At 48.9% G+C, this 144,179-nt stretch overlaps 1 pseudogene; it reads right to left on the bottom strand.

Moving 5' to 3' along the window:
• Positions 1-40,042: 40,042 nt before the first annotated feature.
• LOC138385885 (protein phosphatase inhibitor 2-like) lies at positions 40,043-94,474 on the bottom strand (annotated as a pseudogene).
• Between the last annotated feature and the right edge of the window lie 49,705 nt (positions 94,475-144,179).

The following is a 144,179-nucleotide window of genomic DNA, read 5'->3' as shown; positions in this document are numbered from 1 at the left end:
CAGCCTTCCTAGGCTCATTCAGGATGATATACAATTCCTGAACAGACCAATATCAGGACTTGTATTGAAGCAGTAATAAATAGCCTTCCTTAACAATAAAGTCCTGAACCATATGGTTTCACTCCTGAATTCTACCATACTTAAAAATAAGTACTGGAGCCTATCCTGCAGAAATTATTGTACAACATTGAGAAGGAAGAAATCCTCCCCAACACGTTTTACAAAGCGGGCATTGCCTTGATACCAAAGCCAGAAAAGGACAGAACAAAAAGAAGAAAAATACAGACAAATATTCCTTATGAATATGGATACAAAAATTCTCAGTAAATTCCTAGAAAATGGAATTCAGCCGGTCTTCAAAGAAATAATCCATTATGATCAAGTGCGCTTCATTCCAGAGATGCAGGCATGGTTGAACATATGCAAATCTATTAATCTAATTACATACATGAAAGGGAAATATAAACAAAGACCATATGGTACCCTTAAGATTCACAGAAAAAGCATTTGACAAACTTCAGCCCTCTTTTGTGTAAGAATGCTTAAGAAATTAGGCATTGAGGTGACTTACCTCAAAATGATAAAGCCCATATTATGACAAATACCCAGCCAATCTCATAGTGAACAGGGAAAAATTGAAAGCATTCCTGATTAGAAACAGATAATACTTCCCTCCATTATAAGTTCTATCCAACATAGTACTGACAGTCTTAGCCAGAGCTATCAGACAAGAGAAAGAAATCAAGGGCATCACAATCGGGGCAGAAGAGGTCAAACTATTGCTCTTTACACATTACATGATCTTAGAAAACCCCAAAGATTCTGACAAGAAACTACTGCAGTTGAATAATAAGTTCAGAAAAGTCTCAGGTTACAAAATAAGTGTACACAACTCAGTAGCCTTCGCATAGGCCAACAACTGTGAAACTGAGAACCAAATCAAAGACTCATATCTTTCATAATAGCAACAAAGTAAATGAAATACTTAGGAACATATCTATCTAAGGAAGTGAAGGACTTCTATAGGGAGAATTAAAAAACACTGAGGAAGGAAATAGAAGAGGATACAAACATATAGAAAAGCATACCATGCTCATAGATAGGCAGAATCAACATGGTTAAAATGTCTATACTACCGAAAATAATCTATAGATACAATACAATCCTCTGTTAAAATATTAACATCATTTTTTTATAGATTGAGAAAAAGTAATTCTATGCTTCATATGGAATAAGACAAGACCCTGTATAACCAAAGAAATCTTTAGGAAAATGAACAAATTGGGAGGCATCCATTTACCAGACTTTAAGCTGTAGTGTACAAGGGTATAGTAATCAAAAAGCATGGTACTGTCACAAGAACAGAACATAGATCAATGGAAGATATCTGAGAACCCAGACAGAAAACCATCCTCATATAGCCATGTGCTATGCACTGGGGACAGGAACATACACAGGGGAAAGGAACCCGTATTCAATAAATGGTCCAGTGAAAATTGGATAGCCACATGTAGAAGACTGAAACAGGATCCGCAGCTCACATCTCTCACAAAAATCAACTCACAGTGGATGAAAGACTTAAACCTATGTCGTGAAACCATAAGAATCCTAGAAGAAAATGTTGAAAATACTCTAACAGACTTCAGCCTAGGCAAAGAATTTATGAGGAAGACCCCAGAAGCTATCACAGAAATAACAAAAATAAGTAAACGGAACCTGATCAGACTAGAAAGCTTCTGCACAGCCAATGAAAGTATAACTAGAACAAGTAGACAACCTAGAGAATGGGAGAAAATATTTGCATGCTACATATCCAATAAATTGCTAATAACTAGAATTTATATATAACTCAGGAAAATCACTAAGAGAAAAAATAAAACAACCCATTAAAGGTGTGCAAAGGACATGAACAGAAAGTTTTTAAAAGAAGATGTACTAATGGGCAACAAACATATGAAAAAAAAAAATGTGCACATCTCTAATCATCAGGGAAGTGCAAATGAAAACCACAGTGAGATATCACTTTACCCCAGTGAGAAGGGCTTTTATCAATAAGTCCAAAAAAAAGTGTAGGTGTGGATGTAGAGAGATAGGAACACTTATATATACTACTGGTGGGAATACAAACTGGTATAATCTCTGTGGAAAGTTATATGAAAACACATCAAAGTACTAAACTAGAACTATCATTTGATCTGGCAATCCCACTACTTTGTATCTACCCAATGAAAAAAACGTCATCCTATAATAAAGACATCTGCACTTGAATGTTCATAACATCACAATTTACAATTGCAAAGATGTTGAAACAACCTTGGTAATTATCAATACATGCATATAAATATATGTATAAATACATATAAAAATGTGGTATATGGATACCATAGAGTAGTACTGAGCCTCAAAAATCAATGGTTATATAACACACCTTGTATTATCCTGCATTGTGCTGGAGCCCATTCTTTGAAGTAAAGTATCACAAGAATGGAAAAACATGCACCACACATAATCACTATCAAATTGTTACCAATTGATCCACACATATGTGACCAAATGGAAGTAAAAATCAGCAGATATTGGACAGTTGGATGGTGGTGAAGGGGTTGGGAAAATTCACACCTAATGAATTGGTGTACACAATCTGTGGATGTGCACACTTGTAGGTTTGATCAGTCGGCGCAAAAACAATATATATAATATAAATGGTTTCTTCCCATAAGATATATAAAAAAGAAACAGTTTTATAATATGTAGGAAAGTTTTGAAAAGCCTCATAACTGTGTATCTCCTTAAGATATTATTATTTTAATTATTGTAAAATCACAAAAATTACAATCTTAATTACTTTTAATTATTCACATCAGTCATGTTAACTATATTTACATCATTATGCAATATATGTCTAGAATGTATGTATTTTGTAAAACTAAAATTCAGTACACATGAGAAAACTACCCATTTTCCCCATTGCCTAACTGCTGACAAACACCATCATTTTCCCTGTTTCTAGGAGTGTAACAGGTTTAGAAATATCATACAAGTATAATCATAAAACATCTGTCTTATTGTGCCTGAGATTTCATTATGCATAATGTTGTGAAGGTTTATCCCTACTGTGGATGTTATTAGATTATCTGTTTTTTTTAAGCTGAGAAATAATCCCCCATTATTTCTAAATTTCAAATTGTATTTATCCTTTCATTTGGTAAGTGCAGTTTGGGTTTCTTTCATCTACTGGGCTTTGTAAATAATGATGAAATAAATACGAGTGTGAAGATACCTTTTTATTTTACAATATATGCAAGAGTCTATATTTGTGTTTCTTTCTGATTCATTGGTCTAGTTTTCTGTCTTTCTGCCAGTAGAAAACTTCATTGACTACTGTAGCTTTTTTAATGTTTTAAATTGGGAAGTGTGGTCCCAAAAGCACTGTTTCTCTTTTTGATGACTGTTCAGAACTTTTTGGTCTCTTACGATTCCTATTCTTTTTGGGTTTGCTGCTTCTATTTTTAAAAAAATTAAATTGAGAATTTGAAAGGAATTGCATTGAATCTGTAGACCACTTTCGATATCGTCACAGCATTGAGTCCTGTTCCCTTGAAAAAAACATGAACAAAAGTGTATTTTCATATATTTGTGAATTTTTCTGTTTCTTCTATTATTTATTTACAGTTTCATTCCATGCTGGTCAGAAATTAAAGTGTGTAAAATTTCAGTTTTCTAAAGTTGGTTAAGACTTGTTTTGTGGCCAAACAGGTAGTTTTTTTTAGGAAGAATGTTTTATGAACTTTCAAGAAGTTTGTATGTTCTGCTATTATTCTGTAGAGTGTTTTCTATATATCTGTTATGTCTACTTGCTCTATGGTGTTTTCAAATCTTCTGTTTTCTTATTAATAATTTGACTGGGTTTATTATTATTGAAAGTGGAATATCTAAGTATCCTATTATTTTGCTGTCCCTTTCTTGCTTCAATTCTGTCAATATTTTCTTTATATATTTGCAAAACTTGATGTGAGATAAAGATAGATATCATATATATGTATTATTTTCAAAGGTTCTTAGTGAATGACCTCTTTTTATATTAAATGTCCTTGTCTCTTGTGACAGTTTTGGCCTAAAGTGTATTTTATAAACTATAACATTTTACACTTCAAATATAATGTGCCTATTATAATTTTGAACTCCACTGCTCTTATATGCTTAAGGTTTTCATGGTATATCTTGTTACATCCTGCCAGTTTTAGTCTATTGTTTTCACAAGATATGAGGTAAAGTCTCTTTAGAGAGAATATAGTTAGATTTTTTTAATCCCTTTATTTAACTGTGTCTTCTCACTAGAAATACTAGTACCTAAATATTTACATAATTTTTTCAAAGGGAAGGACTTACAATTTTGTTAATATTAATTGTTTTAGATAACATTTGTCACTATTTTTTCTCTCCTTTTGTCCTGCATTGCACATCACTGATTTTTATTTTATTTTTATTATTTTTTTATTTATTTTATTTTTATTTTTTTTGAGACAGAGTCTCACTCTTGCCCGGGCTAGAGTGAGTGCCGTGGCTTCAGCCTAGCTCACAGCAACCTCAAACTCCTGGGCTCAAGCGATCCTCCTGCCTCAGCCTCCTGAGTAGCTGGGACTACAGGCATGCACCACCATGCCCGGCTAATTTTTTGTATATATATATATATATATATATATATATATTTTAGTTGTCCATATAATTTCTTTCTATTTTTATTAAAGACAGGGTCTCACTCTTGCTCAGGCTGGTCTCGAACTCCTGACCTCGAGCGATCCACCCGCCTCGGCCTCCCAGAGTGCTAGGATTACAGGCGTGAGCCACCGCGCCCGGCCGATTTTTAGTAACATATTTTGTTTCTTAGCCCACCTTCCTTTGTGTATCTCTATAAATATTTTTCTGATGTTTGCTGTGAGAATTACCTAAAATCCTTTGAAGTGCCAACATACGTTGAACTGATAACTACTTAACTTCAGTTGCATACAAAAATTCTTAATCTTTACGTCTGCCCCCAACCTTATGATATTGATATCAATAATTATGTCTTTTATATTGTATATCAATTAACATATGCTAATTCTCTTTTTTATTTTGTCTTTCAAATTTTATAGCATAATTAAATGTTTTTGTACCATCATTATAATAGTGCAGAATTTTATTTTTGATATGTGCATACCTTTCCCAGAGAGTTGTGTAGTTGTCATAGAAGACAGAAACCAGCTTTTGGAAAGGCCACAAAAAACCAGATGTATGGACATATGTGCCAATACTTTCATTCTCTTTTGAAAGGGAGTCCAGGAGATGGGATTTTACTACCAATGTGATTCTTCTATATCAGTGGAGAGAAAGGGCTTTGGTAGGTAAATGCAACAAACTTTCCTTCCAGTTCCATTTGGTTCTTGGTGTCATTCTCATCTGGGCTCCTATGAACTATTAGCAGTTATGATTTCTCAAAAAGTCATGTTTGTAAGTCTATGTTTAAGGTCATACATCTATAATGGAAGTAAGACCATGGAATTCTATTGTGGCTTCTTGCTAATGTGCTTGGTATAGTTTTATATATTCAAATTGTGAAGTATATTCACCTGAGTCTAGTTAGTGAGATACTTTGTTATTTTCATTTCTTTCAGAACTGTCTTCCCATTGCACGCGAGACCTATTGCCATTGCAGGGCATAAAAGATTCATTTCAGAAATCAATAATGAGACTATATGGAAGCTGTGGCCTTGAAAATGTACACTTAAGAGAAGACTGGGAGTGTGCGGGTGAGAGTAAGAGGCAGAAAGGATATTATGATGGTCTTACCCAATGTTTGTCAACTACTCATAGGAAAATCTTCAAACATATAAATGTATAAAAGTCTTACCAAATCTTCAAACCTAAATACACATAAGAAAAGACATACAGGAGAGGGAAGTTTCAAGCGTGATAAATGTGGCAAAACTTTTAACCACATCTCAAAACTTTCTGCACATAGGAAAATTCATACAGGAGAGAAACCCTACAAGTGTGAAGAATGTGGAAAAGCCTTTACTGGCACTCAAAACTTACTACACATAAGAGAATTCATAGTGGAGAGAAACCATACAAATGTGAAGTATGCAGCAAAGCCTTTACCCAGTGCTCAAGTCTTACTCTGCATAAAAATATTCATACTGGAGAGAAACCCTACAAATGTGAAGAATGTGGCAAAGCCTTTAGCTGGCCCAGAGACCTCACACTACATAAAAGAATTCATACAGGAGAGAAACTCTACAAGTGTGAAGAATGTGGCAAAGCCTTTACCTGGTGCTCAAGTCTTACTCTACATAAAAGAATTCATACAGGAGAGAAACCCTACAAATATGAAGAATGTGGCAAAGCCTTTACCCAGTGCTCAAGTCTTACTCTACATAAAAGAATTCATACAGGGGAAAAACTATACAAATGTGAAGAATGTGGCAAAGCCTTTACCCAGTGCTCACACCCTACGCTACATAAAAAAATTCATACAAGAGAGAAACCATAGCAATGTGAAGAATGTGGCAAAGCTTTTAGCTGATGCACAGACCTCAATCTACATAAAAGAATTCATAGTGGAGAGAAACCCTACAAATGTGAAGAACGTGGTAAAGCCTTTACCCAGTCCTCAATCGTTGCTCTGTGTTAAGTCATGGTGAAGGGAAACCACACAAATGTGAAGAATGTGTCTAAGCCTTTACCCAGTGCTCACATCTTATGGTACATAAGGAAAAGTCATACTGGAGAGAAATCCTACAGATATGAAGAATGGGGCAAAACCATTACTGGAACACATACCTTACTCTACGTAAAAGAATTCATACTATAGAGAAACCCTACAAATGTGAAGAATGTGGCAAAGCCTTCAATAACTGCTCACATCTTACTCAATATCAAAGACACCATACTAGATAATAGTGAGATAAATGTAATGACTATGGAAGTGCTGGAAGTGCTTTCTCAAAGCATTAGCCTTAAAATGCACAACAGTATTTATTCTTAAAGTAAACAATAATGTAGAGCACTGAACATACCATTACTTCTATCACAGATCTTATTGGACATGAGAGAACTTACACTGAAAGAACCCTCCAATATTTTCTCAAGCATTGCTCAATATCGGAAAATTTTTGATAGATAGAAACCTTACAAATTTAATGAATGTGAAAAAAGATTTATGGAAAAGGTATACCTTAGAGAACAACACAGAATTGATACTTAAAACTACTTTACATATATACTAAATTTTCGAACAGATTTAATCAAAAATCAAGTCTAAATAGATATCAGAGGATTCACAGTACAATGTACTATGGCACTAACACGTTTCCCCATTTCTTTATACCAGGTTGTTGATTATAGAGAATAATCCAGTTAAAATAGTTAGATAATTTATTTGTATGTCAGTGTTGAAAAAAAGAGAGATTTTTTTGAAAGTTCTAATTACATTTAAAATATACTTTCTGGCGAAGGTGGGGTGAAAATGTAACAAAGTATAATTTGTTGCATTTTTTTGACAAGCAAATATTGATGTGATTCAACTCTCAAAGCAGTAGAAGTTATGCTTTCATTCCTAGTATGTATGTGAATGTGTGTGGTTAATGGTAGGTACATCACAGTTATTAGAAATCTTTCTGTATTAAGTGAATTTTGAAATATTTTTAGATTACATGTAAACTTCTTTTATTAAGTTAAAAAAGGTTTGTATTGTGTCAAACATATTGTAGATTGAATGAAGTGTTATTGTGCCACTAATATTAACCTGTCTGATGTTACTCAGAGTTGGAGGTAATGGATTGTAAAAATGTACAATTGGTTACACACTAAAACGACATCATTTGTAATCCTTTATTTCCAGTGGCTTTAAATTTCTAATACTTTGAAGTATAATGTTCCCAAAAGTTTTATTATTTTTGCAATTACGTTGTTACTGTAATGCTTATAATAAAGATTGTCCATTTAAAGAAAAGCCATCCATTTCTGAACACTGAATGACTACTTGTTCCATTTTATTCTACATTTTTCTTTCAATATCCAACCTCTTTAGCCAGTGAAGCACAAATAAACACATTTTTTTATTTACATGGAATCAAACATACAAATACATCATGGTTAAGATGAACTTTAGTTGTAATAGATTTACAGAGTAAGTAATTATGTTTATGTGAGTGTAGATGTATACCTATTGTGAAAAGAAAGGAAGAAATATTGGAAAAAATAGGTAATTTCAAAAGTGTTGAGAATTTGCTAGCAAACTAGAAACTTCAAAGATTCTAAAAGAAATTTTATTTTTTTTGCTTTTTGTTGAATTAATTTGTTTACTACCTCAAAGCTTCTGGTTCAGAACCTGCCCATGCCAGTCCTCTGTTCTTACATGCTTATTACTCATGCTAGGCCTAATGTATAATTTTATTATTTCAAAGTTCATTAAGTATTCTTTATATGACATGCTCTTCAATTATAAGAATGATTTTTGTAAAATTTAGTAGTGCTCATAAAATAATCTGAAGGTATGTGTAATTCCACAGTGTATCAATTTCATTTTATTTACTTAGCACATATCAGTTTACTAATCCAATCATGTATGGATGGGCATTTGGGTTGTTTTCACATCTTTGCAATTGTGACTTCTGCTGCTATAAACATTCGGGTACATGTGTCTTTGTTACAGAATGACCTTTTTTCTTTTGGGTATATGCTGAATAATGGGATTGCTGGATCTACTTGAATCTGTAGGTGTACTTGAATCTGTTTAAGATAGCTCCGTAATGCTTTCCACAGGGGTTGCACTAGTTTGCAGTCCCACCAGCAGTGTCTCTCCACATCCATGCCAACATGTGTTGTTTGGGGATTTTTTTGATAAAGGCCATTCTCACTGGGGTTAAGTGATATCTAATTGTGGTTTTGATTTGCATTTCTCTGATTAGGGATGTTGAGCATTTTTTCATATGTTTGTTAGCCATTCTTATATCTTCTTTTGAGAAGTTTCTATTCATGTCATTTGCCCACTTTTTGATAGGGTCGTTTGATTTTTTTTCTTGCTGATTTTCCTGAGTTCTAAATAGATTCTTGTTACCAGTCGTTTATCTGATGTGTAATATGCGAAAATTTTTTCCCATTATGTAGGTGGTATGTTTATTCTCGTGACTGTTTCTTTGGCTGTGCAGACCCCCATTCATTTATTTTTGTTGTTGCTGTGATTGCCTTAGGGGTCTTCTTCATAAATTCTCTGCCTGCGCCAATGTCTGAAAGAGTCTTTCCTACGTTTTCTTCTAGATTTCTAATAGTTTCACACCTAAGGTTTAAGTCTGTTATCCACCGTGATTTGATTTTTGTGAGAGGTGAAAGCTGTGGGTCCTGTTTCAGTCTTCTACATGTGGCTAACCAATTCTCCCAGCACCATTTATTGAATAGGGATACTTGTCCCCAGAGTATGTTCTTTCCTGCATTGTCAAAAATTAGGTGTCTACATAAGGATGGTTCTATATTTGGATTTTCTGTTGTGTTCCCCTGGTCTGTGTCCCTGCACTTGTGCCAGTACCAGGCTGTTTTAAGAACAACAGACTTGAGTACAGAAGATGGCGGAATGGTGGCGAGCTCCTGGATTCGTGCTCCCGGAGTGGAAGGCATGGGTCTCGGACTGCCACAATGCTAGAGGTTCACTCCCCCACAAGAACGGTGGTGTGAATCCATGGAGAATCAGCGTGGGACAGAGAGAGAGCGAGAAAGAACTGAGAGACAGAAGGAAACCACCTCGGGAGAGGAAGAGGAGCAGCACCTCCCCCCCAGCGGAGGTAGCAAAATCCTGAACAACACGCGAAGAGGAGGCAGCTTACCTGGTGCTCACGGTGTTCCCCTATCCAGACTAAAGCTGAAAGAAGGGATCTTAAGGATTCATCCAGATGGGAAGGGCTCAGCGAAAGAACTCTGGGAGTATAAAGAATTAAGCTGAAACCTTGCCCACAAAGAGGATTACTAGCCACCAATTAACACAAACCAGATTCCAAATAGCAACATGTCACAGGAAGAATTTCAAACATGGATCATAAACACGCTGAACATTATGCAAGAAAAAAATGGATAATCAACACAAAGAAACCACAAAAAGATCCAGGACTTGGAAGAAAAATTCACCAAAGAAATTGAAATACTGAAGAAAAATCAAACTGAACTCTTGGAAATGAAGAATTTATTCAAGGATCTACAAAACACAGTGGAAAGTCTCAAGAGCAGCGTAGATCAAACAGAAGAAAGAATCTCAGAGATCGAAGATAACACTTTCCAATTAAATAAGCCAGTCAGAGAGTTAGAGCAAAGAAACCAGAGAAAAGGCCAGAGTCTACAAGCAGTGTGGGATTATGTGAAGAAGCCTAATGTGAGAGTTATCGGCATTCCTGAGGGTGAAGAAGACAATAAGCAAGGGTTGAATAAACTATTTGAAGATATAATTCAGGAAAATTTCCCAGGCCTTGCCCAATCTCTAGATATACAGGTTCAAGAAGCTCAAAGAACCTCCGGGAGATTCATACCAAATAGGAAGACACCACGTCATGTAGTCATCAGACTGACCAAACTATCCACTAAAGAGGCCTTTCTTTGAGCTGTGAGGAGAAAGAAACAAGTAACATACAAAGGAAAGTCCATCCGAATCACGCCAGATTTCTCAACTGAAACCTTACAAGCAAGAAGAGATTGGGGCCCCATTCCCACTCTTCTGAAACAGAATAATGCCCAGCCTAGAATCCTGTACCAGCTGAGCTTAGTTTTATATATGAAGGTGAAATTAAGACATTCTCAGATAAACAAAAACTCAGGGAATTCACCAAGACAAGTCCAGCTCTCCAAGAAATACTCAAAACAGAGTTACACATGGTCCAGCACAAGAGGGACCCCCGAATGTAACACTAATCAAGAGATAAATATAAAAACCCAGATATTATAATGGCACAACAGAGAAAATAGATCAATGAAATTCAACCCAACATGTGGAACAGCAATCTGCCTCACTTATCAGTTCTCTCATTAAATGCGAATGGATTGAATTCCCCACTCAAGAGACATAGACTGGCCCAATGGATAAAAATATATAAGCCAAGTATCTGCTGTCTTCAGGAAACTCATCTAACCTGCGAGGATGCATTTAGACTGAAAATAAAAGGGTGGAAATCAATATGCCAAGGAAATGGACCCCAAAAGAGACCTGGCATGGTGGTTCTAATCTCTGATAATGTAGTTTTTAAATCAACAAAAGTAAAGAAAGACAAAGATGGTCACAATATACTGGTGAAGGGTACAATTCAACAAGAAGACATAACTATACTTAATATATATGCACCCAACCTAGGTGCACCCAGATTCATAAAGCAAACCCTACTTGATTTGAACCAAATGATAGATAACAATACTGTAATAGCTGGAGACTTTAACACCCCACTGACACTACAGGACAGATCCTCTAAACAGAATATAAACAAAGACATACTGAATATACTTTCTTCTCATCAGCTCATGGGACATTCTCGAAGATTTGACCATATCCTAGGACATAAAGCATGTCTTTAAAAATTTAAAAATATAGAAATTATACCATGCATCTTCTCAGATCACAGTGGAATAAAAGTAACAATGAACCCTAACAGAAATCCTCACTTCTACTCAAAGTCATGGAAGCTAAATAATCTTCTCCTGAACAATTTTATAAACGAAGAAATCAAGTCGGAAATCAAAAGATTCTTTGAATTAAATGACAAAGGAGATACAACTTATCAAAATCTGTGGGACACAGCTAAAGCAGTCCTGAGAGGAAAATTTATTTCCATAAATGCCTATACCAAAAAGACAGAAAACTTACAAATAGACTCAAAGAGCTGGAGAAAGAAGAACAGACCGATCCCAAACCCAGCAGAAGGAGACAAATTATTAAGATTAAATGAGAACTAAATGAAAAGGATAACAATCAAATCATAAGGGAGATTAATAGAAAAAAAGTTGACTCTTTGAGAAAATAAAAAAAAATTGACACGCCTCTGGCTAGATTAAACAAAAAGAGAAAAGAAAAATCTCTTATAACCTCCATCAGGAACACGAAAGGAGTAATCATAACTGATGCCACAGAGATACATGATATCATCTATGAATTCTACAAAAATCTTTATGCACACAAATTAGAAAACCTGGAGGAAATGGACAAATTCTTAGAAACACACAGCCTTCCCAGGCTCAACCAGGAAGAAATAGAATTCCTGAATAGACCGATATCTAGATCTGAAATCGAAACAGCAATAAAAAAACCTTCCCAAAAAGAAAAGCCCTGGACCAGATGGGTTCACAATTTAATTCAACCATACCAACCAGAACTGCTGCGCATCCTACATAAACTATTCTCCAATATAGAGAAGGATGGGATTCTCCCCACTTTTTACCAAGCCAACATAATCCTGATACCAAAACCAGGAAAAGATGCAACTAAAACAGAGAACTACAGAACAATTTCTCTTATGAATATAAATGCAAAAATTCTCATTAAATTTCTAGCAAATCAAATCCAAGTGCTTATCAAAAAAATAATCCATCACGACCAAGTGGGCTTCATCCCAGAGGTGCAAGGATGGTTTAACATATGCAAATCTATAAATGTAAATCATCACATAAATAGAAGCAAAAATAAAGATCATACGATCCTCTCAATAGATGTAGAAAAAGCATTTGACAGAATTCAACACCATTTTATAATAAGAACACTTAAAAAATAGGCATAGACGGGGCCTACCTAAAAATGATACAAGCCATATATGACAAACCCACAGCCAACATCATCATACTGAATGGAGAAAAACTGAAAGCATTCCCACTTCGAACTGGAACCAGACTAGGCTGCCCACTGTCCCCATTACTTTTCAACATAGTACTGGAAGTCCTTGCAAGAGCTATCAGGCAAGAGAGCAGAATCAAGGGAGTCCAAATAGGGACAGAAGAGATCAAACTCTCACTCTTTGCTGATGATATGATGTTATATCTAGAAAACCCCAAGGATTCAACCAAGAGACTCCTGGAATTGATCAATGAATTCAGTAAAGTCTCAGGTTACAAAATCAACACACACAAATCAGAGGCATTCATATACTTCAATAACAGTCTAATGGAGAACCAAATTAAGGACACAGTAGCCATCAAAATAGCAACAAAGAAAATAAAATACCTAGGAATATATTTAACTAAGGAGGTAAAGGACCTCTATAGGGAGAACTATGAAACACTGAGGAAGGAAATCGCAGAACATGTAAATAGGTGGAAAACGATACCATGCTCATGGATTGGTAGAATCAACATTGTTAAAATGTCTATACTGCCCAAAGTGATCTACAGATTCAATGCAATCCGTATTAAATTACCAACATCTTTTTTCACAAACATAGAAAAAATAATTTTATGCTTTGTATGGAAACAAAGACCCCGTTTAGCAAAAGCAATCTTAACAAAAACAAAATGGGAGCTATTAATCTGCCAGACATCAAACTATACTGCAAGGCTGTGGTTCTTAAAACAGCCTGGTACTGTACCCAGACCAGTGGAACAGAACAGAAAATCCAAATATAAAACCATCCTCATATAGCCATCTAATCTTTGACAAAGCAGACAAAAACATACTCTGGGGAAAAGATTCCTTATTTAATAAATGGTGCTGGGAAAACTGGATAGCCACATGTAGAAGACTAAAACAGGACACACAGCTCTCACCCCTTACAAAAATCAAATCACGGTGGTTAACAGACTTAAACCTTAGGTCAAAAACTATTAGAATTCTAAAAGAAAACGTAGGAAAGACTCTTACAGATATTGGCCTAGGCAAAGAATTTATGAAGAAGACCTCTAAGGCAATCACAGCAACAACAAAATAAATAAATGGGACCTGATTAAATTAAAAAGCTTCTGCACAGCCAAAGAAATAGTCACGAGAGTAAACAGACAACCTACAGAATGGGAAAAAATTTTCGCATAGTATACATCAGATAAAGGACTGATAACAAGAATCTATTTAGAACTCAGGAAAATCAGTAAGAAAAAAAATCAAACAACCCTATCAAAAAGTGGGCAAACGACATTAATAAAAATTTTTCAAAAGAAGATATAAAAATGGCTAACAAACATATGAAAAATTGTTCAACATCTCTAATCATCAGAGAAATGCAAATCAAAACCACAATGAGATATCACTTAACTCCAGTGAGAATGGCCTTTATCAAAAAGTCCCAAAACTATACATGTTGGCGTGGGTGTGGGGAGATAGGTACACTCATACATTGCTGGTGGGATTGTATACTAGTGCAGCCCCTGTGGAAAGCAATGTGGAGATACCTTAAACAGATTCAACTAGACCTACCATTCGATCCAGGAATCCTGTTATTGGGCATCTACCCAGAAGAACAAAAGTCATTCTATAAAAAAGACACCTGCACCCGAATGTTTATAGCAGCACAATTCACAATTGCAAAGATGTGGAAACAACCCAAATGCCTATCAATTCATGAATGGATTAGCAAAATAATGTGTATGTATACCATGGAATATTAGCTATTAGAAATAATGGCTATATGGCATCTCTTTAGTTCTCCTAGAGAGAGCTGGAACCCATCTATTAAGTGAAGTATATCAGGAATGGAAAAATAAGCACCACATGTACTCACCAGCAAACTGGTTTCCCTGAGTGCACATTTGGGATTAACACCATTGGGTATCGGACAGAGGTCGGGGCTGGGTGGAAGGGATTGGTGTATACCTACTTGATGAGTGCGATGCGCACTGCCTGGGGAAAAGACACGCTTGAAGTTCTGACTGGGGGGGATGGGGTGGTAGGAGGAGAGGGGTGCACACCTACATGATGAGTGTGATGTGCACTGTCTAGGGAAAGGACATAAGAGAAGCTCAGACTCGGGGGGATGGGGAGGCATGGCCAAAGTATATAACCTGATCTTTTGTACCCCCATAATGAGCTGAAAAACAAACAAACAAAGAAACAAAAAAGAACCACAACCTTGTAGTATCGTTTGAAGTCTGGCAAATTAATACCCCCTCATTTTGTTTTTATTGCTTAAAATTGCTTTTGTTATAAGAGGTCTTCTCTGATTCCATACAAACTGTATAATTATTTTCTCTACATCTGTGAAGAATGATGCATCAACTGGAGTTTAAATCCTCATTCCGTTAGGTTCTCTCTCTGTATTCTGGGGCAAGTTATTGAAACTGTTTCTCAGACTCAATCTTAAAATGATGACATGAATATCCATTCCCTAAGATTATTTTGAGGAATACTTCAGCAAATATTTGTAAATATTTAGATTATGTCCTAAGCACACATTATAGATCCTTGAACTTGTAGTTTTAGCTCTGTATGTTTCCGTTTCCACTTCCAGCAAAAGAAAACAAAAAATTAAAACACTTGGATATGCTCTTAAAAAAAACCTAAATCATATTTTTACCTTTAAAATTCTTGAATGATAAAAAAAATTTATTATTTTAACCATTCTTCAGTGTATTTAAGTGCATTTCCATAGTTGTACAAATATCATCACCATCAATCTTCTGGGCATTTTTTATCTTTTCAAATGGAAACTTGGTCCCATTAAACAATAATTCCCATTCACTTCTTATTATAGCTTCTGGTAACCAACCACTAATCTACTTTCTGTCTCTATTAATTCGTTCTAAATAAGTGAAATCATGTAATAATTGCCTTTTTGTTTGTGCCTTATTTCACTTAGCATAGTTGCCATAGTGCCTTCGTTCACTTTAGTTTTCAAAGTTCATCTATATTGTAGAATGCGTCAGAATTTTTTTTTTCTTTTAAAGGCTGAGTAAAATTCCATTGTATGTGTATATTGCACCACATCTTGTTTATCCATTCATATGTTGATGCACACTTGGGTTGCTAGAAGTTTTTAATTTTAGTTATGTCCAACTTATTTTCTTTCTGTAATGAACAGTGCCATTTGTGCTGCATTTAAGATGTTATTGAGAATCCAATATCATCTAGATTTTCCCTCATGTTATCTTCTAGGATTTATAGTTTTATTTGTTTTACATTTATTTCTATCATCTATCTGGAGTTCATTTTTGAATGGTGTAAAATGTGTGTCCACATTTTTTTTGCCTGTGGATGTCCAATTGTTCCAGTATTACATTTTGAAAAGTCTATCTTTCTCTATTGAATTGCCTTTGCTCCTCTGTGGAAGATCAGTTGACTATAGTTATTTAGGTCTATTTCTGGGCCCCAGTGGGCCTCACGGTGTGGAAGGGAGAGAGACGGCTGGAGAGTTTCAGGGTGAGACGGAAGAGCAGTCAGGAGGAATGCAAGGGGAAGAATGCAAGCGTGCAGAACAGGCAGTCACTGGGGGTGGGGGTGGGGCGGGGGAGTGACCAAAACAACTTCTAAGGCCAGTCCCAGAAGCACAGGGACAAGATACCGGGTCAGTGAGCCTCCACCACAAAGACCTCCGACGCCAGAGGGAGAGCCAGCCCTCCTGGAGCTTGCCTCGACTCGGGCCCTCTGCGTAGGGGAGACCTAGACACTCAGTACCTAAATCTGACGCCGGGCCCCAAGGAGCCGTATTCCAGCAAGGTGTTCCAGGAGGGCTGGCTGAGCCTCACACTGTCCTAGACTTACAGCTTCCTAAGTGTGTCCCCTTGAATTTGGATATCCATGTGCCTGAACTTTTTTCTTCATTTTTGTAGTTCTGTAATAATTTGAGACTTTGAATTGTAAAATTAGCTTCTGAGTCATTTTTCCCCCCTCGGTGACATCTCAGCATTTCCCGTCTCCTAGCTGTGCAGCAAATGCCGATTCTTGTCCTAGACCAAAGGCCACAGTGGGAAAGTTCTGACGAGGGACTGAATCAGTCTCCCGAAAGATGGAGCAGGTACCAACAGGAACTTGATCTTTATGACCATGAAAAGGCAACCTGATTTTTGAAATAGCTATTGCCAGGATCCCAGAAGACGCAAGATGGGGATGAGGCGCCCTTGCATGTGACACTGACTATACGTGCTGTGTCTGCATCAACCGAAGGGTCTGTACGTCCACCGGCTCCTCCTTCTGCACGCGTCTCCATGTGGTGGGCTGCCTCCGTCTCTCTATTACCCTTCTCCTTTCCCTTTTATCTGTACTCCATCACTGGAGTACAGATTTATGAATTTTAGCTTGGTCTTTGTTCCCCATTCTTTAATTTAAATTTACAATGATTAGAGCACTTAATTTGCTTTTTAAAAAAATTAACAAAAGGAAGTAGCTTTCTTTTTTTTTTTTTTTTTGGTTTGTTTTTCAGCTCATTAAGCGGGTACAAAAGATCAGGTATATACATTGCCCATGCCTCCCCCTCCCCCCTGAGTCTGAGCTTCTGTTGTGTCCATTCCTTAGACAGTGCACATCACACTCATCATGTAGGTCTGCACTCCTCCCCTCCCCCCTCCCCATCCCCCCCAGTCATAACTTCAATCCGGTCCATTCTCCAGGCAGTGCGCATCACACTCATCAAGTATGTATACACCCATCCCTTCCACCCAGCCCCGACCTCTGTCCGATACCCAATTGGTGTTAATCCCAAATGTGCACTCAGGGAAACCAGTTTGCTGGTGAGCACATGTGGTGCTTATTTTTCCATTCCTGGGATACTTCACTTAATAGAATGGGTTCCAGCTCTCTCCAGGAGAACCAAAGAGATGCCATATCGCCATTATTTCTAATAGCTGAGTAATATTCCATGGTATACATATACCACATTTTGCCAATCCATTCATGAATCGATGGGCATTTGGGTTGTTTCCACATCTTTGCAATTGTAAATTGTGCTGCTATAAACATTCAGGTGCAGGTGTCTTTTTTTGTTGTTGTTGTTGTTCTTGTTTCTTAAGGCTCCCTTTATTTTTTTTTTCTTTTTTTTTTTTCATCTTATTATTATAGAGGATACAGAATTTCAGGTTACATACATTGCCCATGTACCGCCTGTCCCCCCAAGTCAAAGCCTTAAAAAGTGTTCAACATCTCTAATCATCAGGGAAATGCAAATCAAAACCACAATGAGATAGCACTTAACTTCAGTGAGAATGGACTTTATCAAAAAGTCCCAAAACTATACATGTTGGCGTGGGTGTGGAGAGATAGGTACACTCATACACTGCTGGTGGGACTGTAAACTAGCGCAGCCCCTGTGGAAAGCAATGTGGAGATACCTTAAACAGATTCAAGTAGACCTACCATTCAATCCAGCAATCCCATTACTGGACATCTACCCAGAAAGGAAGTAGCTTTTTATTAAGGAACACTAATTGATTTTTCCTGCAGTGGAAAAGAAGCTCTCCTGTCCTGGTCACATGGTCTATGATGAAGATGAAGAGGCCTGTTGTCATCTGTGGCTCTGCACAACCTGGGTCAAGGGTACCTTTCCAAGGAAGAGCATCCTGGAGGCACGCCAAGACCTCGAGTCCTCCAGAAGATGAGAGACCTGATTCCATTGTCCAGGCAGGGACACAGATGATCTGGGTTTGTAAAGAAAATAGGAGATGCAGAGAATCCTGCTCTCTGACACTGTGATCCATTAAAAGAGATTTCCGAGTTCTATGTGCAGAAATGGTTATCACTTCTGGTGGCAGAAAAGAATAAATACAAGCCAATTTAACAAGATGCCCTGAGGCCATTGGCAATGCAGAAAGATTATAAATCGACAGATTTTTTTGTGCTTATACACCTTCCAACAATCTCATTACAAATAAATCCATAGATAAAAATTCACAAAGCATTAACCTTCTAACAGCTGCTAAAGTATTTGCCCTGATTAACAATTTAAAATAATGTTTTCAAATAGGAGGCTAACTCTGAAAAACAGTTATTGGTAAACCCCAAAGGAAGGAGGAAGGGAAAACATTACTTCACTTTAGTTTTTAACTTCTATTTAGCATAAAATTATTCGATCCTCAAACTGTGGTAGTTGGTAATGGGGCAGATGGTGCTTTGATGCCATAAGATATGCATGAAGCAGCTCTCTGAAACATCTGTTTTACTCAAAAATCTTTAGGGAAGACTTTATATTTTTAAAAACCTGTCTATACTATGGCATAGGATATGTTATTAGCCATATAAAATAAAATGTAAGATTTCAAATAAATCGCTATTTATTGTTGAGTACTCAGATGGAAAAACATCAGAGTACCTGAGAGAGGAAGTGGCCAATAAATGTACACATATGTATGTATACATAATTAACGGGGCTCGTTAATGCAGGCAGCGACTGTAACACAGTGCTCTAATCCCCGTGCATCGCAAATGTTTGTTCTCTGGGTTTATGTTCAGAAATGCTACAATGCTCTACTAACTTATAAGAAATCTATATACATTCCACCCACATTCAGAGTATATATTAAAGAAATGGAGGTATTTAGGGTAATATTACTACTGTACTAGCAACCTTAGAAAGTTTTCCAGAAACAAACCTTTCACATGGATAGTAGTTCCTTTTCCCTGAAGGATCCTGCAGCAGCTAACACAACACCAAATGAGAATCTGCCCAGTTGAGGGCCAAGCCAGAGAGTTTGGTGTGTGTTATCAATTAGTTGCTCCAAAAACCAGAGACCAGGGTTTGCTTGTTAAGAACTGCAAAGTGGACACTTTTTGCCATTTTATTCTATTTATTCATTTAATCTTTCATTCAATAAGTACAGCCTGGAGGGAGATCACATCTGTGTTTGGAGAGCCTGGGGGCTCGGTTCTCGCCCCTATGGCTGGGGTCCTAGTGGATAGCACGCCAACAGCCTATATTTCTACTTTCCTGCTGATGAAATCTCAGCAATTTGACATTCCCAGGCAAGTCTCCTTCCCAGGGCATGATGTTGACAGTTATGATGCTCCTACCAAGAGTAACATAATCAAAGACTACTCAGTGTTGGACACTGGCGTTAGGGTGAGAATTTTAATAGCTGAGTCTTGACTGGCCACAGATAAGACTTTTGGGGGAGAACTCATTGGCATCTGCACTCTGCACAATTCTGGCTCTTTTGCCCTAGTTCTCTGTGTCTACCAGATCTACCTGACATGACTCAAATGGTTGCTTGTGTTGTGGGATTACCCAGCATTATTTGTGTTTGCTATTTAAAAAAATGGGTTTAGTCCTAAAAGGAGATAATACACTGCACTAACATGGCATTCTGTTTGTGTCTTCTTGGAATCGTATGTTTCCAGTGTGGTGCAAAAAGAGCCCGTTAGAAGGAAAATTTCTTTCATTTTATTCATAATTCTGATGATTAATATTCCAAATACATGCAAAATACTTTTTAAAACAATGCAATAACTATTAAAAGAATGTGTGTATATAGAAAAAATGATAAATTACACAAATATAAGTAGGAGTTGTGTCAAAGCGGTGAAATTATGAGTGCTTTCATTTCTATTTCTCAAAATGTGGTTAGATTGCTTGTTGGATAAAATAACAGCATTGTAAACCCTTCAATCTACTTCCTTGACATCCCAGTCTTTTTGCAGAATTGTGCATTATGACTTTGAAGACTGATGGAGATGTGTAATGAGGACTGTTGCACTGAGAGGCTGAATCATTCTTCTCAAGGAATGGAAAATGCTCCAGTGTTGCCCAGCTTCTGTAAAGAATAGATAAAGAAAGAATTCATTCCCCAAAATAAAGTGGCTTACATGTACAGAAAAAGGCCCCTGAAGTACAATACGAGACTGTCAAATAAAATATATATTCATATACTTATATTTCAAATGTGTGCTTGCCTAAGCACAAAAGTAAGAAATCGTTGGAGGGTATAGACAATGATAAAGTTGCAGTAGAGAATTTCAGAGGCTCTTACAGCTGCATTTTCTGACATTTCTCAATCCTGGTGGCTTAGCAACCATGGGCTTTCATGGCTGTCAGGACAGGAACCTCAAAAAGGGAGGTCATGTCAAAGATTCCTAGATAAAGCTAGATCCCTACCAGGTGACAGACCCACAAAGAGAGATGGCAAATATACTTGTCTGTTTTGATTTGGGCTCCGGGTGGAAGGATAATAAAGAAAAATTCCTAATGACAAGTCTCTCTTTATATATGAGCTTAAAGTATCATTTCATAAAACTACTGTAGAAAAAAAAATTAAGAAAGCAAAACACTTGTCTTACAGTGTTTCTAGACACCATAAAATTTTCCATGAATGTAGTCACAAAGACCCTGAAGTCACAATCAAATATTACAAAAAAAATAAGGAAAAGAGTTATTGTGAACAAGATTTGGCAGACAAACACAAACAAAATGCAAAATCAACCCCACAAAAATTGCAGATATTAGAATGATTATCTTAAAAACTAATATAAAGGTGTTTAATATGTTTAAATGTGTATTTTACAAAGAATAAATGTATGAATTAAGAAGAACTTTAAAATTTACATTGCAATGTTATGTCAACACATTTGGCAATTGGAGAAAATAACAAATTTCAAGGAAAAATACAAATTGTCAAAACCAACTCAAAAAAATAAAATAGTTTGAATTGTCATCTATCCATTAAAGATATTAGGCGCTGGGCGTGCTGGCTCACGCCTATAATCCTAACACTCTGGGAGGATCACTTGAGGTCAGGAGTTCGAGACCAGCCTGAACAAGAGTGAGACAACATTTCTATTAAACATAGAAAAATAAACTAGCCAGGCCACTAAAAATAGAAACAAACAAACAAACAAACAAACAAAAATTAACCAGGTGTGGTGGGGAGTGCCTGTAGTCCCAGCTACTCAGGAGGTTAAGGCAGGAGGATTGGTTGAGCCCAGGAGTTTGAGGTTGCTGTGACCTAGGCTGAGGTCACCATCCTCTAGCCCGGACAACAGAGCAAGAGTGCCTCAAAAAAAAAAAAAAAAAAAAAAGATATTGACTCTGTCTCACAAAGAAAACACTAGTTTCATATGGGTTTTATAGATACATTCTACTAAATACTAAGATGTTCTAGAAGTTAGGTAGTAAGAGTAATACCCAAATTGAAATAGCTCACAAGAAAAGTATTAAATGAGAAAGTAAATCTCTATAAATTACCCAAAATGCAGTTCACAAAGACAGACATATAGAAAATATGAAATAGAGGTTAAGAGACATAGAGCGAGATTGTCTAATATGCAGCTCATTGGAGTTCTAGACAAAGATAATAAATAGATGTGAGAGAACCAATATTGAAAGAATGACTGACAATTTTCTAAAATTAAGAAAAGACACAAATCTTTATATTCAGAAATCCCCACACATTCTAAGTAGTATAGTAGACAGATATTCGTAATAAGGACATCACAGTAAAATGATACAGCATCAAAGACACAGAGGAGATCTTAAGTGACTAGGGAGAAAATATGTCTGTAAAAAAAAATAATTAGACAGCTAACTTCGCAAAAGCACCAGTGGCATCCAGACAACAATAGAAATATATCTTCAAAATTCTGAGTGAAGATAAGTGACTCAGAACTCTAAAAAATTCACTTAGTAATTTTACTAAGTGAAACACATAGGATAAACGTGTTTAGGCAACACGTAAGGATAAATAAAATGAAAACTTGATCTAATGAACATAATAAGAATTGCTGCCTTCAAAAACTAGAGAATGTTTATTCATTCTAAATATGAATTAAATATACATTTGAATATTGGCCACATGCTGCGCCAAAAAGTGAGACAAATTTTAGAGAATCAATATTCTACGGAACACATTTTCTAACCTAAGTTCAAAGAAGTTAGAAATCGAGGACAAATTACAACACTCATAAATAATTTGTCAGTCAATATAAATTATAGTAGAAAATATTTAGGGTCCATGATAATAAAATATTAGTGTTTTAAACATGTAGAATGTAGTAAAACGTTAAATGGGACACTCATAAGTTTTAGAACTTATATTATTAAAGATGATAGGCTAAAATAAAATTAGCTAAGTATCCAACTTAAATTAGAAAAATAAAATTTAAACAAATCAAAGAAGAGGAAATAATAAAATGAGTGGAAATAGAGGATCAAACTAAAGATGATTCTTTGAAAAGACAAAGATAAGTGACAAATCCCTGACAAAATTCAATTAAAAAAAAAAGCCACAAATAAATAAGAATAGATATGAAAAGGAGACACAATTAGAGATGGAGGGGATATTGAAAAAATAGTCATATTAAGTTATAAACAAATTTATGCCAATATAGTGAAAAACAGGAAAAAGTGAACAAATTCCTAGAAAATATAAACCACCAAACCTGACTCAATAAAAAATGAACAAATCTAAATTATCATATAACTATTAAAGATATTGAATTAGTTGTAAACATATTTCTACAAAAAGAAACAACCATTTCATGTGGGCTTTGTGAGTAAATTCTACCAAATGTTTAATGAATCAAGAATTCCACAGCCAGGCACGGCAGCTCACACCCATAATCCTAGCAGTTTGGGAAGCTGAGGTTGAACATTGCTTAAGTCCAGGAGTTCAACAACAGCCTGAGCAGGAATGAGACCGTGTCTCTACAAAAAATAGAAAAATTAGCTGGACATCGTGGCTAACACTTGTAGTCCCAGCTACTTGGGAGGCTGAAGTAGGGCGATGGCTTGAGCCCAGGAGTTGGAGGCTGCAGTGAGCTATCACGACTCCAGTACATACCAGCCTGGGAACAGAGGAAAACCCTGTCTCAAAAAATAAATAAATAAATTCCACCCTTATACAAACCCTTTCAGAAGACAAGAAAGAAGAACTTGTCCCCAAATCATTTTATAACAATATATCCTTGATATAAAATTAGACAAAATAATTTTAAAGAACAATGATATTGATAAAAACAAATGCAAATGGAAATACTACACACCAAAATCTATGGGATAAAATGAAAAGCAGTACTAAGAGAGAAATTGATATCAATAAATCTCTACATCAAAAAAAAGTAGAAATATGTCACATAAACAACCTATCAATGCACTTTAAAGAACAAGAAAGGAAAAACAAATGAAACTCAAAATTAGCAGACAGAAAGAAATAATAAAGATCAGAGCAGAGATAAATGAAATTGAGACAAAAACACAATAAAAAGATTAGCAAAACAAAAGGTTAATTTCATGAAAAGGTAAACAAAATTAACTAAACTATAGTTAGACTAAGAAAAAAAAAGAATATCCAAATACATAAAATCAGAGATAAAAAAGTAAGCATTATAATTGTTACCACAGAAATTCAAAGGAACATCAGAGACTATTACGATAGTCTATTATGATGCCAATAAATTGGGAAACGTAGAAGAAAAAGACAAATTCCTAGACACATACAGCCTACCAAGATTGAACAATGAAGAAATAGAAAATCTGAGCAGACCAATAATGAGTAACAACAGAAAAACAGTAATAAAAAGTCTCCTATCAAAGAAAAGCCCAAGACCTGATGGCATCAATGCAGAATTCTATGAAATATTTAAAGAACTAACACCAATTCTACTCAAACTATTCCAAAAGCTTAAAGAAGAGGAAATACTTCCAAACTCCATTCTACAGGCCTGCAATCTCCTGATACCAAAACCAGACAAGGACACAAAAAAAAGAAAAATGCAGGCCAATATCACTGATGAACATTGATTTAAAAGTCCCCAAGGAAATACTTGCAAACCAATGTTAAACCACACATTAAAAAGATTATTCTCTATGATCAAATGGGAGTCATCCTGAAGATGCAAAGATGGTTCAACACATGCAAATCAATAAGCATGATACATCCCATTAAGGACAAAAAACATATGATCATGTCAATAGAAGACAAAAAAAGTATTCAGTAAAATTCAACATCCCTTCATGATAAAAACTCTTAACAAAGTGGTTATAGAAGGAACATATTATAACTCAAAACAGTAAAGGCCATATATGACAAACTCACAGCTAGCATCATACTGGAAGGGGGAAAATTGAAAGCCTTTCCTCTAAGATCTGGAACAAGACAAGTTTGCTCACTTTCACTGGTTTTATACAACAGAGTACTGAAAGTCCTAACCAGAATAATTAGCAAAGAAAGAAATAAAGGTCATCTAAATTGAAAAGAAGTCAAATTGTCCTTGTTTACAGATGACATCATCTTATGTTTAGAAAAACCTGAAGACTGTGCCAAAAACCTTTTAGAACTAATAAATGATTCAGTAAGTTTGTAGGATACAAAATCAACATATAAAAATCAGTAGTATTCCTATATTCCAACAGTGAACAATCTGATAAATAAATCAAGAAAGCAATCCCCTTTAAAAAAGCTATAAAGAAAGTTAAAACAAAATACTTAAGAATAAACTTAACTAAAGAAATGAAAGATCTCTACAATTAAAACTATAGAACACTGATGAAAGTAATTGAAGAGGACACAAAAAATGGAAAAATATCCCATGTTCATGGATTGGAAGAAGTAACATTGATAAAATGTCTATAGTATCCAAAGTGATCTACAGATTCAATGCAATCCCTATCAAAACACCAATGACATTTTTCACAAAAATAGAAAAAGCAATTCTAAAATTAATAGGGAATGACAAAAGACCCTTAATAGTTGAAGTAGTCCCAAGCAAAAAGAACAAAGCTGGAGGCATTCTATTACCTGATTTCAAAATGTACTACAAAGCTATAGTAACCAAAACAGCATGGTGCTAACATAAAAAGAGGCACAGATCAATGAAACAGAATAGAGAACCCAGAAATAAATCCATTCATTTACAGCCAACTCACTTTTTACAAAGGCACCAAGAACATACATTGGAGAAAGGACAGACTCTTAAATGAATGATGCCGGAAGAACTGAATATTACTACACAGAATAATGAAATAAGACCCCTATCTCTCACTGTATACAAAAATCAAATCAAAATGGATTAAAGACTTAAAAGTAAGACATGAAACTACTAGAAAACACTTAGGAAACACTTCAGGACTTTGGTCTGGGCAAAGATTTCTCAAATAAGACCTCAAAAGCACAGACAGGCCGGGCGCGGTGGCTCACGCCTGTAATCCTAGCACTCTGGGAGGCCGAGGTGGGCTCAGGAGTTAGAGACCAGCCTGAGCAAGAGCGAGACCCCGTCTCTACTAAAAATAGAAAGAAAGTATATGGACAACTAAAAAAAAAAAAATATATATATATATATATATAGAAAAAATTAGCCGGGCATGGTGGTGCATGCCTGTAGTCCCAGCTACTCGGGAGGCTGAGACAGGAGGATCACTTGAGCCCAGGAGTTTGAGGTTGCTGTGAGCTAGGCTGACGCCACGGCACTCACTCTAGCCTGGGCAACAGAGTGAGACTCTGTCTTAAAAAAAAAAAAAAAAAGCACAGACAACCAAAGCAAAAGTTGACAAATGGGATTTTATGAAGCTAAAAATCTTCTGCACAGTGAAGTAAACAATCAACAAAGTGAAAAGAAAACCTATAGAATAGGAGAAAATATTTGCAAACTACGCATTCAACAAAAGATTAATAACCAGAGTGTATAAGGATCTCAAACAAACCAATTGCAAAAATCTAAATAATCTGATTTAAAAGGGGGCAAACATCTGATTAGACGTTGCTCAAAATAAGATATACAAAATGACAAAGGTATATGCAATAGTGCTCAACATCGCTAATCATTAGGGAAGTGAAAATCAAAACCACAATGAGAGATCATCTCACCCCAATTAAAACAGATATTATCAAAAAAAAAAAAACATAAAATGAATGTTGGCAAGGATTGAGAGAAAGGGGAACATTCATATACTGTTGATCAGAAAGTAAACTAGTACAGCCCCTACAGAAAGTATGGGGGTTCTCAAAAAACTAAAAATCAACTACCACATGATCCAGCAATCCCACGCTGGATATATATCCAAAAGAAAGGAATCAGTATATTGAAGCAATATCTGCCCTCCCATGTTTATTGCAGCACTGGCCACAATAGCCAAGATGTGGAATCAACTTAAGTGTGCATCAATGGATGAATGGATAAAGGGGATGTGGTACATATATATATATTGGAATAGTATTAAAGCCATAAAAAAGAATTAAATTCCATCATTTGCAGCAACATGGATGGAACTGGAGGATATTATGTTAAATGAAATAAGCCAAGCATAGAAAGACAAATACAGCATGTTCTCACTTTTATGTGGGAGCTAAAAAAAAAAAAATTGATGTAATGGAGGTAGAGAGTAGAATGATGGCTGGAAAAAGTAATGGGAATGAGAAAGAAGAAGGAGTCAGTTAAAGAGACCAAAACTACAGTGAGATAGAAAGAATATGTCTAGCACAAGAGAGCAACTATAGTTAACAATATGGTGTATTTTACCATAGCTAGAGGAGAAAAATTGGAATGTTCCCAAAACAAAGAAATGATAAATGTTTGAGGTGATAGATATCCTAATTACCAGATTTGATCCATACACATCTTATACTTGTATTGAAATATCACATGTACCCTAAAAATATGTACAGCTAATATGTATCAATAAAAATTAAAAATTAAAAAGAAAACAAAGGATAAGGGAGGAAGAAACCTACTAAACCACATGTTAGCAAACCAATTCTATAATGCATGAAAAGATAATACCTCATGTTCAGGTTGGATTATTCTAGGAAAGCAAGATGAATTTCATATTACAAAATTCACTTAGATAATTTACCACATGAATGTATTTTTAGAAACCACCTCTTGTATCTGACATTGGATTCTGGCAATCCAAATAAGATAATAAAAAAAAAATAAAGGATTTAAGTTTTGGAAGTTAAAAAATTTAAATATATCTTTATTCACAAATGATAGTTTTCACTAAAAGATTCTATAAGGCAATTATTAAAAATTAATAAGAGAGCCTGGCAAAGTTACATTGATATGCGATCAATTCACAAAAGTCCATTGCATTTCTGTACACCAGGAGCAAACTGAAATTCAATTTTTAAAACATACAATCTACAAGTGCAACAAAAAATAATGTTTCTAAGAATAAATGCAGCAAACCTGTACAAGACTTTAATGGAAGAAATCCTAAAACTATGTTAAAAGACATTTTTTAAAAAACTTAATTAATGGAAACACATGTCAGATGTATATTTGGGAAGACTCAATATTGGAGTCACATCAACTCTCCCACAAATTAATTCATGGAATTAATTAAATCCTAATTAAAATGCAAATTAATGTTTCACAGAAGTTGACAATATGATTGCAAAGTGTATATGGAAGTTCATGTTGCCAATAGTTAAGACACTTTTGAATAAGGAAAACAAGATGATGGTACCTGTGCGACCCAATATCAAAACACACTGACACAACTATGTGTAGTATCGGAGCAGGAATAGACAAACCAGGCAATGGGCCAAAAAGCGAACAAACTGACCTATGAGTATGGTATGGAAACTTGATTTACTGCTGTTTCTATGGGAAAATCTGGACTGTTCACTAATTTAAGTGCATGAAAATGAATCATCCACACTTCACACCATACACATACAAAAAAATCAATCCAGATAGAGCAAAATTTTTACTGTCGAAGGCAAACTCTAAGACTTTGAAAAAGGGTGGGGGGAACCACATATATGCAATGCAACCTGCAAAAAACAGCTTGGATTCAGAGGTGCAGCTCTGGTCAGGTTAGGGGCTGTGGTCCTGAAGTTTTGCTGCCTCAGTTCCAATCCCTGCTTCATCAATTCCTAGATGAGTGGTCTTGGGAAAATTACTGAATTTCCCCAAGCAAGTGTCTTCATCTGTAATAACGGGGTAATATTAACACCCCCCTCCAGAGGTTTTAGTAAAGCTTCAGTGAGATCCTTTCTGTAAAGTGCGTAGCACAGGATCAGCACGTGGTAGAAGCTCAGGAATGCCGCCAGGACAATGATCCTGGCCGTTTGGACAACTGTGGGAGAATCCAGGGAGCCAGAGCCACATTTCCTGGAGAAAAGCAGGAAATTCAAGATTTGATGCCTTGGTGAAGGAGGCCAAGGATTTTGTGGTGTTCCAGTGGGAAGAGCTAGTTCTGAGGGAGACGGATGCCAGAATACAGAAGAAATGTGTAAACATTTAAAATGGACCAATGGCTGTTTACTCCAGCAGATTTTGCTATAAGATGGGACAACTACACAGCCCATTTCTCTTTAACCTGTTTTCTTTTTAATTTCATATTTCGCAGACATCTCATCATGTCATATGCAGATCTGCCACATTCTGGATTTGCGTAAGATCCTGTAGTGCAGATAAAATATAATTTATGTAATTGATGAACATTTAGATAGCTTCCCTTTTATGTTTTTTTTACTTGAAAACCATAGGAAATAAATGAATCAATAGAAATGTAAAAACAAGCACACATATGTATCTACGTGTGTGTGTGTGTGTGTGTGTGTCTGTGTGTGTGTGTCTGTGTGTGTGTAGATAGATAAACCATTTCAAATTGGAGTGGGGATGAAGAGACTCCATTCTCTATCAATTTCTCTGTAAGTGAAATCATAGAATCATTGAATGACAGGGTAGATGGGGCCTTAGAAATATCCAGTGGGATGACTTTAATATAGTGTTGTTTGTTGCAACACCATTCAAAGTAGCCAAAATATGGAATCAGCCAAAATGCCCATCAAAGGATAAACAGATAAATAAAATGTGCAGAGCACTAAACACAAATGGAAACATGTAATTGCTGAATGTTATAAACTCCTACTCTAGGCTTACCTGGAGGTAGGTGCTCTGCACATGTCACTTATCCTTACAACTCTCTTCTTAAGCAAGTACCACTAGAGGGACCATGTGACGAATAAGGAAACAGAGGTCGTATTGTTAGTAATTGGGGCACTTGACAGTCCAAGTAAAACCGAGAAGCCTGAATTACTCTGGTGAAGCACATGTTGGACTGCACAGGCCTACCCGACCTGCTCTACTCTGTACACACACCTCTGGCTTTTCCACTAGCCCTGGAATATTCCCAGACCCAATTGCAAAATCGGTTCTTTAAACTGAAGATGAGGCCCAGAGTCCTTCAGGGATCCAGCCAGCAGTAGGTAGTGGCCAAGGCAAGACAGGGACACCGTGGACTTGCGGCTGCTTGGCAAACTGCTGCCTACGCAGAGAGCAGCCAGTCGGGCCCTCGGGAGGTTGGAGAAGGGCAGCTTTACCCAGGAGAAGCCAGAGCAGATGCTGATGAAATTCCTGAGGTTCTGTGATTCTCTGACAAGGGAGGTGAGGTCTTCACTTCCCTGCCTTTTCTTAATCCTCTTCAAAGTGTAGCAGAATGCAGATGCTAAGACACATAATTTATCACCACTATATTCTTCTTACTAAAACATTCTCATCATCTAATCACATCACGACTCAAGAATGCAGAGGTGTCTCTCTCGGCCTGCAGAAAGGCAGCTCCAGTTGCCCTGGGAGACTTTGCTTCCTCGGAGACAATCTGGGCATCATGGAAGCGGAGGGAAGGTTAGGGCAGAGGTGACCAGGGAGATCTGGGTTCCCCTGCCCTCTGTTAAATTTGTATTTATTAATTTTTAAATTCCCATACAGTAAAATTCACTTCTTGGGTACATACTTCTAGATTTGACCAATGCATGGGATTGTGTAACCACTATCACAATCAAACAGAGAGAGGCTCCATCACCCCCAGTGACCTGAGTGCCACCCTCAGCCCTTCCCTGCTTGGTGGTCCTAGGTCTTTTGGCCTTTTCCAGAATGTCAGGTAACTGAATCCACACGGAATGAAGTCTTTGAGTCCAGCTGCTTTCAGCGGGCATAAGGCATCTGAAATTCAGACATTCTGTTGCATTAATCAACAGTGTGGTCCTTTTTACTACTGAGAGGTATTCTGTCGATGGATGAGCCACAGTTTATCCGTCCACCTACCGAGGTGTTCGGTTTAATCAGTTTGCAGTTTGAGGCAATTATGAATAAAGCCACTATAAATATTTACATACTTTACAAATGTAAGCACAGTTTTCCTTGTTTGTTTTTTTAAGGTGGATATATTCCTAGCTGAGATTACTGATATGGTAAATGAATGTTTACCTTTCTAAGAAACTGTCAAACTTTTTGAAAGTGGCTGCACCACTCTGCATCGTTGCCTGCAATGTACAAGTTTCATTTCTTCACACTCACCAGGACGTGGTATTTCTGATTTTTAACTTTACCTACTTGTAGCGACATCACCTTGTAACAGAATTGGCATTTCCCAATTCCTTGTAATGCTCAGCATCTTTTCACGTGCCTTTTGCCATCAGTATATCTTCTTTGGTGAAGTGTCATTCAAGTTGTTTGCTCATTTATTTTTAGAGAGGTTTTAGATTCACAGCAAAATTGAGTGGAAGGTATAGAATTTCCCATATACCCCTTCCTCATATATCTAAAAATTTCAAAATTTTACATGTTATGCTTACCTCTATGATATAGTTTGCATTTATTTTTGTATCTTTGCATACAGTTTTCTGATTATTCTAGCATCATTTTTTAAAGGATTATCCATTCTCCATTGATTTGTCTTTGCACCTTTGTCAAAAATCAATTGATCGCATTTGAGTGAGTCTCCTTCTAACTCTCCACTCTGTCCCACTGATCGAAGTGTCCATTCTTTTGCCAAAACCAGACTGTCTCGATTACTGTTGCTTTGCAGTAAATCTTGAAATTAGATTATATGAGTGCTTCAAATTTTCTTCTTTTTGTTGGCCATCTCGGCAGCCCTCTTTTAGTTCTGCTTTTACCTGTTTTATCCAATGAAAATCACTGGCCTGCACTGGCATCGCACGTGATTCTCCAGCCTCTGGCCCAGCTCCCCTTCTCTGGCCACACACTCCCGCCTTGGGCGGTGAGCCTCCCCCAGAAACAGCCTCTGCCCTCCTCCTGCTCACGAACCTTCCCCAACCTACCACCACCCTCAGCAGCACCCTCACCATGCAGTCTCCTCTGACACTGTCACATCACACTGCACAAGAACCTTTCCTTCCTGAAGCTTCTAAAGCACTTATTTTGTGATTCTCCTTGATCCCTTAGTGTGGATCTGTGGCCTGGCGACATAAGAATCACACGGGGAGTTATGAAAACCCAGATTCCTCCCTTGCTGACCCGCTGTCCAAGAGCCTCCTTGGTCGTCGGGGGGGGGGCCTGAGAATCTCATGATTTCACATTGGCCAGATGATTCTACAGCAGTCGGGTGTGGGGACCCCTGTAGGACACGTATCCTGAACTGCTCGTGATGCCGGTCACTCTATCGTGCATCTGTGAATATTTCTCATGCATAGAGACCTGGTCTTGCACTTCCGTGCTCTCCCCAAGCTCTTTGGTACTCTTTGAATGTTTAGAATCCATACTTTTAGCGGTGGTTATTGACTGAAAACTTGCTTGCAATCCAAACTGTACAGCAGAGCTGAGCAGTTGCCAAGGAGATTGCATGGCCCTCCAAGGCAATCTAGTTCACTGCCTGGCTTTTGGCAGGAAAGTGGCTGCTGTTCCAGAAGAAGCAGTGAGTCGCAATCCTGTTTGAGCAGCAGAACTCCGTGGAAGCTCCCAGAGCTCAGACCTACTGAATCCCTGCTCTGGGGGAATCCGCTAGCTGTGAAAGTTCTCTGGGTGGTCCCGGTGCAGCCCACCCCCTGCCAGAACCACTGAATGGCGGAGGAGCAGAGACCGTCCTGCTTCTACTCTAACCTGCCTGTCACCTTGGGCAGGTCCTCATGCCTCCCAGCACTTCAATTTTCTCATCAGGAAAAGAACTGATTGACACAAAGCATCTCTGAGGGCCCCGCGATGCTAACGTTCTATGATCCTATATTCTCATAACATTTGTCATAATTAGGCCATTTAATGGTGAGATGCCTGATACCAGTGGATGTCCACTTGCGGTGCACTTGCTGAGTGCCGGGATCACAGTGATGATTTGGGAATGCTACGGCTGAATTATGCCCCTTCCAAGTTCATGTGTTGAAGCCCCAATCCCCAGGACCTCAGAATGTGACTGTATTTGGATCTTTACATACTGTATTTGGGGTCTCTAAAGAGGCGATTAAGTTAAAATGAGGTCATTAGGGTCGGCCCTTATTTGCCTGGAGTCCTTCTGAGAAGAGGAGATTGGGACACAGGCACAGAGGGAGGGAGGAGCCCACCCTGCTGACACCCTGACCTCAAAGTCCAGCCCCAGAACTGTGAGACAGCAGTTTCTGCGGCCTAAGCCGCCCGGTTGCTGGTACTTTCTCATGGCAGCCCTAGGAAACTAACGCTAGCATGGGGGCTGTGGCTGAGAGAAAGTGCTGGATTTAGGGCTGCAGCATGCTGACATCTGGCTCCCAGAGTTAACCAGAATGATTCCTCTTGTGCGACCTCAGAATCCTGGCTTCTGCCCGCAGACCTCTCTCTCGGGATTGTACAATCCTTTGTCAGTCAGGCCTCGCGAGGGAAGCCAGATCTGTTTGAAAAGGTAAACAAAAACTCAGCCCCACACAATAGTGACATTTCTTTCCCTCGTGTTCATTCTCAGAATCTTCCATCGCAGCAGGGATCATGTTAGTCAGAGTCCTGTGAAAGCTGATGCAACGTGGGCCTGGAAGTCTCGGAACAAGGCGCGATCGTGCCGGAGCTGGATGCAGCTCAGCATGCAGGACTCTGTACCTGCACCTTGCCCGCCCCAGGGTCCCCTCCGCTCCCTGCAGTTCCCTGACACCAGGAGTTCATTGATGTTGCAAGTGAGCCAGCTGTAGTTCATTCTCACGACTGCGCTAGTCTGCCTAACGTTTAAAGGCTGATGTGACCAGCGTTCACCTCTGTTTGGTATCATGCCTGAGCATCCTTCCTGCTCTGCCCCTGGGGTCTGGTGGCTGAAACTTGTATTCAAAGCTTTAAGGTGTTTAGCAAATTTCTTAGAACTGGGTCATACTTATCTTGGTCCCTAATATTCCCTCTATCAAAAATAAGAGACAAAGCCCTTGTGCTGCGGAGAAAGAGGCTTGCTTCCTCTAGAAAGTTCTAAGGAGATTTCTTTTTCACACACACACCCTCTCCATACTAAATAACCCCAAGTGATTTATTCCACGCACCAGATAAACACCTGTGGTGTGAGCAGGCAGTCACCTGTGTTCGGCATCTCCGGCTGTGCCTCTCGTCACTGCCCCCACGCCGCGTCCTGGCCCACGGGAACATGGAAAATGCAGACTCTCCCCAAACAATGGTCTGGTTGAGTTTTTTGTCATCTTAACCCCAGGTAAAGGCTGAGACAGGAGGATCGCTTGAGCTCAGGAGTTTGAGGTTGCTGTGAGCTAGCCTGACGCCACGGCACTCACTCTAGCCTGGGCAACAGAGACTCTGTCTCAAAAAAAAAAAAAAAAAAGAAAAAGAAAACTCCAGGTAATTAAGGGATGTCTGTGAATATTTAATATTGACACTACAAACAATATAATCTGAGAAATCGACTTAACTAGACACTAATTTTGCTTTAGGAAAAGCATGACAGCAAAGAGCCAGACAGTGGAAAATCTGTTTTCTGTTTGAAATGACATTATTACAGAGAGCAGCATGGTTCTATGTCTCATGTCATGATACTAATGAGACCAAAAATAAAAGAGAAATAAGACTAAGAATGCCCCCTGCCTTATTTTAACAAACTCCCCAATAACAGAGAGAAGAACAAGGCATGCTATTCTGATTACCAGCATGGACACTATTTCTAGAAAAATTTACTATTAAGAAGCATAAAGCCTCTTTTTCTTTCCATATACAGATTCAACTCTTTGGGAGAAATGTTACGAATATCTCAGCTTCCAGAAGGAAACTAGAGCATCTTCTGGTCCCCAAAAGGACCAGTCTCTGAATGGGCAATTTAGATTCCAGTGACCCCACAGCTCTACAGCATGCCAGCCCCCAGGTATTCCCCTACTTCCTGACAACGGAGAGGCTACTTGTTCAGACCAGTGGGTCACCAGGACAGGCAGGGACGCAGACGCAGTCACGTCTGACTTCACAAGCTCAGCTAACACTTTAGAAAGTCTCCATTTAAAAGCAGCCGAGCAGTTTAGAAAGCTTTCTCACAGGAAGGTTTGTAACAAGGCAGGCAAGGAAGCGTGTGCATAGACCCACCTCCCCACCCAGCTCCCAGGGGCAGCCTCTCAAGGGTGGTGGCAGCTGCTAGGCCCCCATGTGAGCCCCACATCTTCTTTTGCCTTCAACAGGTTGCCCCTGGAGGAGGGCAGGAGGCCCAGATGTTTGAGAATGATGAGGGGTGCATGGCAGCCGCACATTCTCCTCCTAATGAGAACAGCTCACCAACACCTCCCCTGGAGGGAACTCAACTTTTCTAACCTTCCTCCAGGCCAAGGCGCTCTTCTTTTCCCTGGAGCATTCAATCACGTCAACAGAGCCAGAGAGGAATGGAAATAGTAGAGAGACTCTCTTTTGTTTTGCTGGGACACTTGAGCATATTCTCATGGATCTTTCAAAGGAATCCAATTATCCAATCATTCGTGGGAGCAATTAAAATGTGGAAGGGCACATCCTGCCTGAAGCCCCGAGTCTGTCTTTCCAAATCACATGGGCAATCGATTTAGACATAAGCAAATGCCACATAATCCCCTAAGTGTGGGATGTGCCCTGTGCAGTTTATAACCAATAGCACCAGGCACCAAGGTTTGAGCTGGCGATCAGCTTTGCTGGGATTGTACTCTTCTAAAGGAAATTTTAAAAAATGTATTCCCAGTTGCAAGTTCAGGAGCAAGGGGTGTGAGCCCGCCCAGGCTTATGCTAGACTCTTGGGAGTGGAGCACAGCAGAAATGCTGAAACAACAGCTGAACACTCGTGGATCCCTAGAAGTGAGTGTCAGTACCTATGATTGTTGGTGTTCCTGAATACTGAAGGTGATCTCACTCTGAGCTGCTCCTGGGGTCATGCGGGTCTCTCCAGTGTAGACAATCCCCTTCCTAAAATGGGAAAGATGGTTGTTTGCACAGAGAGAAGCTGTAGACCCAATATTGTAAGTTGTCTGTCCCTCCAGGAAGCCCAGAAATAGGGCAGATTCTCCACCTGAGCTGGAATTACCTGGAGCCTAAGGCACAGAGATGGAAGGTGGAAGCCCCAGCACGGCCGGTTATTTTGGTGACCTCAGAACAATCACTCACTTCTCTGTAAAGGTGACAGAGAGGACGCCATCTACCTCATCTGAGTGCTGCTGGGGTTAAATGAGACGGGACATACACAGCATTTAATATGCACCAGACACATAGTAGGTCCTCAATAAGTGGTAGGCACCAAGTATATTGCATAAAACCTCAGTTTTCTTTTTTCTATTTTGTTTTTAATTGACATAATAATTATACATATTTATGGGATACAGTGTGATGTTTTGATATCTGTATACACCATATAATGATCAAATTAGGGGATTTGGCATGTCCATCATTGCATACATTTATTAATTTTTGAGATGAAAACATTAAAAATTCTCTCTTCTACCTATATTAAAATATAAATACCAAACTATTAGTCAAAGTCAACCTACTGTGCATAGAACACTCTATTGTGCACTAGAACATATTCCATCCATCAAACTGTAATTTCGTACCCATAGAGCAATCTCGCCCCATCCCTCTCCCTTACCCTCCCTAACATCTAGTAACCAGTATTCTCTCTACTTCTATGAGATCAGCTTTTTTAGATTCCATATATGAGTGAGAACATACAATATTTATTTTTTGGTGCTTGGCTATTTTATTTAACGTCATGCTCTCCAGGTTCATCCATATTGCTGCAATTAGTCAATTTATGGCTGAATAGTATTCCTTTGTGTTTAAATACCACATTTTCTCTATCCATTCATCCACTAATGGACACTTAGGTTGCTTCCATTTCTTAACTATTATGAATAGTGCTGCAGTAAATATATGAGTGGAGATTTCTTCAACTTTATTAATTTCATTTCCTTTGGCTATATACCCAGCATTGGGATTGCTGGATAATATCATAGTTCTATTTTTAAGTTTTAGGGGAGCTTTCATACTGTTTTTACTAATAGCTGTAAAAATGTACATTCCCACCAACAGTGTAAAAAATTTCCCATCTATCCATATTCACACCTCTTTTTTTTTGTCCTATTGTTTATAGCTATTCCAATTGGTGTAAAGTGATATCTCATTATGATTTTGGTTTGCTTTTCCTTGATATTTTGTGATGTGTCTTGCAAAACTACCTTTTCAATTTGTGTGCTTTATTTTTCTTTTCCATGCCGAATTTATTTGGCTATGACTTTCAGTACTATGCTGCATAGAAGTGTTAAAATCAGGCGTCCTTGTCTTGTTCTTGATTTGATAGGAAAGGATTTCATTTTTTACCACTTTGTATGATTCTAGTTGTGGATTTTTCCATACGTTTTCTTTCTTAAGTTGAAGTAGTTCTTGTCTACATCTAGTTGTTGCATGATTTTAACATGAAAGCATGTTGAATTTTGTCAAAATCTTTTTTCTATCTCGAGATCATCATGTCTGTTTTTTTTCTCTGTTCAGTTAATGTGGTATATTTCATTGATAGGTTTTCATATTTTCAACCAACTTTGCATTTCAGTAATAAACCCTACTTAGTCAGAGTGTATAATCTTTTTGCTATCCTGCAGATTTTGGCTATATAGCATGCTATTCAGGGTTTATTTGTCATTATTCATAAGGGACATTGGTCTGTGGTTTCTTTCCTTGTAGTGACTTTATCCGGCATTGGTATCAGAGCAATGCTGACCTTAAGAAAATAAGTTAGGATGTGTTCAGCCCTATTCAATTTTTTCAAAGAATTTAAGAAAGATTGTTGTTAATTCTTTAAATGTTGGTAAAATTCATCAGTAAAGCCATCTGGTCCTGTGCTTTCTTTTGTTGGAGAAATTGAGTAATGATTCAGTCTGCTTATTAGTGAGTTACAGCTCTATTCTAATGTTCTATTTCTCCATGATTGACACTGGGCAGGCTGTGTGTTTCTAGAAATTTTCCATTTTATTGAGGTCATCAAGGTGATTATTTTTCAGTTGTTCATAGTACTCACTTGCAATCCTTTTTATTACTGTAAAATCCGTATTAATTTATCTGTTTTTATTTCTGACTTTAATTATGTGCATCCTCTCTCCTTTTTTTTTTTTTTTTTTTTTTTGGAATTCTCCCACTTTTCATTTATTTTGACATTACTGATATTTCCATAAACTTGCAAGTGGAAGATAGCTGTTTTCTTCTTCTTCCTCTTTTCCTCCTCCTCCTCCTCCTCCTTCTTCTTCTTCTTCTGCTTTTTTTTTTTTTACACTGGGCAGAATTCAGATCAGTTTTTTTTTTTAAAATAAATATCATTCCAATGTAGCTATCCCAGCATTTCCTTTAAGCACCTGTCTTAAACTTCTGCTCTTGTTTCTTACTACTTTCCACACATACACACATAATCCTTTGCCTTTTAAAAGATCATAAATAGTGTCATGACATTAGAAATTCTTTTCCTAACACCTATTCTGTCATTTGCGGCAATAATGAAATTCTCATTTTGACCATAAATGCCTATTAGTTCTACTAATACATGAAGAAAATAGATTGAGTAGCAGCAGTAGGGTAGGTAGAAAATAGAATTCAACTGCTTAATTTCTACACCTGATTTATAGCTTGCCAATTAAGTTGCTATTATTAGTTTCTTTGACATCATTAGACTTTAGACAACAACTAAATAAGGGTTTTTTTGCAAGATGAGGGAACTGTGTATAACTAGTGATATGATTGTTTACAGAAGTAAGCCTGAACATTTTTAAATTTAAAAACTTTAAATAGGCCGGGCGCGGTGGCTCACGCCTGTAATCCTAGCACTCTGGGAGGCCGAGGCGGGTGGATCGCTCGAGGTCAGGAGTTCGAGACCAGCCTGAGCAAGAGTGAGACCCCATCTCTACTAAAAATAGAAAGAAATTATATGGACAACTAAAATATATATATACAAAAAAAAATTAGCCGGGCATGGTGGTGCATGCCTGTAGTCCCAGCTACTCGGGAGGCTGAGGCAGTAGGATTGCTTAAGCCCAGGAGTTTGAGGTTGCTTTGAGCTAGGCTGACGCCACGGCACTCACTCTAGCCTGGGCAACAGAGTGAGACTCTGTCTCAAAAAAAAAAAAAATAAATAAAATAAAATAAAATAAAAAATAAAAACCTTAAATAAGCACAGCTTTAAGAAAATACAATACTGTATACTATGACAAATGTACATTAATCTTCTAACATAGTATGAATTATTTGGTCTCTTTTCTGAAATAAAATGTAGGAAAGTCTTGTGTATCTTGGTTTAGTGATGGCTTCATTTCTAGTCAATTATTTATATATCAATTTTTATCAGTACCAAAAGAATCCATTACATGAACAGGTTTGTAAAATAATTTCTGTATATCACGCCTGTAATCCTAGCACTCTGGGAGGCCGAGGCGGGTGGATCGTTTGAGCTCAAGAGTTTGAGACCAGCCTGAGCTAGAGTGAGACCCGGTCTCTACTAAAAATAGAAAGAAATTAGCTGAACAACTAAAGTATATAGAAAAAATTAGCCGGGCATGGTGGTGCATGCCTGTAATCCCAGCTACTCAGGTGGCGCTTGCCTGTAATCCCAGCCACTCGGGAGGCTGAGGCAGGAGGATCGCTTGAGCCCAGGAGTTTGAGGTTGCTGTGAGCTAGGCTAATGCCACGGCACTCTAGCCCGGGCAACAGACTAGGCATTTTCAGGCTACTCAGTCTGTAAGGTTATCGTTTAACTCTTGTCACTATGTAAGTATGTCAACTTGTAACTATGTCAACCATGCATAAGTGGTATGCATGTTGGGACTTAAGTCATGAATTGTGGAGAATAAGAAGCAGTGTATTATAGTTTAACTCTTGTCACTATGTTAACTATGTCACTTGTAACTATGTCAACCATGCATAAGTGGTATGCATGTTGGGACTTAAGTCATGAATTGTGGAGAATAAGAAGCAGTGTATTATAGTGACAACATTTGTATCTAACAAATAATTGCAGTATCAAACAAATCTTTTCTATGAACTTTGTGATTTGTTTTACTGTTGGTCACTTGTAGTGGATCCTTGATTTGACTCTCCCATATTCATGCTTTCCCCATCTGCACTCTCTAACATTTCTTCATCTTCCTCATCATCATGTAGGTCTTTTTAATTTAATTGTCTAGCTAATTTAATATTCAGACTTTCATTGTAGTGAAGCTTTGTTTTCACTTTGAATTGTCCCTTTATTTCCTCCTCCAAGTGAGAGGTCCCTGTCGTCCTCTCCCCTGCTTTCTTGTTCCGGAACCCGATGCCTTGGCTCCCAGCCTTCAGCAGCAGCGCAGTTCTCAGCTAAGACATCTGGAGTCCTGGCTTAAGTGGTTTCTGAATCACTACATGCACCCTCATCATCACCTCTCACACCATGGTAAGGAGTGCTTGGTTCATCTGTCTTCTTTAAACCACAGTGTGTCTACTGGACAATAAGTCACCAGGATGTTCATTTAATCCCACTTCTGAAATCCATTATTATAAAGTTACTCAATGTAATCTCTGCCTTCAATGCTGCCTCCCTAACTCAATGTATTGAGTGATTATTTGTCTAGATTAAAAACTTCTAATATCAATTCCCAAATCTACTGTTTCAATTTATAAAACACACAAGTTTCCATGCCTCACAGATTTCATTTTCCATATTTGTCTAGTGTTAATATTGTTCACAAGCCTCACCTCTTTGTAAATTTCTTTACTTACGTATTAAATGATGAGTACATAAACTTAAATGGTAATAATTTAGTTTCTACTCTACACTATTTTTTATCATGTACTAGTGTTTTATGTCCCATTGCTTAAGACATGATATGAGATTGTGTAATGGTTCTTGTAGTAGTTGCTGTTGTATTTTTGTTCCTGGCATAAGACAAAATGAGTCTTTCTGTGGCCATCCTAAAACAAAACCAATCTTGTAGTCTTTAAATCCAACTTAATCATGGTGCAGGTTCTTGGGATATTATATTGCCATCAGTGTATCTACATTTTATTTAAAATTTTAAAGGTTTATTCATAATTAATATTTATCATTGGAATACTTTTTTACAGATTCATAGAAACTTGTTCAACCCAGCAATATAAAATTAAATATCCCTAATGTGAGATATAATGACAAGGTGTAAAATCAAAATTAGATATGTATCTAGACGATTGAAAGAATTCAAGTAGCTAGCTTTAACAGTAGAGCATGGTGGGTAAAACCACTCCTTGAAATCAGCCCAGACAGGGTCAAGTTTCCACTTTACCCCTGTCCAGTGTCTGAATTTAGACAAAGTACTTGCCCTCTCTGTGCTTAAATCCTTCCCATCATTATAATGGCAGCACATGCCTCATACATTAGTGAAAGCTAACAAAGTTACCACATGCCTGCCCTTGACGGCAATGCAAGTATACATCACAAGTACACTTTAAATGGTACACACGTACATATTGGAAACCTGTTAATACTAGAGAAAATTTAAGTAATATTTCTGAGTAGGCACTAATGATCAGTGGAGAATGTTGCATGTTAGTTTATATTTTCAATGTAGCCCATGCCTCTTTTTCCCCTGCAGGTCCTCTGGCTCTGAAGGCAAATATCAGGCCGTGGGACCTGAAGAATGGCTGTCAGGGATTTGACCATGGCAATGACCATCCTAACACAGGCCATACTTGGAACCCTGGAAAATTGTTATCTTCTTTACCATGTTTTTTTACTTCACTCAGTAAAAATTTACTTCACTTATTAAGGTCCACAGACTTGATTATTATGCACCTCATTAATATAGCCAAATCCTTGTTCTCTCTCTCTGGAGGAGTTCTACTGACAATGGCAGCTTTGGGGTACAAACATTCCCTCAGTGATTTTAAATAAAAACTACTTTTCTATGTTCCCAGAGTGGGCAGAGGTGTGTTCACTGGTACCACCTTCCTCTTGAGTGTCTTTCAAGGAGTCACAGTCAGTCTGAGGAATTCCAGGTAGGCAGAGCTTACAGTGAAAACTACCAAGTATATTGGCTCCTCCATACTCCTGTGATGGATCCTCCAAATTCTGGTAAATATTATTTTTTCCATGTCTGTGACTGACACAGAAAATCACAAAGACAGAAGATTTGGGATACTGTTCTGTTGTTCATCCTGGCAAAGCTGGAGACACTCCATGAAGCATTGTTATCCTTCCCGGTGCTGTATGTTTGGGGATCATGCCCTGGGTGAGTGGCTCCATGATTTTTATTCTGTACAGGCAAAAGGAACAGGTCAAATTCATACATATGACTAATTTCTCCCCTAGATCCTTCTCTGAGTCCAGAGCTACTAAAACTTCTTCTGGTGAGCACTTTTGTATCATTTTACACTCTCTCCTTCATCGTTCAAGTTTGTTTGGCTCTTTGTAATAATCCTGGTCAGTTGATGGTGCACATCTGCCTGATAACCAGTGAAGATTTCCCAACTGTCAGCCGTTCGTTCTCAGAAGCAAGGACTCCAATGTATCAAAGCTTTGCATTGCCTGGGTAAGTAATACAAACTCCTGGTCTTCTCAGGATTATGTGAAGTGTGTGTGTTTTTTCAGCGTTCAGTTGTTTATTCATTCATCTTCATAGAATTGTAAACACAACTATGAAATATTCTCCTTTCAAGAAACTGACTGTACACACAGATAAATGCATTTGTGTAAGTGTAAATGTGTGTGTATATGAGTGTATATATTTGCATGTGTTGGTGACAATCAGGTTCAAGCAATAACATTGGAAATTACACATGAAGAATGTGAAAGTAATACCAATTACAATAATAGCAAATGCTTTGCCATAAAGTCTATTACATTTGATAGTCCTATCACTGTGGTAAGTGATTAATTTTTAATTTATCTTTAAGTTATCCAACTGAATATAGCCAAAGTATGTTGTCTTTAATAGGAATTAGTTTGTTTTTTGTTAAATATAATAATGAGTTTATCTGGAGTGTGTTCTTCATGATAACCTGCTCTATTTTCTTATTTTTTATTATCTTAGTTTGAAACCTAGAAATTAAAGCTTTCTATGAAACACTAATCACAGTGTCAAGTGACAATATCTATGCCCTATGAACAATATTACATTAATCTATTTACCTTTCTTCAACTTTTAAAAAATTCTCAAGTGTTTAAAATATTTAATGGTAAATACACATGTCATAAGTGGAAAGCACAATGAAATACTAAAACATCTCTGGCATAATTATGTAAGAGGCTTTTTTTTTTAAGGACATTTTATCCGACAGATATATTCTTATGATCTCAACTAGTCACTGTACTCAACAGTGAGCACTACAGTAACATCTAATGGCAGATGTCACTTTTAACCCTTTTATACTTTATATAAATATTATGAAGCAGAAACTCTTTAGTACGTGACTTTTTAAATTGCATAGGTTAAGTTTATTTGTGTTTTTGCATGTTGTTGTGGGTCATTTTTTAGCATTGAATTCTGTTGTGTAAATATCAGACAACTAACATAATTACTCCACTGCTGATGCACATGTGAGCGTGCTTTAGTTGGGGCTGTTAGGAAGAGTGCCAGTATATAAATTCTAGAAAATATATTGGTGACACACATACAAGTTTCTGTTCGGAACATATGTAAAGTAAAATTTTTGTGTCATATGTTTACATCTCTTCCTCTATAAATAATATGCCCAACAGTTTTCCAAAATATTTGTACCACTTTTCACACTCACCAACAGTATATAAGTTTCCTGGTGTATCTATATGCTTGCTAACATGGTATTTTCTGTTATTTGCACTTTGTCTCCTGGTTGCTGTGTGATTATATCAGGCTTTATTTACATTTCCCTGATTACTAAAAAAGTTGAATATTTTTTTACACTTTTTAAGATATTAAATTACTTCTTTTTGAAGGACTATGCTGTTTTATTTTAACCATCCTCCATTGTTTTAGCCATATTTTTTGTATGAGTTTGTAGGAGTATTTACATATGTTGGATAGGAGTCCTCTCCCTTCTCTCTCTCTCTCTCCCTCTCCCTTCTCTCTCTCTCTGTCTCTCACTCAATGAGAAGTTCTAAAGTTTAATATAATCTGATTTGTTATTTCCCCCAGTATTAAATGCCTTTTCTTTCATTTAATGATTTTTTTTTCTACTTTAAGATCATAGAGATGTTCTTTTTTTTTAAAGACATTTTAAAAGTTGGTTTCACAATCCATTCAGAGTTGATGTTGTATGGCTAGTTATTTAATTTTTTTCCAGTAGTATAATAAAATTCAGTTTGTTCTTCAAATGTTGTCTTACCGTTATTTTTATTTGCTGTTACCTGTCTTTGCCTCATCCAATTTAACCTCACCTCTCTCTTGGAGCTGGCTTTTCTGTAACACTGATAGTATAACTTGTTGGCTTGCAAATAGGAAAATATCTAAGAGCTTCACATTTTTGACAATTTTGGTGATGAGGGTGGATTTCTAAGATATTAAGATTATAAAGTATGAAATGTCTGATTTCTTTAAGTACTGAGTTTGATAGTTGACATCTCTGACATTTCACTTTGACACTCCTTGTTTTATTTTTACTATGAAGGTACATCTTCATTCTTTCAATAGTATAGTTTGGCTTGTGATTTTCTTTTAAAAATTTTTTGGAATAATTTTTGTGAAACCATGGATAAGTCAAAAATTTGTGTTATTTTCACATATGGGTTTTGTTGTGCAGCCAATGCAGTGCAGACAGCTCAAAATATCAACAAAGAGTTTGGGAAGGATGTGGCTGATGAATGCACAGTATGTTTATGGTTTGAGAAGTTCCATTTTGGTGAATTTAATCTTGAAAATGAGCCAAGTGGGCGACCTGAGACCAAGGTGGATAGGGATGAGCTGAAAGCTGCATGGAAGCGAATTCATCTCAACCCATACGTGAATTAGCAGCAAGGTTTGACATTACTATTCCAACAATATTGGAGCACTTGAAACACATCAGCAAGGTAAACTTGATGGATAGATGGGTACCACATGAATTAAATGAACATCAGAAGAGCAATCATCTAAAAGCTTGCCTATCTTTGCTGTCACAAGATAAAGGCAAACCATTTCTACACCGTATTACGATGTGTGATGAAAATTGGTACTTTTTCACAATCACAAGCATTTGGCACAATGGTTGGATAAAGATAAAGTGCTAAAACACAGTCTAAAACCAAATATTCATTAAGAAAAATCTTAGTGTCTGTTTGGTGGTCCAGCACTGATATAATCCACTAAAGCTTCATGAAACCTAGTCAATCGATTACAGTGGATGTCTGCTTGCAACCAACTGGATGAAATGATGAGGATGCTTACAATTAAGCAGCTGAGATTGGTCAATAGATACAAGCCAATCCTCTTGCAGGACAATGTCACACAAACAATGCTGCTCAAACTCTCTGTCATCCACTGTATTCCCCAGACCTTGCACCAACTCAATACCACATCTTCCAGGCTTTGGACCACTTGTTGCAAGGAAAAATATTCAATTCTCAACAAGCTGTGGAAAACACCTTTCGTGATTTCATCACCACTAGCTCTCCAGGCTTCTTTGCTGCTGGCATAAACAACCAGTGAAACAGGATAGCAAAACTGTGTTGATAGTTTAGGCGCATATTTTGATTAACTGTACTGCTTCTTGCGTGAGATATAGTAAACTAAACTTTTGAGTCAAAACTAGACATTTCCTATTTAATGTAATATAACGTTGTGTAAAAGGAAAGTAGAAAGATTCTTCAGAGGCATGCTTAGGGGATATGAGAAAGCTCCCTGGAACAAGTAGCAAAGTCTCTCATCCAAGTGAAAGTGAAGTGAAAGTAACCCATCCACTCTCTGACCTGATATGAAGGCTGTGTCAGGGGGACGATTGAAATGAGCCACCTGAGCATGCTTCATTTGTTGCTTATTCTCCTCCTGTCTGGAGGAGGAAAGGACAAAGAGTCCCCACAGCTGATATAGCACTTTGTGTAAATAAAAAATATTTTAAGTGTTGTGGTTTTGCTGACAGCAGTAAACTCTAAGGAAATGTGGCATTTGGTGTTTTTCCTACTAGCAGGGAGTCACTCTCTCCCTGTACCCACTGATCCCTCCCTCCATGCATGCTCCATTTTAGCAGCTTTATGGAAAAAGTTGAATCTAATTGGGAGGTTTTTTGGAGGGAGCAACTCAAAATTTTATAGTTCTGTTTCATACAAGTGCCCAAGTCACTGTCTTCTATGGTGCCTTGGGCAGGAACAGTAGGTAATAAAGCTGGGTGAAAATGCCAAGGACAGTGGGGTGAAGCATGGTTGCAAACATAGAAGCTTCTTGTCCTAATGCTTTCCAAATATAGGAAGGTACAAAGATAAGAAGAAAGCTCAGACTTTAGGGTGACAATCTTAAAGAGAATAATGCCTTCCCGTGTCCTGACCCTATCCCTTGCACACACCTATTGTACCCTCCTCTAGTCTTTTGCATTCCCCTGTCTTAGAAATTGTGTAAACTCCTTATTTTGTGTTTCTGTAGAGAAGAAAATAAACAAAAGCAAGCTCATAAATAAAAACATCCAACAGTCAACAGATCGGGTTTGGGTAGGATTCATAGTGAACCCAGAGAATTGAATGATGCCATCTAAATGGATATTGAAGTGACTGAGGATGATGGATTCAAGAATACAACTTTGAGACAAGTGTGAAAGTTTTCACAGGAGATCATCCAGGAGCTCTGAAGGTGGCAGTGCCAGGGAAACGGTGGTGGGTAGCATGAGCTTCTAAGCAGCAAGATACATTTTAACAGGAAGAGAGGAAAATGATCTTCAAGAATCAGAAGGAGCAAGGAGAGTCTATAAACCACATTTCCACCTTAGTGCTTCAGAGTTTGAGAGAATTTCTCTTTACTTGAGATACAGGGCAGCAATGTCCTCAAGGGAAATCCAGTAGATGGAAGAAACTGTCAATAAAGAAGAAGTCTAACAAAATAGAGAAGTTTCCTAATCATGTAGCTTGATTTCCAGAGAATACAACAGAAAGTTCTGTGTCATATTGGAGGAGAAGGATGTTAGGTTAAGGGAAAAAAATCAGAATATTATAGTAATAACAGGAGAGAATTTGGTACAAAAGGGGTTTATGATTTGGATTGTGATCAAGAAAACCAAGAATGTTAAGCAGAGAGGGTTGCTACATAAGACAAAAGAAAGGAGGAGAATGCAGTAGCCTCCTTCATCTTCTGACATGAAGTTATGCATCTCAGGTAGTGAGCAAGAAGTTCAAATATAATCATTACACACTCATTCATGTTACCAGCTTTGGCCTTATGTTTTTTGTTTCAATTCAAAGTAAAGCATCAACCTAAGACAACAGGGACCAAGAAGTAAGCTACATAAAGTAAAATTTTGCTCTGGAGAATCCCCTACAGGATCTTGCCTGGAGGGATAGGAGGAGGAAATGCTTCTGGTCAGCACTTGGTGTCATTTTGCTCTCCTTTCTACCTGCTCCCTCCTTTTGACCCAAGTTTTAATCCTACCTGCTTTGTAACCCACTACCTTGCCTATAATAGATCCTCCTTGGGTCTTCAGTGTTTTCGTTGGTAAAGTTGATACAACATCTCTTCTCTAATCATGCATATTTACACAGTGATAACATGATGTGAAGGGCTCTGAAAAATGTAGTAAGTTGAAGAACTGGGCCACTTGCTTTCACCCATTTTTCCAATTGCAGCTTCAGAACCATTCCCATAGGCACCAAGCCCCTAACTCTCTTCTAGCCTTTTAATCAACCTTTGCCTCATGAGGGGCAAAGCTACATGATAGTCAAGGAAGAGAGACTAACATTATAGCCCCATTTCTTCTCACTGCTATTTACCATACTGCATTCTCTACGTTTGTAACTGGCTTCTTGACAGAACTTAAACCTAGAAACTGGGGCCGGGCGCGGTGGCTCACGCCTGTAATCCTAGCACTCTGGGAGGCCGAGACGGGTGGATCGCTGGAGGTCAGGAGTTCGAGACCAGCCTGAGCAAGAGCGAGACCCCGTCTCTACTAAAAATAGAAAGAAATTATATGGACAACTAAAATATATATATACAAAAAATTAGCCGGGCATGGTGGCACATGCCTGTAGTCCCAGCTACTCGGGAGGCTGAGGCAGTAGGATCGCTTAAGCCCAGGAGTTTGAGGTTGCTGTGAGCTAGGCTGACGCCACGGCACTCACTCTAGCCAGGGCAACAGAGTGAGACTCTGTCTCAAAAAAAAAAAAAAAAAAACCTAGAAACTGGAACCATTTTCCTGGCTGTTGGGTCCTACTGACCAGGCCTGAGGGAGGGAAATGTACATGTCCTAATGGGTGTTCAGTAATGGGATGACATGAGGGCTGGGTGTGAGAGAAATGTTGAAGTAAGTGTGAGCATATCCCATTACTCATTTTGACTCCTTTGGACAAATGAGTAACTAGGGCTCATATTGGAAAAAATAGCAAGAAAGCTACATTCTGCATCTCTTTCTCAACCTTAGCATCAGCCTTATTCTGTTTCTTTATGTTTTTATTACCCAGCCCTCCTTCCTCCCCTTTCATCTCAATCTTCTGGCCTTTGGTCTAGCCTCCATATTTGTCCAACTTCTTCTATTTTCTACCCTACCAGTTTACCTTCTCTGTCCTTCCTTCCCGCTACTCTACCTTGAAGATCCCCCTGCCCAGTTCTTCCTCTCTTCCTTCCAGATTATTGACCATTTGATGCTGCCATGGTTTTCAGCCACTGCATACCTCTTACTTCATTATTTATGCCTGTTCTCCTCCCAGCCCTGCTTTCTAGTCCACTTATTCCAGTACCCACCCCCAATGACACCTGATGATTCACAAATCGCATCCTGGAGAGATGGTTTCCCTACGACAGGGACGGTTCTGGTGCTGTTCATAACAGCCAGGACTGCGGATACCCAGCAGCCTGATCTGGTGGACACAAGAAATGCAAGATGATGGCAAATTAACATTAAGCCTCAGTGAGCTAGAGATCCCCTTTTCCATGACCACATCCTGGTTACCTTTCTACTATCTATATTTTGCCTTCACCCCATGTTGTTAATCCCCTTTGGATGCTAGAGAAACTTTTAACAATTTACTTTTTCTAGATGGTCTGATCCTATCCTCTCATGTCTGATCAGCCAGCCTGCATCCTCTACATTTGTAACTGGCTTCTTGACAGAACTTGATCTGTAACCATAGAGAAAAACTGCAGGACCAGTAACAGAGAAGGTACAAGAGAATGAGAAGTAGAAAGCATCTCTTTTATTGTCAAAGAGGGTAAGTCCTTTTGATTTGCCCTACATTAAAGTGATTTCAAGAGAAGGTGACCCCTGAGAACTCAGACATGGGGCACAAGTTCCCTACTGGAGATATTTGCGGACTCGGGTTTGTTTTTGTTTGTGGGTTTTTGATGTGGTTCTTTTCAGACTTCTTTTTTAAATCCTAGGGTTCCAGAAGCATGCCAGGAATTTTCCACTCTTGAGAGAGGTTGCCCCAAAAAGGGGTGGGGTCCCCCTACTCTGCTGTCATTGAAGCCTTTAGGGTTGAGCCTAGTGAGCTGTTTTTACCCTAGAATAAAAAAGTTAGCAAAGTCTACAAGGCAAGAACATGTCCACATTCTACAAAGAAGATAGCATTTGATAAATATGTTTCTAAATGCTCTCATCAAACTGTTGTCTTGATTGAAGAAATATCCATAGTCAAGAGAGGACTTGCAAATGCAATGAATGTGGTAAAACTTTTTTTTTTTCTTGTTAGATACAGTATGTCCTCATAATGTATACATTATTTCTTGTACAATGATATGAAATAATATGGGAAATATTCATGATAAATTATTAAGTGAACAGGGCAAGTTAAAAACAATAGTTTCATATTTTTTCCCCACCCCCCCTTTCCCGAGTCAGCACCTTCAAGTGTTACCACTCCCCAAACGGTGCGCAATGCACTCATTGTGTAGGCATATCCCCATCCCCTCCCCCACCCCCCACCTCAGTCTGATGTCCAATTGGTGCCGTTATGGTAAAACTTTTAATCAGTCCCAATACTTACTCAACATCAGAGAATTCGTATTGGAGAAAATTCATACAGATGTAATAAATGAGGAAAAGTCTTTAACCAGTTATCACATCTACATAGACATAAGAAAATCTATACTGGAGAGAACTCATTCAAATGTAGAGAATGTGGCAAAGCCTTTAACTAGTACCAAACCCTTATACATGTCATAAAATCCATACTGGTGAGAAACCCTACTAATGTAAAGAATGTGTGAAAGCCTTTCACTGGCACTCAAACCTTACACAACATAAGAGAATTTGTTTTAAATTTCAAGAATATGGCAAAGGCTTTAGGCAGTGCACACACTTACACAACATCAGATAATCCATACTGGAGAGAAACCCTACAAGTGTAAAAAATGTGACAGACCCTTAATTTTTTATCAAACCTTACTAAGCACAAGAGAATTCATACCACTTACAAACCCTGCAAGTATAAAGAAAATGTCAAAACCCTTAAATGGTGCTCATACCGTACTCAACATCAAAGAATTAATACCGGATAGGAGCCCTATACATGTAATAATTTTGTTAAAGTCTTTGTCCAAAATATATACCTTAGATAACACCACAGTATTTATAGTGGAGAAAAAAATTACAAATGTAAAGCAGATAGCAAAATCTTTAACTCTTGCTCATACCTTACTTGACAAATGTTCCTGTAGAAGAGAACGCTTAAAAATGTTATAAATATGGAACAACGTTTGTACAAAATATATACCTTAGAAAGCAACAGAGACTTTATACTAGGAAGCAATTTTATAGGTGCAATATATGTGGGAACTTATTTAATAAAAAATCATGTCTAAATAAAAATCAGAGGACTCACTCTAGAAAGGACTAACACACTAACACTCTTACAAATTACTCTAAATTGGAATGCTTAATAGGAAGACTAATCCAAAGTCAAAACAATTAGATAATTTAATTGCATGTGTCAAAGGAACAAAGAGATTGATGTTTCAGTGGGTATAACTATATTTAATGTATATTTTTTGTAATGACAGTATTTGAGATTTGAACAAATACTATTGATGTAATTAAATTTAATGCCATTCTTTCATTTCTACTATTTATGTAAAGGCATGTGGTTGACTGTTGATACCTCTGAGGTATGAGAGGTTATTCTGTATTAGGTGGGCATCATTCACATCAACTCTCTCATGGAAGATTAAGAGCACTGAAACATAGGGTGTAAGATGAAAATCTGAATAGAGAAGCTGCTCTTTTTCTTTGACTTATAACAGTGTTATAAGTCATGCATAAGTTAGGTGTTCAGGGTATCGTTCTTCTTCACTGAAGTATCAGATAGGAACACTGAGTTTTAGAAATAAATGCTTTTACCAATTATTCATTTAGAAGAAGAGTCTTGCCATTGCTTTAATATATAGATATTAATATATATTCATAGTAGCAATAATTTGAAGTAATAAGTATTTGTTGATATGGTAGCAATAAAGAAATCTTTACAAATATCAGAAATAGGTACAGAAAGCTCCTCTGGTTGGACATGGCGTTATTGTGAATCTAATTTTCTAAATACTTAGCCTTAGTTTAAAAAATAAAGAAAGAACACTTTTCACATATATCATGGTATCAGGAGAACAAGAATGCTTCTTGAGCATTTGTAATCTCTATACTAGCCATTGAAGATAACAGTGCATTTTAAAATGCTTTCTTCAGTCTATGTGTAAACTGGGTTGTTATAATAAATAAAACTGAATGGTTTTTGATGTTTTAACACTGTTGTATGTAGAATAACATATTATCTTGCCACAAATATTAGCCTGTTCCCCCTTGCTCAAAGTTGTATGTAGTATTATTATATGCAATAATGTACTATGGGGTAATACAGTCCAATGATATTTCTAGCAATCCTTATTCCCAGTGGTATGAAACTCCAAATAATTTGGAGAACATTTATCTCATAAGTTTTTTTAATTATTTTACCTTTTTTGTAACTTGTGTGGCATAACGATGGTTATAACACAAATTTTATGAGTACACTAATAATTGGGATCTTTATTAATGAGGTATGACAATTTACAACATTTTATCCCATAATTTCCTTTTTGCATGCCAACCCTCTGGGCCTACAAAACACACACAGACTTTTGGTTTTGATTTACACTAACAAAATACAAATATATATCAATCTAAGGATAAATTTTAGGAGCACAAGAACTATGGAGGAAGTTATTGGTATGTGTGCATGTGTGTGTGAGAGAGAAAAAGAGAAAGAAAGAGAGGGAGAGAGAAATGGAGAGGGAGAGGGAGAAAAAGGGAAGAAAACGAAAATATTGAAACAAAACATATAATTTTAAGAGTGTTGATGGTATACTAGCAAACTAGAAACTAGAAACCTCACAAATCCTGAAAGAAAATATATTTTCTCTACACAGAATTCATTTCTCAAAAATATCATGGCTCCCTGTCTAGAATCTCCTACTGCCAATACTGTGTGTGTTTTTTGCCTATTACTCATTGCAAGAACTGTCATGATTTACTTGTTCCAGCATTCAGAAAGTATTGTTTCTATAACCTGCTCATGGCTTTTAATAATGCTTTTATAAAATTTAGTGATATTCAGATATTAATTTAAAGATGGAATTCCACAGTGAGTGTATTAAGTTACATTTAATTTAATTGGTCCATTTCATTTTTTCTTCTCAATTAAAGAACACTATTTAAGCCACTTAAAAGTTGTCCTTTTCCCTTTTTAGAACTACCATCATCTGTTTGGACTGTACTCGGACAGTTCATTTGAATGAAAAATGGGGAGGCCTTGCAAGGCAAGGGGTTGTTTTGACATTAAATACACAATATAGTGCCGGGTGTGTAATACATGCTGTAAAATTAGGAGTAAAATATTTTTATTTGAGTGAGTTGGTACTTCTGGATAAAATAATGAAACATCCAAGGTGAGGCAAAATTAATTCTGCATGCAGGGAGAGTACTTTGCAGGCTTCACAACTGACTCTCTGACTTTAGGAAAAGAAATTCTTGTTTTATATCCTAACGATCTCCTGTTCCTCACTTGCTCTTAACTTTCATCCTCAGCTACATATGCATTCCAGCCCTCCCCCTCCTCTGCCTGTGCTCTGTATGGCTGCAGCTTCCTCACTGCTCTCCCCACCCCATGCTGCCTCACACAATTCTATCGGTTCTGAGGAGTAGTTTGGAATTTTTTTAATGCAATGAGAAATAGATTTTAAATGGAGTATTTGAGTCTGTTTACAAGTTTTAAATGCAAAAATCTGACCACTTAATTCAGACAAGAGGAAAGTAGTCCCATAGTCCAGACCATTAAGCCAGGCAGTGAGCATGGTGGCAGATGTGGGGACAGATAAGACACGATGGTGGGATCTTTCTTAGGTTGATGGGACGTGCTGAAACAAAATATGGAAAACAATTTTGAAATGTGGGGAGAATATTAGGAATATGCCCACTTTAATGACTCTGAGGTCTTAGAGTAGCTACAGGTGGTGTCACTTTATAGACAAATGTGATGGAGATGAGACAGGGACTTGGGGAATGCAATCTGAGCATCAGGGAAGGGGATGCTGTTTCTATAATATAGGGGAATTACTGGGCCATGGTGCAGAGCACCTACTGTGGGGAGATAGAGATTGTTGTAATTTTTCAGGCCTAGGTTAGCGGCAGTGGGAAGGAGATGATGTTAAATGTCAGGTTGTCAGTCTAGATGTTTGAGATGAAGATGCCTTTGGGAGACTGTACTAGGCACAATCAGGGTGTGTGCTGTGGTTACCCACAGCCCCAGTATCTCAGGGATCAAACAAAAATATATCCCCAATTTAGGTTACATCAACTGTAGATGGGTGTCCTTCCATGGAAGCTGAATCACAGGTGGGCGGGACCACCTTCACTTCCACTCGCCCATTGGTCAGTCTTGTCATGTGGTTCTGGCTCTGTGAGAGGCACTGGGAAAGGTGACCCAGCAGTTTTCCAGTCAGAGGCAGTGAGCATTTCAATCTCAAAAGTTACACCCAGCTGTTAGTCTAGAAGTCTCTAAGTTCTTTCACAGCCCATGTTTTCTTTCTACCCAACCTGTGCAGAGTGGCAACTTGAGTGTCATTTGTAAAAATAAATACAATGAAGTTGGGCATTAGATTATGCTCACACGTTTAACATTGGTGCCATTGAAATATAATATTGCATCCCATTCTGCAGCTATTAGTTTGCGTTCAGGCATACTAAGAAAAGACTGCTGTATAGTATCAAAAGATAATGGGTGTATTTTGTGTCATGAACATGATGGATATGTGGAAGCACAAAAGTGATGAAATTGTGCAGTGCCTTATGAGGTATCAGTTTGTTTCTATTTACTCTCTCTGATATCGTCTATACTTAGGCACTTTGCTCATCTTTACTCCTTGTGGGCCACAAGCTGGCTGTCCTACCTCCAGGCATCAATCCACAATCCAAACAGCAACAAGGAGAAAATGTGAATCTGATAGGACACAGGGAATTAGATTGGAAGCCATTGATTTTTACTTCAAAGAAGGCCATTCTCCCAGGCACTTCTAAGTCACATTGATCAGAATTCTACCCTACGGACACCCTATGCAAAAGCATATATCTGAAGCATAGAAGAACACATAAGAATATGATTGGTGATGGCTGTTGTCACCTGAATTGTTTTATAAGATCTGACACTTGTAACACCTTGTGCACTTGCTATTACCTTGTGCACTTGAATGGGGATTTATTAAAAAACCCTCAAAGCCAGTTGTGGTGGTACATGACTGTAATCCAAGCTGCTCAGGAGGCTGAGATGGGAGGATTATTTGAATCCAGGAATTAGAGGCTGATGTGCACCGTGACTGTGCCTGATTGTGAGTAGCCACTGCGCTCCAGCCAGGGACACATAGTGAGGTCCCATTTCAAAAAAAACTAAATAAATACCCCTGAAATTTAGAATACACCCATCCCTGATGCACAAGAATGTAATTGTGTACGCAAATGTAGTGCTTATTCTTTGGACAGATGCCTAAAGGGCTGTCAATTGAAAGAATTTTAAAGCTAGAAAGAATGGCAAAAATCACCTGAATATGATTCTGCTGTTTACAGAAACTAGAATCTGAGAAAGCTCACTTGGTTTAAGCAGCAGAGTCAAGAGAAATGAGGACCGTCTTGCACATCTGGGTGTAAATCCATCCCCTAAGACTCCAGTGCTATTACCACCACCTTCCCCACAACTTCTCCCTGTACTCCAATGGCAGCAGGAGGAATTCTGATTAAATACTCCCTCAAAGAACCTTATTATTAAATTCTCTTTCCTCTTGGACTACCAATGGTTCATCCAGGTGTTTTCACACATACCAGACCTCCAGGCCCTGAGACATCACAGTTTAGATCCCAGCCAAGGCTTAGACCAGAGAGAGTACTCAGGCTTCCAAGGTAAAATGACAGGAGAAATTCAACCCATATATGACCCTCCTTAGACATTGGGATGACCAATACCGGAGTGCACATGAAACGATTCACAATTATCTATATATCTGACTGTACCCCCGGGGAGAAATGTCCTTATTAGAGAAAGCAATCTGAAATATGCAGCAAGCCATTAGTTCTCCAAAGGTTCTCCTGTACAAAAACCATTAGAAGCACCAGAATAGGTAAACTGTTACCTGGCACATTCCCTCAAGCCTCAGGTAACACCTTGTGACCCACAGGCCCATCTCCGCTCACCAGAGGTCATCCCCACCGCCATGGGCAGTCACGCCTGTCACCAGTGGGTCGCATGCCAGCTCAGAACCCAAGAAGATCGCAATATTAGACTCTCACCCTGAGGCCGGACCTCCACTGGGAGCTGGGATCCCAACCAGAGCTTTGTGCAAAGGGGTCCTGAGAATAGGACGGGGAGGTTGAGGGCCCCCCCCCCCCCCGCCCCCATCGTGGTTGCTGTCTAGTCTGGGTCTCCTTCCCTGACAGACTCCTTCCGCCCTCCCAGACACCCTAGGTAGCACCGTCTCATGCTCCACCGCCGCCACAGGGGGGCACCCCCGTCGCCATCGCCAAATCGCGAGCCCAAAGCCCCCATGGCCTGCTGACAGTCTTGGCCAGCACAGCGAGCCAGCCTTACGACTACGCATGCACAACTCGCTGTCATAATGACAGAGGCCCTTGCCTAGGGGCGCGTCCCTATGGCAGGAGCCCTCTGCGGCCAGGCCGGGCACGTCCTTGTCAGGCTCTGGCCTGTCCTCTCCAGGATGCCTGCCAGGGGATCGTCCGCGGTTCCAAGGAGAAGGAGGAGGAGGGCTCAGCGGGCTGCAGAAGGCTCCGTCGTCGCAGCCTGGAGCAAGCCGCAGCGGGGTCCCTGGACCGGTTGCCCAACGCCACCTCAAAGCCGCCTGCTGGCTGTGTATGTGAGTCTCCCCGAGAGTCCAGGGTCTTCACGCCCGTGACTCGGAAGGCTCGACTACCCGTATGGCCGTGTTTCCCTCTGTCCTCAGGGCTCCACCTTCGTCGTCGGCCGCAGAGCCTGGCCCTGACGGGACCTGCCTGAGTACCTGTGGCTTCTGAGAGAGAGAGGGACAGAGAGAGAGATAGAGAGAGAGAGGGAGATTATATGTATGTGTGTTCGCAAGTGGGAGTAACTGGTCTGTCGTGTTGACCGTTTGCCTCGGGGCTCCTTTAAGTCACCTGGCGGGGAGCCCCTTGGTGAAGTTCCGCTCGTGATAGAGGCCGGGTGCCATTCGTTTACCGAGAGGTTCCTGGATGGGGGTGGGATGGTGTGGTTCCCTCCTGCTGAAGGGCAAGGGGAGGAACGTCCTCCCCACCAGGAGGTGAGCCAGTATTCCGACACGAAGAGGATGACAGCCGAGCTGAGGAATACCACCACCACCTGACCAGGAACTCTGGAGGCCAGAGAGGTGTGCAGAGAAGGCCAGGAAGGAGATTCTGCCTCCCTTGGGCCTCATGCCCAACCTAGGCTCACGCCTGCCTTCTCTGACGGAGGCCGGAGGGCAGAGAAGCAGAGACTATGGAGGGAGAACATCTGTCCCTCCACAGGGGCCTTTCTGGCTAGCTCAGCCATGCAAGGTGGCATCCCTGTGGCGGTTGGCAGTGCTTTCTCCTGCCGGGGTGCCAGCTTGAACCCCGACACCATGCCCCCACATCTTATCACTTCCTCCATGGTTTCCGAGGGCCTGGACCCTTCTTCCTCTGCATGATCCGTGTGCACAAGGAAACATTCCCACTCCATCAAGGTCAGCACTGGGGGCATCCACTGCATGAGGCTTTCCTTCTCCACAGTGCCTTCTTCATGACTGGGTAGGCCTGACGTCCGTGCCTATCCGCCCAGCCGTTTGTTCTGCGAGCAAGTTAGTCAAGTCTCGGTGTCAGTGCAGCATCGGTGGTTGCCCATGATTCATATGGGCTGAGCGGCAACACACCTTGCCTTGCCTGGCCTTTGCCTTCTCAGGAAGAGGCTGTTTCCCTTGGCGTCCGCTCTGCGTTCGCTCCTTTCTTGCAGGGAGATCTGTGCTTGGCTTGTTGCTGGGGAAATGTCGGCAGGGGTGGGCAATGGCTGGCAGGAGCCATTGCCCACCACTGCTTTCACCGAGGGGGTGGGCGAGCAGGAGGAGGGACAGGGTTTTGTGTGGCTGCAGGATGGTGGTGGCCCTGTTCCCCTTCGTTGAGGTTCGGGGGCTGAGTGAACTGCCTAAATAAGCGTTTTCTCTTGGGGCAAGAATGCCCAGTCTTGCCCAGGCCTGAATAAGCGGGCCTGTGCATGTGGTCCTAGGTAGGCTCTGCTTTCACCAAGCTGTCTTAGAGCCCTCTGGGCCCCGGGAAAGGGTGCCTTCCCTCCAAGGTGAGTCTTGGAGCGGGCCAGTCCCGCTGGCCAAACACCTCCTTCCTCCTGGCACCCTGCTGGGCTGTCTGGTCTTAGCCAGGCACCACTCTCTGGTCATATTGGCTGTGCCCTGGACTTGCCTGACTGCGCCTTACCTCCTACCCTGAAGAGCAGAGGGAACAGGCCACAGCCCCTGGCAATGAAGCCTGGGCCTCGCAGGCTGAAGGTGGCTCCGTGGCGGCGTCCGGGAAGCAGCAGCAGCATCCACGGACCGGTCTACCGTCGCCACCTCACACCCACCTGCTGGCTGTTTATGTGAGTCTCCCCGAGAGTCCAAAGTCATCATGTCCCTTTCTCGGGAGGCTGGACTGCCGGATGGCCGTGTGCTCCTCTGTACTCACGGGTTTTCCTTTGCCCACCGTGCAGCGTGGCCCTCTGAGGAACTGCCTGAGTTCCTCAGGCTTTGGAGAGAGAGAGAGGGAGAGAGAGAGAGAGAGAGAGAAAGTGATATTTATGTGTGTTGGCAGGTGGGAGCAACTGGTTTGCCTCGGGGCTCCTTGAAGTCACCTTTCCTCATGCTGAGCCCCTTGGTGTAGTTCCGCTCGGGCTAGAAAGCCCGGTGCCACTGGTTTTCCGTGGGGTTCCTGCTAGGGAGTGGGATGGTCTGGTTCGCCTCGGAGGGGGGAAGCCCCCTGAGACCGGCAAGATTAGGAACGTCGTCGCCACCAGGAGGTGAGCCAGCTTTCCCATCCGAAGAGGACGACAGCCAAGCGGATGACGAAAACCTGCACTTCAACAGGAACTCTGGATGTCAGGGAGAGGTGTGCAGGGAAGGCCCGGAAGGAGATTCTGCCTCCCTTTGGCCTCATGCCCTACCTAGGCTCAGGCCTACCTTGTCTGATGGAGGCTAGAGGGCAGAGAAGCAGAGACTCTGGACAGAGAACATCTTTCCCTCCACAGGGGCCTTTCTGGCTTGCTAAGCCATCCTAGGCGGCATCGCCGTGGCGTTTGGCAGCGCTTTCTCCTGCCGGGGTGCCAGTTTGTACCCCGACACCATGCCCCCACATCTTTTCTCTTCCTCCATGCATTCCGAGGGCCTGGACCCTTCTTCACCTGCATGAACCGTGTGGGCCAGAAAACATTCCCACTCCATCAAAGTCAGCATTGGGGGCATCCACTGCGTGAGGCTTTCCTTCTCCGCAGTGCCTTCTTAGTGACTTGGTAGGCCTGACGCCCGTGCCCATCCGCCCAGCCATTTGTTCTGCCAGCAAGTTAGTCAAGTCTTGGTGTCAGTGCCGCATCGGTCGTTCCCCAGGATTCCCATGGGCTGAGCGGCAGCACACCTTGCCTGGCCTTTGCCATCTGAGGCAGAGGCTTTTTCCCTTGGCGTCCGCTCTGCATTCGTTCCTTTCTTGCAGGGAGATCTGTGCTTGGCTTGTTGCTGGGGAAGTGTGGGCAGGGGTGGGCAATGGCTGGCATGGGCCATTGGCCGCCACTGTTTTCACTGAGGGGGTGGGGCAGGAGGAGGAGGGACTGCGTTTTGTGTGGCTGCAGGATGGTGGTGGCCCTGTTCCCCTTCGCTCAGGTTGGGGGGCTGAGTGCGCTGCCTGCGGAACCGTTTTCTCTTCGGTCAACAATGCCCAGTCTTGCCCAGGCCTGCAGAAGCGGGCCTGTGCATGTGGTCCTAGGTATGCTCTTCTTTCTCCGAGCTCTCTTGGGTCCCATTGGCACCCTGGAAAGGGTGCCTGCTTCCCAAGGTCGGTCTTGGAGCCGGCCGGACCTGCGCGGGAAACACCACCGCCTCCCTTCCTGCGTCCTGCTGGGCTGGCAGGTCTTAGGCAGGCACCCCTCTCTGGTCATACTTGCTGTCCCCTGGACTTGCCTGGCTGCGCCTTACCACCTACCTGAAGAGCAGTGGGGGCAGGCAGGAGCCCTCGGCGATTACGACCGGGCCAGTACCTGGTGGCCCCAGGGGCCCTTGGAGGCACAGGACACCTGAGTTGATCAACTGTTACCTGGAACCTTCCCTCGGGCCTCAGGTAACTCCTTGTCCCCCACAGGCCCTGTCGCCGTTCACCAGAGTTCATCGCCGCCGCCGTGGTCAGCCACGCCTGTCCTCGGTGGGTCTCATGCCAGCTCAGATCCGAGTAGGAGAGATGGCAATGTTCGCCTCTCACCCTGAGGCCGGCCCTCCACTGCGAGCTGGGATCTCAACCAGATCTCTGCGCAAAGAGGCCCCGGAAGGCTGTGCCCCCTCCTCGCCGCGCCCCCAGCCCCAACGTTGTTCCTGTCCGCTGCGGGTCTTTTTCCCCTCACAGCCTCCTTCCGCCCTCCCAGACACCCTAGGCAGCCCCGTCTGGCGCTCCACCGCCGCCACAGGTGGGCACCCCCGTCGCCATCGCCGGATCGCGAGGCCAAAGCCGCCATGGCCTGCTGACAGCCTTGGCCGGCGCAGCAAGCCAGCCCTACAACTGCGCATGCGCAAGTCCTGTCATGATGACAGCGGCCGTTGCCTAGGGGCGCGTCCCTATGGCAGGAGCCCTCTGCGGCCAGGCCGGGCGCGTCCTTGTCAGGCTCTGGCCTGTCCTCTCCAGGATGCCTGCCAGGGGATCGTCCGCGGTTCCAAGGAGAAGGAGGAGGAGGGCTCAGCGGGCTGCAGAAGGCTCCGTCGTCGCAGCCTGGAGCAAGCCGCAGCGGGGTCCCTGGACCGGTTGCCCAACGCCACCTCAAAGCCGCCTGCTGGCTGTGTATGTGAGTCTCCCCGAGAGTCCAGGGACTTCACGCCCGTGACTCGGAAGGCTCGACTACCCGTATGGCCGTGTGTCCCTCTGTCCTCAGGGCTTCACCTTCGTCGTCGGCCGCAGAGCCTGGCCCTGACGGGACCTGCCTGAGTACCTGTGGCTTCTGAGAGAGAGAGGGACAGAGAGAGAGATAGAGAGAGAGAGGGAGATTATATGTATGTGTGTTCGCAAGTGGGAGTAACTGGTCTGTCGTGTTGACCGTTTGCCTCGGGGCTCCTTTAAGTCACCTCGCGGGGAGCCCCTTGGTGAAGTTCCGCTCGTGCTGGGGGCCCGGTGCCATTCGTTTCCCATGGGGTTCCTGCATGGGGGTGGGATGGTGTGGTTCCGTCGTGCTCACGGGCAAGGGGAGGAACGACCTCCCCACCAGGAGGTGAGCCAGTATTCCGACACGAGGAGGATGACTGCCGAGCTGACGACTACCACCACCACCTGACCAGGAACTCTGGAGGCCAGAGAGGTGTGCAGGGAAGGCCAGGAAGGAGATTCTGCCTCCCTTGGGCCTCATGCCCAACCTAGGCTCACGCCTGCCTTCTCTGACGGAGGCCGGAGGGCAGAGAAGCAGAGACTATGGAGGGAGAACATCTGTCCCTCCACAGGGGCCTTTCTGGCTAGCTCAGCCATGCAAGGTGGCATCCCTGTGGCGGTTGGCAGTGCTTTCTCCTGCCGGGGTGCCAGCTTGAACCCCGACACCATGCCCCCGCATCTTATCACTTCCTCCATGGTTTCTGAGGGCCTGGACCCTTCTTCCTCTGCATGATCCGTGTGCACAAGGAAACATTCCCACTCCATCAAGGTCAGCACTGGGGGCATCCACTGCGTGAGGCTTTCCTTCTCCACAGTGCCTTCTTCATGACTGGGTAGGCCTGACGTCCGTGCCCATGCGCCCAGCCGTTTGTACTGCCAGCAAGTTAGTCAAGTCTCGGTGTCAGTGCCGCATCGGTCGTTGCCCATCATTCATATGGGCTGAGCGACAACACACCTTGCCTGGCCTTTGCCTTCTCAGGAAGAGGCTGTTTCCCTTGGCGTCCGCTCTGCGTTCGCTCCTTTCTTGCAGGGAGATCTGTGCTTGGCTTGTTGCTGGGGAAATGTCGGCAGGGGTGGGCAATGGCTGGCAGGAGCCATTGCCCACCACTGCGTTCACCGAGGGGGTGGGCGAGCAGGAGGAGGGACAGGGTTTTGTGTGGCTGCAGGATGGGGGTGGCCCTGTTCCCCTTCGTTGAGGTTCGGGGGCTGAGTGAACTGCCTAAATAAGCGTTTTCTCTTGGGGCAAGAATGCCCAGTCTTGCCCAGGCCTGCAGAAGTGGGCCTGTGCATGTGGTCCTAGGTAGGCTCTGCTTTCACCAAGCTGTCTTGGAGCCCTCTCGGAACCGGGAAAGGGTGCTTTCTCCCCAAGGTGAGTCTTGGAGCGGGCCAGTCCCGCTGGCCAAATACCTCCTTCCTTCTGGCACCCTGCTGGGCTGTCTGGTCTTAGCCAGGCACCACTCTCTGGTCATATTGGCTGTGCCCTGGACTTGCCTGACTGCGCCTTACCTCCTACCCTGAAGAGCAGAGGGAACAGGCCGCAGCCCCTGGCAATGAAGCCTGGGCCTCGCAGGCTAAAGGTGGCTCCGTGGCGGCGTCCGGGAAGCAGCAGCAGCATCCACGGACCGGTCTACCGTCGCCACCTCACACCCACCGGCTGGCTGTTTATGTGAGTCTCCCCGAGAGTCCAAAGTCATCATGTCCCTTTCTCGGGAGGCTGGACTGCCGGATGGCCGTGTGCCCCTCTGTACTCACGGGTTTTCCTTTGCCCACCGTGCAGCGTGGCCCTCTGAGGAACTGCCTGAGTTCCTTAGGCTTTGGAGAGAGAGAGAGGGAGAGAGAGAGAGAGAGAGAGAGAGAGAGAAAGTGATATTTATGTGTGTTGGCAGGTGGGAGCAACTGGTTTGGCTCGGGGCTCCTTGAAGTCACCTTTCCTCATGCTGAGCCCCTTGGTGTAGTTCCGCTCGGGCTAGAAAGCCCGGTGCCACTGGTTTTCCGTGGGGTTCCTGCTAGGGAGTGGGATGGTCTGGTTCGCCTCGGAGGGGGGAAGCCCCCTGAGACCGGCAAGATTAGGAACGTCGTCGCCACCAGGAGGTGAGCCAGCTTTCCCATCCGAAGAGGACGACAGCCAAGCGGATGACGAAAACCTGCACTTCAACAGGAACTCTGGATGTCAGGGAGAGGTGTGCAGGGAAGGCCGGGAAGGAGATTCTGCCTCCCTTTGGCCTCATGCCCTACCTAGGCTCAGGCCTACCTTCTCTGATGGAGGCTAGAGGGCAAAGAAGCAGAGACTCTGGACGGAGAACATCTTTCCCTCCACAGGGGCCTTTCTGGCTTGCTAAGCCATCCTAGGCGGCCCGCCGTGGCGTTTGGCAGCGCTTTCTCCTGCCGGGGTGCCAGTTTGTACCCCGACACCATGCCCCCACATCTTTTCTCTTCCTCCATGCATTCCGAGGGCCTGGACCCTTCTTCACCTGCATGAACCGTGTGGGCCAGAAAACATTCCCACTCCATCAAAGTCAGCATTGGGGGCATCCACTGCGTGAGGCTTTCCTTCTCCGCAGTGCCTTCTTAGTGACTTGGTAGGCCTGACGCCCGTGCCCATCCGCCCAGCCATTTGTTCTGCCAGCAAGTTAGTCAAGTCTTGGTGTCAGTGCCGCATCGGTCGTTCCCCAGGATTCCCATGGGCTGAGCGGCAGCACACCTTGCCTGGCCTTTGCCATCTGAGGCAGAGGCTTTTTCCCTTGGCGTCCGCTCTGCATTCGTTCCTTTCTTGCAGGGAGATCTGTGCTTGGCTTGTTGCTGGGGAAGTGTCGGCAGGGGTGGGCAATGGCTGGCAGGGGCCATTGGCCGCCACTGTTTTCACTGAGGGGGTGGGGCAGGAGGAGGAGGGACTGCGTTTTGTGTGGCTGCAGGATGGTGGTGGCCCTGTTCCCCTTCGCTCAGGTTGGGGGGCTGAGTGCGCTGCCTGCGGAACCGTTTACTCTTCGGTCAACAATGCCCAGTCTTGCCCAGGCCTGCAGAAGCGGGCCTGTGCATGTGGTCCTAGGTATGCTCTTCTTTCTCCGAGCTCTCTTGGGTCCCATTGGCACCCTGGAAAGGGTGCCTGCTTCCCAAGGTCGGTCTTGGAGCCGGCCGGACCTGCGCGGGAAACACCACCGCCTCCCTTCCTGCGTCCTGCTGGGCTGGCAGGTCTTAGGCAGGCACCCCTCTCTGGTCATACTTGCTGTCCCCTGGACTTGCCTGGCTGCGCCTTACCACCTACCTGAAGAGCAGTGGGGGCAGGCAGGAGCCCTCGGCGATTACGACCGGGCCAGTACCTGGTGGCCCCAGGGGCCCCTGGAGGCACAGGACACCTGAGTTGATCAACTGTTACCTGGAACCTTCCCTCGGGCCTCAGGTAACTCCTTGTCCCCCACAGGCCCTGTCGCCGTTCACCAGAGTTCATCGCCGCCGCCGTGGTCAGCCACGCCTGTCCTCGGTGGGTCTCATGCCAGCTCAGATCCGAGTAGGAGAGATGGCAATGTTCGCCTCTCACCCTGAGGCCGGCCCTCCACTGCGAGCTGGGATCTCAACCAGATCTCTGCGCAAAGAGGCCCCGGAAGGCTGTGCCCCCTCCTCGCCGCGCCCCCAGCCCCAACGTTGTTCCTGTCCGCTGCGGGTCTTTTTCCCCTCACAGCCTCCTTCCGCCCTCCCAGACACCCTAGGCAGCCCCGTCTGGCGCTCCACCGCCGCCACAGGTGGGCACCCCCGGCGCCATCGCCGGATCGCGAGGCCAAAGCCGCCATGGCCTGCTGACAGCCTTGGCCGGCGCAGCGAGCCAGCCCTACAACTGCGCATGCGCAAGTCCTGTCATGATGACAGCGGCCGTTGCCTAGGGGCGCGTCCCTATGGCAGGAGCCCTCTGCGGCCAGGCCGGGCGCGTCCTTGTCAGGCTCTGGCCTGTCCTCTCCAGGATGCCTGCCAGGGGATCGTCCGCGGTTCCAAGGAGAAGGAGGAGGAGGGCTCAGCGGGCTGCAGAAGGCTCCGTCGTCGCAGCCTGGAGCAAGCCGCAGCGGGGGTCCCTGGACTGGTTGCCCAACGCCACCTCAAAGCCGCCTGCTGGCTGTGTATGTGAGTCTCCCCGAGAGTCCAGGGACTTCACGCCCGTGACTCGGAAGGCTCGACTACCCGTATGGCCGTGTGTCCCTCTGTCCTCAGGGCTCCACCTTCGTCGTCGGCCGCAGAGCCTGGCCCTGACGGGACCTGCCTGAGTACCTGTGGCTTCTGAGAGAGAGAGGGACAGAGAGAGAGATAGAGAGAGAGAGGGAGATTATATGTATGTGTGTTCGCAAGTGGGAGTAACTGGTCTGTCGTGTTGACCGTTTGCCTCGGGGCTCCTTTAAGTCACCTCGCGGGGAGCCCCTTGGTGAAGTTCCGTTCGTGCTGGGGGCCCGGTGCCATTCGTTTCCCATGGGGTTCCTGCATGGGGGTGGGATGGTGTGGTTCCGTCGTGCTCACGGGCAAGGGGAGGAACGTCCTCCCCTCCAGGAGGTGAGCCAGTATTCCGACACGAGGAGGATGACAGCCGAGCTGACGACTACCACCACCACCTGACCAGGAACTCTGGAGGCCAGAGAGGTGTGCAGGGAAGGCCAGGAAGGAGATTCTGCCTCCCTTGGGTCTCATGCCCAACCTAGGCTCACGCCTGACTTCTCTGACGGAGGCCGGAGGGCAGAGAAGCAGAGACTATGGAGGGAGAACATCTGTCCCTCCACAGGGGCCTTTCTGGCTAGCTCAGCCATCCAAGGTGGCATCCCTGTGGGGGTTGGCAGTGCTTTCTCCTGCCGGGGTGCCAGCTTGAACCCCGACACCATGCCCCGGCATCTTATCACTTCCTCCATGGTTTCCGAGGGCCTGGACCCTTCTTCCTCTGCATGATCCGTGTGCACAAGGAAACATTCCCACTCCATCAAGGTCAGCACTGGGGGCATCCACTGCGTGAGGCTTTCCTTCTCCACAGTGCCTTCTTCATGACTGGGTAGGCCTGACGTCCGTGCCCATCCGCCCAGCCGTTTGTACTGCCAGCAAGTTAGTCAAGTCTCGGTGTCAGTGCCGCATCGGTCGTTGCCCATGATTCATATAGGCTGAGCGGCAACACAGCTTGCCTGGCCTTTGCCTTCTGAGGAAGAGGCTGTTTCCCTTGGCGTCCGCTCTGCGTTCGCTCCTTTCTTGCAGGGAGATCTGTGCTTGGCTTGTTGCTGGGGAAATGTCGGCAGGGGTGGGCAATGGCTGGCAGGAGCCATTGCCCACCACTGCTTTCTCCGAGGGGGTGGGCGAGCAGGAGGAGGGACAGGGTTTTGTGTGGCTGCAGGATGGGGGTGGCCCTGTTCCCCTTCGTTGAGGTTCGGGGGCTGAGTGAACTGCCTAAATAAGCGTTTTCTCTTGGGGCAAGAATGCCCAGTCTTGCCCAGGCCTGAATAAGCGGGCCTGTGCATGTGGTCCTAGGTAGGCTCTGCTTTCACCAAGCTGTCTTGGAGCCCTCTGGGCCCCGGGAAAGGGTGCCTTCCCCCCAAGGTGAGTCTTGGAGCGGGCCAGTCCCGCTGGCCAAACACCTCCTTCCTCCTGGCACCCTGCTGGGCTGTCTGGTCTTAGCCAGGCACCACTCTCTGGTCATATTGGCTGTGCCCTGGACTTGCCTGACTGCGCCTTACCTCCTACCCTGAAGAGCAGAGGGAACAGGCCGCAGCCCCTGGCAATGAAGCCTGGGCCTCGCAGGCTGAAGGTGGCTCCGTGGCGGCGTCCGGGAAGCAGCAGCAGCATCCACGGACCGGTCTACCGTCGCCACCTCACACCCACCTGCTGGCTGTTTATGTGAGTCTCCCCGAGAGTCCAAAGTCATCATGTCCCTTTCTCGGGAAGCTGGACTGCCGGATGGCCGTGTGCTCCTCTGTACTCACGGGTTTTCCTTTGCCCACCGTGCAGCGTGGCCCTCTTAGGAACTGCCTGAGTTCCTTAGGCTTTGGAGAGAGAGAGAGGGAGAGAGAGAGAGAGAGAGAAAGTGATATTTATGTGTGTTGGCAAGTGGGAGCAACTGGTTTGCCTCGGGGCTCCTTGAAGTCACCTTTCCTCATGGTGAGCCCCTTGGTGTAGTTCCGCTCGGGCTAGAAAGCCCGGTGCCACTGGTTTTCTGTGGGGTTCCTGCTAGGGAGTGGGATGGTCTGGTTCGCCTCGGAGGGGGGAAGCCCCCTGAGACCGGCAAGATTAGGAACGTCGTCGCCACCAGGAGGTGAGCCAGCTTTCCCATCCGAAGAGGATGACAGCCAAGCGGATGACGAAAACCTGCACTTCAACAGGAACTCTGGATGTCAGGGAGAGGTGTGCAGGGAAGGCCGGGAAGGAGATTCTGCCTCCCTTTGGCCTCATGCCCTACCTAGGCTCAGGCCTACCTTCTCTGATGGAGGCTAGAGGGCAGAGAAGCAGAGACTCTGGACGGAGAACATCTTTCCCTCCACAGGGGCCTTTCTGGCTTGCTAAGCCATCCTAGGCGGCATCGCCGTGGCGTTTGGCAGCGCTTTCTCCTGCCGGGGTGCCAGTTTGTACCCCAACACCATGCCCCCACATCTTTTCTCTTCCTCCATGCATTCCGAGGGCCTGGACCCTTCTTCACCTGCATGAACCGTGTGGGCCAGAAAACATTCCCACTCCATCAAAGTCAGCATTGGGGGCATCCACTGCGTGAGGCTTTCCTTCTCCGCAGTGCCTTCTTAGTGACTTGGTAGGCCTGACGCCCGTGCCCATCCGCCCAGCCATTTGTTCTGCCAGCAAGTTAGTCAAGTCTTGGTGTCAGTGCCGCATCGGTCGTTCCCCATGATTCCCATGGGCTCAGCGGCAGCACACCTTGCCTGGCCTTTGCCATCTGAGGCAGAGGCTTTTTCCCTTGACGTCCGCTCTGCATTCGTTCCTTTCTTGCAGGGAGATCTGTGCTTGGCTTGTTGCTGGGGAAGTGTCGGCAGGGGTGGGCAATGGCTGGCAGGGGCCATTGGCCGCCACTGTTTTCACTGAGGGGGTGGGGCAGGAGGAGGAGGGACTGCGTTTTGTGTGGCTGCAGGATGGTGGTGGCCCTGTTCCCCTTCGCTCAGGTTGGGGGGCTGAGTGCGCTGCCTGCGGAACCGTTTTCTCTTCGGTCAACAATGCCCAGTCTTGCCCAGGCCTGCAGAAGCGGGCCTGTGCATGTGGTCCTAGGTATGCTCTTCTTTCTCCGAGCTCTCTTGGGTCCCATTGGCACCCTGGAAAGGGTGCCTTCTCCCCAAGGTCGGTCTTGGAGCCGGCCGGACCTGCGCGGGAAACACCACCGCCTCCCTTCCTGCGTCCTGCTGGGCTGGCAGGTCTTAGGCAGGCACCCCTCTCTGGTCATACTTGCTGTCCCCTGGACTTGCCTGGCTGCGCCTTACCACCTACCTGAAGAGCAGTGGGGGCAGGCAGGAGCCCTCGGCGATTACGACCGGGCCAGTACCTGGTGGCCCCAGGGGCCCTTGGAGGCACAGGACACCTGAGTTGATCAACTATTACCTGGAACCTTCCCTAGGGCCTCAGGTAACTCCTTGTCCCCCACAGGCCCTGTCGCCGTTCACCAGAGTTCATCGCCGCTGCCGTGGTCAGCCACGCCTGTCCTCAGTGGGTCTCATGCCAGCTCAGATCCGAGTAGGAGAGATGGCAATGTTCGCCTCTCACCCTGAGGCCGGCCGTCCACTGCGAGCTGGGATCTCAACCAGATCTCTGCGCAAAGAGGCCCCGGAAGGCCGTGCCCCCTCCTCGCCGCGCCCCCAGCCCCAACGTTGTTCCTGTCCGCTGCCGGTCGTTTTCCCCTCACAGCCTCCTTCCGCCCTCCCAGACACCCTAGGCAGCCCCGTCTGGCGCTCCACCGCCGCCACAGGTGGGCACCCCCGTCGCCATCGCCGGATCGCGAGGCCAAAGCCGCCATGGCCTGCTGACAGCCTTGGCCGGCGCAGCGAGCCAGCCCTACAACTGCGCATGCGCAAGTCCTGTCATGATGACAGCGGCCGTTGCCTAGGGGCGCGTCCCTATGGCAGGAGCCCTCTGCGGCTAGGCCGGGCGCGTCCTTGTCAGGCTCTGGCCTGTCCTCTCCAGGATGCCTGCCAGGGGATCGTCCGCGGTTCCAAGGAGAAGGAGGAGGAGGACTCAGCGGGCTGCAGAAGGCTCCGTCGTCGCAGCCTGGAGCAAGCCGCAGCGGGGTCCCTGGACCGATTGCCCAACGCCACCTCAAAGCCGCCTGCTGGCTGTGTATGTGAGTCTCCCCGAGAGTCCAGGGACTTCACGCCCGTGACTCGGAAGGCTCGACTACCCGTATGGCCGTGTGTCCCTCTGTCCTCAGGGCTCCACCTTCGTCGTCGGCCGCAGAGCCTGGCCCTGACGGGACCTGCCTGAGTACCTGTGGCTTCTGAGAGAGAGAGGGACAGAGAGAGAGATAGAGAGAGAGAGGGAGATTATATGTATGTGTGTTCGCAAGTGGGAGTAACTGGTCTGTCGTGTTGACCGTTTGCCTCGGGGCTCCTTTAAGTCACCTCGCGGGGAGCCCCTTGGTGAAGTTCCGTTCGTGCTGGGGGCCCGGTGCCATTCGTTTCCCATGGGGTTCCTGCATGGGTGTGGGATGGTGTGGTTCCGTCGTGCTCACGGGCAAGGGGAGGAACGTCCTCCCCTCCAGGAGGTGAGCCAGTATTCCGACACGAGGAGGATGACAGCCGAGCTGACGACTACCACCACCACCTGACCAGGAACTCTGGAGGCCAGAGAGGTGTGCAGGGAAGGCCAGGAAGGAGATTCTGCCTCCCTTGGGCCTCATGCCCAACCTAGGCTCACGCCTGCCTTCTCTGACGGAGGCCGGAGGGCAGAGAAGCAGAGACTATGGAGGGAGAACATCTGTCCCTCCACAGGGACCTTTCTGGCTAGCTCAGCCATCCAAGGTGGCATCCCTGTGGGGGTTGGCAGTGCTTTCTCCTGCCGGGGTGCCAGCTTGAACCCCGACACCATGCCCCCGCATCTTATCACTTCCTCCATGGTTTCCGAGGGCCTGGACCCTTCTTCCTCTGCATGATCCGTGTGCACAAGGAAACATTCCCACTCCATCAAGGTCAGCACTGGGGGCATCCACTGCGTGAGGCTTTCCTTCTCCACAGTGCCTTCTTCATGACTGGGTAGGCCTGACGTCCGTGCCCATCCGCCCAGCCGTTTGTTCTGCCAGCAAGTTAGTCAAGTCTCGGTGTCAGTGCCGCATCGGTCGTTGCCCATGATTCATATGGGCTGAGCGGCAACACACCTTGCCTGGCCTTTGCCTTCTGAGGAAGAGGCTGTTTCCCTTGGCGTCCGCTCTGCGTTCGCTCCTTTCTTGCAGGGAGATCTGTGCTTGGCTTGTTGCTGGGGAAATGTCGGCAGGGGTGGGCAATGGCTGGCAGGAGCCATTGCCCACCACTGCTTTCACCGAGGGTGTGGGCGAGCAGGAGGAGGGACAGGGTTTTGTGTGGCTGCAGGATGGTGGTGGCCCTGTTCCCCTTCGTTGAGGTTCGGGGGCTGAGTGAACTGCCTAAATAAGCGTTTTCTCTTGGGGCAAGAATGCCCAGTCTTGCCCAGGCCTGAATAAGCGGGCCTGTGCATGTGGTCCTAGGTAGGCTCTGCTTTCACCAAGCTGTCTTGGAGCCCTCTGGGCCCCGGGAAAGGGTGCCTTCCCCCCAAGGTGAGTCTTGGAGCGGGCCAGTCCCGCTGGCCAAACACCTCCTTCCTCCTGGCACCCTGCTGGGCTGTCTGGTCTTAGCCAGGCACCACTCTCTGGTCATATTGGATGTGCCCTGGACTTGCCTGACTGCGCCTTACCTCCTACCCTGAAGAGCAGAGGGAACAGGCCGCAGCCCCTGGCAATGAAGCCTGGGCCTCGCAGGCTGAAGGTGGCTCCGTGGCGGCGTCCGGGAAGCAGCAGCAGCATCCACGGGCCGGTCTACCGTCGCCACCTCACACCCACCTGCTGGCTGTTTATGTGAGTCTCCCCGAGAGTCCAAAGTCATCATGTCCCTTTCTCGGGAGGCTGGACTGCCGGATGGCCGTGTGCCCCTCTGTACTGACGGGTTTTCCTTTGCCCACCGTGCAGCGTGGCCCTCTGAGGAACTGCCTGAGTCCCTTAGGCTTTGGAGAGAGAGAGAGGGAGAGAGAGAGAGAGAGAGAGAGAGAGAAGGTGATATTTATGTGTGTTGGCAGGTGGGAGCAACTGGTTTGGCTCGGGGCTCCTTGAAGTCACCTTTCCTCATGCTGAGCCCCTTGGTGTAGTTCCGCTTGGGCTAGAAAGCCCGGTGCCACTGGTTTTCCGTGGGGTTCCTGCTAGGGAGTGGGATGGTCTGGTTCGCCTCGGAGGGGGGAAGCCCCCTGAGACCGGCAAGATTAGGAACGTCGTCGCCACCAGGAGGTGAGCCAGCTTTCCCATCCGAAGAGGACGACAGCCAAGCGGATGACGAAAACCTGCACTTCAACAGGAACTCTGGATGTCAGGGAGAGGTGTGCAGGGAAGGCCGGGAAGGAGATTCTGCCTCCCTTTGGCCTCATGCCCTACCTAGGCTCAGGCCTACCTTCTCTGATGGAGGCTAGAGGGCAGAGAAGCAGAGACTCTGGACGGAGAACATCTTTCCCTCCACAGGGGCCTTTCTGGCTTGCTAAGCCATCCTAGGCGGCACCGCCGTGGCGTTTGGCAGCGCTTTCTCCTGCCAGGGTGCCAGTTTGTACCCCGACACCATGCCCCCACATCTTTTCTCTTCCTCCATGCATTCCGAGGGCCTGGACCCTTCTTCACCTGCATGAACCGTGTGGGCCAGAAAACATTCCCACTCCATCAAAGTCAGCATTGGGGGCATCCACTGCGTGAGGCTTTCCTTCTCCGCAGTGCCTTCTTAGTGACTTGGTAGGCCTGACGCCCGTGCCCATCCGCCCAGCCATTTGTTCTGCCAGCAAGTTAGTCAAGTCTTGGTGTCAGTGCCGCATCGGTCGTTCCCCAGGATTCCCATGGGCTGAGCGGCAGCACACCTTGCCTGGCCTTTGCCATCTGAGGCAGAGGCTTTTTCCCTTGGCGTCCGCTCTGCATTCGTTCCTTTCTTGCAGGGAGATCTGTGCTTGGCTTGTTGCTGGGGAAGTGTCGGCAGGGGTGGGCAATGGCTGGCAGGGGCCATTGGCCGCCACTGTTTTCACTGAGGGGGTGGGGCAGGAGGAGGAGGGACTGCGTTTTGTGTGGCTGCAGGATGGTGGTGGCCCTGTTCCCCTTCGCTCAGGTTGGGGGGCTGAGTGCGCTGCCTGCGGAACCGTTTTCTCTTCGGTCAACAATGCCCAGTCTTGCCCAGGCCTGCAGAAGCGGGCCTGTGCATGTGGTCCTAGGTATGCTCTTCTTTCTCCGAGCTCTCTTGGGTCCCATTGGCACCCTGGAAAGGGTGCCTGCTTCCCAAGGTCGGTCTTGGAGCCGGCCGGACCTGCGCGGGAAACACCACCGCCTCCCTTCCTGCGTCCTGCTGGGCTGGCAGGTCTTAGGCAGGCACCCCTCTCTGGTCATACTTGCTGTCCCCTGGACTTGCCTGGCTGCGCCTTACCACCTACCTGAAGAGCAGTGGGGGCAGGCAGGAGCCCTCGGCGATTACGACCGGGCCAGTACCTGGTGGCCCCAGGGGCCCTTGGAGGCACAGGACACCTGAGTTGATCAACTGTTACCTGGAACCTTCCCTCGGGCCTCAGGTAACTCCTTGTCCCCCACAGGCCCTGTCGCCGTTCACCAGAGTTCATCGCCGCCGCCGTGGTCAGCCACGCCTGTCCTCGGTGGGTCTCATGCCAGCTCAGATCCGAGTAGGAGAGATGGCAATGTTCGCCTCTCACCCTGAGGCCGGCCCTCCACTGCGAGCTGGGATCTCAACCAGATCTCTGCGCAAAGAGGCCCCGGAAGGCCGTGCCCCCTCCTCGCCGCGCCCCCAGCCCCAACGTTGTTCCTGTCCGCTGCGGGTCTTTTTCCCCTCACAGCCTCCTTCCGCCCTCCCAGACACCCTAGGCAGCCCCGTCTGGCGCTCCACCGCCGCCACAGGTGGGCACCCCCGTCGCCATCGCCGGATCGCGAGGCCAAAGCCGCCATGGCCTGCTGACAGCCTTGGCCGGCGCAGCGAGCCAGCCCTACAACTGCGCATGCGCAAGTCCTGTCATGATGACAGCGGCCGTTGCCTAGGGGCGCGTCCCTATGGCAGGAGCCCTCTGCGGCCAGGCCGGGCGCGTCCTTGTCAGGCTCTGGCCTGTCCTCTCCAGGATGCCTGCCAGGGGATCGTCCGCGGTTCCAAGGAGAAGGAGGAGGAGGGCTCAGCGGGCTGCAGAAGGCTCCGTCGTCGCAGCCTGGAGCAAGCCGCAGCGGGGTCCCTGGACCGGTTGCCCAACGCCACCTCAAAGCCGCCTGCTGGCTGTGTATGTGAGTCTCCCCGAGAGTCCAGGGACTTCACGCCCGTGACTCGGAAGGCTCGACTACCCGTATGGCCGTGTGTCCCTCTGTCCTCAGGGCTCCACCTTCGTCGTCGGCCGCAGAGCCTGGCCCTGACGGGACCTGCCTGAGTACCTGTGGCTTCTGAGAGAGAGAGGGACAGAGAGAGAGATAGAGAGAGAGGGGGAGATTATATGTATGTGTGTTCGCAAGTGGGAGTAACTGGTCTGTCGTGTTGACCGTTTGCCTCGGGGCTCCTTTAAGTCACCTCGCGGGGAGCCCCTTGGTGAAGTTCCGCTCGTGCTGGGGGCCCGGTGCCATTCGTTTCCCATGGGGTTCCTGCATGGGGGTGGGATGGTGTGGTTCCGTCGTGCTCACGGGCAAGGGGAGGAACGTCCTCCCCACCAGGAGGTGAGCCAGTATTCCGACACGAGGAGGATGACAGCCGAGCTGACGACTACCACCACCACCTGACCAGGAACTCTGGAGGCCAGAGAGGTGTGCAGGGAAGGCCAGGAAGGAGATTCTGCCTCCCTTGGGCCTCATGCCCAACCTAGGCTCACGCCTGCCTTCTCTGACGGAGGCCGGAGGGCAGAGAAGCAGAGACTATGGAGGGAGAACATCTGTCCCTCCACAGGGGCCTTTCTGGCTAGCTCAGCCATCCAAGGTGGCATCCCTGTGGCGGTTGGCAGTGCTTTCTCCTGCCGGGGTGCCAGCTTGAACCCCGACACCATGCCCCCGCATCTTATCACTTCCTCCATGGTTTCCGAGGGCCTGGACCCTTCTTCCTCTGCATGATCCGTGTGCACAAGGAAACATTCCCACTCCATCAAGGTCAGCACTGGGGGCATCCACTGCGTGAGGCTTTCCTTCTCCACAGTGCCTTCTTCATGACTGGGTAGGCCTGACGTCCGTGCCCATGCGCCCAGCCGTTTGTACTGCCAGCAAGTTAGTCAAGTCTCGGTGTCAGTGCCGCATCGGTCGTTGCCCATGATTCATATGGGCTGAGCGACAACACACCTTGCCTGGCCTTTGCCTTCTCAGGAAGAGGCTGTTTCCCTTGGCGTCCGCTCTGCGTTCGCTCCTTTCTTGCAGGGAGATCTGTGCTTGGCTTGTTGCTGGGGAAATGTCGGCAGGGGTGGGCAATGGCTGGCAGGAGCCATTGCCCACCACTGCGTTCACCGAGGGGGTGGGCGAGCAGGAGGAGGGACAGGGTTTTGTGTGGCTGCAGGATGGGGGTGGCCCTGTTCCCCTTCGTTGAGGTTCGGGGGCTGAGTGAACTGCCTAAATAAGCGTTTTCTCTTGGGGCAAGAATGCCCAGTCTTGCCCAGGCCTGCAGAAGCGGGCCTGTGCATGTGGTCCTAGGAAGGCTCTGCTTTCACCAAGCTGTCTTGGAGCCCTCTCGGAACCGGGAAAGGGTGCTTTCTCCCCAAGGTGAGTCTTGGAGCGGGCCAGTCCCGCTGGCCAAATACCTCCTTCCTCCTGGCACCCTGCTGGGCTGTCTGGTCTTAGCCATGCACCACTCTCTGGTCATATTGGCTGTGCCCTGGACTTGCCTGACTGCGCCTTACCTCCTACCCTGAAGAGCAGAGGGAACAGGCCGCAGCCCCTGGCAATGAAGCCTGGGCCTCGCAGGCTAAAGGTGGCTCCGTGGCGGCGTCCGGGAAGCAGAAGCAGCACACGGACCGGTCTACCGTCGCCACCTCACACCCACCTGCTGGCTGTTTATGTGAGTCTCCCCGAAAGTCCAAAGTCATCATGTCCCTTTCTCGGGAGGCTGGACTGCCGGATGGCCGTGTGCCCCTCTGTACTGACGGGTTTTCCTTTGCCCACCGTGCAGCGTGGCCCTCTGAGGAACTGCCTGAGTTCCTTAGGCTTTGGAGAGAGAGAGAGGGAGAGAGAGAGAGAGAGAGAGAGAGAGAGAGAAGGTGATATTATGTGTGTTGGCAGGTGGGAGCAACTGGTTTGGCTCGGGGCTCCTTGAAGTCACCTTTCCTCATGCTGAGCCCCTTGGTGTAGTTCCGCTTGGGCTAGAAAGCCCGGTGCCACTGGTTTTCCGTGGGGTTCCTGCTAGGGAGTGGGATGGTCTGGTTCGCCTCGGAGGGGGGAAGCCCCCTGAGACCGGCAAGATTAGGAACGTCGTCGCCACCAGGAGGTGAGCCAGCTTTCCCATCCGAAGAGGACGACAGCCAAGCGGATGACGAAAACCTGCACTTCAACAGGAACTCTGGATGTCAGGGAGAGGTGTGCAGGGAAGGCCGGGAAGGAGATTCTGCCTCCCTTTGGCCTCATGCCCTACCTAGGCTCAGGCCTACCTTCTCTGATGGAGGCTAGAGGGCAGAGAAGCAGAGACTCTGGACGGAGAACATCTTTCCCTCCACAGGGGCCTTTCTGGCTTGCTAAGCCATCCTAGGCGGCACCGCCGTGGCGTTTGGCAGCGCTTTCTCCTGCCAGGGTGCCAGTTTGTACCCCGACACCATGCCCCCACATCTTTTCTCTTCCTCCATGCATTCCGAGGGCCTGGACCCTTCTTCACCTGCATGAACCGTGTGGGCCAGAAAACATTCCCACTCCATCAAAGTCAGCATTGGGGGCATCCACTGCGTGAGGCTTTCCTTCTCCGCAGTGCCTTCTTAGTGACTTGGTAGGCCTGACGCCCGTGCCCATCCGCCCTGCCATTTGTTCTGCCAGCAAGTTAGTCAAGTCTTGGTGTCAGTGCCGCATCGGTCATTCCCCATGATTCCCGTGGGCTGAGCGGCAGCACACCTTGCCTGGCCTTTGCCATCTGAGGCAGAGGCTTTTTCCCTTGGCGTCCGCTCTGCATTCGTTCCTTTCTTGCAGGGAGATCTGTGCTTGGCTTGTTGCTGGGGAAGTGTCGGCAGGGGTGGGCAATGGCTGGCAGGGGCCATTGGCCGCCACTGTTTTCACTGAGGGGGTGGGGCAGGAGGAGGAGGGACTGCGTTTTGTGTGGCTGCAGGATGGTGGTGGCCCTGTTCCCCTTCGCTCAGGTTGGGGGGCTGAGTGCGCTGCCTGCGGAACCGTTTTCTCTTCGGTCAACAATGCCCAGTCTTGCCCAGGCCTGCAGAAGCGGGCCTGTGCATGTGGTCCTAGGTATGCTCTTCTTTCTCCGAGCTCTCTTGGGTCCCATTGGCACCCTGGAAAGGGTGTCTGCTTCACAAGGTCGGTCTTGGAGCCGGCCGGACCTGCGCGGGAAACACCACCGCCTCCCTTCCTGCGTCCTGCTGGGCTGGCAGGTCTTAGGCAGGCACCCCTCTCTGGTCATACTTGCTGTCCCCTGGACTTGCCTGGCTGCGCCTTACCACCTACCTGAAGAGCAGTGGGGGCAGGCAGGAGCCCTCGGCGATTACGACCGGGCCAGTACCTGGTGGCCCCAGGGGCCCTTGGAGGCACAGGACACCTGAGTTGATCAACTGTTACCTGGAACCTTCCCTCGGGCCTCAGGTAACTCCTTGTCCCCCACAGGCCCTGTCGCCGTTCACCAGAGTTCATCGCCGCCGCCGTGGTCAGCCACGCCTGTCCTCGGTGGGTCTCATGCCAGCTCAGATCCGAGTAGGAGAGATGGCAATGTTCGCCTCTCACCCTGAGGCCGGCCCTCCACTGCCAGCTGGGATCTCAACCAGATCTCTGCGCAAAGAGGCCCCGGAAGGCTGTGCCCCCTCCTCACCGCGCCCCCAGCCCCAACGTTGTTCCTGTCCGCTGCGGGTCTTTTTCCCCTCACAGCCTCCTTCCGCCCTCCCAGACACCCTAGGCAGCCCCGTCTGGCGCTCCACCGCCGCCACAGGTGGGCACCCCCGTCGCCATCGCCGGATCGCGAGGCCAAAGCCGCCATGGCCTGCTGACAGCCTTGGCCGGCGCAGCGAGCCAGCCCTACAACTGCGCATGCGCAAGTCCTGTCATGATGACAGCGGCCGTTGCCTAGGGGCGCGTCCCTATGGCAGGAGCCCTCTGCGGCCAGGCCGGGCGCGTCCTTGTCAGGCTCTGGCCTGTCCTCTCCAGGATGCCTGCCAGGGGATCGTCCGCGGTTCCAAGGAGAAGGAGGAGGAGGGCTCAGCGGGCTGCAGAAGGCTCCGTCGTCGCAGCCTGGAGCAAGCCGCAGCGGGGTCCCTGGACCGGTTGCCCAACGCCACCTCAAAGCCGCCTGCTGGCTGTGTATGTGAGTCTCCCCGAGAGTCCAGGGACTTCACGCCCGTGACTCGGAAGGCTCGACTACCCGTATGGCCGTGTGTCCCTCTGTCCTCAGGGCTCCACCTTCGTCGTCGGCCGCAGAGCCTGGCCCTGACGGGACCTGCCTGAGTACCTGTGGCTTCTGAGAGAGAGAGGGACAGAGAGAGAGATAGAGAGAGAGAGGGAGATTATATGTATGTGTGTTCGCAAGTGGGAGTAACTGGTCTGTCGTGTTGACCGTTTGCCTCGGGGCTCCTTTAAGTCACCTCGCGGGGAGCCCCTTGGTGAAGTTCCGCTCGTGCTGGGGGCCCGGTGCCATTCGTTTCCCATGGGGTTCCTGCATGGGGGTGGGATGGTGTGGTTCCGTCGTGCTCACGGGCAAGGGGAGGAACGTCCTCCCCACCAGGAGGTGAGCCAGTATTCCGACACGAGGAGGATGACAGCCGAGCTGACGACTACCACCACCACCTGACCAGGAACTCTGGAGGCCAGAGAGGTGTGCAGGGAAGGCCAGGAAGGAGATTCTGCCTCCCTTGGGCCTCATGCCCAACCTAGGCTCACGCCTGCCTTCTCTGACGGAGGCCGGAGGGCAGAGAAGCAGAGACTATGGAGGGAGAACATCTGTCCCTCCACAGGGGCCTTTCTGGCTAGCTCAGCCATCCAAGGTGGCATCCCTGTGGCGGTTGGCAGTGCTTTCTCCTGCCGGGGTGCCAGCTTGAACCCCGACACCATGCCCCCGCATCTTATCACTTCCTCCATGGTTTCCGAGGGCCTGGACCCTTCTTCCTCTGCATGATCCGTGTGCACAAGGAAACATTCCCACTCCATCAAGGTCAGCACTGGGGGCATCCACTGCGTGAGGCTTTCCTTCTCCACAGTGCCTTCTTCATGACTGGGTAGGCCTGACGTCCGTGCCCATGCGCCCAGCCGTTTGTACTGCCAGCAAGTTAGTCAAGTCTCGGTGTCAGTGCCGCATCGGTCGTTGCCCATGATTCATATGGGCTGAGCGACAACACACCTTGCCTGGCCTTTGCCTTCTGAGGAAGAGGCTGTTTCCCTTGGCGTCCGCTCTGCGTTCGCTCCTTTCTTGCAGGGAGATCTGTGCTTGGCTTGTTGCTGGGGAAATGTCGGCAGGGGTGGGCAATGGCTGGCAGGAGCCATTGCCCACCACTGCGTTCACCGAGGGGGTGGGCGAGCAGGAGGAGGGACAGGGTTTTGTGTGGCTGCAGGATGGGGGTGGCCCTGTTCCCCTTCGTTGAGGTTCGGGGGCTGAGTGAACTGCCTAAATAAGCGTTTTCTCTTGGGGCAAGAATGCCCAGTCTTTCCCAGGCCTGCAGAAGCGGGCCTGTGCATGTGGTCCTAGGTAGGCTCTGCTTTCACCAAGCTGTCTTGGAGCCCTCTCGGAACCGGGAAAGGGTGCTTTCTCCCCAAGGTGAGTCTTGGAGCGGGCCAGTCCCGCTGGCCAAATACCTCCTTCCTCCTGGCACCCTGCTGGGCTGTCTGGTCTTAGCCATGCACCACTCTCTGGTCATATTGGCTGTGCCCTGGACTTGCCTGACTGCGCCTTACCTCCTACCCTGAAGAGCAGAGGGAACAGGCCGCAGCCCCTGGCAATGAAGCCTGGGCCTCGCAGGCTAAAGGTGGCTCCGTGGCGGCGTCCGGGAAGCAGCAGCAGCACACGGACCGGTCTACCGTCGCCACCTCACACCCACCTGCTGGCTGTTTATGTGAGTCTCCCCGAGAGTCCAAAGTCATCATGTCCCTTTCTCGGGAGGCTGGACTGCCGGATGGCCGTGTGCCCCTCTGTACTGACGGGTTTTCCTTTGCCCACCGTGCAGCGTGGCCCTCTGAGGAACTGCCTGAGTTCCTTAGGCTTTGGAGAGAGAGAGAGGGAGAGAGAGAGAGAGAGAGAGAGAGAGAGAGAGAAGGTGATATTTATGTGTGTTGGCAGGTGGGAGCAACTGGTTTGGCTCGGGGCTCCTTGAAGTCACCTTTCCTCATGTTGAGCCCCTTGGTGTAGTTCCGCTTGGGCTAGAAAGCCCGGTGCCACTGGTTTTCCGTGGGGTTCCTGCTAGGGAGTGGGATGGTCTGGTTCGCCTCGGAGGGGGGAAGCCCCCTGAGACCGGCAAGATTAGGAACGTCGTCGCCACCAGGAGGTGAGCCAGCTTTCCCATCCGAAGAGGACGACAGCCAAGCGGATGACGAAAACCTGCACTTCAACAGGAACTCTGGATGTCAGGGAGAGGTGTGCAGGGAAGGCCGGGAAGGAGATTCTGCCTCCCTTTGGCCTCATGCCCTACCTAGGCTCAGGCCTACCTTCTCTGATGGAGGCTAGAGGGCAGAGAAGCAGAGACTCTGGACGGAGAACATCTTTCCCTCCACAGGGGCCTTTCTGGCTTGCTAAGCCATCCTAGGCGGCACCGCCGTGGCGTTTGGCAGCGCTTTCTCCTGCCAGGGTGCCAGTTTGTACCCCGACACCATGCCCCCACATCTTTTCTCTTCCTCCATGCATTCCGAGGGCCTGGACCCTTCTTCACCTGCATGAACCGTGTGGGCCAGAAAACATTCCCACTCCATCAAAGTCAGCATTGGGGGCATCCACTACGTGAGGCTTTCCTTCTCCGCAGTGCCTTCTTAGTGACTTGGTAGGCCTGACGCCCGTGCCCATCCGCCCTGCCATTTGTTCTGCCAGCAAGTTAGTCAAGTCTTGGTGTCAGTGCCGCATCGGTCGTTCCCCATGATTCCCGTGGGCTGAGCGGCAGCACACCTTGCCTGGCCTTTGCCATCTGAGGCAGAGGCTTTTTCCCTTGGCGTCCGCTCTGCATTCGTTCCTTTCTTGCAGGGAGATCTGTGCTTGGCTTGTTGCTGGGGAAGTGTCGGCAGGGGTGGGCAATGGCTGGCAGGGGCCATTGGCCGCCACTGTTTTCACTGAGGGGGTGGGGCAGGAGGAGGAGGGACTGCGTTTTGTGTGGCTGCAGGATGGTGGTGGCCCTGTTCCCCTTCGCTCAGGTTGGGGGGCTGAGTGCGCTGCCTGCGGAACCGTTTTCTCTTCGGTCAACAATGCCCAGTCTTGCCCAGGCCTGCAGAAGCGGGCCTGTGCATGTGGTCCTAGGTATGCTCTTCTTTCTCCGAGCTCTCTTGGGTCCCATTGGCACCCTGGAAAGGGTGTCTGCTTCACAAGGTCGGTCTTGGAGCCGGCCGGACCTGCGCGGGAAACACCACCGCCTCCCTTCCTGCGTCCTGCTGGGCTGGCAGGTCTTAGGCAGGCACCCCTCTCTGGTCATACTTGCTGTCCCCTGGACTTGCCTGGCTGCGCCTTACCACCTACCTGAAGAGCAGTGGGGGCAGGCAGGAGCCCTCGGCGATTACGACCGGGCCAGTACCTGGTGGCCCCAGGGGCCCTTGGAGGCACAGGACACCTGAGTTGATCAACTGTTACCTGGAACCTTCCCTCGGGCCTCAGGTAACTCCTTGTCCCCCACAGGCCCTGTCGCCGTTCACCAGAGTTCATCGCCGCCGCCGTGGTCAGCCACGCCTGTCCTCGGTGGGTCTCATGCCAGCTCAGATCCGAGTAGGAGAGATGGCAATGTTCGCCTCTCACCCTGAGGCCGGCCCTCCACTGCCAGCTGGGATCTCAACCAGATCTCTGCGCAAAGAGGCCCCGGAAGGCTGTGCCCCCTCCTCACCGCGCCCCCAGCCCCAACGTTGTTCCTGTCCGCTGCGGGTCTTTTTCCCCTCACAGCCTCCTTCCGCCCTCCCAGACACCCTAGGCAGCCCCGTCTGGCGCTCCACCGCCGCCACAGGTGGGCACCCCCGTCGCCATCGCCGGATCGCGAGGCCAAAGCCGCCATGGCCTGCTGACAGCCTTGGCCGGCGCAGCGAGCCAGCCCTACAACTGCGCATGCGCAAGTCCTGTCATGATGACGGCGGCCGTTGCCTAGGGGCGCGTCCCTATGGCAGGAGCCCTCTGCGGCCAGGCCGGGCGCGTCCTTGTCAGGCTCTGGCCTGTCCTCTCCAGGATGCCTGCCAGGGGATCGTCCGCGGTTCCAAGGAGAAGGAGGAGGAGGGCTCAGCGGGCTGCAGAAGGCTCCGTCGTCGCAGCCTGGAGCAAGCCGCAGCGGGGTCCCTGGACCGGTTGCCCAACGCCACCTCAAAGCCGCCTGCTGGCTGTGTATGTGAGTCTCCCCGAGAGTCCAGGGACTTCACGCCCGTGACTCGGAAGGCTCGACTACCCGTATGGCCGTGTGTCCCTCTGTCCTCAGGGCTCCACCTTCGTCGTCGGCCGCAGAGCCTGGCCCTGACGGGACCTGCCTGAGTACCTGTGGCTTCTGAGAGAGAGAGGGACAGAGAGAGAGATAGAGAGAGAGAGGGAGATTATATGTATGTGTGTTCGCAAGTGGGAGTAACTGGTCTGTCGTGTTGACCGTTTGCCTCGGGGCTCCTTTAAGTCACCTCGCGGGGAGCCCCTTGGTGAAGTTCCGCTCGTGCTGGGGGCCCGGTGCCATTCGTTTCCCATGGGGTTCCTGCATGGGGGTGGGATGGTGTGGTTCCGTCGTGCTCACGGGCAAGGGGAGGAACGTCCTCCCCACCAGGAGGTGAGCCAGTATTCCGACACGAGGAGGATGACAGCCGAGCTGACGACTACCACCACCACCTGACCAGGAACTCTGGAGGCCAGAGAGGTGTGCAGGGAAGGCCAGGAAGGAGATTCTGCCTCCCTTGGGCCTCATGCCCAACCTAGGCTCACGCCTGCCTTCTCTGACGGAGGCCGGAGGGCAGAGAAGCAGAGACTATGGAGGGAGAACATCTGTCCCTCCACAGGGGCCTTTCTGGCTAGCTCAGCCATCCAAGGTGGCATCCCTGTGGCGGTTGGCAGTGCTTTCTCCTGCCGGGGTGCCAGCTTGAACCCCGACACCATGCCCCCGCATCTTATCACTTCCTCCATGGTTTCCGAGGGCCTGGACCCTTCTTCCTCTGCATGATCCGTGTGCACAAGGAAACATTCCCACTCCATCAAGGTCAGCACTGGGGGCATCCACTGCGTGAGGCTTTCCTTCTCCACAGTGCCTTCTTCATGACTGGGTAGGCCTGACGTCCGTGCCCATGCGCCCAGCCGTTTGTACTGCCAGCAAGTTAGTCAAGTCTCGGTGTCAGTGCCGCATCGGTCGTTGCCCATCATTCATATGGGCTGAGCGACAACACACCTTGCCTGGCCTTTGCCTTCTCAGGAAGAGGCTGTTTCCCTTGGCGTCCGCTCTGCGTTCGCTCCTTTCTTGCAGGGAGATCTGTGCTTGGCTTGTTGCTGGGGAAATGTCGGCAGGGGTGGGCAATGGCTGGCAGGAGCCATTGCCCACCACTGCGTTCACCGAGGGGGTGGGCGAGCAGGAGGAGGGACAGGGTTTTGTGTGGCTGCAGGATGGGGGTGGCCCTGTTCCCCTTCGTTGAGGTTCGGGGGCTGAGTGAACTGCCTAAATAAGCGTTTTCTCTTGGGGCAAGAATGCCCAGTCTTTCCCAGGCCTGCAGAAGCGGGCCTGTGCATGTGGTCCTAGGTAGGCTCTGCTTTCACCAAGCTGTCTTGGAGCCCTCTCGGAACCGGGAAAGGGTGCTTTCTCCCCAAGGTGAGTCTTGGAGCGGGCCAGTCCCGCTGGCCAAATACCTCCTTCCTCCTGGCACCCTGCTGGGCTGTCTGGTCTTAGCCATGCACCACTCTCTGGTCATATTGGCTGTGCCCTGGACTTGCCTGACTGCGCCTTACCTCCTACCCTGAAGAGCAGAGGGAACAGGCCGCAGCCCCTGGCAATGAAGCCTGGGCCTCGCAGGCTAAAGGTGGCTCCGTGGCGGCGTCCGGGAAGCAGCAGCAGCACACGGACCGGTCTACCGTCGCCACCTCACACCCACCTGCTGGCTGTTTATGTGAGTCTCCCCGAGAGTCCAAAGTCATCATGTCCCTTTCTCGGGAGGCTGGACTGCCGGATGGCCGTGTGCCCCTCTGTACTGACGGGTTTTCCTTTGCCCACCGTGCAGCGTGGCCCTCTGAGGAACTGCCTGAGTTCCTTAGGCTTTGGAGAGAGAGAGAGGGAGAGAGAGAGAGAGAGAGAGAGAGAGAGAGAGAAGGTGATATTTATGTGTGTTGGCAGGTGGGAGCAACTGGTTTGGCTCGGGGCTCCTTGAAGTCACCTTTCCTCATGTTGAGCCCCTTGGTGTAGTTCCGCTTGGGCTAGAAAGCCCGGTGCCACTGGTTTTCCGTGGGGTTCCTGCTAGGGAGTGGGATGGTCTGGTTCGCCTCGGAGGGGGGAAGCCCCCTGAGACCGGCAAGATTAGGAACGTCGTCGCCACCAGGAGGTGAGCCAGCTTTCCCATCCGAAGAGGACGACAGCCAAGCGGATGACGAAAACCTGCACTTCAACAGGAACTCTGGATGTCAGGGAGAGGTGTGCAGGGAAGGCCGGGAAGGAGATTCTGCCTCCCTTTGGCCTCATGCCCTACCTAGGCTCAGGCCTACCTTCTCTGATGGAGGCTAGAGGGCAGAGAAGCAGAGACTCTGGACGGAGAACATCTTTCCCTCCACAGGGGCCTTTCTGGCTTGCTAAGCCATCCTAGGCGGCACCGCCGTGGCGTTTGGCAGCGCTTTCTCCTGCCAGGGTGCCAGTTTGTACCCCGACACCATGCCCCCACATCTTTTCTCTTCCTCCATGCATTCCGAGGGCCTGGACCCTTCTTCACCTGCATGAACCGTGTGGGCCAGAAAACATTCCCACTCCATCAAAGTCAGCATTGGGGGCATCCACTGCGTGAGGCTTTCCTTCTCCGCAGTGCCTTCTTAGTGACTTGGTAGGCCTGACGCCCGTGCCCATCCGCCCTGCCATTTGTTCTGCCAGCAAGTTAGTCAAGTCTTGGTGTCAGTGCCGCATCGGTCGTTCCCCATGATTCCCGTGGGCTGAGCGGCAGCACACCTTGCCTGGCCTTTGCCATCTGAGGCAGAGGCTTTTTCCCTTGGCGTCCGCTCTGCATTCGTTCCTTTCTTGCAGGGAGATCTGTGCTTGGCTTGTTGCTGGGGAAGTGTCGGCAGGGGTGGGCAATGGCTGGCAGGGGCCATTGGCCGCCACTGTTTTCACTGAGGGGGTGGGGCAGGAGGAGGAGGGACTGCGTTTTGTGTGGCTGCAGGATGGTGGTGGCCCTGTTCCCCTTCGCTCAGGTTGGGGGGCTGAGTGCGCTGCCTGCGGAACCGTTTTCTCTTCGGTCAACAATGCCCAGTCTTGCCCAGGCCTGCAGAAGCGGGCCTGTGCATGTGGTCCTAGGTATGCTCTTCTTTCTCCGAGCTCTCTTGGGTCCCATTGGCACCCTGGAAAGGGTGTCTGCTTCACAAGGTCGGTCTTGGAGCCGGCCGGACCTGCGCGGGAAACACCACCGCCTCCCTTCCTGCGTCCTGCTGGGCTGGCAGGTCTTAGGCAGGCACCCCTCTCTGGTCATACTTGCTGTCCCCTGGACTTGCCTGGCTGCGCCTTACCACCTACCTGAAGAGCAGTGGGGGCAGGCAGGAGCCCTCGGCGATTACGACCGGGCCAGTACCTGGTGGCCCCAGGGGCCCTTGGAGGCACAGGACACCTGAGTTGATCAACTGTTACCTGGAACCTTCCCTCGGGCCTCAGGTAACTCCTTGTCCCCCACAGGCCCTGTCGCCGTTCACCAGAGTTCATCGCCGCCGCCGTGGTCAGCCACGCCTGTCCTCGGTGGGTCTCATGCCAGCTCAGATCCGAGTAGGAGAGATGGCAATGTTCGCCTCTCACCCTGAGGCCGGCCCTCCACTGCCAGCTGGGATCTCAACCAGATCTCTGCGCAAAGAGGCCCCGGAAGGCTGTGCCCCCTCCTCGCCGCGCCCCCAGCCCCAACGTTGTTCCTGTCCGCTGCGGGTCTTTTTCCCCTCACAGCCTCCTTCCGCCCTCCCAGACACCCTAGGCAGCCCCGTCTGGCGCTCCACCGCCACCACAGGTGGGCACCCCCGTCGCCATCGCCGGATCGCGAGGCCAAAGCCGCCATGGCCTGCTGACAGCCTTGGCCGGCGCAGCGAGCCAGCCCTACAACTGCGCATGCGCAAGTCCTGTCATGATGACAGCGGCCGTTGCCTAGGGGCGCGTCCCTATGGCAGGAGCCCTCTGCGGCCAGGCCGGGCGCGTCCTTGTCAGGCTCTGGCCTGTCCTCTCCAGGATGCCTGCCAGGGGATCGTCCGCGGTTCCAAGGAGAAGGAGGAGGAGGGCTCAGCGGGCTGCAGAAGGCTCCGTCGTCGCAGCCTGGAGCAAGCCGCAGCGGGGTCCCTGGACCGGTTGCCCAACGCCACCTCAAAGCCGCCTGCTGGCTGTGTATGTGAGTCTCCCCGAGAGTCCAGGGACTTCACGCCCGTGACTCGGAAGGCTCGACTACCCGTATGGCCGTGTGTCCCTCTGTCCTCAGGGCTCCACCTTCGTCGTCGGCCGCAGAGCCTGGCCCTGACGGGACCTGCCTGAGTACCTGTGGCTTCTGAGAGAGAGAGGGACAGAGAGAGAGATAGAGAGAGAGAGGGAGATTATATGTATGTGTGTTCGCAAGTGGGAGTAACTGGTCTGTCGTGTTGACCGTTTGCCTCGGGGCTCCTTTAAGTCACCTCGCGGGGAGCCCCTTGGTGAAGTTCCGCTCGTGCTGGGGGCCCGGTGCCATTCGTTTCCCATGGGGTTCCTGCATGGGGGTGGGATGGTGTGGTTCCGTCGTGCTCACGGGCAAGGGGAGGAACGTCCTCCCCACCAGGAGGTGAGCCAGTATTCCGACACGAGGAGGATGACAGCCGAGCTGACGACTACCACCACCACCTGACCAGGAACTCTGGAGGCCAGAGAGGTGTGCAGGGAAGGCCAGGAAGGAGATTCTGCCTCCCTTGGGCCTCATGCCCAACCTAGGCTCACGCCTGCCTTCTCTGACGGAGGCCGGAGGGCAGAGAAGCAGAGACTATGGAGGGAGAACATCTGTCCCTCCACAGGGGCCTTTCTGGCTAGCTCAGCCATCCAAGGTGGCATCCCTGTGGCGGTTGGCAGTGCTTTCTCCTGCCGGGGTGCCAGCTTGAACCCCGACACCATGCCCCCGCATCTTATCACTTCCTCCATGGTTTCCGAGGGCCTGGACCCTTCTTCCTCTGCATGATCCGTGTGCACAAGGAAACATTCCCACTCCATCAAGGTCAGCACTGGGGGCATCCACTGCGTGAGGCTTTCCTTCTCCACAGTGCCTTCTTCATGACTGGGTAGGCCTGACGTCCGTGCCCATGCGCCCAGCCGTTTGTACTGCCAGCAAGTTAGTCAAGTCTCGGTGTCAGTGCCGCATCGGTCGTTGCCCATGATTCATATGGGCTGAGCGACAACACACCTTGCCTGGCCTTTGCCTTCTGAGGAAGAGGCTGTTTCCCTTGGCGTCCGCTCTGCGTTCGCTCCTTTCTTGCAGGGAGATCTGTGCTTGGCTTGTTGCTGGGGAAATGTCGGCAGGGGTGGGCAATGGCTGGCAGGAGCCATTGCCCACCACTGCGTTCACCGAGGGGGTGGGCGAGCAGGAGGAGGGACAGGGTTTTGTGTGGCTGCAGGATGGGGGTGGCCCTGTTCCCCTTCGTTGAGGTTCGGGGGCTGAGTGAACTGCCTAAATAAGCGTTTTCTCTTGGGGCAAGAATGCCCAGTCTTTCTCAGGCCTGCAGAAGCGGGCCTGTGCATGTGGTCCTAGGTAGGCTCTGCTTTCACCAAGCTGTCTTGGAGCCCTCTCGGAACCGGGAAAGGGTGCTTTCTCCCCAAGGTGAGTCTTGGAGCGGGCCAGTCCCGCTGGCCAAATACCTCCTTCCTCCTGGCACCCTGCTGGGCTGTCTGGTCTTAGCCATGCACCACTCTCTGGTCATATTGGCTGTGCCCTGGACTTGCCTGACTGCGCCTTACCTCCTACCCTGAAGAGCAGAGGGAACAGGCCGCAGCCCCTGGCAATGAAGCCTGGGCCTCGCAGGCTAAAGGTGGCTCCGTGGCGGCGTCCGGGAAGCAGCAGCAGCACACGGACCGGTCTACCGTCGCCACCTCACACCCACCTGCTGGCTGTTTATGTGAGTCTCCCCGAGAGTCCAAAGTCATCATGTCCCTTTCTCGGGAGGCTGGACTGCCGGATGGCCGTGTGCCCCTCTGTACTCACGGGTTTTCCTTTGCCCACCGTGCAGCGTGTCCCTCTGAGGAACTGCCTGAGTTCCTTAGGCTTTGGAGAGAGAGAGAGGGAGAGAGAGAGAGAGAGAGAGAGAGAGAAGGTGATATTTATGTGTGTTGGCAGGTGGGAGCAACTGGTTTGGCTCGGGGCTCCTTGAAGTCACCTTTCCTCATGTTGAGCCCCTTGGTGTAGTTCCGCTTGGGCTAGAAAGCCCGGTGCCACTGGTTTTCCGTGGGGTTCCTGCTAGGGAGTGGGATGGTCTGGTTCGCCTCGGAGGGGGGAAGCCCCCTGAGACCGGCAAGATTAGGAACGTCGTCGCCACCAGGAGGTGAGCCAGCTTTCCCATCCGAAGAGGACGACAGCCAAGCGGATGACGAAAACCTGCACTTCAACAGGAACTCTGGATGTCAGGGAGAGGTGTGCAGGGAAGGCCGGGAAGGAGATTCTGCCTCCCTTTGGCCTCATGCCCTACCTAGGCTCAGGCCTACCTTCTCTGATGGAGGCTAGAGGGCAGAGAAGCAGAGACTCTGGACGGAGAACATCTTTCCCTCCACAGGGGCCTTTCTGGCTTGCTAAGCCATCCTAGGCGGCACCGCCGTGGCGTTTGGCAGCGCTTTCTCCTGCCAGGGTGCCAGTTTGTACCCCGACACCATGCCCCCACATCTTTTCTCTTCCTCCATGCATTCCGAGGGCCTGGACCCTTCTTCACCTGCATGAACCGTGTGGGCCAGAAAACATTCCCACTCCATCAAAGTCAGCATTGGGGGCATCCACTGCGTGAGGCTTTCCTTCTCCGCAGTGCCTTCTTAGTGACTTGGTAGGCCTGACGCCCGTGCCCATCCGCCCAGCCATTTGTTCTGCCAGCAAGTTAGTCAAGTCTTGGTGTCAGTGCCGCATCGGTCGTTCCCCAGGATTCCCATGGGCTGAGCGGCAGCACACCTTGCCTGGCCTTTGCCATCTGAGGCAGAGGCTTTTTCCCTTGACGTCCGCTCTGCATTCGTTCCTTTCTTGCAGGGAGATCTGTGCTTGGCTTGTTGCTGGGGAAGTGTCGGCAGGGGTGGGCAATGGCTGGCAGGGGCCATTGGCCGCCACTGTTTTCACTGAGGGGGTGGGGCAGGAGGAGGAGGGACTGCGTTTTGTGTGGCTGCAGGATGGTGGTGGCCCTGTTCCCCTTCGCTCAGGTTGGGGGGCTGAGTGCGCTGCCTGCGGAACCGTTTTCTCTTCGGTCAACAATGCCCAGTCTTGCCCAGGCCTGCAGAAGCGGGCCTGTGCATGTGGTCCTAGGTATGCTCTTCTTTCTCCGAGCTCTCTTGGGTCCCATTGGCACCCTGGAAAGGGTGCCTGCTTCCCAAGGTCGGTCTTGGAGCCGGCCGGACCTGCGCGGGAAACACCACCGCCTCCCTTCCTGCGTCCTGCTGGGCTGGCAGGTCTTAGGCAGGCACCCCTCTCTGGTCATACTTGCTGTCCCCTGGACTTGCCTGGCTGCGCCTTACCACCTACCTGAAGAGCAGTGGGGGCAGGCAGGAGCCCTCGGCGATTACGACCGGGCCAGTACCTGGTGGCCCCAGGGGCCCTTGGAGGCACAGGACACCTGAGTTGATCAACTGTTACCTGGAACCTTCCCTCGGGCCTCAGGTAACTCCTTGTCCCCCACAGGCCCTGTCGCCGTTCACCAGAGTTCATCGCCGCCGCCGTGGTCAGCCACGCCTGTCCTCGGTGGGTCTCATGCCAGCTCAGATCCGAGTAGGAGAGATGGCAATGTTCGCCTCTCACCCTGAGGCCGGCCCTCCACTGCCAGCTGGGATCTCAACCAGATCTCTGCGCAAAGAGGCCCCGGAAGGCTGTGCCCCCTCCTCGCCGCGCCCCCAGCCCCAACGTTGTTCCTGTCCGCTGCGGGTCTTTTTCCCCTCACAGCCTCCTTCCGCCCTCCCAGACACCCTAGGCAGCCCCGTCTGGCGCTCCACCGCCGCCACAGGTGGGCACCCCCGTCGCCATCGCCGGATCGCGAGGCCAAAGCCGCCATGGCCTGCTGACAGCCTTGGCCGGCGCAGCGAGCCAGCCCTACAACTGCGCATGCGCAAGTCCTGTCATGATGACAGCGGCCGTTGCCTAGGGGCGCGTCCCTATGGCAGGAGCCCTCTGCGGCCAGGCCGGGCGCGTCCTTGTCAGGCTCTGGCCTGTCCTCTCCAGGATGCCTGCCAGGGGATCGTCCGCGGTTCCAAAGAGAAGGAGGAGGAGGGCTCAGCGGGCTGCAGAAGGCTCCGTCGTCGCAGCCTGGAGCAAGCCGCAGCGGGGTCCCTGGACCGGTTGCCCAACGCCACCTCAAAGCCGCCTGCTGGCTGTGTATGTGAGTCTCCCCGAGAGTCCAGGGACTTCACGCCCGTGACTCGGAAGGCTCGACTACCCGTATGGCCGTGTGTCCCTCTGTCCTCAGGGCTCCACCTTCGTCGTCGGCCGCAGAGCCTGGCCCTGACGGGACCTGCCTGAGTACCTGTGGCTTCTGAGAGAGAGAGGGACAGAGAGAGAGATAGAGAGAGAGAGGGAGATTATATGTATGTGTGTTCGCAAGTGGGAGTAACTGGTCTGTCGTGTTGACCGTTTGCCTCGGGGCTCCTTTAAGTCACCTCGCGGGGAGCCCCTTGGTGAAGTTCCGCTCGTGCTGGGGGCCCGGTGCCATTCGTTTCCCATGGGGTTCCTGCATGGGGGTGGGATGGTGTGGTTCCGTCGTGCTCACGGGCAAGGGGAGGAACGTCCTCCCCACCAGGAGGTGAGCCAGTATTCCGACACGAGGAGGATGACAGCCGAGCTGACGACTACCACCACCACCTGACCAGGAACTCTGGAGGCCAGAGAGGAGTGCAGGGAAGGCCAGGAAGGAGATTCTGCCTCCCTTGGGCCTCATGCCCAACCTAGGCTCACGCCTGCCTTCTCTGACGGAGGCCGGAGGGCAGAGAAGCAGAGACTATGGAGGGAGAACATCTGTCCCTCCACAGGGGCCTTTCTGGCTAGCTCAGCCATCCAAGGTGGCATCCCTGTGGCGGTTGGCAGTGCTTTCTCCTGCCGGGGTGCCAGCTTGAACCCCGACACCATGCCCCCGCATCTTATCACTTCCTCCATGGTTTCCGAGGGCCTGGACCCTTCTTCCTCTGCATGATCCGTGTGCACAAGGAAACATTCCCACTCCATCAAGGTCAGCACTGGGGGCATCCACTGCGTGAGGCTTTCCTTCTCCACAGTGCCTTCTTCATGACTGGGTAGGCCTGACGTCCATGCCCATGCGCCCAGCCGTTTGTTCTGCCAGCAAGTTAGTCAAGTCTCGGTGTCAGTGCCGCATCGGTCGTTGCCCATGATTCATATGGGCTGAGCGGCAACACACCTTGCCTGGCCTTTGCCTTCTGAGGAAGAGGCTGTTTCCCTTGGCGTCCGCTCTGCGTTCGCTCCTTTCTTGCAGGGAGATCTGTGCTTGGCTTGTTGCTGGGGAAATGTCGGCAGGGGTGGGCAATGGCTGGCAGGAGCCATTGCCCACCACTGCTTTCACCGAGGGGGTGGGCGAGCAGGAGGAGGGACAGGGTTTTGTGTGGCTGCAGGATGGTGGTGGCCCTGTTCCCCTTCGTTGAGGTTCGGGGGCTGAGTGAACTGCCTAAATAAGCGTTTTCTCTTGGGGCAAGAATGCCCAGTCTTGCCCAGGCCTGAATAAGCGGGCCTGTGCATGTGGTCCTAGGTAGGCTCTGCTTTCACCAAGCTGTCTTGGAGCCCTCTGGGCCCCCGGAAAGGGTGCCTTCCCCCCAAGGTGAGTCTTGGAGCGGGCCAGTCCCGCTGGCCAAACACCTCCTTCCTCCTGGCACCCTGCTGGGCTGTCTGGTCTTAGCCAGGCACCACTCTCTGGTCATATTGGCTGTGCCCTGAACTTGCCTGACTGCGCCTTACCTCCTACCCTGAAGAGCAGAGGGAACAGGCCGCAGCCCCTGGCAATGAAGCCTGGGCCTCGCAGGCTGAAGGTGGCTCCGTGGCGGCGTCCGGGAAGCAGCAGCAGCATCCACGGACCGGTCTACCGTCGCCACCTCACACCCACCTGCTGGCTGTTTATGTGAGTCTCCCCGAGAGTCCAAAGTCATCATGTCCCTTTCCTGGGAGGCTGGACTGCCGGATGGCCGTGTGCTCCTCTGTACTCACGGGATTTCCTTTGCCCACAGTGCAGCGTGGCCCTCTGAGGAACTGCCTGAGTTCCTTAGGCTTCGGAGAGAGAGAGAGGGAGAGAGAGAGAGAGAGAGAGAGCGAAAGTGATATTTATGTGTGTTGGCAGGTGGGAGCAACTGGTTTGCCTCGGGGCTCCTTGAAGTCACCTTTCCTCATGGTGAGCCCCTTGGTGTAGTTCCGCTCGGGCTAGAAAGCCCGGTGCCACTGGTTTTCCGTGGGGTTCCTGCTAGGGAGTGGGATGGTCTGGTTCGCCTCGGAGGGGGGAAGCCCCCTGAGACCGGCAAGATTAGGAACGTCGTCGCCACCAGGAGGTGAGCCAGCTTTCCCATCCGAAGAGGACGACAGCCAAGCGGATGACGAAAACCTGCACTTCAACAGGAACTCTGGATGTCAGGGAGAGGTGTGCAGGGAAGGCCGGGAAGGAGATTCTGCCTCCCTTTGGCCTCATGCCCTACCTAGGCTCAGGCCTACCTTCTCTGATGGAGGCTAGAGGGCAGAGAAGCAGAGACTCTGGACGGAGAACATCTTTCCCTCAACAGGGGCCTTTCTGGCTTGCTAAGCCATCCTAGGCGGCATCGCCGTGGCGTTTGGCAGCGCTTTCTCCTGCCGGGGTGCCAGTTTGTACCCCGACACCATGCCCCCACATCTTTTCTCTTCCTCCATGCATTCCGAGGGCCTGGACCCTTCTTCACCTGCATGAACCGTGTGGGCCAGAAAACATTCCCACTCCATCAAAGTCAGCATTGGGGGCATCCACGGCGTGAGGCTTTCCTTCTCCGCAGTGCCTTCTTAGTGACTTGGTAGGCCTGACGCCCGTGCCCATCCGCCCAGCCATTTGTTCTGCCAGCAAGTTAGTCAAGTCTTGGTGTCAGTGCCGCATCGGTCGTTCCCCAGGATTCCCATGGGCTGAGCGGCAGCACACCTTGCCTGGCCTTTGCCATCTGAGGCAGAGGCTTTTTCCCTTGGCGTCCGCTCTGCATTCGTTCCTTTCTTGCAGGGAGATCTGTGCTTGGCTTGTTGCTGGGGAAGTGTCGGCAGGGGTGGGCAATGGCTGGCAGGGGCCATTGGCCGCCACTGTTTTCACTGAGGGGGTGGGGCAGGAGGAGGAGGGACTGCGTTTTGTGTGGCTGCAGGATGGTGGTGGCCCTGTTCCCCTTCGCTCAGGTTGGGGGGCTGAGTGCGCTGCCTGCGGAACCGTTTTCTCTTCGGTCAACAATGCCCAGTCTTGCCCAGGCCTGCAGAAGCGGGCCTGTGCATGTGGTCCTAGGTATGCTCTTCTTTCTCCGAGCTCTCTTGGGTCCCATTGGCACCCTGGAAAGGGTGCCTGCTTCCCAAGGTCGGTCTTGGAGCCGGCCGGACCTGCGCGGGAAACACCACCGCCTCCCTTCCTGCGTCCTGCTGGGCTGGCAGGTCTTAGGCAGGCACCCCTCTCTGGTCATACTTGCTGTCCCCTGGACTTGCCTGGCTGCGCCTTACCACCTACCTGAAGAGCAGTGGGGGCAGGCAGGAGCCCTCGGCGATTACGACCGGGCCAGTACCTGGTGGCCCCAGGGGCCCTTGGAGGCACAGGACACCTGAGTTGATCAACTGTTACCTGGAACCTTCCCTCGGGCCTCAGGTAACTCCTTGTCCCCCACAGGCTCTGTCGCCGTTCACCAGAGTTCATCGCCGCCGCCGTGGTCAGCCACGCCTGTCCTCAGTGGGTCTCATGCCAGCTCAGATCCGAGTAGGAGAGATGGCAATGTTCGCCTCTCACCCTGAGGCCGGCCCTCCACTGCGAGCTGGGATCTCAACCAGATCTCTGCGCAAAGAGGCCCCGGAAGGCTGTGCCCCCTCCTCGCCGCGCCCCCAGCCCCAAAGTTGTTCCTGTCCGCTGCGGGTCTTTTTCCCCTCACAGCCTCCTTCCGCCCTCCCAGACACCCTAGGCAGCCCCGTCTGGCGCTCCACCGCCGCCACAGGTGGGCACCCCCGTCGCCATCGCCGGATCGCGAGGCCAAAGCCGCCATGGCCTGCTGACAGCCTTGGCCGGCGCAGCGAGCCAGCCCTACAACTGCGCATGCGCAAGTCCTGTCATGATGACAGCGGCCGTTGCCTAGGGGCGCGTCCCTATGGCAGGAGCCCTCTGCGGCCAGGCCGGGCGCGTCCTTGTCAGGCTCTGGCCTGTCCTCTCCAGGATGCCTGCCAGGGGATCGTCCGCGGTTCCAAGGAGAAGGAGGAGGAGGGCTCAGCGGGCTGCAGAAGGCTCCGTCGTCGCAGCCTGGAGCAAGTCACAGCGGCGTCCCTGGACCGGTTGCCCAACGCCACCTCAAAGCCGCCTGCTGGCTGTGTATGTGAGTCTTCTCGAGATTCCAAGGACTTCACGCCCGTGACTCGGAAGGCTCGACTACCCGTATGGCCGTGTGTCCCTCTGTCCTCAGGGCTCCACCTTCGTCGTCGGCCGCAGAGCCTGGCCCTGACGGGACCTGCCTGAGTACCTGTGGCTTCTGAGAGAGAGAGGGACAGAGAGAGAGATAGAGAGAGAGAGGGAGATTATACGTATGTGTGTTCACAAGTGGGAGTAACTGGTCTGTCGTGTTCACCGTTTGCCTCGGGGCTCCTTTAACTCACCTCGTGGGGAGCCCCTTGGTGAAGTTCCGTTCGTGTTGGGGGCCCGGTGCCATTCGTTTCCCATTGGGTTCCTGCATGGTGGTCGGATGGTGTGGTTCCGTCGTGCTCACGGGCAAGGGGAGGAACGTCCTCCCCACCAGGAGGTGAGCCAGTATTCCGACACGAGGAGGATGACAGCCGAGCTGACGACTACCACCACCACCTGACCAGGAACTCTGGAGGCCAGAGAGGTGTGCAGGGAAGGCCAGGAAGGAGATTCTGCCTCCCTTGGGCCTCATGCCCAACCTAGGCTCACGCCTGCCTTCTCTGACGGAGGCCGGAGGGCAGAGAAGCAGAGACTATGGAGGGAGAACATCTGTCCCTCCACAGGGGCCTTTCTGGCTAGCTCAGCCATCCAAGGTGGCATCCCTGTGGCGGTTGGCAGTGCTTTCTCCTGCCGGGGTGCCAGCTTGAACCCCGACACCATGCCCCCGCATCTTATCACTTCCTCCATGGTTTCCGAGGGCCTGGACCCTTCTTCCTCTGCATGATCCGTGTGCACAAGGAAACATTCCCACTCCATCAAGGTCAGCACTGGGGGCATCCACTGCGTGAGGCTTTCCTTCTCCACAGTGCCTTCTTCATGACTGGGTAGGCCTGACGTCCGTGCCCATCCACCCAGCCGTTTGTACTGCCAGCAAGTTAGTCAAGTCTCGGTGTCAGTGCCGCATCGGTCGTTGCCCATGATTCATATGGGCTGAGCGGCAACACACCTTGCCTGGCCTTTGCCTTCTGAGGAAGAGGCTGTTTCCCTTGGCGTCCGCTCTGCGTTCGCTCCTTTCTTGCAGGGAGATCTGTGCTTGGCTTGTTGCTGGGGAAATGTCGGCAGGGGTGGGCAATGGCTGGCAGGAGCCATTGCCCACCACTGCTTTCACCGAGGGGGTGGGCGAGCAGGAGGAGGGACAGGGTTTTGTGTGGCTGCAGGATGGTGGTGGCCCTGTTCCCCTTCGTGTAGGTTCGGGGGCTGATGAACTGCCTAAATAAGCGTTTTCTCTTGGGGCAAGAATGCCCAGTCTTGCCCAGGCCTGAATAAGCGGGCCTGTGCATGTGGTCCTAGGTAGGCTCTGCTTTCACCAAGCTGTCTTAGAGCCCTCTGGGCCCCGGGAAAGGGTGCCTTCCCCCCAAGGTGAGTCTTGGAGCGGGCCAGTCCCGCTGGCCAAACACCTCCTTCCTCCTGGCACCCTGCTGGGCTGTCTGGTCTTAGCCAGGCACCACTCTCTGGTCATATTGGCTGTGCCCTGGACTTGCCTGACTGCGCCTTACCTCCTACCCTGAAGAGCAGAGGGAACAGGCCGCAGCCCCTGGCAATGAAGCCTGGGCCTCGCAGGCTGAAGGTGGCTCCGTGGCGGCGTCCGGGAAGCAGCAGCAGCATCCACGGACCGGTCTACCGTCGCCACCTCACACCCACCTGCTGGCTGTTTATGTGAGTCTCCCCGAGAGTCCAAAGTCATCATGTCCCTTTCTCGGGAGGCTGGACTGCCGGAGGGCCGTGTGCTCCTCTGTACTCACGGGATTTCCTTTGCCCACCGTGCAGCGTGGCCCTCTGAGGAACTGCTTGAATTCCTTAGCCTTTTGAGACAGAGAGAGAGAGAGAGAGAGAGAGAGAGAGAGAAAGTGATATTTATGTGTGTTGGCAGGTGGGAGCAACTGGTTTGGCTCGGGGCTCCTTGAAGTCACCTTTCCTCATGGTGAGCCCCTTGGTGTAGTTCCGCTCGGGCTAGAAAGCCCGGTGCCACTGGTTTTCCGTGGGGTTCCTGCTAGGGAGTGGGATGGTCTGGTTCGCCTCGGAGGGGGGAAGCCCCCTGAGACCGGCAAGATTAGGAACGTCGTCGCCACCAGGAGGTGAGCCAGCTTTCCCATCCGAAGAGGACGACAGCCAAGCAGATGACGAAAACCTGCACTTCAACAGGAACTCTGGATGTCAGGGAGAGGTGTGCAGGGAAGGCCCGGAAGGAGATTCTGCCTCCCTTTGGCCTCATGCCCTACCTAGGCTCAGGCCTACCTTCTCTGATGGAGGCTAGAGGGCAGAGAAGCAGAGACTCTGGACGGAGAACATCTTTCCCTCCACAGGGGCCTTTCTGGCTTGCTAAGCCATCCTAGGCGGCATCGCCGTGGCGTTTGGCAGCGCTTTCTCCTGCCGGGGTGCCAGTTTGTACCCCGACACCATGCCCCCACATCTTTTCTCTTCCTCCATGGATTCCGAGGGCCTGGACCCTTCTTCACCTGCATGAACCGTGTGGGCCAGAAAACATTCCCACTCCATCAAAGTCAGCATTGGGGGCATCCACTGCGTGAGGCTTTCCTTCTCCGCAGTGCCTTCTTAGTGACTTGGTAGGCCTGACGCCCGTGCCCATCCGCCCAGCCATTTGTTCTGCCAGCAAGTTAGTCAAGTCTTGGTGTCAGTGCCGCATCGGTCGTTCCCCAGGATTCCCATGGGCTGAGCGGCAGCACACCTTGCCTGGCCTTTGCCATCTGAGGCAGAGGCTTTTTCCCTTGGCGTCCGCTCTGCATTCGTTCCTTTCTTGCAGGGAGATCTGTGCTTGGCTTGTTGCTGGGGAAGTGTCGGCAGGGGTGGGCAATGGCTGGCAGGGGCCATTGGCCGCCACTGTTTTCACTGAGGGGGTGGGGCAGGAGGAGGAGGGACTGCGTTTTGTGTGGCTGCAGGATGGTGGTGGCCCTGTTCCCCTTCGCTCAGGTTGGGGGGCTGAGTGCGCTGCCTGCGGAACCGTTTTCTCTTCGGTCAACAATGCCCAGTCTTGCCCAGGCCTGCAGAAGCGGGCCTGTGCATGTGGTCCTAGGTATGCTCTTCTTTCTCCGAGCTCTCTTGGGTCCCATTGGCACCCTGGAAAGGGTGCCTGCTTCCCAAGGTCGGTCTTGGAGCCGGCCGGACCTGCGCGGGAAACACCACCGCCTCCCTTCCTGCGTCCTGCTGGGCTGGCAGGTCTTAGGCAGGCACCCCTCTCTGGTCATACTTGCTGTCCCCTGGACTTGCCTGGCTGCGCCTTACCACCTACCTGAAGAGCAGTGGGTGCAGGCAGGAGCCCTCGGCGATTACGACCGGGCCAGTACCTGGTGGCCCCAGGGGCCCTTGGAGGCACAGGACACCTGAGTTGATCAACTGTTATCTGGAACCTTCCCTCGGGCCTCAGGTAACTCCTTGTCCCCCACAGGCCCTGTCGCCGTTCACCAGAGTTCATCACCGCCGCCGTGGTCAGCCACGCCTGTCCTCGGTGGGTCTCATGCCAGCTCAGATCCGAGTAGGAGAGATGGCAATGTTCGCCTCTCACCCTGAGGCCGGCCCTCCACTGCGAGCTGGGATCTCAACCAGATCTCTGCGCAAAGAGGCCCCGGAAGGCTGTGCCCCCTCCTCGCCGCGCCCCCAGCCCCAACGTTGTTCCTGTCCGCTGCGGGTCTTTTTCCCCTCACAGCCTCCTTCCGCCCTCCCAGACACCCTAGGCAGCCCCGTCTGGCGCTCCACCGCCGCCACAGGTGGGCACCCCCGTCGCCATCGCCGGATCGCGAGGCCAAAGCCGCCATGGCCTGCTGACAGCCTTGGCCGGCGCAGCGAGCCAGCCCTACAACTGCGCATGCGCAAGTCCTGTCATGATGACAGCGGCCGTTGCCTAGGGGCGCGTCCCTATGGCAGGAGCCCTCTGCGGCCAGGCCGGGCGCGTCCTTGTCAGGCTCTGGCCTGTCCTCTCCAGGATGCCTGCCAGGGGATCGTCCGCGGTTCCAAGGAGAAGGAGGAGGAGGGCTCAGCGGGCTGCAGAAGGCTCCGTCGTCGCAGCCTGGAGCAAGCCGCAGCGGGGTCCCTGGACCGGTTGCCCAACGCCACCTCAAAGCCGCCTGCTGGCTGTGTATGTGAGTCTCCCCGAGAGTCCAGGGACTTCACGCCCGTGACTCGGAAGGCTCGACTACCCGTATGGCCGTGTGTCCCTCTGTCCTCAGGGCTCCACCTTCGTCGTCGGCCGCAGAGCCTGGCCCTGACGGGACCTGCCTGAGTACCTGTGGCTTCTGAGAGAGAGAGGGACAGAGAGAGAGATAGAGAGAGAGAGGGAGATTATATGTATGTGTGTTCGCAAGTGGGAGTAACTGGTCTGTCGTGTTGACCGTTTGCCTCGGGGCTCCTTTAAGTCACCTCGCGGGGAGCCCCTTGGTGAAGTTCCGCTCGTGCTGGGGGCCCGGTGCCATTCGTTTCCCATGGGGTTCCTGCATGGGGGTCGGATGGTGTGGTTCCGTCGTGCTCACGGGCAAGGGGAGGAACGTCCTCCCCACCAGGAGGTGAGCCAGTATTCCGACACGAGGAGGATGACAGCCGAGCTGACGACTACCACCACCACCTGACCAGGAACTCTGGAGGCCAGAGAGGTGTGCAGGGAAGGCCAGGAAGGAGATTCTGCCTCCCTTGGGCCTCATGCCCAACCTAGGCTCACGCCTGCCTTCTCTGACGGAGGCCGGAGGGCAGAGAAGCAGAGACTATGGAGGGAGAACATCTGTCCCTCCACAGGGGCCTTTCTGGCTAGCTCAGCCATCCAAGGTGGCATCCCTGTGGCGGTTGGCAGTGCTTTCTCCTGCCGGGGTGCCAGCTTGAACCCCGACACCATGCCCCCGCATCTTATCACTTCCTCCATGGTTTCCGAGGGCCTGGACCCTTCTTCCTCTGCATGATCCGTGTGCACAAGGAAACATTCCCACTCCATCAAGGTCAGCACTGGGGGCATCCACTGCGTGAGGCTTTCCTTCTCCACAGTGCCTTCTTCATGACTGGGTAGGCCTGACGTCCGTGCCCATCCGCCCAGCCGTTTGTTCTGCCAGCAAGTTAGTCAAGTCTCGGTGTCAGTGCCGCATCGGTCGTTGCCCATGATTCATATGGGCTGAGCGACAACACACCTTGCCTGGCCTTTGCCTTCTCAGGAAGAGGCTGTTTCCCTTGGCGTCCGCTCTGCGTTCGCTCCTTTCTTGCAGGGAGATCTGTGCTTGGCTTGTTGCTGGGGAAATGTCGGCAGGGGTGGGCAATGGCTGGCAGGAGCCATTGCCCACCACTGCGTTCACCGAGGGGGTGGGCGAGCAGGAGGAGGGACAGGGTTTTGTGTGGCTGCAGGATGGGGGTGGCCCTGTTCCCCTTCGTTGAGGTTCGGGGGCTGAGTGAACTGCCTAAATAAGCGTTTTCTCTTGGGGCAAGAATGCCCAGTCTTGCCCAGGCCTGCAGAAGCGGGCCTGTGCATGTGGTCCTAGGTAGGCTCTGCTTTCACCAAGCTGTCTTGGAGCCCTCTCGGAACCGGGAAAGGGTGCTTTCTCCCCAAGGTGAGTCTTGGAGCGGGCCAGTCCCGCTGGCCAAATAGCTCCTTCCTCCTGGCATCCTGCTGGGCTGTCTGGTCTTAGCCATGCACCACTCTCTGGTCATATTGGCTGTGCCCTGGACTTGCCTGACTGCGCCTTACCTCCTACCCTGAAGAGCAGAGGGAACAGGCCGCAGCCCCTGGCAATGAAGCCTGGGCCTCGCAGGCTAAAGGTGGCTCCGTGGCGGCGTCCGGGAAGCAGCAGCAGCACACGGACCGGTCTACCGTCGCCACCTCACACCCACCTGCTGGCTGTTTATGTGAGTCTCCCCGAGAGTCCAAAGTCATCATGTCCCTTTCTCGGGAGGCTGGACTGCCGGATGGCCGTGTGCCCCTCTGTACTGACGGGTTTTCCTTTGCCCACCGTGCAGCGTGGCCCTCTGAGGAACTGCCTGAGTTCCTTAGGCTTTGGAGAGAGAGAGAGGGAGAGAGAGAGAGAGAGAGAGAGAGAGAGAGAGAGAGAAATTGATATTTATGTGTGTTGGCAGGTGGGAGCAACTGGTTTGGCTCGGGGCTCCTTGAAGTCACCTTTCCTAATGCTGAGCCCCTTGGTGTAGTTCCGCTCGGGCTAGAAAGCCCGGTGCCACTGGTTTTCCGTGGGGTTCCTGCTAGGGAGTGGGATGGTCTGGTTCGCCTCGGAGGGGGGAAGCGCCCTGAGACCGGCAAGATTAGGAACGTCGTCGCCACCAGGGGATGAGCCAGCTTTCCCATCCGAAGAGGACGACAGCCAAGCGGATGACGAAAACCTGCACTTCAACAGGAACTCTGGATGTCAGGGAGAGGTGTGCAGGGAAGGCCCGGAAGGAGATTCTGCCTCCCTTTGGCCTCATGCCCTACCTAGGCTCAGGCCTACCTTCTCTGATGGAGGCTAGAGGGCAGAGAAGCAGAGACTCTGGACGGAGAACATCTTTCCCTCCACAGGGGCCTTTCTGGCTTGCTAAGCCATCCTAGGCGGCATCGCCGTGGCGTTTGGCAGCGCTTTCTCCTGCCGGGGTGCCAGTTTGTACCCCGACACCATGCCCCCACATCTTTTCTCTTCCTCCATGCATTCCGAGGGCCTGGACCCTTCTTCACCTGCATGAACCGTGTGGGCCAGAAAACATTCCCACTCCATCAAAGTCAGCATTGGGGGCATCCACTGCGTGAGGCTTTCCTTCTCCGCAGTGCCTTCTTAGTGACTTGGTAGGCCTGACGCCCGTGCCCATCCGCCCAGCCATTTGTTCTGCCAGCAAGTTAGTCAAGTCTTGGTGTCAGTGCCGCATCGGTCGTTCCCCATGATTCCCGTGGGCTGAGCGGCAGCACACCTTGCCTGGCCTTTGCCATCTGAGGCAGAGGCTTTTTCCCTTGGCGTCCGCTCTGCATTCGTTCCTTTCTTGCAGGGAGATCTGTGCTTGGCTTGTTGCTGGGGAAGTGTCGGCAGGGGTGGGCAATGGCTGGCAGGGGCCATTGGCCGCCACTGTTTTCACTGAGGGGGTGGGGCAGGAGGAGGAGGGACTGCGTTTTGTGTGGCTGCAGGATGGTGGTGGCCCTGTTCCCCTTCGCTCAGGTTGGGGGGCTGAGTGCGCTGCCTGCGGAACCGTTTTCTCTTCGGTCAACAATGCCCAGTCTTGCCCAGGCCTGCAGAAGCGGGCCTGTGCATGTGGTCCTAGGTATGCTCTTCTTTCTCCGAGCTCTCTTGGGTCCCATTGGCACCCTGGAAAGGGTGCCTTCTCCCCAAGGTCGGTCTTGGAGTCGGCCGGACCTGCGCGGGAAACACCACCGCCTCCCTTCCTGCGTCCTGCTGGGCTGGCAGGTCTTAGGCAGGCACCCCTCTCTGGTCATACTTGCTGTCCCCTGGACTTGCCTGGCTGCACCTTACCACCTACCTGAAGAGCAGTGGGGGCAGGCAGGAGCCCTCGGCGATTACGACCGGGCCAGTACCTGGTGGCCCCAGGGGCCCTTGGAGGCACAGGACACCTGAGTTGATCAACTGTTACCTGGAACCTTCCCTCGGGCCTCAGGTAACTCCTTGTCCCCCACAGGCCCTGTCGCCGTTCACCAGAGTTCATCGCCGCCGCCGTGGTCAGCCACGCCTGTCCTCGGTGGGTCTCATGCCAGCTCAGATCCGAGTAGGAGAGATGGCAATGTTCGCCTCTCACCCTGAGGCCGGCCCTCCACTGCGAGCTGGGATCTCAACCAGATCTCTGCGCAAAGAGGCCCCGGAAGGCCGTGCCCCCTCCTCGCCGCGCCCCCAGCCCCAAAGTTGTTCCTGTCCGCTGCGGGTCTTTTTCCCCTCACAGCCTCCTTCCGCCCTCCCAGACACCCTAGGCAGCCCCGTCTGGCGCTCCACTGCCGCCACAGGTGGGCACCCCCGTCGCCATCGCCGGATCGCGAGGCCAAAGCCGCCATGGCCTGCTGACAGCCTTGGCCGGCGCAGCGAGCCAGCCCTACAACTGCGCATGCGCAAGTCCTGTCATAATGACGGCGGCCGTTGCCTAGGGGCGCGTCCCTACGGCAGGAGCCCTCTGCGGCCAGGCCGGGCGCGTCCTTGTCAGGCTCTGGCCTGTCCTCTCCAGGATGCCTGCCAGGGGATCGTCCGCGGTTCCAAGGAGAAGGAGGAGGAGGGCTCAGCGGGCTGCAGAAGGCTCCGTCGTCGCAGCCTGGAGCAAGCCGCAGCGGGGTCCCTGGACCGGTTGCCCAACGCCACCTCAAAGCCGCCTGCTGGCTGTGTATGTGAGTCTCCCCGAGAGTCCAGGGACTTCACGCCCGTGACTCGGAAGGCTCGACTACCCGTATGGCCGTGTGTCCCTCTGTCCTCAGGGCTCCACCTTCGTCGTCGGCCGCAGAGCCTGGCCCTGACGGGACCTGCCTGAGTACCTGTGGCTTCTGAGAGAGAGAGGGACAGAGAGAGAGATAGAGAGAGAGAGGGAGATTATATGTATGTGTGTTCGCAAGTGGGAGTAACTGGTCTGTCGTGTTGACCGTTTGCCTCGGGGCTCCTTTAAGTCACCTCGCGGGGAGCCCCTTGGTGAAGTTCCGCTCGTGCTGGGGGCCCGGTGCCATTCGTTTCCCATGGGGTTCCTGCATGGGGGTGGGATGGTGTGGTTCCGTCGTGCTCACGGGCAAGGGGCGGAACGTCCTCCCCACCAGGAGGTGAGCCAGTATTCCGACACGAGGAGGATGACAGCCGAGCTGACGACTACCACCACCACCTGACCAGGAACTCTGGAGGCCAGAGAGGTGTGCAGGGAAGGCCAGGAAGGAGATTCTGCCTCCCTTGGGCCTCATGCCCTACCTAGGCTCACGCCTGCCTTCTCTGACGGAGGCCGGAGGGCAGAGAAGCAGAGACTATGGAGGGAGAACATCTGTCCCTCCACAGGGGCCTTTCTGGCTAGCTCAGCCATCCAAGGTGGCATCCCTGTGGCGGTTGGCAGTGCTTTCTCCTGCCGGGGTGCCAGCTTGAACCCCGACACCATGCCCCCGCATCTTATCACTTCCTCCATGGTTTCCGAGGGCCTGGACCCTTCTTCCTCTGCATGATCCGTGTGCACAAGGAAACATTCCCACTCCATCAAGGTCAGCACTGGGGGCATCCACTGCGTGAGGCTTTCCTTCTCCACAGTGCCTTCTTCATGACTGGGTAGGCCTGACGTCCGTGCCCATCCGCCCAGCCGTTTGTTCTGCCAGCAAGTTAGTCAAGTCTCGGTGTCAGTGCCGCATCGGTCGTTGCCCATGATTCATATGGGCTGAGCGGCAACACACCTTGCCTGGCCTTTGCCTTCTGAGGAAGAGGCTGTTTCCCTTGGCGTCCGCTCTGCGTTCGCTCCTTTCTTGCAGGGAGATCTGTGCTTGGCTTGTTGCTGGGGAAATGTCGGCAGGGGTGGGCAATGGCTGGCAGGAGCCATTGCCCACCACTGCTTTCACCGAGGGGGTGGGCGAGCAGGAGGAGGGACAGGGTTTTGTGTGGCTGCAGGATGGTTCGGGGGCTGAGTGAACTGCCTAAATAAGCGTTTTCTCTTGGGGCAAGAATGCCCAGTCTTGCCCAGGCCTGAATAAGCGGGCCTGTGCATGTGGTCCTAGGTAGGCTCTGCTTTCACCAAGCTGTCTTGGAGCCCTCTGGGCCCCGGGAAAGGGTGCCTTCTCCCCAAGGTGAGTCTTGGAACGGGCCAGTCCCGCTGGCCAAACACCTCCTTCCTCCTGGCACCCTGCTGGGCTGTCTGGTCTTAGCCAGGCACCACTCTCTGGTCATATTGGCTGTGCCCTGGACTTGCCTGACTGCGCCTTACCTCCTACCCTGAAGAGCAGAGGGAACAGGCCGCAGCCCCTGGCAATGAAGCCTGGGCCTCGCAGGCTGAAGGTGGCTCCGTGGCGGCGTCCGGGAAGCAGCAGCAGCATCCACGGACCGGTCTACCGTCGCCACCTCACACCCACCTGCTGGCTGTTTATGTGAGTCTCCCCGAGAGTCCAAAGTCATCATGTCCCTTTCTCGGGAGGCTGGACTGCCGGATGGCCGTGTGCCCCTCTGTACTCACGGGTTTTCCTTTGCCCACCGTGCAGCGTGGCCCTCTGAGGAACTGCCTGAGTCTCTTAGGCTTTGGAGAGAGAGAGAGGGAGAGAGAGAGAGAGAGAGAAAGTGATATTTATGTGTGTTGGCAGGTGGGAGCAACTGGTTTGCCTCGGGGCTCCTTGAAGTCACCTTTCCTCATGGTGAGCCCCTTGGTGTAGTTCCGCTCGGGCTAGAAAGCCCGGTGCCACTGGTTTTCCGTGGGGTTCCTGCTAGGGAGTGGGATGGTCTGGTTCGCCTCGGAGGGGGGAAGCCCCCTGAGACCGGCAAGATTAGGAACGTCGTCGCCACCAGGAGGTGAGCCAGCTTTCCCATCCGAAGAGGACGACAGCCAAGCGGATGACGAAAACCTGCACTTCAACAGGAACTCTGGATGTCAGGGAGAGGTGTGCAGGGAAGGCCGGGAAGGAGATTCTGCCTCCCTTTGGCCTCATGCCCTACCTAGGCTCAGGCCTACCTTCTCTGATGGAGGCTAGAGGGCAGAGAAGCAGAGACTCTGGACGGAGAACATCTTTCCCTCCACAGGGGCCTTTCTGGCTTGCTAAGCCATCCTAGGCGGCATCGCCGTGGCGTTTGGCAGCGCTTTCTCCTGCCGGGGTGCCAGTTTGTACCCCGACACCATGCCCCCACATCTTTTCTCTTCCTCCATGGATTCCGAGGGCCTGGACCCTTCTTCACCTGCATGAACCGTGTGGGCCAGAAAACATTCCCACTCCATCAAAGTCAGCATTGGGGGCATCCACTGCGTGAGGCTTTCCTTCTCCGCAGTGCCTTCTTAGTGACTTGGTAGGCCTGACGCCCGTGCCCATCCGCCCAGCCATTTGTTCTGCCAGCAAGTTAGTCAAGTCTTGGTGTCAGTGCCGCATCGGTCGTTCCCCATGATTCCCGTGGGCTGAGCGGCAGCACACCTTGCCTGGCCTTTGCCATCTGAGGCAGAGGCTTTTTCCCTTGGCGTCCGCTCTGCATTCGTTCCTTTCTTGCAGGGAGATCTGTGCTTGGCTTGTTGCTGGGGAAGTGTCGGCAGGGGTGGGCAATGGCTGGCAGGGGCCATTGGCCGCCACTGTTTTCACTGAGGGGGTGGGGCAGGAGGAGGAGGGACTGCGTTTTGTGTGGCTGCAGGATGGTGGTGGCCCTGTTCCCCTTCGCTCAGGTTGGGGGGTTGAGGGCGCTGCCTGAGGAACCGTTTTCTCTTCAGTCAAGAATTCCCAGTCCTGCCCAGGCCTGCAGAAGCGGGCCTGTGCATGTGGTCCTAGGTATGCTCTTCTTTCTCCGAGCTCTCTTGGGTCCCATTGGCAGCTGGAAAGGGTGCCTTCTCCCCAAGGTCGTTCTTGGAGCCGGCCGGACCTGCATGGGAAACACCACCGCCTCCCTTCCTGCGTCCTGCTGGGCTGGCAGGTCTTAGGCAGGCACCCCTCTCTGGTCATACTTGCTGTCCCCTGGACTTGCCTGGCTGCGCCTTACCACCTACCTGAAGAGCAGTGGGGGCAGGCAGGAGCCCTCGGCGATTACGACCGGGCCAGTACCTGGTGGCCCCAGGGGCCCTTGGAGGCACAGGACACCTGAGTTGATGAACTCTTACCTGGAACCTTCCCTATGGCCTCAGGTTACTCGTTGTCCCCCACAGGCCCTGTCGCCGTTCACCAGAGTTCATCGCTGCCGCCGTGGTCAGCCACGCCTGTCCTCAGTGGGTCTCATGCCAGCTCAGATCCGAGTAGGAGGGATGGCAATGTTCGCCTCTCACCCTGAGGCCGGCCCTCCACTGCGAGCTGGGATCTCAACCAGTTCTCTGAGCAAAGAGGCCCCGGAAGGCTGTGCCCCCTCCTCGCCGCGCCCTCACCCCCAACGTTGTTCTTGTCCGCTGCGGGTCTTTTTCCCCTCACAGCCTCCTTCCGCCCTCCCAGACACCCTAGGCAGCCCCGTCTGGCCCTCCACCGCCGCCACAGGTGGGCAGCCCCGTCGCCATCGCCGGATCGCGAGGCCAAAGCCGCCACTGCCTACTGACAGCCTTGGCCGGCGCAGCAAGCCAGCCCTTCAACTGTGCATGCGCAAGTCCTGTCATAATGACAGCGGCCGTTGCCTAGGGGCCCGTCCCTATGGCAGGAGCCCTCTGCGGCTAGGCCAGGCGCGTCCTTGTCAGGCTCTGGCCTGTCCTCTCCAGGATGCCTGCCAGGGGATCGTCCGCGGTTCCAAGGAGAAGGAGGAGGAGGGCTCAGCGGGCTGCAGAAGGCTCCGTCGTCGCAGCCTGGAGCAAGCCGCAGCGGGGTCCCTGGACCGGTTGCCCAACGCCACCTCAAAGCCGCCTGCTGGCTGTGTATGTGAGTCTCCCCGAGAGTCCAGGGTCTTCACGCCCGTGACTCGGAAGGCTCGACTACCCGTACGGTCGTGTGTCCCTCTGTCCTCAGGGCTCCACCTTCGTCGTCGGCCGCAGAGCCTGGCCCTGACGGGACCTGCCTGAGTACTTGTGGCTTCTGAGAGAGAGAGGGACAGAGAGAGAGATAGAGAGAGAGAGGGAGATTATATGTATGTGTGTTCGCAAGTGGGAGTAACTGGTCTGTCCTGTTCACCGTTTGCCTCGGGGCTCCTTTAAGTCACCTCGCGGGGAGCCCCTTCATGAAGTTCAGCTCCTGCTGGGGCCCGATGCCATTCGTTGACCGTGGGGTTCCTGCATAGGGTGGGATGGTGTGATTCCGTCGTGCTCAGGGGCAAGGGGAGGAACGTCCTCCCCACCAGGAGGAGAGCCAGTATTCCGACACGAGGAGGATGACAGCCGAGCTGACGACTACCACCACCACCTGACCAGGAACTCTGGAGGCCAGAGAGGTGTGCAGGGAAGGCCAGGAAGGAGATTCTGCCTCCCTTGGGCCTCATGCCCAACCTAGGCTCATGCCTGCCTTCTCTGACGGAGGCCGGAGGGCAGAGAAGCAGAGACTATGGAGGGAGAACATCTGTCCCTCCACAGGGGCCTTTCTGGCTAGCTCAGCCATCCAAGGTGGCATCCCTGTGGCGGTTGGCAGTGCTTTCTCCTGCCGGGGTGCCAGCTTGAACCCCGACACCATGCCCCCGCATCTTATCACTTCCTCCATGGTTTCCGAGGGCCTGGACCCTTCTTCCTCTTCATGATCTGTGTGCACCAGAAAACATTCCCACTCCATCAAGGTCAGCACTGGGGGCATCCAGTGCATGAGGCTTTCCTTCTCCACAGTGCCTTCTTCATGACTGGGTAGGCCTGACGTCCGTGCCCATCCGCCCAGCCGTTTGTTCTGCCAGCAAGTTAGTCAAGTCTCGGTGTCAGTGCCGCATCGGTCGTTGCCCATGATTCATGTGGGCTGAGCGGCAACACACCTTGCCTGGCCTTTGCCTTCTGAGGAAGAGGCTGTTTCCCTTGGCGTCCGCTCTGCGTTCGCTCCTTTCTTGCAGGGAGATCTGTGCTTGGCTTGTTGCTGGGGAAATGTCGGCAGGGGTGGGCAATGGCTGGCAGGAGCCATTGCCCACCACTGCTTTCACTTAGGGGGTGGGCGAGCAGGAGGAGGGACAGGGTTTTCTGTGGCTGCAGAATGGTGGTGGCCCTGTTCCCCTTCGTTGAGGTTCGGGGGCTGAGTGAACTGCCTAAATAAGCGTTTTCTCTTGGGGCAAGAATGCCCAGTCTTGCCCAGGCCTGAATAAGCGGGCCTGTGCATGTGGTCCTAGGTAGGCTCTGCTTTCACCAAGCTGTCTTGGAGCCCTCTGGGCCCCGGGAAAGGGTGCCTTCTCCCCAAGGTGAGTCTTGGAGCGGGCCAGTCCCGCTGGCCAAACACCTTCTTCCTCCTGGCACCCTGCTGGGCTGTCTGGTCTTAGCCAGGCACCACTCTCTGGTCATATTGGCTGTGCCCTGGACTTGCCTGACTGCGCCTTACCTCCTACCCTGAAGAGCAGAGGGAACAGGCCGCAGCCCCTGGCAATGAAGCCTGGGCCTCGCAGGCTGAAGGTGGCTCCGTGGCAGCGTCTGTGAAGCAGCAGCAGCATCCACGGACCGGTCTACCGTCGCCACCTCACATCCACCTGCTGGCTGTTTATGTGAGTCTCCCCGAGAGTCCAAAGTCATCATGTCCCTTTCTCGGGAGGCTGGACTGTCGGATGGCCGTGTTCCCCTCTGTACTCACGGGTTTTCCTTTGCCCACCGTGCAGCGTGGCCCTCTGAGGAACTGCCTGAGTTCCATAAGCTTTGGAGAGAGAGAAAGGGAGAGAGCGAGAGAGAGAGAGAGAGAGAGAAAGAGAAGTGATATTTATGTGTGTTGGCAGGTGGGAGCAACTGGTTTGCCTCGGGGCTCCTTGAAGTCACCTTTCCTCATGGTGAGCCCCTTGGTGTAGTTCCGCTCGGGCTAGAAAGCCCGGTGCCATTGGTTTTTCGTGGGGTTCCTGCTAGGGAGTGGGATGGTCTGGTTCGCCTCGGAGGGGGGAAGCCCCGTGAGACCGGCAAGATTAGGAACGTCGTCGCCACCAGGAGGTGAGCCAGCTTTCCCATCCGAAGAGGACGACAGCCAAGCGGATGACGAAAACCTGCACTTCAACAGGAACTCTGGATGTCAGGGAGAGGTGTGCAGGGAAGGCGCGGAAGGAAATTCTGCCTCCCTTTGGCCTCATGCCCTACCTAGGCTCAGGCCTACCTTCTCTGATGGAGGCCAGAGGGCAGAGAAGCAGAGACTCTGGACGGAGAACATCTTTCCCTCCACAGGGGCCTTTCTGGCTACCTAAGCCATCCTAGGTGGCATCCCCGTGGCGTTTGGCAGCGCTTTCTCCTGCCGGGGTGCCAGTTTGTACCCCGACACCATGCCCCCACATCTTTTCTCTTTGTCCATGGTTTCCGAGGGCCTGGACCCTTCTTCACCTGCATGAACCGTGTGGGCCAGAAAACATTCCCACTCCATCAAAGTCAGCATTGGGAGCATCCACTGCGTGAGGCTTTCCTTCTCCGCAGTGCCTTCTTAGTGACTTGGTACGCCTGACGCCCGTGCCCATCCGCCCAGCCATTTGTTCTGCCAGCAAGTTAGTCAAGTCTTGGTGTCAGTGCCGCATCGGTCGTTCCCCATGATTCCCATGGGCTGAGCGGCAGCACACCTTTCCTAACCTTTGCCATCTGAGGCAGAGGCTTTTTCCCTTGGCGTCCGCTCTGCATTCATTCCTTTCTTGCAGGGAGATCTGTGCTTGGCTTGTTGCTGGGGAAGTGTCGGCAAGGGTGGGCAATGGCTGGCAGGGGCCATTGGCCGCCACTGTTTTCACGGAGGGGGTGGGGCAGGAGGAGGAGGGACTGCGTTTTGTGTGGCTGCAGGATGGTGGTGGCCCTGTTCCCCTTCGCTCAGGTTGAGGGGCTGAGTGCGCTGCCTGTGGAACCGTTTTGTCTTCGGTCAAGAATGCCCAGTCTTGGCCGGGCGCGGAGGCCTGGAATCCTAGCACTCTTGGAGGCGGAGCCGGGTGGATCGCTCGAGGTCAGGAGTTCGAGACCAGCCTGAGCAAGAGCAAGACCCCATCTCTACTAAAAATAGAAAGAAATTATATGGCCAACTAAAAATATATAGAGAAAACATTAGCCGGGCATGGTGGTGCATGTCTGTAGTCCCAGCCACTCGGGAGGCTGAGGCAGTAGGATCGCTTAAGCCCAGGAGTTTGAGGTTGCTGTCAGCTAGGCTGACGCCACGGCACTCACTCTAGCCCGGGCAACAAAGTGAGACTCTGTCTCAAAAAAAAAAAGAATGCCCAGTCTTGCCCAGGCCTACAGTAGCGGGCCTGTGCATGTGGTCCTAGGTATGCTCTTCTTTCTCCGAGCTCTCTTTGTCCCATTGGCATCCTGGAAAAGGGTGCCTTCTCCCCAAGGTCGGTCTTGGAGCCGGCCGGACCTGCACGGGAAACACCACCGCCTCCCTTCCTGCGTCCTGCTGGGCTAGCAGGTCTTAGGCAGGCACCCCTCTCTGGTCATACTTGCTGTCCCCTGGACTTGCCTGGCTGCGCCTTACCACCTACCTGAAGAGCAGTGGGGGCAGGCAGGAGCCCTCGGCGATTACGACCGGGCCAGTACCTGGTGGCCCCAGGGGCCCTTGGAGGCACAGGACACCTGAGTTGATCAACTGTTACCTGGAACCTTCCCTCGGGCCTCAGGTAACTCCTTATCCCCCACAGGCCCTGTCGCAGTTCACCAGAGTTCATCGCCGCCGCCGTGGTCAGCCACGCCTGTCCTCAGTGGGTCTCATGCCAGCTCAGATCCGAGTAGGAGAGATGGCAATGTTCGCCTCTCACCCTGAGGCCGGCCCTCCACTGCGAGCTGGGATCTCAGCCAGATCTCTGCGCAAAGAGGCCCCGGAAGGCTGTGCCCCCTCCTCGCCGCGCCCCCAGCCCCAACATTGTTCCTGGCCGCTGCGGGTCTTTTTCCCCTCACAGCCTCCTTCCGCCCTCCCAGACACCCTAGGCAGCCCCGTCTGGCGCTCCACCGCCGCCACAGGTGGGCACCCCCCGTCGCCATCGCCGGATCGCGAGGCCCAAGCCGCCACGGCCTGCTGACAGCCTTGGCCGGCGCAGCGAGCCAGCCCTACAACTGCGCATGCGCAAGTTCTGTTGTAATGACAGCGGCCGTTGCCTAGGGGCGCGTCCCTATGGCAGGAGCCCTCTGCGGCCAGGCCGGGCGCGTCCTTGTCAGGCTCTGGCCTGTCCTCTCCAGGATGCCTGCCAGGGGATCGTCCGCGGTTCCAAGGAGAAGGAGGAGGAGGGCTCAGCGGGCTGCAGAAGGCTCCGTCGTCGCAGCCTGGAGCAAGCCGCAGCGGGGTCCCTGGACCGGTTGCCCAACGCCACCTCAAAGCCGCCTGCTGGCTGTGTATGTGAGTCTCCCCGAGAGTCCAGGGTCTTCACGCCCGTGACTCGGAAGGCTTGACTACCCGTATGGCCGTGTGTCCCTCTGTCCTCAGGGCTCCACCTTCGTCGTCGGCCGCAGAGCCTGGCCCTGACGGGACCTGCCTGAGTACCTGTGGCTTCTGAGAGAGAGAGGGACAGAGAGAGAGATAGAGAGAGAGAGGGAGATTATATGTATGTGTGTTCGCAAGTGGGAGTAACTGGTCTGTCGTGTTCACCGTTTGTCTCGGGGCTCCTTTAAGTCACCTCGCGGGGAGCCCCTTGGTGAAGTTGGGCTCGTGCTGGGGACCCCATGCCTTTCGTTTACCGTGCGGTTCCTGCATGGGGGTGGGATGGTGTGGTTCCGTCCTTGTCACAGGCGGCGAGCCATCTGAGACGGGCAAGAGGAGGAATGTCCTCCCCACCAGGAGGTGAGCCAGTATTCCGACACGAAGAGGATGACAGCCAAGCTGACGACTACCACCACCACCTCACCAGGAACTCTGGAGGACAGAGAGGTATGCAGGGAAGGCCAGGAAGGAGATTCTGCCTCCCTTGGGCCTCATGCCCTACCTAGGCTCATGCCTACCTTCTCTGACAGAGCCCCCAGGGCAGAGAAGCAGAGCCTATGGAGGGAGAACATTTTTCCTTTCTAACTAACTCAGCCATCCAAGGTGGCATCCCCATGGCGGTTTGCAGTGCTTTCTCCTGGCAGGGTGTCAGCTTTTACTCAAACTCCATGCCCCAACATCTTTTCTCTCTCAATGATTTCAGTGGGCCTGGACCCTTCTTCATCTGTATCAACCGTGTACGCCATAAAACATTCCCACTCCATAAAGGTCATCATTTGGGGCATCCACTGTGTGAGGCTTTCCTTCTCCACAGTGCCGTCTTTGTGACTGGGTAGGGCTAACCCCTGTGCCCTTTTGGCCAGCCATTTGTTCTGCCAGTAAGTTAGTCAAGTCTTGGTGTCAGTGCCCAATCGGTCGTTTCCCATGGGCTGAGCGGCAGCACATGTTGCCTGGCCTTTGCCTTCTGAGAAAGAAGCTGTTTAACTTGGCGTCTGCTCTGCGTTCGTTCCTTTCTTGCAGGGCGATATATGCTTGGCTTGTTCCTGGGGAAGTGTTGGCTGGGGTGGGCAATCGCTGCCAGGAGCATTGCCCACCACTGTTTGCACTGTGATGGTGAGGCAGGAGGAGGAGCGATTTAGTTTTGTGTGGCTGCAGAATGGGAGGTTGAGGGGCTGAGTGCACTGCCTGGGTAACTGTTTTCTCTTCGGGCAAGAATGGCCAGTATTGCCCAGGCTCGCAAAAGTGCGCCTGTTCATGTAGTCCTAGGTAGACTCTGCTTTCCCTGAGCTCTCTTGGAGCCCTCTGGGCCCCTGGAAAGGGTGCCTTCTCCCAAAGGTCGGTCTTGGAGTGGGCCGTTCACGCTGTTTTAGGACTCCTTCCCTCCTTGCTCCCTGGTTGGCTATCAGGTCTTACCCAGTTGCCACTCTCTGCTCATACTTGCTGTACCTGAGACTTGCCTAGCTGTGCCTTTCCTCCTACCCTGAAGAGCAGAGGGGACAGGCTGTAGTCCCAGGCAATGAAGGCTCGGCCTAGCCGAGGTTAAGAAGGGGTTAAGAAGGCTCCGTCGCATTGTCCAGGAAGCTACAGCAGGCTCCATGCACTTCTCAGCCATTGACGCCTTAGCCTGCCTGCTGACTTTGTACGAATAGTCTTTAAAAGGAGACACAATTAAAGATCGAGGAGATATTAAAAATATATATATTAGATTATAAACAAATATTTGCCAATATCATCAAAAATAATAAAAAGTTAGCAAATTCCTGAAAAAATGTAAACCACCTAGATGACTCAATAAAATATTAACAAATCTAAATCATTATAGAACTATTAAACATTTTCAATTAGTTGTGAACGTATTTCTGCAAATAGAATAAACCATTTCATGTCGGCTTTGTGAGTAAATTCTAACAAATATTTAATAAATCAACAATTCCATGGCCAGGCATGGTGGCTCTCACCTTTAATCCTGGCCCTATGGGAGGCCGAGGTTGCAGATTTCTTAAGACCAGGAGTTCAAGACCATCCTGAGCAATACTGAGATCCTGTCTCTAAAAAAATAGAAAAATTAGCCGGTCATGGTACCATACACCTCTAGTCCCAGCTACTCTGGAGGCTGAGGCAAGTGGATCACTTGAGCCCAGGAGTTGTAGGCTACAGTGAGCTATGATGACTCCACTGCATTCTAGCCTAGGAAACAGAGCAAGACCTTGTCTCAAACAAAAAATAAATAAATAAATAAAATAAATAAATAAATAAAATAAAATCCACCCTTACAGAAACTCTTTCAGAAGTCAAGAAAGAAGAATCTCTCCCAAATCATTTTATGTTAACAATATATCCTTGATACAAAAGTGGACAAAATAATTTTAAAAAACATTGATATTGATAAAAACAAATAAAAATATATCATACAAATACCTATGGGATATAAGAAAAAGCAGTACTACGACAGAAGTTGATACCAATAAACCTCTACATCAAAAGAAGTAGAAAGACATCAAATAAACAACCTAGCAATGCACTTTAAAGGACAAGAAAGGAAAAATAAGTGAAACCCAAAATTAGTAGACAGAAAGAAATAATAAAGTTTAGAGCATAGATGAAATTGAGATGAAAACACCATAAAAAGATTAGCAAACCAAAAGGTTAGTTTTATGAAAAGATAAACAAAGTTGACTAAACTTTAGTTAGACCTGGAAATAAAAGAACATCCAAATAAATGAAATCAGAAATAAAGAAGGAGACATTATAATTATTACCTGAGAAATTCAAAGGAACATCAGAGACTATTATCATATTCTCTTATGATGCCAATAATTTGGGAAATGTAGAAGAAATGGTCAAATTCCTAGACATATACAGCCTACCAAGATTGAACCATGAAGAAATAGAAAAGCTGAACAGACCAATAATGAGTAACAAGATAAAAACACTAATAAAAAGTCTCCAAAGAAAAGCCCAGAACCCGACAGTGTCACTGCAGAATTCTATAAAATATTTAAAGAAAAACTAACACCAATTCTACTCAAACTATTTCAAAAACTTGAAGAAGAGGAAATACTTCCAAACTCCATTCTACAGTCCAGCAATACCCTGATACCAAAACTAGACCAGGACATAGCAAAATAGAATAGTACAGGCCAATATTACTGATGAACATAGATGCAAAAGTCCCCAACAAAATACTTTCAAGCCAAATTCAGCCACATATTAAAAAGATTATTCTTTATGATCAAATAGGAGTCATCCTAAGGATGCAAGGATCATTCAACACATGCAAATCAATAAGCATGATACATCACATTAAAGACAAAAACCATATGATCATTTCAATAGATGACAAAAAAGGTATTCAATAAAATTCAACATCCCCCTTCATGATAAAAACTCTTAACAAATTGGTTATACAATGGGAACGTATTACAACTCAAAACAGTAAAGATCCTATATGACAAAATCACAGCTAGCATCATACTGAATGGGGAAAAATTGAAAGCCTTTCCTGTAAGTTCTGGAACAAAGACAAGTTGGCTACTTTCACTGCTTTTATACAACAGAGTACTGAAAGTTCTAACCAGAATAATTATACAGAGAAAAAAATAGAGGGCATCCAAAGTGAAAAGACATCAAATTGTCCTTGTTTACAGATGATACTATCTTATATTTAGAAAAACCTAAAGATTCTGCCAAAAAACTTTTAGAAGTAATAAATGAATTCAGTAAGTTTTCAGGATACAAAACCAACATACAAAAATTAGTAGCAATCCTATATGCCAATAGTGAACGATCTGAAAATGAAATCAAGAAAGTAATCCTCTTTATAATAGCTATTAAAAAGTTAAAATAAAATACCTAGGAATAAACTTAACTAAAGAAGTGAAAGATCTTTACAATGAAAACTATAGAACGCTGGTGAAAGAAATTGAAGAGGACACAAAAAATGAAAAAATATCCCATGTTCATGGATTGGAAGAATTAATATTGTTAAAATATCTATAATATCCGAAGTGATCTACAGATTCAATGTAATCCCTATCAAAATACCAATGAGATTTTTCACAAAAATAGAAAAAGCAATTCTAAAATTAACAGGGAATGACAAAAGACCCTGAATAGTTGAAGTAGTCCCAAGCAAAAAGAACAAAGCTGGAGGCATTCCATTACCTGATTTCAAAATATACTACAAAGCTATACTTACCAAAACAGCATGGTACTAACATAAAAAGAGGAACAGATCAAGGAAACAGAATGGAGAACCCTAAAATAAATCCATGCATTTACAACCAACTCACATTTTACAAAGGCACAAAGAATATACATTGGAGAAAGGACAGTCTCTTCAACAAATGGTGCTGGGAGAACTCAATATCCATACACAGAATAATGAAACAAGACCCCTATCTCTCACTATATACAAAAATCAAGTCACAGTGGATTAAGACTTAAATGTAAGACCTGAAACTATGAAACTACAAGAAAACATTTAGGAAATGCTTCAGGACATTGGTCTGGGCAAAGATTTCTCGAATAAGACCTCAGAAGCACAGGTAACCAAAGCAAAAGCTGACAAATGGCATTATATCAAGCTAAAATCTTTTGCACAGCAAATGATCAACAAAGTGAAAACCTATGGAATGGGAGAAAATATTTGCAAACTACTCATCCAACAAGGGATTAAACCAGAGTGTATAAGCAACTCAAACAAATCAATAGCAAAAAATCCAAATAATCTGATTTAAAAGGGGGCAAAAGATCTGAATAGACATTTCTCAAAAGAAGACATACAAAATGCCAAAAGGTATATGCAAAAGTTCTCAACATCTCTAATCATTAGAGAAATGAAAATCACAATCACAATGAGAGATCATCTCACCCCAGTTAAAATGCCTATTATCAAAAAAACAGGGCTGGGCACGGTGGCTCATGCCTGTAATCCTAGCACTCTGGGAGGCCGAGGCGGGAGCCTTGCTCGAGGTCAGGAGTTCGAGACCCCGTCTCTACTAAAAATAGAAAGAAATGATCTGGACAGCTAAAAATATATATAGAAAAAAATTAGCCAGGCATGGTGGCACATGCCTGTAGTCCCAGCTACATGGGAGGCTGAGGCAGAAGGATTGCTTAAGCCCAGGAGTTTGAGGTTGCTGTGAGCTAGGCTGATGCCACGGCACTCTAGCCCAGGCAACAGAGCGAGACTCTGCCTCAAAGAAAAAAAAAAAAGGCCGGGCGCGGTGGCTCACGCCTGTAATCCTAGCACTCTGGGAGGCCGAGGTGGGCGGATCGTTTGAGCTCAGGAGTTCGAGACCAGCCTGAGCAAGAGCGAGACCCCACCTCTACTAAAAATAGAAAGAAATTATATGGACAGCTAAAAATATATATAGAAAAAAAAATTAGCCGGGCATGGTGGCGCATGCCTGTAGTCCCAGCTACTCGGGAGGCTGAGACAGGAGGATCGCTTGAGCTCAGGAGTTTGAGGTTGCTGTGAGCTAGGCTGACGCCACGGCACTCACTCTAGCCTGGGCAACAGAGTGAGACTCTGTCTCAAAAAAAAAAAAAAAAAAAAGGAAATAAAAAACAAAAAACAGAAAACGAATGCTGACAAGGACCGAGAGAAAGGGGAACATTCATACACCGTTGATCAGGAAGTAAACTAGTACAGGCTCTATGGAAAACAGTATGGAGGTTCTCAAAAAACTAAAAGCAGAACTACTACCTGATCCAGCAATCCCACGCTGGGTATATATCCAAAAGAAAGGAAATCACTATATTGAAGCAATACCTGCCCTCCCATGTTTATTTCAGCACTAGTCACAATAGCCAAGATGTGGAATCAACTTCAGTGTTCATCAGTGGATGAATGGATAAAGAAGAGGTGATACATATATGCAATGGAGTAGTATTCATCCATAAAGAAGAACTAAATTCTGCATTTGCAGCAACATGGATGGAACTGGAAGATATTATGTTAAATGGAATAAGCCAGGCACAGAAAGACAAATATGGCATGTTCTCACTCGTATGTGGGAGCTAAAAAAAAATTGATGTAATGAAGGTAGAGAGTAGAATGATGGCTGGGAAAAGTAATGGGGATTGGCAAGAAGGGGGGTTAGTTAAAGAGAACAAAACTACAGTGAGATAGAAGGAATACGATCTAGCACAAGAGAGCAACTATAGTTAACAATATTGTATATTTTAAAATAGCTAGAAGAGAAGAACTGGAATGCCCCCATCACAAAGAACTGATAAATGTTTGAGGAGATGGATATCTTAATTACCAGATTTGATCATTACACATCATATGCTTGTATTGAAATATCACATGTACTCTAAAAATATGTGCAACTAGTATGTATCAATAAAAATTAAAAATTAAAAAGAGAAAAAAGGATGAGTGGGGAAAAAACCTACTAAACCAAATGTTAGCAAACCAATTCCACAATGCATGAAAAGATAATACCTCATGTCCAGGTGGGCTTACTCTAGGAAGGCAAGATGAATTTCATATTAGGAAATTCGCTTGGATACTTTACCACTTTAATGTATTTTTAAAAACCTGTGTTATGATCTCAGCAAATGTGGAAAAAATTTCAGGAATAATTCACTGATGTCTCCTACCCCTTCTATCTGACACTGTATTCTGGCAATCCAAATAAGACAAGAAAAAGAAATAAAGGATTTAAGCTTTGGAAGTGAAAAAATTTAAAAATATCTTTTTTCACAAGTGATATTTTTCCCTAAAAGATAGGGAATTATTAAAAATTAATAAGAGAGCCTGGCAAAGTTACATTGATATGCAATCAATTCACAAAAGTCCATTGCATTTCTGTACACCAGGAGCAAACTGAAATTCAATTTTTAAAACATACTATCTACAAGTGCAACAAAAAATAAGGTTTCTAAGGATAAATGCAGCAAACATGTACAAGACCTTAGTGTAAGAAATCCTAAAACTATGTTAAAAGGCATTTTTTAAAAAAACCTAATTAATGGAAACACATGTCAGATGTATAGTTGGGAAGACTCAATATTGGAATCACATCAACTCTCCCACAAATTAATTCACAGAATTAGTTAAATCCTAATTAAAATGCAAATTAATGTTTCACGGAAGTTGACAGTGTGATTGCGAAGTGTATATGGAAGTTCAGGTTGCCAGTAGTTAAGACACTTTTGAACAAGAAAAGCAAGGTGATGGTACCTGTGTGACCCAATATCAAAACATATTAACACAACTGTGTGTAGTATTGGAGCAGGAATAGACAAACCGAGCAATGGGCCAAAAAGAGAGCGAACAAACTGACTTATGAGTATAGTATGGAAACCTGATTTACTGCTGTTTCTATGGGAAAATCTGGACTGTTCACTAATTTAAGTACATGAAAATGAATCCACACTTCACACCATACACATACAAAAAAATCATTCCAGATAGACCAAAATTTTTAATGTCAAAGGCAAACCCTAAGACTTTGAAGAAGGGGTGGGGGAAAACCCATATAGGCAACTCAACCTGCAAAAAACAACTTGGTTTCAGAGACGCAGCTCTGGTCAGGTTAGGGGCTGTGGCCCTGGAGTTTTGCTGCCTCAGCTCCAATCCCTGCTTCATCACTTCCTAGATGAGTGGTCTTGGGAAAATTACTGAATTTCCCCAACAAAGTGTCTTCATCTGTAACAACGGGGTAATATTAACACCCCCCTCCAGAGGTTTTAGTAAAGCTTCAGTGAGATCCTGTTAGTAAAGTGCATAGCACAGGATCAGCACGTGGTAGAAGCTCAGGAATGTCGCCAGGACAATAATCCTGGCCTGGCCGTTTGGACAACTGTGGGAGAATCCAGGGAGCTAGAGCCACATTTCCTGGAGAAAGCAGGAAATTCAAGATTTGATGCCCTGGGGAGGGAGGCCAAGGATTTTATGGTGTTCCAGTGGGAAGAACTAGTTCTGAGGGAGACGGATGCCAGAATACAGAAGAAATGTGTAACCATTTAAAATGGACCAATGGCTGTTTACTCCAGCAGATTTTGCTATAAGATGGAGCAACTACACAGCCCACTTCTCTTTAACCTGTTTTCTTTTTAATTTCATATGTCGCAGACATCTCATCATGACCATATATGCAGATCTGCCACATTCTGGATTTGCCTAAGATCCTGTAGTGCAGGTATAATATAATTTATGTCATTGATCCACTCTTGATGAACATTTAGATAGCTTCCCTTTTATGTCTTTTTACTTTAAAACCATAGGAAAAAAATAAATCAATAGAAATGTAAAAACAAGCACACATGTATCTACGTGTGTGTGTGTGTGTGTGTGTGTGTAGATAGATAAAGCATTTCAAATTGGAGTGGGGATGAAGAGACCCCATTCTCTACCAATTTCTCTGTAAGTGAAATCATAGAATCATTGAATGACAGGGTAGATGGGGCCTTAGAAATATCCAGTGGGATGACTTTAAGTTTATAGTGTTGTTTGTTGCAACACCATTCAAAGTAGCCAAAATATGGAATCAGCCAAAATGCCCATCAAAGGATAAACAGATAAATAAAATGTGCAGAGCACTAAACACAAATGGAAACATGTAATTGCTGAATGTTATAAACTCCTACTCTAGGCTTAGCTGGAGGTAGGCGCTCTGCACATGTCACTTATCCTTACAACTCTCTTCTGAAGCAAGTACCACTAGAGTGACCATGTGACGAATAAGGAAACTGAGGTAGTATTGTTAGCAAGTGGCGCACTTGGCAGTCCAACAAATAAAACCAAGAAGCCTGAATTACTCTGGTGAAGCACGTGTGGGACTGCACAGGCCTACCCGACCTGCTCTACTCTGTACACACACCTCTGCCTTTTCCACTACCCCCGGAAGATTCCCAGACCCAATCGCAAAATCAGTTCTTCAGACTGAAGATGAGGCCCAGAGTCCTTCAGGGATCCAGCCAGCAGTAGGTAGTGGCCAAGGACAGGGACACCATGGACCTGCGGCTTCTCATAGACTGCTGCCTATGCAGGGAGCAGCCAGGCGGGCCCTCTCTTGGGAGAAGGTGAGCTTTACCCAGGAGAAGCCAGAGCAGATGCTGATGAAATCCCCGAGGTTCTGTGATTCTCTGACAAGGGAGGTGAGGTCTTCCCTTCCCTGCCTTTTCTTAATCCTCTTCAAAGTGTAGCAGAGTGCAGACACTAAGACACATAATTTATCACTACCATATTCTTCTTCCTAAAATGTTCTCATCATCTAATCACATCACGACTCAAGAATGCAGAGGTGTCGCTCTCGGCTTGCAGAAAGGCGGCTCCAGTTGCCCTGGGAGCCTCTGCTTCCTCGGAGACAATCTGGGCATCACGGAAGAGGAGTGAAGGTTAGGGCACAGGTGACCAGGGAGATCTGGGTTCCCCTGCCCTCTGTTAAATTTGTATTTATTAATTTTTAAATTCCCATACAGTAAAATTCACTTGTTGGGTGCATAGTTCCAGATTTGACCAATGCATGGGATTGTGTAACCACTATCACAATCAAACACAGAGCGGCTCCATCACCCCCAGTGACCTGCGTGCCACGCTCGGCCCTTCCCCACTCAGTGGTCCTAGGTCTTTTGGCCTTTTCCAGAATGTCAGGTAACTGAATCCACACGGAATGAAGTCTTTGAGTCCAGCTGCTTTCAGCGGGCATAAGGCATCTGAAATTCAGACATTCTGTTGCATTAATCAACAGTGTGGTCCTTTTTACTACTGAGAGGTATTCTGTCGATGGATGAGCCACAGTTTGTTTATCCGTCCACCCACCGAGGACTTCGGTTTAATCAGTTTGCAGTTTGAGGCAATTATGAATAAAGCCACTATAAATATTTACATACTTTACAAATGTAAGCACAGTTTTCCTTATTTGTTTTTTTAACTTGGATATATTCCTAGCTGAGATTACTGATATGGTAAATGAATGTTTACCTTTCTAAGAAACTGTCAAACTTTTTGAAAGTGGCTGCACCACTCTTTATCGCTGCCTGAGATGTACCAGTTTCAGTTCTTCACACTCACCAGGACGTGGTATTTCTGATTTTTAACTTTACCTACTTGTAGCGACATCACCTTGTAACAGAATTGGCATTTCCCAATTCCTTGTAATGCTCAGCATCTTTTCACGTGCCTTTTGCCATCAGTATATCTTCTTTGGTGAAGTGTCATTCAAGTCTTTTTCTCATTTATTTTTAGAGAGGTTTTAGATTCACAGCAAAATTGAGTGGAAGGTATAGAATTTCCCATATACCCCTTCCTCATATATCTAAAAATTTCAAAATTTTACATGTTATGCTTACCTCTATGATATAGTTTGCATGTATTTTTATATCTTTGCATACAGTTTTCTGATTATTCTAGCATCATTTTTTAAAGGATTATCCATTCTCCATTGATTTGTCTTTGCACCTTTGTCAAAACTCAATTGATCGCATTTGAGTAGTCTCCTTCTAACTTTCCATGTCCCATTGATCAAAGTGTTCATTCTTTTGCCAAAGCCAGACTGTCTTGATTACTGTTGCTTTACAGTAAATCTTGAAATTAGATTATATAAGTGCTTCAAATTTTCTTCTTTTTCAAATTTTTTTGGCCATCTCAGCAGCCCTCTTTTAGTTCTGCTTTTACCTGTTTTATCCAATGAAAATCACTGGCCTGCACTAATATAGCACGTGATTCTCCAGCCTCCGGCCCAGCTCCCCTTCTCTGGCCACACACTCCTGCCTTGGGCGGTGAGCCTCCCACCAGAAACAGCCTCCACCCTCCTCCTGCTCACGAACCCTCCCCAACCTACCACCACCCTCAGCAGCACCCTCACCATGCAGTCTCCTCTGACACTGTCACATCACAGTGCACAAGAGCCTTTCCTTCCTGAAGCTTCTAAAGCACTTATTTTGTGATTCTCCTTGATCCCTTAGTGTGGATCTGTGGCCTGGCGACATGAGAATCACATGGGGAGTTATGAAAACCCAGATTCCTCCCTTGCTGACCCACTGTCCAAGAGCCTCGTTGGTCGTCGGTAGGGCCTGAGATTCTGATGATTTCACATTGGCCAGATGATTCCACGGCAGTCGGGTGTGGGGACCCCTGTTATGACACATATCCTGAACTACGCGTGATGCCGGTCACTCTATCGTGCATCTGTGAATATTTCTCATGCATAGAGATCTGGTCCTGCACTTCCGTGCTCTCCCCAAGCTCTTTTGTGCTCTTTGAATGTTTAGAATCCATACTTTTAGAGGTGGTTATTGACTGAAAACTTGGTTGTAATCCAAAACTGCACAGCAGAGCTGAGTAGTTGCCAAGGAGACTGCATGGCCCTCTGAGCCAATGGCATTCACTATCTGGCCTTTGGCAGGAAAGTGGCTGCTGTTCTAGAAGAAGCAGTGAGTCGCAATCCTGGTTGAGCAGCAGAACCCCATGGAAGCTCCCAGAGCTCAGACCTACTGAATCCCCTGCTTTGGGGGACTCAGTTAACTGTGAAAGTTCTCTGGGTGGTCCCGGTGCAGCCCACCCCCTGCCAGAACCACTGAATGGGGGACGGGCAGAGGCCGTCCTGGCTCCACTCTAACCTGCCTGTCACCTTGGGCAGGTCCTCATGCCTCCCAGCACTTCAATTTTCTCATCAAGAAAAGAGCTGAGGAAACAAAACATCTCTGAGGGCCCCGCGATGCTAATGTTCTATGATCCTATATTCTCATAACATTTGTCATAATTAGGCCGTTTAATGGTGAGATGCCTGATACCAGTGGATGTCCACTTGCGGTGCACTTGCTGAGTGCGGGGATCACAGTGATGATTTGGGAATGCTACGGCTGAAATGTGCCCCTTCCAAGTTCATGTGTTGAAGCCCCAACCCCTAGGACCTCAGAATGTGACTGTATTTGGATCTTTACATACTGTATTTGGGGTCTCTAAAGAGGCGATTAAGTTAAAATGAGGTCATTAGAGTGAGCCCCTATATGCCTGGAGTCCTTCTAAGAAGAGGAGATTGGGACACAGCACAGAGGGAGGGAGAAGCCCACCCTGCTGACACCTTGATCTTAGAGTCCGGCCCCAGAACTGAGACAGCAGTTTCCGCTGCCTAAGCCGCCCGGTTGGTGGTACTTTCTCATGGCAGCCCTAGGAAACTAACGCTAGCATGGGGCTGTGGCTGAGAGAAAGTGCTGGATTTAGGGCTGCAGCATGCTGACATCTGGCTCCCAGAGTTAACCAGAATGATTCCCCTTGTGCGACCGCTGAATCCTGGCTTCTGCCCGCAGACCTCTCTCTCGGGATTGCACAATCCTTTGTCAGTCAGGCCTCAGCGGGGCCAGCCAGGTCTGTTTGAAATGGTAAACAAAAGCTCGGCCCCACACAATAGTGACTTTCCTTCCCTCGTGTTCATTCTCAGAATCTTCCATCGCAGCAGGGAACATGTTAGTCAGAGTCCTGTGAAAGCTGATGCAATGTGGGCCTGGAAGTCTCGGAACAAGGCGCGATCCTGCTGGAGCTGGATGCAGCTCAGCGTGTGGGAGCCAGTGCCTGTGCCTTATCCGCCCCAGGGTTCCCTCCGCTCCCTGCAGTGCCCTGACACCAGGAGCTCATTCATGCTGCAAGTGAGTCGGCTGCAATTCATTCTCACGCCTGCGCTTGTATGCCAAACATTTAAAGGCTAATGTGACCAGCGTTCACCTCTGTTTGGTATCATGTCTGAGCATCCTTCCTGCTCTGCCCCTGGGGTCTGGTGGCTGGGACTTGTATTCAAAGCTTTAAGGTGCTTAGGAAATTTCTTAGAACTGGGTCATACTTATCTTGGTCCCTAAAATTCCCTCTATCAAAAATAAGAGACAAAGCCCTTGTGCTGTGGAGAAAGAGACTTTCTTCTTCTAGAAAGTTCTAAGGATATTTCTCTTTCACACACACCCCCTCCCCATAGTAAATAACCCCAAGTGATTTATTCCAGGTACCAGATAAACACCTGTGGTGTGAGCAGGCGGTCACCTGTATTTGGCATCCCCTCTGGCTGTGCCTCTCGTCACAGCCCCCACATGGTGTCCTGGCCCACGGGAACATGGAAAATGCAGAATCTCCCCAAACAATGGTCTGGTTGAGTTTTCTTGTCATCTTAACTCCAGGTAATTAAGGGATGTCTGTGAATATATAATATTGACACTAGAAACAATATAATCTGAGAAACTGACTTAACTAGATGCTAATTTTGCTTTAGGGAAAGCATGACGGCAAAGAGCCAGACAGTGGAAAATCTGTTTTCTGTTTGAAATGACATTATTACAGAGAGCAGCATGGTTCTGGGTCTCATGTCATGATACTAATGAGACCAAAAATAAAAGAGAAATAAGACTAAGCATGCCCCCTGTCTTATTTTAATAAACTCACCAATAACAGAGAGAGGAACATGGCATGCTATTCTGATTACCAGCATGGATGCTATTCTTAGAAAAATTTACTATTAAGCGGCATAAATCCTCTTTTTCTTTCCATATACAGATTCAACTCTTTGGGAGAAACGTTATGAATATCTCAGCTTCCAGAAGGAAACTGAAGCATCTTCTGGTCCCAAAAAGGACCAGTCTCTGAATGGGCAGAGATAGACTCCAGTGACCCCACAGCTCTACAGCATGTCAGCCCCCAAGTATTCTTCGACTTCCTGATAACGACAGAGAGGCCACCATTAGTGTTTACTTCTTGCAGGTCACCTTGTCTCAAAGGATGAGGCTTCCAAACTCCTTTGTCAAAATCCTTTGGTGGGGGAGTTGTTAGCAATGCAAATTCTCAGGCCCACTCCTATGGGATCAGACTGTCTGGGAGTAAACTACTAGAATCTTTAAAGGAACCAGGAACATGAACAGGAAACTCTGATAAATAAGAAATGAACACATTCAGTTTGTATCCAATGTCTTTCCTCCTTTGCTAATCATTAATGACCGAGTCAGTAGAAATTAGTATTATAAAGTATTGAAGGAGATATAGGTCAGTACTTCTCAAAGCACGTGTGGCAAAGGAATACTTCTGTATATTTATAAACTTCCAAGCCTTTATGAACCAATTAAAGAACTCAAGCCTCACTCAACCTACCTCACAAATCCAACAATATCTAATTTGGTACATATGATTGGATAGCATGACTATGTCAGATTACTGAAAACGTTTCTAAACTTTTACTCTCAATTTATGCACTTAGGTCTTTTGTACAGAGAGCAGACAGTTCAAGAATCAACACAGGTCCACAGATCATTCTTGGAGAAGCACTTCTGTAGATGACTTAGGCACAAATCAGGAAACTTCTAGGACACGGAGTTAAGAGACCTCACTGAGAGGCTGGTGGGTGGAGAAGGGCCAGGAAACCCTCATCCCTACGGCAACCCCAGGCAGGACAGTGCTCCAGAGAGATCAGCAAGACTGGAAGTCAAGGAGTAAATCCTAGGACCATGTGGCAATGTTCCTGTATCACTGTGACACTGGCCAATGGGAAGACATAGACTTGAAAAGCAGATACAAAAGCAACACAAAAACATGAGCATGTTTTAGCAGACATCAGGTAATTGGCACACAATGAAGAGAGTTGAGCATCTTCAATGCCCCAGAGCGGCACAATGCACAAATCTCAAAATGCAAGGAGCCAAAGGTGAAAGGTCAATGACTGACAGCAGGATTTATTTATAGTCAAAAACTCTACACAGGAAAATAAAAGACAAATGGAATGTAGATGTTACTAGAGCAGAAACCAAGGGTCAGATTTGTGTTCTGATACCAGTTATGTGACCAACCTTCTGGACTTCCTGGATGCTTTGAGAACTTCTCTAGGTTTCGAGGGGTTTTATTTCTCACAGAAAAGTAGATGCAATGGTTATTTTTAGGTGTCAATTTGACCGGGCCACGGGTTGCCCAGATATGTGGTCAAACATTATCCTGGGTGTTTCTATAAGGGTGGGTTTGGATAAGTTTAACATTCAAATCAATAGACTGAGTACAACAGGTTGCCCTCCCCGACGGCAGCCTTACCCAATCCGTGGAAGGCCCATGTAGAGCAAAAAGGCTGCCAGTGCCCGGGTAAGAGGAAATTCCTCCTGCCTGGCTGCCTTTGAACTGTGACATTGACTTTTTCCTGCCTTTGGACTGGAACGATCCTGTTAGGTCTCCTGGTCCTGGCCTTTGGACTCAAACTGGAAATATGTCATCGACCCTTCAGGTACTGCAGCTTGCTGACTGCAGATCTGGGGACGTTTCAGCCTCCACAGCCATGTGAGCCATTCCTTATAACACAGATACAGGTAGAGACATGGTAGAGACAGAGATGGAGACAGATCTCCTGTTGGCTCTGTTTCTCTGGAGAACCCTGACCAATAGAGTAAGGATATAAGTGAAAACATACGAAAAAAATTTTGTTTGATGTTGAGTTAGGTTAAGATTTCTTAGAACACAAAAAGCAAGTGCAAATTTTTAAAAAAGAAATATTTAACTTCATGAAAATGAAAATCATATACTCTCCAAAAGATGGTATTAAGAGAATGAGAAGACAAATTATAGACTTGGAGATAATATTAGCAAAATTACGTATTTGATAAATAAAAAACCTTCTATCTAGAATATAGGAAGAACCCTTGTAATTCAAGAAAAAAAGAAGGAGGAGGAGGAAGAAGAGGAGGGGGAGGTGGAGAAGGAGACACCATTTTTTTTTAATGGGCAAAAGATTTGAAAATTCACTTCACCCCTAAGAAGGCACCAAATAAGATGGCAAATAAATATATCAAAATATGCTCAGTATATTCAGTGATTCAAGAAATGCATATTAGGCCGGGCGCGGTGGCTCACGCCTGTAATCCTAGCACTCTGGGAGGCCGAGGCGAGTGGATCGCTCGAGGTCAGGAGTTCGAGACCAGCCTGAGCAAGAGCGAGACTCCATCTCTACTAAAAATAGAAAGACATTATATGGACAACTAAAAATCTATATAGAAAAAATTAGCCGGGCATAGTGGTGCATGCCTGTAGTCCCAGGTACTCGGGAGGCTGAGGCAGTAGGATCGCTTAAGCCGAGGAGTCTGAGGTTGCTGTGAGCTAAGCTGACGCCACGGCACTCACTCTAGCCTGGGCAACAAAGTGAGACTCTGTCTCAACAACAACAAAAAAATAAATTAAAAAAAAAAAAAAAAAAGAAATGCATATTAAATTGCATGAAATGACACTACACCTTTTCTGGAATGTATAAAATTTAAAAGACTCACCACACAGTGCCAATGAGGATGTGGGGGAACTGGAACTCTCATATGCTGCTGGTGGCCGTGTAACATGGTATAACCACTCGGGAAAACATTCTGACACTTTATTAAAGGTGAAAACTACATTTGCTATTTGACTCCACAATCCCTCTCCTAGGCATTTGCCCAAAATAAATGAAAGTGTATTTCTACTCAAAGGCCCATATGTAAATGTTCATACCAGATTTATTCATAACAGCTCAAAACAGCAAACAATCCAAAAGTCCATCAACAGATGAACTCATAGACAAGCTGTGGCATATGCATGTATGTGTATTTTCCCACTGTGGAATGCTACTCAGCGATGAAAAAGAAAAAGACCACATGCTGCCTCTCAAACGCAGCAGGCTAAGCAAAAGCAGCCTACATGAAAGACAACATACTGTGTTGTTCCGTTTATGTGCAAATCCAGGAAAGACAAACTCAAGGCAAAAGGAAGCTGATTGGTGGCCACCATGTGCCAAGGGCCGGGGGTGACTGACGACACAGTGTATGAGGGAAACTGTGGGGATGGTGGGAAAGTTCCCTCTCTCCATTGTGGTGGCGGTTACACAATTATACACACTTGTCAAACTCATCCATCTTTACAATTGAAAAGAATGAGTTTTAGTGTAGGACAACACACTTCAATAAATGGACTTAAAAGTTTGGGATTAATTGAATCAAATGACCACCAAGTTCCCCGCAGTGCTGAAGATCCGAGACTCTGCTGCCGGCCTGCTCCCCTCTGCAAGCTGCACCTGCTACCCATCCCTCCCCCTGTGGCTGGTCGGTTCATTCTTCAGAAATTACACCAAATGCAAGTCACAGTCTTCTGTGTATCTGGTTCAAGACTCTTCTAGAAAGTGCTCCCTCTGGCATCTCCCAAACCTTCCCATGGGTCCCTTGGGCTCTCCTAGTCCGTGAACACAGTCTCCCCATCATCCCAGCCAGGTTCCCTGCACCTGCCTGTCTCCCTGAAGGACCAGCTGCTGTAGTGCCCCAGCAAGACCCCTCACACTGCGGGGTCTCAGACTGGATGTGCGGACGGTGTCTTCATACTTCCCTCCTGTAGCTTTGGGAATATAACTCTTCCAGTCTCTGGGGGAAAGTCCGTGTGACCTTGAAGTCCGTGTGCCCTTCTGCTCCCACCGTCGGTTCCTGTCTACTGACAATCCTTCCTCATCGTGGAAGCAGTGGCCAGAGACCTTCACTGTGTGGAACCAGACATGGTCTCCGACTCAGATACTGCTGGGCGCTGGGATGACCTCGTGCTGTCACAAATTAGCCATCCCACACCTCTCAGTCACATGGACTCCTCATTTCTCATCACCTCCACCTCTACCCCTTTTAGACTTACTTCATGGCCATACTTAGGCCCTATGGTTACCCAGGAATGTTGAACTTCTGATATCACAAATCAAAACTCCCATTTCTGACCATAATTTCCCATTCTTTCAGGTATTAACTTTTATTATACCTAGTTCCTCAACATTCTCCAAATGTCCCATCTGTGGGCTGCTGTACTGTCTTCCCCCCAAGGTACACATCTAGAGCCACTCCTCTCCTTGGAGTCCATGACCCCCTATGTTCCTGCCCCGTGGCAGTGTCTTAACCCCCTATGTCACTGTTTTTGGGTCTGTCCTACATGCCTCCCAAGACCCCAACAGGTTCAATTCTCTGACTTCTGCTTATTTCCATAAGATATGCCACAGTGTCTTAGTCAGCTTGGGCTGCTCTAACAAATTGCCACAGGTTGGGTGGCTTGTAATTAACAGAAATTAATTTCTCACTGTTCCGGAGGCTGGAATTCTGACATCAGGATATCAGCTTGGTGGGGTTTGGGTGAGGTCCCTCTTCCAGGAGGTAGAAGGCCTACGTCTCCTTGTATCTCACATGGTGGAAAGAGGGAAGAGCTCTCTGGGGTCCTTTCTGCAAGGTCACTAATTCCATTCCTGAGGCTCCACTCTCAGGAACCAGTCACTTCCCAAAGGTCCCACCTACTAATACCATCCCCTTGGGGGTTAAGATTGCAAGATATACATTTGAGGGGAAACTCAAATATTCAGCCCATTGCTCAGAACAGACAGTGTCACCAAAAACTAAAGGTCACCAGCCTCAACTGTAATCCCAAATCTGATCAACAAATCAAAGAATCTCTCCCAAAGGCATTGGTGTGAACTGAAGGTTTAAGGAGATAGGGAAAAAGGTAACGTCACAGCAACACAAAGCCCTGAAGCTGAGTGCTGGCATTCCTTGTGGTTCGATGCCCTTTGGGGATCACCTTCAGTGTCCCTCCTTGGCAGTGAGCTGCCCACTCTGTGGCAACACATCCTGATCCCTGGTCCCTTCTGTGCAGAGCTGCTCAGCCGCCTGCTGTTTCCGAGTCTTCCTGTCAAGCTTGCCCTTAGGATGCCCTGAAGGGCTTAGTTTCTCATGGAAAGGGACCATCCACTTGGTTCCCCAATGGAACATACACCTACCCTCACTACCCCTGTGAGGATCTGTCTAACCACTACACATGGGGTGAGGGGTGGTTGGGGCGAGGAGGGACGACTTCCGCGTCTGCCTCGCCCACCCCTTTCATGGCACCTGGCTTTGTGCTGTGCACCAGGCAGGCCCTTGTGTATATGAAGATGTGTTGGATGAAGCAAGAGAGGAACAATGAGTAAATACACCTTTTGTGATGACAGAACTTAAGAAAGAACGGTTTTTAAAGCAAAGCCCTCACAGACGCGGTGTGCTGACGTGACACCTTCCTTCACGTCTGCGCATTGCCGAGTTCCCGCCCTGTTTCCTCTCACTCAGCCGCACAGGCAGAGGAACAGGCAGGCACTCAGCCTTGCTTATGCCGCTCGTCGCTCCCCAGCCAGAGCTGAGAAGCGGTGTTAGCTGTGGTTTGGATGGGATGCTCCTCCCAGTCTCTCTTCAGTGCTCCTGTGCAGAGGCAGCCGTCCTTGTGGACACATCTGAGATTAGGAGGTGGTCTCCGTGTCTCACCAGCATGGTCCCCTCTTGCAGAGTGCGTTGATCTGCGGGCGGCCAGGCTCCCAGCACTAGCAGGCGGAAGTCACCCTGCAGGGAGACTGTCAGGGCACTTCCCCAGCCAAGCTTCATGGGCAAGAGCTGATCACTGATTTACATTCACCCCTTTCTCGCTCTCTCAATTTCTTGCAATTCTTCATCACACCACATTTTAACATTTCCTTCTCTTTTATAGATCAATCAAATAACTTCAGCCAGTGATTACCATAAGCATTGCAATCATGATTAATGATTGACTCCTAACTACCCTGATAATTTTAATATTATTAATTAATGTTAAACTATCCGGGGAGATTAAATATGCCTTACCCTGACACCTGCCAATTGGCACAACTGTAGACAGCGCCACAGAAAAACTAAACAAAGGCCTGAGGTTTTCTAAGGAGAAATTAGATGTTGAGATGAAACTATTTAGTCTGGAAATAAAGGTTATGAGGCCACTCAAGCATCATGAAACCTCATAGCGTGGTTTGCATGGAAGGCAGACGGGAGGAAGTGAGCTTACACATTAGACTGACATTGGAATGGCAGCTCCACATCTTTGCATTCATTAGAACAGCATGGCAACCGTGTGAGGGAATGTCATTATTGTCCCATTTTAGAGATGCAACGATTAAAGTAGGAAGAAGAAGTTATATGACTTTCCTGAAGGAACTAGCTAGAAAGTGAAAGAGTGCATTCTAAAGCCAGGTTTTTCACCACTCTGCTCCATTGGCTTCCTTTATTTCTGTTAATAGTGTGATTACCAGTAGCAAGTACCTAACACGTGTTAAATGCTTCTGTGTGCCAAGTGCCATAGTAAGAAGTTGTACATGGATCACCTCAGGATTGAGTTGGGTGTCAGTTTATAAGAAAGGTCTCACTAGTATTTTCATTGTACAGATGACTGAACTAAGGCTTGGATGAGTTAACTCATTTGCTGGGTGCTATAAAGCCAGAAGGTGATGCAGTGAGGAGTCCAAACCCAGCACTGTCCCCAGAGCCAACTTCAGGTCCTGGAACATTTAGCTACGTGGCAGGTACTTCTTGACACATGGTCAGCTGCTCTCATTCATCCCACGGGCAAGGCCAGCTCTGTAGAGAAAACAGCCTCAATCATTTAGACGTTATGCTCCTGTTGGTCAATGGACTTCCTGCTCCTGTTTCAGGGTCTGGGGATCGGTCCCCTCTCTCCACTAAACAATAGTCACAGCAAGTGTGTTACACGTGCATCACTGAAGTGACTGTTTATATCAAAGATGCTCAGGTAACAACGAAATGTGGAGAAAGGCCAGATTTTCTGTGAAGTGGTCACCCAAGGGAGAGAATGGAAGGTTGAAGGTTGATAGAAACAGCCTTTGCTCATAGATGGTGTTGAGTTAACAAAGGTGTGGAATGTTCACCTAGGACATCAACAGGCTGTCCTTCCCACACTGGTGTCTCCAGGAAGGACACAGTGTCTCTGGGATTGTCTTTGCACCATGGGCTCAGGGAGGCTGGGCTGAATACTAACCACACCCTTGAAGCTTACGGTCGTGGGTCCCCCGAGGCAAGGGGCTGCCATGTGGACCTGAGCTGTTTGTCAGCTCCCACAGGTGCCATGTGGCTGAGCAGGCTGGGGCAGTAGGGAGACAGACTTTTATTTGGACCAGAGTGGCTCCACCCCACACCTCCTTCCTAAGGAATGGTGAGCCTGAGTGTCCCTGGGAAATTAGAGCTGAGTGGACCCCAAAGCAGGACTCCTCCCTGAGCAGCAGAAACACAGACAAGCGGTGAGGACTGCTTCAAGCAGAGCTTCTGCTCAGTCTCAGAAATGTCCTCCGGACCCAGGGAGCAGGCCAGTGGGCGGCCCTGCCTGGCACGTGACTTCTTTCATTTATGTCATTTTTTGTAATATTAATAGGCTTAGTTCACACAGAACCTCTGGACCTCACAATCTCCCAAGGTAATTGTCACCAGTTGAATTGTGTCTCCCCAAAAGCTATTAATATGTTCAAGTCCTAAACCAGGAACCTGTGAATGTGACCCTCTTTGAAAACAGGTCTTTGCAGATGTAATCGAGCTAAAATTCTTGGTTACCTGGGGCCCTAATCCAATGATGGGGTCCTCATATGGGAGGGGAGTTTGGACAGAGACGCAGGGAGACGCCGTGTGAGGACAGCAGCAGAGACTGCAGTGATGGGTTGGAAGCCAGGGGATGCCGGGACCGTTGGCAACACCAGAAGTGGAAGATGCAGGGAAGGACCATCCCCTTGAGGCTGCAGAGGGGCCTGGCCCTGCTGACACTGTGATTTTGCACCACAGGCCCCAGAGCGGTCAGAAAATAAACTTCTCTTGTTCCACACCACCCAGTCTGTGGCAGTTTGTTGAGCAGCGCTAGGATGCTAAGTTAGTAAATGCTACAACCTGCTTTTCCTGAACAAGAGTGATGAGCTCAGAACGTCCTCACTCCACAGAGAGGTGGCACTGCTGGGACTGGGGCCCAGGCCTTCCTTGTAAGACACCCAGGCTGTGTCCCCAGACGTGCAAGGATGTTCACACGCATTTCATGTCGCCGGGGCTCTCCGTGGGCCCTGTGCTCAGGGAGACCCTGCGCCAGGACAGACGCTCTCCAGGAAGCAGCTGTCCGAATGTCCACCCAGGAGGCTCCCAGGACGCTGAGCCCACGGTCAGCAGGGCACTTTTAGGTTCAAGGCATGGCGCCAAGTGCCCAATTGAGTTGTGGGCCTTTCTGGCCTGCCTGGTCACTCCCCTGTGGTCACTGGTGAGTCTCTAAAGGGGGCATTGCCTCTGAACGTCAGGGACATGGAGTGGGGCCGGTGGGCCTCAGGGACACTAGGCCCAATAGAGACATGGTCGGTGGCTCAGGCCAGGCAGTGCCCAGTCAGCACCTGACGCAGCCGACAAGCCGGATTCCTCTGGTCCGGGGTTACCCCGGGGAGAAGAATCCACTCCTGTCATTCACTGTGACGTGGAGGCAGCCACGGGGCCCTAGCAAACAGGACAGACCCAGCAGGGCCACTGGGGTTGCCCTTTCCTCCAGCTTCAGAGCTAAAGAGAGCAGGGGGCCCACAAGGGGGCCTGGCGGCAGTGTGTGTGAGTGTGCATGTGTGTGAGTGTGCATGTGTGTGACAGAGTGTGTGTGTGCATGGGTGAGTTTGTGCAAGTGTGAGTGTGTGCATACGTGTGATTGTGCATGTATGACAGTGTGTGAGAGTGCATGAGTGTTAGAGTGTGCATGGGATGGTGTCAGTATGTGCATGTGTGTGTGACAAAATGTGTGAGTGTGCATGAGAGGTTGTGTGTGCATGTGTGTGGGAATGACTGCATGTGTGGGGTGCAAATGTGAGTGTGGGAGCGTATGTATGTACAAATTCACAAGTGAGTGTGAGTGTGAATGTGTGCATGCGGGCTGTGACAGTGGATGTGCGAGTGTGCACCTATGTGCGTGTGTGTATGTGTGTGTAGGTATGAGTTTGTGAATAAGTGTGAATGTGAGTGTGCATGTGTGTGTGACTGTGGGTTGTGAGAGCAGATTGCCAGTGTGTGCATATGTGAGTGTGCATGTGTGAGCTGGTGAGTGAGTGTGTGAATGTAAATGTGAGTGTGCACGTGTCTGTGACTTTGGGGGGTGCGAGTGTGCGCCTGTGTGCACATGCATGTGAGTGAGCATGTGGTGGATGGGCTCTGGCAGATGGGCTGGAGCCACCAAGGACCCACAGTGGGCCACCCAGGGCAGAGCAGGATGTGTCCTCAGAAGGGCACTGCTTTGGTGACAGGCGTGCTCCCACTTTCTGTGGAGTGTGCTGCCACCCAGGGGAAGAGCAGCACCCGGGGACGCTTTGGGAAGGCTCCCGGCTGACATGGTTCACTGGCGTTGGTCGTGGGCTGCTTCCGTCTCTGGACTCCGACAGGGAGGACAGACAGGGTGAGGGGCCAGGAGGTGGCACTGGCCAAGGACAAGTGAAGTGGCAGGAGCCAGACCCCAAGCACAGGCTTCACAGATGCCACCCTGGTTACTGGGACATCAGCTCTCCCTGTGACTCCAGGTGGTCACTGGCTCATGCACTAAGAGGACAGTAGGATCCTGTTGGGTCCCCTGGTTCTCCTCCAGTCTTCCAGAATTGAGCCAGTTCTGTGAATTTCAGGGAAACTTCATTTGGTTGTTTTGCCTGAACCTGCAATGTTGCATTGAGCAGTTTGGAAGTTTCTGCCACTGTTCTCCATAAATATGCCTGGGGAAGTGGCGAGGAAACCCGCTCAGCCTCCTGGGTGCCCTGGGTCTTGGGCTCTGCCTGAGAGACAAGTCCATCCAGCCCTGGGACAACTAATTCACACATTTCTATCTTGCTCCAATTCCAAGCAAATGGCACTGTGTCATTTTTAAATATGATTAATTCTAAATGCACACTTTTCCCTGCCTCCTCAAAGAGTGCTTACAGCAGTGATCGATGGTTCTTTATTCTGCTTCTTTGTTAAAAACAGTTTGTTCAGAGTTTTTCTTATGTGCCACAACACAGATTTTCAGAATCATTAAAATGATGTGGCAGTTACACCTTTAGAAGAGGAGACAGATGTGTACAAAGACTCACTGCCAAGCAGTGACGCCTTCTGCAGGCAGCCCCTGTTCCCTGTGGCTAAGCTCAGTGCTGCAGGCAGGAGGCGAGCCCTCTGGCCTTGCTCTTTCCCCTGTGGGTACAAACAGCTGACTCAGCCCTGCCCATAGGGGGAGAACCGCCCCCCCCCCGAAACATGCCAAGAAGCCTCTTTAGTCAACCCCACACCTTCTCTTCCTGAGCACAGGAAACCCTGCCCCAGTCTCTCCTGCCCCTGCTAGCTGGTGTTTCCTAAACTCCAACTGTGTAGACACACTGAACGCTCCCCAGCCCACAGCCTGCAGCTCCAGTACTTGGGTCAGGGTTTCCGATGTAACCAAACTAAATGGGGCCAGAGCCACTGAGAAGGACAGAAGCCACAGGTGTTGTAGAATCTTCAAACAGGAGGGGAATTTAGGTGAGACAGGGACACTTGTCGGTGCTAGATTTTCTTTTAGGATGGCCCTCAATTGAAAATAAACATTGCCCTGAAAGGCACTGATGAAACAGAATGCTTTAGAAAAAAAGCAAACAAAATAAGCTAAGCCCTCTGTACCTTGTTTTAAAAGTTATAATCTAAGACCACAGGGTCCAGGATGATTGTACTCACAAAATAAGAGGATGCGACCAGCCAGGGTGACTGGCCCACAGGACGGAGGGTCCCATGCTGTGCTCTCTGGGTGCCCCCTGCTCACGCCCTTTCCACCCCCTTGGCCGCACAAACCAAGCACATTGCTCTCCTTCCTAAAAACTATCGTGTCTCCCTAATTTTCAAGTCTTCAGGCCTTCATTGGCTGTGTTAGTTATCTACTGCTGTATAATAGACAACCACGAAACTTTCTGGCTTCAGACAGCAAACAGATACCATCTCACAGATTCTGTGGGTCAGGGATTTAACAGCAGCTTAGCTGGGTGTGTTTTAAAATGTGAGTTTTATTATTATCCAGGTATGGTGAAGCCAACAGATCAGTGTTCTCAAATCTCTCCAGACATAACCTCATGAAGCCCGGAGCAGGTGGTGATTAAATCAGAGTTCACGAGCCCCTCCTGGGAAGCACTGAGCAGTATTTACACTTGCATCCCAGCATCTGTCACTCGGGAGGGGGAGGAATTGCACTGGGTAAATGAGTGACCACAGGAGCAATACATGGTCAGTCTCTGAGAGCATCTTCAAGAGATGTTTGGGGAAAAGGCAGGTTTCCTCCCTAAATGTTAGTCTATCTGCCAAACAAGTTGAACTTCCTATAATTGTTGCTGATATGAAGATTATATGAACTCTCCTTGGATTGCTTGTTCCCATTCACGGTCCCTCCATCTGCCACTGTCATTTCCCACAGCTCACCCCCTTCTCTCCAGCTCAACTCAGACCTTCCAGGCCTGGGCTGGGCTCCTCCTCTGCAGGTAGCTTTTCCTGATGTTCTCCCATCTCTGAGGCCCTGCTGTACTTTCTACCTTTCCTTGGATGATTTATCCTCTTTAGGTGCTGCCTTCTATTGCTCTCAGGTTGTTTTATGTGCTTTGTCTGATCTCTCAACTCTTTCATAAATTCCCGAGAGCAGTACTGATTTCATCTTCCTACGGCAGTGTTTGTTTTATACTACGCGTTTGGCCATGGTGTGTGAATTGCTTGATGGTTTCGGCAGGTTCACCCCTTAGAGTAATACTTTCTACCTGCTGTGTAAAGTGGTGATTTCAACTTTATAATGTCCCCGCCATTTTTAAAGAAAACTCCAGATAGATGGCTTCCTAAGTGCAATGTCCAGGTTGTGAGAGAGAATAATCTCACTGAATTCTGAACTGGCTGGCCCACTTCCAACATAATGAGTTAAGTGATGAGTGCTGTTGGGAAAAGCTAAAGACCCTGGGACAGTTCAGGCAATTCTCTTTTAACAAGGACAACATATTTTCATGGCCATCGTCCCGTTCAATCCTGGCACGTGAGGCAGGCAGTACTCCTCCTCTGTTAACAAGTAAGTCGAGGCCCAGCCAGGCTGCACCTGGACTGTTCTAGTTCCTGTACTCCACCCTGGCCTCAATTTGGCCTGAAGAGGAACAGTCAAGGGAAGACGCTGGACCTGTCTGAGGCACTGGAAGGAGACCGTGGGTGACAGCAAGGAGTGGTACGTTCTGTGTTCTGTGGAGCAGGCAGAGCCCACAAGGTGCAGAAAGGGCCAAGGCTGCAGAAGGAAAGCATTCAAAAACCCTGACTCCGCTAATGGCGAATTGGGCTGTCACGTACGGAAGGGAAATATTTTGTAGTTGGGTGATGCTAGCTGCAGACCACCCATCGAAGACTGATATGAGATGCAATGTAAGAAAACCAACTGTATCTGATCAAAATTTTCAAATTTGTGCAGAGGACATCATGGTTTCCTGTCCTGTTCACTGCTAGGGGGAATTGCCATCTTGTCCCCTAAGAGACAGACAGAGTGCCTAGTGAACCACCAGGCCATTGGTTAAACAAGCCAGTGTGGCTCTCAGGCACTCCCTGCCCCGGAGGAAAGGGCTGGCCACTCTTCTCCCTGCCTGCGGTGTTTTCTCCATTCTCAGGTTTTGCTAGTAATTGCATCTGCATTAAAATGCTTCTCTTCCATTGACTTAAAATACTTATCTTCAAGTCCCTGCAAATGACAGCAATTCCACAAACCCATTTTATTCTAATTTAAAACAAACAATGATCTTTTCAACCCAATACATTTTATTTATATCCTTTTTATCTCCTTCATCTCTTGGTCTCTCACATTTGCCTTAACTTGCTCCCTTGAAAAACTCCCCCAGGTGCCCGTATTTAAGTCATCACTTCGCCCTAAACCCTGGGTGCTGAAAATTGAGTATCTGTTACTGGAAAGTTAATATCTGGATTAATAAGGTGCGTGTCCGACAGTGTCTTCATGGGACATTCTCCAGGTTTGCTGTCTATTCAGGCTGAGCCACGGCACAACAGTACGTGGGAGGGGTATTATTTTAGGTCCAAAGTGTTGTAGAGCAGGAAGGAAAACAGGAGTAACTCCATGACAGACTGGACCTCCTAGGATAGGCCTAAGTTTCGGTTTCCCCAACGCAGGCCCTCCCCCTCCCTGGAATGCTGCTAGTAACAACTGAAAGCCCCAGCTTGGAAACTGGCCAATCAGGAGCCAAAGCCCAGGCTTGGAAACCGGCCAATCAGGAGCCAGAGCCCCGGCTTGGAAACCAGCCAATCAGGAGCCAATACTATCAGCCACTTTTGAAAGAGCAAATAAACTAAAAGGGGGGTGGGGGGGTGTGCCCGATACATGTAACCTACTGATAAGTATAAAAGCTTAGTGCCCACCCCAGGGCGGGGTCCGAGCTCATGGAGAGACCACTGCACTGGTGCTCTGAGCCTTGGACCCTAGCCCGGGCTAGAAAATAAACTCCTTTGTCTGTTGCAGCCTTGGTGACTCTGCCTATCTGTTCCTGGGGCTGAGGGAAACCGGTTCTAACATTTGGGGGCTCGTCCGGGATCCCAAAACCCCCGGAACAGAATCCAGGCCCGAGGAGGAGTTGGAACTCTAAAAAAAAAATCCGCACAGTGCAGGTAATTGGTGACCGGCCAAAGACCTACGTGGACGCGCTGGGAGGTCGCTGGTCTGGGAGCGAAGGGAGACGTCCCTCGCCCCCCCCCCAGTAGGTTTCCGGCGCGGGCCGGTAAGGTCCGTTTGGGAGGGAAACTAAGCTGGCCACAGGGCCAAGAGTTAAGGATTTGTGAAACGTCTTGTCGTTGTCTATCTGTGTTATTGTCTGGTGGCCATTGTTCCGTGTTTGAATCTTTGGTGTTCGTTCAGCGGCCCATCCCCCAGCAGCACCCGCCCAGCGGAGGCAGCGGCGGAGGCGGAGGCAGCGGCGGCAGCGCGACCCGCGTGTGTGCCCGCTGTTCTCCCGCCCGGCGGCCGTGCGACCCACACGTGCGCCCGCCCGTTCTCCCGCCCGGCAGTGGCGGCGGCACCCGCCCTGCACAAGCGCACCGCCCACTCGCTTTTGGGGTCAGAGTGTGGCGTACCTCGCCGCTTTTGTCCATGTTTTATGTTTCTTCTTCACTCATAGGAGCGTGGATTTGATCTGATGTGCAGAGAAAGCAGCTCTATCCTTAGTCCCCAAAATTTCTCGATTAACAACGGAGTTAAATGTCCTGTTTGTCGCAGAGGCGGCAGACAAGGGTGGACTAATAATTCTCTACCCCACCCCACCCCCCCCAGTTCATTCCCCCGCTACTTCTCTTTATTCACTGCAGCCCACAGCGTCTCCCAGCCCTTGGCCCGTGGCCCCACCGAGGCCTCGGAACCCTGTCACCTAGGGCCATCCTTTCAATGATTCCCTCAGTCTCTGGAGTTACTGCTTTTTGGTTGCAGCTTATTCTTCTGGGCTCACTGGTTCTGGTATTTGGTATCGGTCTATACACTGTTGCCCTTCCTTCTTGGGGAACCCCACAGAGGTGCGCCCGCACACTTTTTTACTGGGTTGTGGTAGGAGTCCTAGTGTGGCTCCGAATAGACCCCCCCCCCCACATAAAGTCTGTCTGCCTGATTGAATGAGTGAAGCATGACTGTATGAGGTTCCACGGCCACGGCTACGGAACCTGAGTGGGTCCTAACCTGCGATTCTGTGGTGGCATCATACGGCACAACGGTGATTCACTCCCCTAAAAAGGAGTGACCAGGCCCAGGGTTTATACGGGTACACTTTAGCCAAGATGCGCCTAAGTTCCCACGAGGGACGCAGCCAGGTGGACACCTGAGAGAAACTCCCTTCCCCGTTCCCTTTGTGAGCATGGGGCAGACACAGACAATGCCTCTGTCTATCCTCATAGATCATTTCAAAGAAGTCAAGGATAGGGCTCACAACCTCGCTATAGAAATCAGGAAAGGCAAATTTATTAAGTTTTGTAAGTCTGAGTGGCCAACCTTCGGGGTTGGATAGCCCCGGGATGGAACGTTTGACTCTGGTATCATCTCCAAAGTAAAGGAGATAGTGTTCAACAAAGAGCCCCACGGTCATCCCGACCAGATTCTATACATTATTGTCTGGCAAGACTTAGTCCAGGACCCCCCACTCTGGTTGAGGAAGATCCTGCTCCCAGTAGGAGACAGCAAGATCATGGTAGCAAAGGAGGCCAGGAAAGAGGGGGAGTCCAAATCGGGGCCTACAAATGGTACCCCTTTGGACTCGCCCCCTGTTCTTCCAGACTCCACTCCCTATCCCGACCTAATAGACCAGGAGTGTATTCCACCCCCACCTTATAACCCCGCTGCAGCCGCAGCCCCAGCCACTGCAGCTCCCTTAGTGGATGGCCTGGCGTACGGGACCCAGCAGCGGGCTGCTAGGACACTGGACCCAGAACCAGTCATGGCTCTTCCCCTGCATGCAATAGGGCCCCTGCAAGCTGACGGGGAACAGGCTTACCAATATTGGCCTTTTTCGACTAGTGATCTGTATAACTGGAAGTCTCAAAATACCAACTTCTCAGAGAATCCTAAAGATCTGACTAACCTTTTAGATTCTGTTTTGTTCACTCACCAGTCCACCTGGGACGACTGTCAGCAACTACTAAAAGTTCTTTTTACCACTGAAGAAAGGGAAAGAATACAGGGGGAAGCACAGAAACTGGTTCCAGGAGATGACGACAGACCCACCACTAATCCAGGGATCATAGACCGGGCGTTCCCACTCGAACGACCCCCCTGGGATTACAATGAGGCTGAAGGTAAAGAGCGTCTCCGGGTCTACCGCCAGACTCTAATGGCCGGTCTCCGGGTGGCGGCACGGAAACTGACCAATTTGGCTAAGGTAGGGGATGTTCGGCAGGGGCCCGAGAAGAATCCAGCGGCCTATCTAGAGAGTATTATGGAGGCTTTCAGACAGTACACTCCCATAGATCCTACGGCAGAAGAGAGCAAGGCGGCAGTAATGATGGCCTTTGTAAACCAGGCAGCCCCCGATATAAGGAGAAAAGTACAGAGGATAGATAGGTTATGTGAAAAGACAATACAAGATCTATTAGAGGTGGCTGAGAAAGTCTACATAATAGGGAGACCCTGGAAGAGAGGCTAGAAAGGATTAGACAAGAAGACAGAAAATTCCAGGCTGGGGAAACTAGAAAAGCCAACAAAGAGATGGCCAAGATTCTTCTGGCGGCTACAGGGAGCACGCTCAGGAGAAAAGAGTTTGGGGAGGAGAGAGGAGGCCGCCCCCGTAGGAGAAGGCTAGAGAAGGACCAGTGTGCAAATTGCAAGGAGAGGGGGCATTGGGCTAGAGAATGTCCTAAGAAAAAAAGGGGACCACGGGGGAAAGCATCACCTAAGAGAGTCTTAATAGCGGGGCAGGGAGAAGATAGTGAATAGGGAAGACGGGGTTCGGATCCCCTCCCCGAGCCCAGGGTAACTATAGAAGTGGAGGGGAGCCCAGTTAGTTTCTTGGTAGACACAGGAGCGGAACATTCAGTAATTACCGGAACCACTGGAAAGTTGTCCAACAAGACTAGTTGGGTGCAGGGGGCAACCAGAACCAGGCCCGGTTCCCCAGGTAGTACCGATGGACTACCTGGGGAAAGTTAGACCTGAGCTCAGGGCAAGTGAGCCATGCCTTTATGGTCATTCCGGAGTGCCCCACCCCTTTGTTAGGAAGAGATGTACTTACAAAGCTAAGAGCCCGTATCTATTTTGAAGACAAAGGAAAATAGTAACTGATGCTAAGGGGAACCGTATCAGCAGCCCTCAGGTTACTCAAGTCCTGACCCTGGCCCAGGCGGATGAGTACCGACTATATCAGCCTGTGGGGATCCGTCAGGAAGGAGAGATGGAACACTGGTTTCGAGAGTTTCCTAAAGCCTGGGCTGAGACAGGGGGAGCAGGATGGGCAGAGCATCGGCCTCCTCTTTATATTGAGCTGAAACTCGGAGCTGAACCGGCCCGAGTCAGACAGTATCCCATGCCCCAAGAAGCTAGAGTGGGAATAACGCCTCACATTCGAAGGCTCCTAGACGCCGGGATCCTCCGGAGGTGCCAGTCAGCCTGGAATACTCCCCTGCTGCCAGTGAGGAAACCGGGTGGAAAGGATTATCGGTCTGTGCAGGACCTCAGGGAGGTCAACGCGCATGTCCTAGACATCCACCCTACGGTTCCCAACCCCTACACCCTGCTGAGTTCCCTTCCTCCAACACAAACCTGGTATACTGTCCTGGACTTAAAGGATGCCTTTTTCAGCTTGGCAGTAGCCCCGCACAGCCAGGAAATATTTGCCTTTGAGTGGCAAGATGAGGAGAGGGGAATCCGAGGACAGTTGACGTGGACACTGCTAACCCAGGGATTTAAGAACTCACCCACCCTGTTCAACAAGGCCCTCCATGAAGACTTGGGTGAGTACCGGGCCAGTCATCCAGAGGTGACCCTGTTACAGTATGTAGATGATCTGTTACTAGCTGCCCCAACCTCACAGACCTGCTTAGAGGGCACCAAGGACTTACTCAGGGTGCTGGGCGAGATGGGGTACCGAGCTAGTGCTACGAAGGCCCAGATCTGCAAGGAAGAAGTCACCTATCTAGGATATAAAATAAAGGGAGGACAAAGATGGCTAACTGAGGCAATGAAACAGACTGTGTTAAGAACACCCACTCCGACCTCATGTCGAGAAGTAAGGGAGTTCTTGGGATCAGTGGGGTACTGCCGCCTCTGGATCCCAGGGTTTGCAGAAAAGGCTCGACCCTTATATGAGGGATATAAGGCAGGTCAGGCTTGGGAATGGACTAGGCAAATGGAGAGCGCCTTCCAAGCCTTGAGAACAGCCATGCTAGAGGCCCCGGCCCTAGCCCTCCCTGACCCCACGAAGGAGTTCCACCTCTTTGTGGACGAGAAAAAGGAAATAGCCAAGGGGGTGCTCACACAGACGCTGGGACTGTGGAGGCGGCCGGTAGCATATCTGTCCAAGAAACTTGACCCTGTAGCGGCAGGGTGGCCGGCGTGCTTGCATACCATTGCAGCTGCTGCTTTGCTGGTCAAAGACGCCGACAAGCTCACCCTGGGTCAGCATCTGCGAATTACCACCCCTCATGCCATAGAGGGGATCCTGAAGCAGCCACCAGGGTGATGGATTACAAATGTGAGGTTGACTCACTATCAGGGGCTTCTGTTAGATACTCCCCGTATTGAGTTTCGAGCTCCTGCCATCCTGAACCCAGCCAGGCTCCTGCCAGATCCTGGACCGGCAATGCCTGAGCATAGCTGCCTTGAGATCCTGGCGGAGACCCAGATGGCCCGGAGGGACCTGCAGGACCGCCCTCTTGCGAACAGCAACCTGACCTGGTTCACGGACGGGAGTAGCTTCATCAGGGAGGGACACAGGTATGCAGAAGCAGCCATAGTAGATGGACAAGGCAACCTTATCTGGGCTGCACGCCTTCCACAGGGGACGTCCGCCCAGAAGGCTGAGCTGATTGCATTAACGGAAGCCCTTCGCCGGGCCCAGGGAAAGAGGCTGACGGTATATACTGACAGCCGCTATGCCTTTGGGACACTGCACATACATGGAGCCCTCTATAAAGAAAGGGGCTTCATCACGGCAGAGGGCAAAGAAATCAAACATAAGCCTGAAATACTTCAATTGCTAGAAGCCATCCTGTTACCAAAAGCAGTGGCTGTAGTCCACACTCCGGGACACCAGAAGGGGGACTCCCTAGAAGCTCGAGGCAACCGGGCCGCGGATGCCGAGGCCAAGAGGGCTGCAGAAGGACCTATGCCAACAGATGTCCTACACTTGAGCCTGCCGCCCCCGGGAATGGGAGAGATACCCCCTCAACCGGACTATTCCAGTATGGACATGGACTGGGCCAGAGAAAAACTGCAGGCAATGCAGGGTAAGGATGGTTGGTTCCACGACAGAGAGCATCGCCTAGTAGTTCCCGAAGCCTTGGGGAACCATCTGCTGAGACACTTGCACCAGACAACGCATCTCGGCAAGAAAAAGATGTTGCAGCTGCTGGACACTGCACAACTCAGGTTCAAATCACAAGGAAAGACAGCAGAAAGCATTGTCAAGGACTGTCGTGTCTGCCAGGTCATGCAGCCGGG

The sequence above is a fragment of the Eulemur rufifrons genome, chromosome 7, assembly GCF_041146395.1.
Source record: "Eulemur rufifrons isolate Redbay chromosome 7, OSU_ERuf_1, whole genome shotgun sequence".
In the NCBI taxonomy this organism is placed as follows: domain Eukaryota; kingdom Metazoa; phylum Chordata; class Mammalia; order Primates; family Lemuridae; genus Eulemur; species Eulemur rufifrons.
This window is presented reverse-complemented; position numbering and strand designations above follow the sequence as displayed.